At 49.9% G+C, this 141,719-nt stretch overlaps 3 protein-coding genes across 4 annotated transcripts; 2 read left to right on the forward strand and 1 right to left on the reverse strand.

Moving 5' to 3' along the window:
- Positions 1–1,486: 1,486 nt before the first annotated feature.
- Positions 1,487–43,513, forward strand: PRPF6 (pre-mRNA processing factor 6). Its single transcript, XM_075011600.1, has 21 exons — positions 1,487–1,688; positions 4,031–4,199; positions 4,871–4,989; positions 5,718–5,796; positions 7,320–7,496; positions 8,465–8,620; positions 11,716–11,810; positions 14,996–15,152; positions 15,404–15,566; positions 20,984–21,102; positions 21,769–21,987; positions 25,093–25,215; positions 26,101–26,222; positions 29,639–29,777; positions 30,661–30,780; positions 32,102–32,278; positions 34,116–34,249; positions 34,867–34,958; positions 38,510–38,624; positions 40,247–40,373; positions 42,102–43,513. Exons 1-21 carry the CDS (start codon positions 1,507–1,509, stop codon positions 42,252–42,254), a joined length of 2,937 nt encoding a protein of 978 aa, XP_074867701.1. The 5' UTR covers positions 1,487–1,506; the 3' UTR covers positions 42,255–43,513.
- Positions 43,514–55,776: 12,263 nt separating this feature from the next.
- On the forward strand, positions 55,777–65,397 carry C17H20orf204 (chromosome 17 C20orf204 homolog). 2 transcript variants are annotated; one of them, XM_075011981.1, is made up of 5 exons: positions 55,777–56,103; positions 59,622–59,759; positions 60,640–60,714; positions 62,213–62,365; positions 65,147–65,397. In XM_075011981.1, the coding sequence occupies exons 1-5, from the start codon at positions 56,101–56,103 to the stop codon at positions 65,297–65,299; spliced, it is 522 nt and encodes a 173-aa protein (XP_074868082.1). In that variant the 5' UTR covers positions 55,777–56,100; the 3' UTR covers positions 65,300–65,397. The 2 variants fall into 2 exon arrangements, with proteins under 2 accessions (XP_074868082.1, XP_074868083.1); XM_075011982.1 differs by having other exon boundaries at positions 65,150–65,397.
- Positions 65,398–135,988: 70,591 nt separating this feature from the next.
- Positions 135,989–139,175, reverse strand: SOX18 (SRY-box transcription factor 18). Its single transcript, XM_075011535.1, has 2 exons — positions 138,683–139,175; positions 135,989–138,041 (listed from the first exon to the last, which is right to left on the reverse strand). Exons 1-2 carry the CDS (start codon positions 139,092–139,094, stop codon positions 137,191–137,193), a joined length of 1,263 nt encoding a protein of 420 aa, XP_074867636.1. The 5' UTR covers positions 139,095–139,175; the 3' UTR covers positions 135,989–137,190.
- Positions 139,176–141,719: the final 2,544 nt, after the last annotated feature.

Genomic DNA, 141,719 nt, shown 5'->3' on the forward strand with positions numbered 1-141,719 from the left:
CCTCCACTGGTCACCTGAGCCACCCGGGACCCCACAGGGATCACGCAAAGTGTGAAGTGTTAGGTGCTCGCTCCGAACCGTCCTATGGACACGATGACTCTGTCCATCTTCAATTCTTATTGCTCCCAACTGGAATAACGTACAAAGCCTGACTAGCCACTCAGGTCAAAATGGGGTAAGAATACACAAATTACACACTAGCTCTGTGTGGACTAGAGAGGTGAAATACCATTTCATTTGTTAAGTGGTTAAATGACAAGCTTAATTAGTTAACTGATTAAACGGGGGAGGTGAAGGGCATTAAGGGTGAGTCTAACTGGCTAACCATTAACAACCCTATTGTATACTGTATAATGCACTATATGCGTATCACTGGGTGCATGCCTGGGTAACTGCTGTATGTGCCTGTGTATAGCACACTGTGTATATATGTGTACCTATGTAACACTGTGAGTGCATGTGTAATACTCTTTCCATGTATGTGGATATGTAGCACACTGTGTATAAATGTCTCTGTATGTAACAGTGGATGGTTGCAACATACGGGTATGTCTATAACACTCTGTTATGTCTAGTATTGGAGGGGTAGCCATGTTAGTCTGGATCAGTAAAAGCAATGAAGGGTCCTGTGGCACCTTACAGACTAACAGAAATATTTTGAGCATGAGCTTTTGTGAGCACTCACTGAAGTGAGTCTGTGCTCACGAAAGCTCATGCTCAAAACTTTTCTGTTAATCTATAAGGTGCCACAGGACCCTTCGTTGTTGTTTGTTATGTCTGTGTGCATGTAAACTCCAGCACACTCTTTGGGTGTATACCTACCCATCCCACACTCTCTGTATCACACTGTGCATATGTAACATACTGTATGTGTAACACCGTGTGTAGGTAACACAGCATATAGGACTCTGCATGTATGTGACGCACTGTACGTGCTTGAAATACTGTGTGTATGTGTAACACAGTATGGGTGTACATTAATACAGTGTGTGTAGGTAACACAGTCTCTATGTGTAGCATACTCTGGGGTGGGCGTAGGTATATGACACACAGTATTTGTAATACCGTGTGTACATGTAACACAGTATGGGTGTATGCAACACACGGTGTGTGTAGGTAACACTATATGTCTCTGAGTAGCATACTCGGGTGGGTGTATGTAAGTGACACACTGTATTTGTAAGTCTATGTGTATATATAACACTATGGGTGTAGGTAACACAGTGTATCAGTCTCTGTGCGTAACGTACTCTGGGGTGTGTGTGTGTGTGTGGACGCGACACACCCCGTATGTGGTTGTAACACTGTGTATATGCAAGTGCGGGTGCACGTAACACAGTGTGTGAGGTGTGGCTGCGTGTAGCGCTGTTGTGTATGTAACACTGTGTGTGTGTGTGTGTGTGCGCGTGTGTGTGTCTCCCGGAACGTGACGCACGGGGGCGGGAGTGTGACACGCCTCGCCAGGGGGCGGGGACCCCGAGCCCGCCCGCTCGCTCGCTCACCAACATGGCGGCCAGCAGCGCCTCAGCCTCCGCTTCCGCCGCGGCGCCCCCCGGGGGCTCCAACCCGGCCGCGCCCGGCGGGGCCTCGGGCCTCACCGCCTCCATCACCGGCACGATGAACAAGAAGAAGAAGCCCTTCCTGGGCATGCCGGCGCCGCTGGGCTACGTGCCGGGCCTGGGCCGCGGGTGAGCGAGAGGCGGCCTGGGCCGCGGGGGGCGGGTCACGCCGGGGGACAAGTTGAGCCCCACTCCTGGCTCCTTCCCTCTTGCCTCCCCCCCCGAGGCACCGCCACCTGGGGGTCAGGTTACACCGCTGGCGGCCCCGCCCCCGCCGCCGCCTGGGCCCGTGGTGGGCAACCTGTGGCCCGCAGGCTGATGCGCGCCCCCGGGCTTGGCCGGCGCGTGGCCGGCGAGACGTTTGGTTTACCGTTAAGCCCTAGTATAACCGCGCGCAGATCTGCCCCATCCCGCTGCTTTCCCGCCGCCTGGGTTCCCCGCCCCCCCTCCCCCCACCGGCTTGTATGGTTCGTGCCACCCCCAGGCACAGCCAGGGGCCAAGGGGGGCAGGTGCTTGCTGATTGTGCACCACATTGCCCGGGGGAGCTGTGTGCTCCCTCTGCCCCCAAAGCTCTGCTGCGGTCAGTCTGCAGAGCCTGCCAATTCCGTGCGCACCTGCATGCGGTGGATGTGCCTTATCCTGGGAAACTGTCTTGGTTACAGCAATCTTGTGGCCCACTGAGGTGAAGGAGGGCCGCTCCTTAGCCTGGGTTGCCCCTGGTTGTCTTAGCGCTTGTCTACATCTACAGCCGTTGCAGCATCTAGTGAAGATCATTACCAAGGCTACACTGATAGGAGAGCTTCTTCTGTCTGAGGATATAGGTACTGTAAGTTCTTAGTGTAGACCAATGTTCCCAGTTAGTTGAGCACTTGGGTGGCCACCCAGGAAAGATTCAGGTGCGATCCAGCTGATTAGCAGGGCGTCCGCAGCCAGCAGCGTATGTTTCTATTGGTGGTACACACGTGCATATGCCTTGGTGCACATAGCAAACGCTGTTCTGCCCATAGATGGAGGGGCGGGGGAAATAAAGGGAATGCTGGTGTAGACTGAGCTTCAAAGATAGATTGATCGCATTGATGGGGAAAACTCCTTCTGCCCCTGTCAGCGTAGGAAAGGTCCACACCATGCCATGGTTGTGCTGCTGTAGTGTAGACAGGTTCTGAGTGCAGCCACATGGGTTTGCACCACTTTAACCGCTGCCTGGTGTACAATAGGAAATCAGGTTGGTATAACTATCTTTCTCAGGGATACATGCAGGAGTGATGCAATTAAACTGACCTCAGACTTCTGCAGACTATGTTCTTGTCAGTCTAGGTGCAGTAAAATACCTTTAATCCGGCGTTTGATGATTAGGTAATTCTGATGGTCTGGCATCTGGTAAAAATAGTCCCATTTATGGAGATAATCTGGCAAAATTTGATGGTCTGGCATACAGTAGTCCCCGGAGACACATGAGGGTTGCATTCCACACAACCCTCACATACCTTGACATTTGTGTAAGTCAGGGAGCTTGTGTGGTGGATTGGGGCCATGGGAGAGGGCTGGGGTGGGGTTAAGCCTGGGGTGGGTTAGGGCTTCAGGGGGGCCAGGGAGTGGAGTGGAACTGGGTGGTGAAGCTGGAGATGCACAGGGGTGAAGAAGCTGCAGGAGCGTGGAGTGGTAAAGATGCTGCAGGAGCATGGGGTTGGTGAAGAAGCTGGGGACTCACAGGGGTGGTGAGCTGCAGCTGGGTGTGGGGATGGTGAGCCATGATGGTGGGGTTTGAGCTAGGGCGTAGGGGTTATGGTGATGTTCAGTAGTCCAGAAAATTTGGTAATCCAGCATCTGTCCGTTCCCGGAGGTGCTGGATTAAAGGAATTTTACTGTACCATGCTTTGGGGAGGTGGATTACCTAAATCAGTGTAAGTAGTGTCTTTGCTGCAGTATTGTAAATGTAGACAAGCCCTAAATCAGTTTAAATTCACATCATATGTTAAACCATTGCAACTTTCCCATTTAGACAGGGCCTTAGGAGCTTAATGCGAGTAACTCTAATGCAGTTAGGTGCATTTGAGGGGGTGGGGGGAGATGGTTAGGGACAGGATTTAAGGTTTCTGAGCAGGCATTGTCTCCCCTGGCAAATGTCTTGTGTTACACAGGATGAAGGTTCTCTTTTATTCCATATTCCCCCATGTCCTACCTATTTTAGAAAGGAGGTGTCTCTGGAGGCGAGGCAGGATTGGGATAAAAGCTGGGGAGGAAGCAGCGAGCAGGGCTGTGTAAATCCTGGATCCATCCTGCATTAAACTCTCTCTTAAAGAGGACAAATGTTCCTACGTGACTTCACATCATTTAATTATGGGGGCCAGGAGACATACCTGTGAATTACAAGATTAGTAAACTAATGCCTCACTTTCAGAGTGATTAAAACACACTTATATTGTAGCATTGTTGCTACAGGCTAAATGGTGTTACTGGTCTCTCAATATAGTGCAACGGGTTTTACCACCCGTTCTGATATTGGCCCAGCTCGAGATGCCAATGACCCAGTGGATGATCGTCATGCTCCGCCCGGGAAGAGAACAGTTGGGGATCAGATGAAGAAAAACCAGGCAGCTGATGATGATGATGAAGATCTGAATGACACCAATTATGATGAGGTGATGGAGCTGCAGCATTCTTGTTAACTCTTTCTTCCTGGTTGAGGGAGACGTCTATAATTCTGCCCCCTTCCATCCCTGCGTGTGTATGTTTGAACACGCTACCCAAACCCTGCATCATGGCAGAGTTTCTTGTAGAGTCATTTCACACTGCTCTTTGTAAAGATGCCATAGTGATATTTGTCATTTTCATTTTGACATTTGCATATTATTTGTCCATACCATGCTCCAAGTACTTTGAGTGAGCTTTGTAAATAAAACAATACTTTGTGGGATGCATCTTTCATCTGCTCCTGGAAGTGAATCGGAGCTCTGTTTCCGTGTCATATTTGGACTGTATGTCTCTTGAGCAGAACCAGGCAAAATTGACTTAAACTGAAAAATTACATAATTTGCTGTGTATTTGAGTTCAGTATTAAAAAGATTTTTGTTAATGGAAGGAAATATTTTTATTTTACAGGATTTTTTTATTCTTTACTAAAAGGTTTTGCTGTTGAAATTCATACAGTCTGGGTGAGGGAGGAGTATCTTTTATTTAAGGCCATGTTAGTTGGATATTTTAGTTAGAAGTGGCTTAGTAAGGTCTTTTCTTTATTCCAAATGATATTGATAACTATGATAGATTTATAATAGAATCTTTAAACTGCAGTTACTGTTTTTAAAATTCTCAGTTTAATGGGTATGCTGGGAGCCTGTTCTCAAGTGGTCCCTATGAAAAAGATGATGAAGAGGCTGATGCTATTTATGCAGCTTTGGATAAGAGAATGGATGAGCGGAGAAAAGAGAGAAGGTAGGATTATTTATTGCAAGGTTATGAGAGGCATTATTTGCTGATATTAGTCGGCGTATGTGTTAACTTCTACTGCTATCTCAGGCTGAATTCTTTGGCAGATCTGTAAAGGCAGCATTTTCAAAAGCAATCACTGGTTTTGAGTGGCTGGTATGAAAGATGCTGGGCTTGATTTTCAGTAGCAGTTGGCTTTCTTCATGACACATTGAACAGATGTTAATACTGTCTAGCTTCTCTTGCATATGGTGGAGGTGGCTGATGTTAGGTGATTTAGAGAGATGCTGATCCAATACTCATATCCTTGAACTTAAATAGTTTGCACAAATAGGATTTTTTTAAAGAAGTCTTTTATTCTGAATGTTGCATATGTTAATAAATGTTACTGAAAGAGTGTTTTATCACATCTCAAGGAAGCTGTGAATTAAGATTTAATCTGGATGGAAAAGGCCAATTTCTATTTTGTAGTAGTATTATTACTTGGGGATCCTGAAGTATGCCTTCTTTAACTACATATATTTAATACATGTCTGTAAATAAATATATAACTTCAACTTGCTATACGGAGTATGTATAACAATTCCTTGATGTGGGCTTATGCCTTAAGTGCTCTGATCAACAGGTTTCCTCAGTTCCTCTATAAAGGTATTGGCTCAGTGCCACTGGGTTTAATGGTATTGACTTGATGTTTCTGAGAGCATGAATGACATCAGCATTTTTTTATTTTCTAGAGAACAACGGGAGAAAGAGGAGATTGAAAAATACCGTATGGAACGTCCCAAAATTCAGCAGCAATTCTCAGATTTAAAAGTGAGTCAATAACTGTCTTACGTGTTTTGAAGAAAATAGCCCATTTAAGGGTAGAGAGATGGATGTGACATTGGGCATTTATGTGCACAGTTCTTATTCTATAGTATTGGCTGTGTGGTAGCTTGTTAATGTTATTCATGCCCTCTGCTGTCAAACTAGAATTAATTTCCATTAAATAATAGACAAGACGGAGTATGAAGGTACCAGCTAGTGATGCAGAAACCAATTTTTGGCTGAAAATTTCTTAAGTATTGCAGTATGTTTTTCAGCAAATGCTTCTGGATCAGGGACACATTTTTACTGGTCAGTATCAATTTAAACCAAAGTTCTGACGGAATATGCTGTAAGCAATAAATCGGTATAGGTAGTTTGTATGTGTACTCTCAACACTGGTAGGACTAAATACTTAACCTACCATTTAGTTGCAGATGTATATGGTCATTGACATTCTGTTCTTTCTCCCAAGTGGGCATATTAGGATATTAAATTGTGCGCAAAATTTAGTTTCAGATCTTTTTGGCATTCCAACTATTAACAAGTCCTGCATCCTGAGTTGGTTGGTCTGGTCACCCAGTTGAGAAGCTATATTGCAAGTCAGCTTTTTAAAATTGCACCAGTTCGACCTCTGTGGTCTGGTGTTCTATAGTCCAGCACCATCTGTTATCTGTCATCCCAGTTGGTGCTCCCAGACTGGAGCACTCCTGGGGAAAAGCTATCCTCCTTGCTCAGTAACTTTACAACTCTCGAAAAGCACCTGGTGCACTGCCAGCTCAGGGAGTGGGGAGACTGGGAGGAGGAGAAATGAGGACAAGGGGGAACAGCTGGGGTTAGGGAGTGCAGTCCCACAGCCAGTCATGGGGGCTGGGAGCACAGCCCAGCTGCTGTGGGGCTCAGCATGCTCTGGTGGGACTGTACTCCTGGGGTGCTGCATCCACTCTTCTTCCCCTGAGTGCCTGCACCCCTTCTCAGTCCATGGTGTCCCCTCTGTTGCTGCTGGCAGCAGAGGGGCTAGCATTGACCTCCCTGATCCTGTAAATTCCCTGGTTCAGACCTGGTCACGTACCACGGAGGTACAACCTATTCCACGATTGGCATGTACTGATGTGGAAAGAGAAAGATGGCAGTCCTGGCTCTGAACATTTCTATAATTTCTGTCCCAAGAATCGCAGAGGAGGTATAGTGTTTAATTTCTGTGTGTGTCCTGCCTCTTTTATTAACACTCAAAAAGCACTATGCAGTTAGAGATTCAACAGCATACTTATAACAGCTTATTAAAATTTAAAAGCAATTGCCTTGGTAATTTATTAAGAATATAAAACTATCAGGCCAATATCCCAATCTGTACAAAAAGAGTACGTATTAAAAGTGAGCAAGTTCTTTAGTGGTGGTCATTTATCTCTCAATGGGACCTATCTGATCCCAGATTTTCTGAAGCCAACAGATCAATAGTCCACTAAAGAACAGAAAAAAATGTACATTTTAAAAAACAAAATCTTCAGTAATGACACCTTTTGTTTACACAGAGAAAGCTAGCCGAGGTCACAGAGGAAGAATGGCTGAGTATTCCAGAAGTTGGTGATGCTAGAAACAAACGTCAGAGGAATCCACGTTATGAGAAGCTGACTCCTGTTCCTGATAGTTTCTTTGCTAAACACTTACAGTCTGGGGAGAATCACACTTCTGTGGACCCCCGACAAACGGTGAGTACGAAAGCAGGCATGAAGAAGCTGCCACTTTACTCATGGTAAATTGGAGAAAATGATTGATTAATAATAGACAGACAGAAGTACTTGCTGTGAACCTGAGCCTAGAACACATCCTGCAATTCTGTTTAAAATAAAGAAAAAGGTACTAGGCTTATTACACTTTCTTAAGTGACTAGCATATGGACTGACCTTTAGTATGAGAGCCTTTAGAAGAAGCTGCTGTGTGTTGCAGTCCCCCGCTTACTGGAAATGTCTGTTTCATTCAGTGAACTCTGAAGCTGAGGATGGAAGCTGAGCAAGTATAATCAAAAACAGCCTTTTGTTTTAGCTCTATTTGAGTAAGGGGTGTCTGTAGTTCATTTTGGTCAATGAACCAACGGATTGCTTATTGGTTGAAGCTTTTCCATATTTGTAATGTGAAGTGGCATGTAGATTTCCCTACTGGCTGCTATATTCACTTTTTTCTAGAATTAAGACATTTCACTCTCTGTTGGCGGTGAGGTCAGTGGTTGAAGTTCTTGGATCATAATTATTTAAATGGATGCAAAGTGCTGTGATTGGCTGGTAGGAGAGAACCTTATTGGACTTAAATTGATGCCAAATGATTACATGACTTTATTGCTAATGTTCTTTCAGTTAATATTGTCCCATTAATCTTTTGAGACTTCTTAATTAAATAAATCTGAGAACATACCAGCTCTTGTGCGGGTTTTCTAATTAAATGGTATCACTTGGCAGTTTATAGGAAATTATTCACCTCCCAGCGTAAGGACCACTGTTCGTACAGTGACTTGAAAGGCAATTGTTCAATTTGTAGTGGCAGTACTGTGCGGAGATTTTCAAAGTCGCAAATGGGAATTAAATATCTAGCACCTGTTGAAACTCCATAGGAGCTGAGCACCTAACTCTTATTTTCTGTTGAAAATCCCAACAAAACCCTTAATATATCTCATTTTTGGCAGCAATTTGGTGGTCTGAATACTCCGTACCCAGGCGGTTTGAATACGCCTTATCCAGGAGGAATGACACCTGGGCTAATGACACCTGGGACTGGTGAACTAGATATGAGGAAGATTGGGCAAGCCAGGAATACCTTGATGGATATGAGACTGAGCCAGGTAAGGGCACAGGAGCACAATAATCCAGAAGGATGTACCTGCAGTGTACTTGTTTTGTAGTGAAGCCTTGTTTTAGAAAATGATTGTTTTATTCTCTTTGGGATCTTAAAAAAGTGAGAAGGGAAAAAATGAAAAGAATACACTAGAGCCGTATGCTTGTTTCTAGAGGAATCATGGGCCATCACAGATGAGTTGTGCTGATCAGTCATGGCAAAAATGGACTTGAGACTTACAAAGTCCATTTTTAATTGGATGATGTGGTTGCATCTCTTGGTTAGTGAACCATTCAGGGTACATACAACACTTATTCTGAAATAGTATCATGGAGTTCTGTATTTGTTTTAGTGATTTCAAGAGCAAATTTGCTCTGGTTTAGAACTGAAAAAAAATGACTTTTCTAACCGCTAGCAGTACACTGTCCCCAATGGGATCTACAAGTGAGACTGAACGCCTTTTGGCTGCATCTACTCTAGCAAGTTTTTTTCAAAAGATTTTAAAAGATCCTGTGGAGTATCTCCACACAAAGTGTTCTTCTGAAAGTAAATCAAAAGAATGCGGTGCTCCTTTTGAAATCACTCTTCCTTTCCTGTTTCAGAAAGAGCGCCCACCTTTAAAAGCTTTTTTCGAAAGAAAAATTGTGTAGTTACTCTGCAGGCCGTTTTTTCAAAAGAGCAGCCCTCATGGGGCCTGATTTTTTCGATCCCTGGCCTGCTCTTTCAAAAGAGTAGGGGGCTGTGTGGGTGCTCTCTTTCGAAAGAGCAGATCACTGTTTTGATCCACTTTGTGTGTGGATGCAGTGTTTTGAAAGAAGCTCTTTCGGAAGAGCTTTCGAAAGATCTGTGTAGTGTAGACATAGCCTTTGACGCTGTGTTGTATATTTGTAACTAGTAAAGATTTGTTAGGCTAACTTGCACCTTCTGTTCTGCTAGTTCGGCTTAATCATCTGAGAGGGATTGCATAGTGTAAAGGCAAAATTTAACCCTATGTTTGGAACTTTACTGTCCTGTTGATGCAGGTGACAGAACAGAATCTTTCTTCCATTTCTGGATCTGTGTTAGTATTGCAGTGCCATCACAGAAGTAAAATGCACTGTCATTAACATCAAATATGATTGAACACATAGAGTGCAATGAGTAACATGGTATTTTGACATAGTCAGAATGACGATTGAATAACTCTGTTAAAGGCAAATGCTAATTAGTGACATAATAAATGGGGATGTTTCTTAAGATATTACAGAAACTTTTTCTTTAGTTGTCCTTTCTCCTCAATAAAATCAAATACTTCATTATTATTTTACTCTTCAGCTACATTCTTGAGTTTGGCCTGTCAGATCTTTCCTTAAGCAAGCCAGCTTCATGGTATCCTTAATTGCAAGCTGGTATCAGTGACACAACTTCATAAAATCAGCATTTCTTAGCTATTTGTCAACATTTTCTAATACAAAACTAAACAGCATATGTAATACGAACAATTTACCATTCATGGCTGGGTGCTATCAGCATTAGTACCTGCAGTTAAGTTCTTGTGCCTTTGACAGTTCTCTTGCTGAAATCTAACCAGTAACACAGGTGATGTCAGATGTCCTTAAATCTCCAAACCAGAGGTCTTAATTTCTAATGTGACCAGCCCAGTAAAGAAACTGATATATATTTTTAAATCTACGTCATAAAAATTTTGGAGACCAGGATCAAATTTCAAAAGTAAATAGTTTTCTACGTTTGACGTTCCAAAACAAATGCAATGGATTTCAAGATTGTACTGCAGTGTGAACATGGAAATTCAGTCTGTCATAGTTGCACATTTGTGACTATTTCCTCCTGCCTTTTCTCACTCAGAGGCCGTGTCTACACTAGCCCCAAACTTCGAAATGGCCATGTAAATGGCCATTTTGAAGTTTACTAATGAAGCGCTGAAATACATGTTCAGCGCCTCATTAGCATGCGGGTGGCCGGGGCACTTCGAAATTGACACGGCTCATCCCAACAGGGCTCCTTTTCAAAAGGACCCCGCCTACTTCGAAGTCCCCTTATTTCCATCTGCTCATAGGAATAAGGGGACTTTGAAGTAGGTGGGTCCTTTCAAAAAGGAGCCCCGTCGGGACGAGCCACGTGGCGCATCAATTTCCAAGTGCCGCGGCCGCCCACATGCTAATGAGGCGCTGAATATGTATGTCAGGGCTTCATCAGTAAACTTCAAAATGGCCATTTGCATGGCAATTTCGAAGTTTGGGGCTAGTGTAGACACGGCCAGAGAGCTTAGACGACATCACCTTGGTTTCAGCTTCTTTCTGTTTTCTGATTTAACAGGTCTAGCTAAAAAGCATCCTCAATGGACAGGATCCATCCTGCTCCGCAGATGTTTTCTTCTCTTGGTTCTCCCCTCTCTGCTCCTTTACAAAGTTACTAGTACTGATACAAAAGCTGTCTTCTCTGCAGCTGCCATATGGAATGCCCTTTCTGTCTCTTTTTACTGCAGTGACTTTCCTGTTAATTTCTAATCTCATTTGCAATCATTTTTCTGCTTTGATTAAGCTTCTTAAGTCCCCTCTCTGTTTGTTTAAACCAGGGATCCGTGATCCGGATCTGGCCCATGGCTTGCCTGGATCCAGACCCTAAGGGTCTGGACTCCCCTCCATAGAATCCAGCCTGCAGTGGGATAGGAGGGTTTGGAGCCCTAAGCCTTGCAGGCTGGATCAGGCAAACTGTGGTCTGGCTCCAGACCACCGGCTCTATTGGGAGCCAGAGGCTGAGAGGCTGGAAGTGACTCCTGGTGCTGCTCCCTCTCACTGCGGTTCGACCAGCTGGGGACGGGGAACATCAGTCTCCTGCTGCTATGGTTGTCTGGAATTCTGGCCAATCAGAGCAGTAGAGGGCAGTGCCTGAGTAGGGGAGCAGAGCAGCGTGTAGTGGGGGGGGGGGGGTGTGAACAGGTAAGTTGCACCCCTGTCACCCAGACTCTGCAACCCTCAACTGCTCCTGGAAAGTTGAGAGAGTTTTTTTTGTTTTGTTTTTTTTCCCACTCAGTGTATTTTTTCATTGGCCCAAAAGTGTCATTCTCTGATAATTTTATCACCTCTGGATTTATGTTCTCAGGTGTCTGACTCTGTGAGTGGCCAAACCGTGGTGGACCCAAAGGGATATCTGACAGACTTGAATTCTATGATTCCTACACATGGAGGAGATATCAAGTAAGTCTGGTTGAATTGGTTTGGCATTTAGAAGTAGTTGACCCTTCTGTGTGTGTAAAGGGAAGTTTATATTTCTAATGGATTTGGCCAGAATGGCCGCTTTGGGTTAGCGTTTGCATACGTCTGAAGGATTTTACTCTTCTTTGCTTTTTATTCATAAGTTGTTTTTGTAAAAGTTTGTGCACTGCTACCATTGGAGACTGAAGTACCATATGTCAGGAATTGTAAGTTCTCCTCGCCAGCGTACCTAGATTCTGGCCAGGATGAGCTGTCTTTATGCCTGAGGGAGTTCAATCTTTGTACACAGTTGTTTTTTTCGTAGACCACCAATAAACGTGCCAGATGTGGTGTCAGTTTTGTGATGCAGTTACCTATCTCCTAGGGACTAATCCAGTGCATTTTGCCCAAGCTGCTGCTCAGTGACGGCTGTTAGTGCTGACCTCCAATTTAACTGGTGATTTTGTGAAAATGTCTGTACCCCAATCCTTTCTCCATTTGTATTTAGTCATTCAAAAAGATTACTTAGAATTAAGGTAGCATAAGTTCATTTTCTTAGTGCCAGCATTAAAAATCCAGGAAGGTGTCAAGGGAGACCGACATCTACATGTGCGAGAATCTCAGCTCCTTTGCTGTTACCATCCTATGACTTAATAGCCAAACATGCTTACGCATTTGTCAACTCTGCAATGAGTTTTCACTTCCAGCGTTCAACAAACTACAATGCACATCTGTAATTCCTCAAATTGTACTTAAATACTGGGACTGTGAATTAATCACAGATAGCTTCACGATTCACTCTGAAATTAATAGCATTTAAACTATTAATCACACTTAATTGCAGTTTAATTAAACTGCTTAACAATAGACTAGCATTTGAACTTTATTAAATATTTTGGATGTTTTTCTACTTTTTCAGATATTTTTCAGTTACCAAATAATGTAGAGTGCTCACTTTATATTACTTTTAATTATAAATATTTGCACTGTAAAAATGAGAGAAAAGAAACAATGGTTTTCAGTTCACCTCTTATAAATATTATAGTGCAAGCTCTTTATCATGAAAGTGCAACTTCATCGATGTAGGTTTGTTTGTTGTGTAATTATTTTGTTTTTCAGTGCGATGTAAAACTTTAACTCTTACAAGTTCTCTCAGTCCCACTTCTTGTTCAGCTAGTCACTAAGACAGACAAGTTTGTTTATATTTATGGGCAATAATGCTGCCAGCTGCTTATGTGCAAATGTCACATGAAAGTGAGAACAGAGGTTCACACGGCATTTTTGTAGCTGGTGTTGCAAGGTATTTACATGGTAGATATGCTAAACATTTGTCTTCCCCCTCATACTTCAGCCATCATGCCAGAGGACGTTCTTCCATGCTGATGGTGTTAGTTAAAAGTGCTAATTAAATCTGTGACTGAACTCCCTAGTGGAGAATTGTATGTCTACTGCTCTGCTTTACCTGCATCCTGCCATACATTTAATGTTATAAAACAAACCAGCGATCATGTAACACTTTAAAGACCAACAAAATACTTTATTAGGTGATGAACTTTCATGAGGCAGATCCACTTCTTCAGATCTGGAAATAGTGGGTCTATTTGGAGATCTATTTCCAGACCTGAAGTGGATCTGGTCCATGAGAGCACATCACCTAACAAATTATTTTGTCAGTCTTTAAAATGCTACATGACTGTTTTTTTTATTTTGTGAAGATACAGACTAACACAGCTACCTCTGTGTGACTATTTACTGGTAAAACAGTCTCAGATCATGTCCCAGCGCATGTTTGTTTTTAAGAACACTTTCATTGCAGATTTGACAAAATGCAAAGAAGGTACCAATGTGAAACTTCCCCAGGTAAACTATGGCACTTGACCCAAGATTTAAGAATCTGAAGTGCCTTCCAATATTTGAGAGGGCCCGGGGTAGAGCATGCTTTCAGAAGTCTTAAAAGAGCAATACTCTGATGCTGAAACTTCAGACCAAACCACCAAAAACAAAATCAACCTGCTGCTGGCAACTGACTTGGATAATTAAAATGAACACGTGTTGGTCCACTCTGCTTTGGAAAGTTATCTAGCAGAACCTGTCATCAACATGGATGCATGTACTCTGGAATGTCAGTTGAAGTATGAAGGGATATATGAATCTTTAGTGCACCTGGCACATAAATATCTTGCAATGTTGGCTACAGTAATACCATGTGAATACTTGTTCTCACATTCAGTTGACATTGTAAACGAGGCAGGCAGCATTATTTCCCATAAATGTAAACAAACTTGTTTGTCTGAATGATTGGCTAAGCAAGAGGTAGAATTGAGTGGGTTTGTCGGTGCTGAAGTTTTGTATTGTTTTATATTTAAATGGAGGTTTTTTTTTGCACAAAATTCTTCAATTATAAGTTCAAACTTCATAAAGAGATTGCTCTGCAGTACTTGCATTAAGTGAATTGAAAAATACAATTTTGTTTAATATAGTGCAAATGTTTATAATAAAAATAATTATAAACTGAGCACTGTATACTTTATTGTATATTGTAATTTAAATCAATATATTTGAAAATGTAGAAAACATCTAACATATTTAAGTTGCACTCTTGTTTAACAGTGCAATTAAAGGTGCAACTAATAGCGATTTTAATTGCTTGATAGCCCTATTAATATGCAGTCTTCACTTTGAGCTCAGGTATATTAAAGTATATTCTCCACAAAGGTGTTGTGATGGTATATAACAGGGGTCAGCAACCTCCAGCACAGGTGCCGAGAGCAGCACACGAGGTGCAAGCTCAGCCCCACCCCTCTTTCCCTATGCAGCTGGGAGCTTGCTCAAAGCCACGCGCCTGTGGATTAACAAAAGACCAGCTAATTCTACCAATCACCATTTAAATGGTAAATCTCTGCCTCTTAATTTATTTATTAATGAAGCTGTTGTGAGTAGGACTACTAGTCACTTTAAAAAGTATCAGCGACACTCAGACCATCCATAGAGCTAAAAAGGTCAAATTTCAGCACTCCACCATGGAAAGGTTGCTGATCCCTGGTATGTGTTATCTCTGTGTAAAAACGTGCTGGGTCTGAGTTAATGTGAATTTGAGTTTAATTGTAAGGAACTGAACATGGGGTGCTTATTGGTGAGGAGAGTTGTTCCTTAGCTTCTTCAAAGCTTTGTGTTTTCTCCTTTACCAGTGATATCAAGAAGGCTCGTTTACTTCTGAAGTCTGTGCGGGAGACCAATCCTCATCATCCACCAGCTTGGATAGCTTCAGCCCGACTGGAAGAAGTCACTGGCAAACTGCAGGTAGCTCGAAACCTCATCATGAAGGGAACAGAAATGTGCCCCAAGGTAAGAGTTGCTTTGCCTTTCTGTTTATTATTATGAACCATTTGAAGCGAGTGCGGCTAATTCTTGTACAAAAAGCACGTTTTCCTCCATTAAGTTTCTCAATATAAGTTAATGTAATGTCTCCAGTAACCTACCAGAGGAGTTGAAACAAACGTGTTTATCCAAACATTCTTGTTTAAACTTGTTATGGGACTTCTGCTACAGTTACTCTGATGGAATGGGTATCAAGTTCACTAATTGCTGACCCACAGAGTGAAGACGTTTGGTTAGAAGCTGCCCGACTGCAGCCTGGGGATACGGCAAAGGCTGTGGTGGCCCAGGCAGTCCGCCACCTCCCACAGTCTGTCCGGATTTATATCAGAGCAGCAGAGCTGGAGACAGATATACGAGCAAAGAAACGTGTCCTTAGGAAAGGTGAGACCTTCCGCTGGTTTATGAGAACTAGCCCTTCAATTTCCTGCAAGCATTCTTCATAAAATAATAAAGCCTAAACTCCTTTGGGCATGGTGAGAGGTTTTAAATATGATTCTTCCTGGCATCAACAAGAACATATTCCTTCATGCAATGTGTGATTAAACTGTAGAACTCATTGCTCCAGGAAGTTGATGAGGCTAAGAACATAAAAGGATTCAAAATGGGATTAGCTATAGAGTTATAATTTTGACTACAAAAGTTTGGGATGGAATATTAGATCTTGGGCTTTAGGACTTCACTCAGTCTCTAACTATTAGAGACTTGGAGAGAATGGATGTTGTGCTTTTCCCTGATGCATCTGGTCAGAGGATCCAGAGACTGGGTTGGACAGACCTTGGATGTCTCCAGTATGGCAATTCCTGCTTCCTGGGCAAATCATTTTTTCTTGATATTATTTACTCAAATGTTTGCTGCTTTTATACCTCTGTCATCGCAGCTCTTTCTTGTCTTGTCTACCTGGAATGTGCTGCCACCCTCAAACTTAGAATGCCTGTTCGTTAGCTAGCACACAAGAGCGTGGTTGGCACTTCTGTCTCATGATTTTTTGTCCTGGTGTGCTGAAAGTAGAGGCCTGGCCCATAGCACCACAGTGTTATTTCTTTGGTTATTTGAAGTTGCTGTGCCAGTCACATTTCAGAAGTGACTAGAACTACTTCTTTGTCAAGCTGCTTCCTACCATTTAAATTCTGCAACAAACAGTCCAAATTACTGGTTTTTAGGTGTTTAGGGAAAAGTATAAAGTTTTAAAGTCTTTACTAGATCTGTAATGTGTAACAATCCACAGTATTAAAGTGCTGCATAGTATCTAGTATGATTACTGCAAGGATCAAGAGCAAGGGAAGTACCTGTTACCTGACTATTGCAATTTTGTCAGGGTTTTTTTTTTTTGTGATGAAATAACACTTGTATTTGCGAAAATTTAAGATTTGCATTTCAGGGTTGCAGTAGTTGTTCTGGAACTTGCAAGAGTTCAGATATTTACTGTTTGTGTGTGTGTGTGGCTTTTTCGTTATGAGATAAATACTGCAAAAGAATTCACAGCTGCTGCTAATAAACTTGGTGTGTGCCTATAGGAGTTACAATAAATATTAAATAGGAAAAACAGATGGTAGTCATATGAGAATATGATAGATTTCTAGATCTGACTTGTGAGCTAGATTATAATAATTTACAATGGTTGTGTCTACATTAGGGGAATGCAAATAGGGCTGATTGGAAATACAAATGAGGCACTGATTTACATATTGTGTGCCTAATTTGCGTAATAACAGCCACTCGCTGTTCCAGAAATGCTGTTTTTTGGGGAAAAAAACAAGCAGAGTAGATGGAGTTCATTTGAAAGGAAACCCTGCTTTTGAAAGCACCCTTCTTCCTTATATTTTCAAGGAAGAAGGTTTCATTGGAAAATGGGATTTGTTTTCAAATGAACCCCATGTACACTGCTTGGTTTTTTTTCCCTGAAAACAGCACTTGTGGAACAGTGAGTGGCTGCCACTATGCAAATGAGGTGTGTGATATGTTAATTGGCATCTCATTTGCATTTCTGATCAGCCATATTTGCAGTCCCCTTTTTAAACATACACGTTATGTATGCAAGATTTTTCCCTCTGTTTAAATTACTAGAAATGGTGTATGTTCTGATTTAAAAAAAGGTGTTTAGCTATTTCTATTTGTGGAAAAGAATGTAAGTTTATCATGCTGCTTCTGATTGCCGCATATTACTATCAGATCCATGGTGTTTGTTGGCTGTTGCTTTCTAAGGCACATCACAAAACTGATGGCTGGAGGTATTTGGATCAGGAATCATGTGAGGACTGGCACATTTTCTAGTATTTACCAGAAAATAATCAGGGTGGAGTGCAAAGTAGCAGCACTGAAATATGATCCTGGAGTGTGTGTGTGTGTTTTTTGTGTTGTCTGATCCTGTCACCCAGCAAACACGCTAGAGCTTTTAATGCTTTTATCTTCTCTAGTGAGGCAGCAAGCTGAGTGCTAGAAGCCATTTTGAGGTGTAGAAATTAATTCTGTTTGTGAAGACTTGCTCTTTCCTGCACTTAAAGCTGTCAAAAGCTGACATTGCTCATTTAATATGCTTTAAAAAAAAATGTCCCTCTGCTACAAACTCAAAGTGTCATTAATGTCCAACCAGTCAGAAGACCATAATTTTCTGTGTGTATTTTTCTTCTGGTTTTGAATTTGAAAGACACTCAGGATAACAATCTTTGTTTTCTCTGAACCTTTGTTGGAACTATTGAAGGGATGCTATTAATTTGAAACCTGCACAGCTTCAAAAACCGATGTTTAAAAGTAATTTCAGATGTTATACTTGCCTTGGAATCATCTTTCAGTGTTTTGTGGGTTTTTTATACAGTCATACCCCGAGATACACCCATTCAGGTTATGAGAATTCAAGTTTACGAGGAGTTTGATTTAAAACCCCTACCTCGTCTTAGAAGGCATTTCCTCGAATTTACGAGGACCGATTTCAATTTCATGTGCCTCAGCGTGATGCGGACGCCCTGCAGCGGGAGAGAGGCTGCGGCTCCAGGCAACGGCTGCCCGCAGCTGCATCACGCCTGGTGATGGTTTCCCAGAGCCCCCAGCCCAGCCTTCACCTGTGGCTGGTGTGGGTCTCTGCCGTGGCTCTGCAGCAGCGGCACGCACTGGCCCAGCCGGCGGCTGCGGGCTCCCAAGTGCTCCCACAAGACATGGCTGCTGGGCGTGCAGCCCATCCCGACCCCGCCCCTGCCACTCACTTGCCCAGTGGCTAGGGGGCCGCCGCTGCTGACCTGCACAGCTGTGCCTTGGGTGCCGCTTACCACCTGTGGCATTCCTTTGCAGTTAGCACCTCGGCTGCTGCTGTCGGGGCCTCTCGTCCGCGCAGCCCTGCACGAGTGAGACATCGCCCCTTGCCAACTGGGGGCCTCCTGTGCCTGCCTAGCTCCCCGCGCAGCCAGCCCCTGACACTGCCCCCTCCCCACTTAACCTAAGCTGCCCTGAGACCAGGCTGCCTCCCCATGCCCTGCTCTGCCCTGCCCACCTCTTTGCACCGGCCCCACTTCTGCAGCCGCGGGCAGCTACCTGGCTTTGCATGCCCCCCCACCACCCAGGCGCTCTTCCATTTCTGTTCCCTTCCTCTGCAGGTAAACAGACATATTGTAGAGTAATTAATGAAGGGAAAATGCCTTGTTAGGTTGTGTTATGATAACTAATGTTAACTATTGAAGTAATTGTGTTCATGTTAATGGGATTTGGTGGTGTTTTTAGCGTAAATGCATGTAAATTTTGGGGCTCAGGAGCATACAAAATTTTTGCCATTGAAATTAATGGTAATTACATTTTCAACTTACAAGAATTTGCCCTAAGGAGTTTTTCAGGAACGAATTACCCTCCTAAGGCGGGGGAAGACTGTAATCACATTTTCCTGTTTTTAAAATGTTTATGTTCCCTGTTGCTATGACAGATTCCAGTAGGAGCATGGGGACGATTAACCAGACAGGCAAAACAATGGAAATGAATGTGCGCAAAGTACATCAGATGATAAAAAAATACCTGAAAAAGAGAGAAGTAGACAGTTACAGTAATCTTTTGGTGTTGCTTACAGTAATAAGGCAATTTAAACCCCCTCCTTTTTTTATTTATTTCCCGATATCATTTTAAATTACCGGGTAGCAACAGGTAGGCTGGGAGAATTTGTTTGAAGCTTAATGTTTCAGACAACACCTCTAGGAAACTCCAGAAACATGTTTCTGTTGAGGATTAAAATGGTTGGACAGGACTAAAATAAAATGTAAAGCTCTTTGTTAACAGAAATCTTTATTAGATTACTGAAAAGATGCTTATAATTCAGTGGCTTGTGTCTTTTTAGTGTGAGACTGAAACATTTTTTTTCAAAGCTCTTCCAAAACAATCATTTGTATATTTTTATATAATATGTTGATAGATCACTTTGGGGTAAGGTAATCCACTGTCAATTAAACTGTCAGCAGATACTTAGCATAATTGTTGAGGGACAGTTTTGACAATTAAGATGGTGTTAGTACATAATTTACTGGTGAACCAATTTACTGTTGAACAAAATTTAAATTCTTCTCTTTGGGTCACACGATGACACGCTTACAGGAACATTCATCGTTAAGGTATCTTGCATATCCTTGCACACCAAAATGTCTGTGTGGAGAGTTTAGGATGCTGTAGGTTACATGCTGCAGTAGATAAGATATGCTTGGATGGAGGAGTATATTAATCCAACTTCAGCATTGGTGGAGACTGTAAACATATAGAACACCCTCTGTCATGGTTGCCTTTGTCAGGATTAATCCCTACATGCTTATTTTTACACCTGAGTGAATGGTGCAGTAACAAAATACCTGCCTTAAGGAGCTACAATGTTCATCATAGGGCTTGTCTACACCACCTCCCTACTTTGAAGGGATGATGGTAAATAGGGTGTTGGGAGTTTATTAATGAAGTACTGCGGTGCATATGCAGTGCTTTATTAAGCAAATCGCCCCCCCGCCCCTAGCAACTTCCAGGTGCCGGCTCGCATCTAGCTGTGGCTAAGTGCTTGGGCAACTTTGAAGTCCCTTTACTCCTCAAAATTTTGAGAAGTAAAGGGACTTCAAAGTACCGGCGGTTTAGCCGTGGCTACACGCAAGCTGGCCCTTCGAAGTTTAACACTTCGGAGTTGCCATGGGGGAGAATTTGCTTAATAAAGTGCTGCATATACACCGCTGCACCTCATTAATAAACTCCCAGCACCCTACTCACCATCATCCCTTCAAATTAGGGAGGTAGTGTAGACAAGCCCATAATGTTCTGAAATTGATCTGAACCTTACTTAGACCTGTAACGTCTAGCAGATCTAAAATACCAGATCAGACACAGTCAAGATTAAGTGGAAGGGCCTTTAACTTATGCAAAGGTTGTCTGAAAAATCACTTTTGTTTGTCTTGAACCAGGGAGATAGTGCTTTATGGCTTCCTTGCTTTCTGGATTTTGTGCTGATAACCTTTAAAGCACTTTCTGAGAGAATTAATGCACCTGTTTCTGGTAGGACTTCTGTAGCTGTGGAATTTCAGGCTATATTTTCTACTGATTCTTCATCATATACTGACTGAAGAGAAACAAGACGATCTTCCTGTTTTAGACAAACAGTACTTGTTCTCCCTCTACAACTCCACTTTTATTTTTCATTGAGCAAAACTGTGTAATGATTTTTTTTGTTTCAAAGCTTTTGACTAAAAGAACAGGGAAGATATGTTTGCATTAGTGATTATTGCCAGTACAACAGTGTCTTTTTTAAAAAAAACAAAAAAGCCTTTTTTACCAAGATTCATATTATTTCACGATTTTAGCCCTTGAGCATGTTCCAAATTCGGTACGCTTGTGGAAGGCAGCTGTGGAGTTGGAAGAACCCGAAGATGCAAGGATAATGCTGAGCCGAGCAGTGGAATGCTGCCCAGCCAGCGTGGAAGTAAGTCAACAGATCTCTTTCTGCTCCGGGTTAAGGATATTCCTAGAGAAAGCGTCTCATGTTTACAATGTTTGAAAAGCCAAGTTGACGGTAAAGTTCGATGTGAGGTTTTGCCAGGCATTTCAGGACAGGTCTGGTGGTATCATCCTGGCTTATATGTCACACCTTGCATGGTGATTTTCCGCATGCTTTTACACCTCTATTGTTTTGGAGTTGTTACGGTAACTGTAGGTGTAATTTGGTGTTTGTACCCTTAAACAGGCATATTTGCTTTCACAGTTACCGAATTTGCTTGTGCCTTTATGGTGATTGCAGAAACACACATATTACTTTGAAAACTTAGGCTACTGTTTTACTCACTTTAAAAACATTGAACCATATATTGAGCTACGAATCCAGCTGACAATTAAACAGAAAATTTTACTGCTGAAGTCCAACAGAGACAACATATTGGCACACTTTGAATTTTGAATGCCAGTGGGTAAACTCTGTTTACTACTTGTATATTGGAATCTTGCAGCCTGACTGTAGTGTGGAATGGGAAGAACTCTTCCAAAAAGTATCTATATAGCACAAAGGCTTCTGTCTTGCCTGTTGACTGGGTGGATATTGGTGTAGGAAGTGTTGTTGTGTTCTTGTTTTAATATATAACTTGTTGCTGTCCAGCTGTGGCTTGCTCTGGCGAGGCTGGAGACATATGAGAATGCTCGTAAAGTCTTAAATAAAGCCCGTGAGAACATTCCAACAGACCGTCACATTTGGATAACTGCTGCCAAACTGGAGGAAGCCAATGGAAACACTCAGATGGTGGAGAAAATCATTGACAGAGCTATCACGTCTCTCAGGGCAAATGGGGTAGAAATCAACAGGGAGCAATGGATCCAGGTACTTGTGTGTTGCCTTTTTAGTAGACCCTTGGGTGCATGTTAGTATTGGATTTCAGTCACGCATTTCATATTATTCATTCTCTGCTCATTTTGAAGCTTACTGAAGCTAAACAATATGGAGCTTTTTCTGATTATAGGTTATCATTGTCTGTGTATGAGTGACTTCTGGTCAATAACCATCTGAGCTGGAAGGAGACAGGCTAGTGCCATGATAAAGTGGTATGTCTGAGAATAACACTATCTAGCTGGAAAATATAGTCAGATTTACATCTTTTTTTTTTTAGTAACTGTGCTACTTCAAGATAAATCAGGTGCTGTATGAGGGTGTTGGGGGCACAAGTCTCTGGTTATGCATTTGAGTACAGTAGTCCCTTGAGTTATGTGGCGGTTGCATTCCCACGCACAACTTGAATTCAGTGTAAGTCAGGTGTGGGGGGTGGCTTTTTTCCCCAGCAGAACACATGTTCTGCAGCTGGGGAAGCAGCAGGAGCACCTGGAGCTCCTTTGGAAAAGTAAGTCCTGGGGTTGGGCGGGTGGGGAGGCAGTTGGGGAGCGTTAAGCCTGGTGCTGGGTTGGGGCCATAGGAGGCAGGTGGGAGGGTTAAGCCTGGGGTGGGTTAGAGCTGCAGGGGGTGTGGGCGGTATACTTGTGCCTGGGCTATGTGGGGTGGGGGTGTATCCTTGAGCCTGAGCTGGAGCTGTGTGTTGGGGACTTGAACTGGGGCCGGAGCTGGGAGGGGGATGAACCAGGGTGGGAGTGGTGAGCTGGAGCCTTGCTTGATGGGAGTTGAACTGGAGCAGGAGTGTTGAGTTGGGCTGTGGGGGATCTGAACCAGGGAGGGGGGTTGTTTGAGGGGTCGGGGAATAGGATTTTCATGCATTTCAAGTGTTTACTGTACAGTAGGGTTTAAACATTCGCGAGGGTTCCGTGTTGAGAACCCTCACAAATGTTGAATTTCGCAAATATGGCAGCCCCTGGCTGCTGGCGCTCCCTGCTTGGGACTCCAGGGAAGCGGCAGCAGCTGGCGCTGCTACCCAGAGCCCCGGGGAGGCGTCCACTCACAAATAATTGAATTGATACCCTATTGTATTATCTACACCTGGATTTATTGCTTTAGAAGCTATCTACTCACCAAAAGGAGACCTTTTCTGACAGCATATCGCTAGAAATGGGTGTACATTTATCCCTTGCTATACGAGAACAGTTGGTTCCCAGCTTTCTGCTCGTAGGTGAAAACTTGTAGGAGGGACGCTAAATTTCCATTAAAATACATGTAAAAGTCTCTGATTCATTCCAAGTGCTCCTAATTTGGTGAAGGAGTGGCAGCATGTGGCACTGCTTTTGAAAGGTAAATGAACATTGGGTTTGGTGTTTTGGGGGGGGTTGGAGAGGGTTAAAGGCTGGGGGCAGTTTGGGGCTGTGAGTGGGAGGGAAGGTTAAAACCAGGTGGCAGGTTGGGTCCGTGGGGCCGGCGGGGGAGGTCCGCGGGGCCAGCAGGATTTCAGGTTGTGGCAGGTTGCGTCTGCGGGAAGTGGGGTAAGGCTCATGTCAGCAGGGGGAGTTCACTTGTCTAGTGAACAAAGGTAAGTATATGTGTCCCTCGTTTTACCAAGTACTCGTTTTTAAAGTACTCGTTTAATGAGGGATGAGTAATTGATTACATGTGGACCTTGGAGTGATTTTGTGCAGTGTTGCAGTGTCTGCATCTGAAAATTTTGAGGAGCTATGATGCCTGTAAAACCGCTTGATTGTCAGTAGCTTCTGCAATATAGCTCTCAGATGGCTTAATATTCTAGTCCTATGTAAGGAATTGGACTTGAAAGGCAGAAAATTATTTTAAAATAACTTATAAAATATTTTACGCACTTGTTTGCAGCAAGAACTTTTCATATGATGTGCAAATGAAAATTCAAGTAAGACAATGTCCAAGCCTACCTCTGTTCACTTTAATTTATGCACTGAGGCAAGGTGTGTGAGGTAATGTCTTTTATCAGATCAACTTCTATTAGTGAAACAAGAAACAAGCTTTGGAGCTGCATGGAGCTTTTTTCACTCTGCCTTGCACAAGTGACATACCACTCAGAAGAATTTCAGTAACGAAACTATAATTTTTAAATTTTTATATATATATATATATATATATATATATATATATATATATATAAAAAATAAATTATAAAACTACCATTCCCATTATCTTTTAAACCAAATAAAATTTCATTTATAGGTGTAAGAACCAATCTAATTAAGGCTGACAGTAAGCTCCCTTTACAAACACTGCTGCTCTTTCTCAAACTAACATAGTGCTGAATAGTAACAGAGAGATAGCCGTGCTAGTCTGTTTTATCAAAACAAAAAAGCAGGCCAGTAGCACTTTAAAGACTAACAAAATAATTTATTAGGTGATGAGCTTTTGTGGGACAGACCCGATTCTGGTATGATCTGAAGAAGTGGGTCTGTCCCACAAAAGCTCATCACCTAATAAATTATTTTGTTAGTCTTTACAGTGCTACTGACCTGCTTTTTTGTTTTGATAACATAGTGCTGGAATTTTCTGTGCTAGATGTCTTGTCAAAAGTAGAATTTTGGCAATTCTACAGCAAAATTTGCTTAGCCTTTTCTGAGTTGTGTGTATTAAAACAACTCTTTTCCCCTATGTATTTTGATAAATGTTTCCTAGCTTGGTGATAGGCAATAGGGTTTTATTTAGACATTGAGATCTAAGGATTTAGATCAAGTAAAACATAAAGGAAGTTCGGTGATTTTGCAGTTATGAGCACCGATGCCACCAACTCTATTTGTGCATTTGTTTTCACGCACATGATTTTTGTTAGGTTTTGTGGCTGAGTCTGGGTTGGAGCATTTCTTATCTTGTGCTCTCTCCCCTTCACCCTTCCCCACTTCCCTGCATAGTTTTCAGCATTTAATTTGGCAGTTGACTCAGTCCACAGGGAATCGCTGAAATGTAGAGAGAACCCTTCCAAACTGGAGAGGTTTATCGGTCATCTTCTTGTGCAAAGGCCGCTGTAGAATGTACTGTCTCCTCTAGCAGCTTTTCAGGCTGAAATAAGACTGTCTTAAGTGTTACTATCATTATCTCTAGGATGCTGAGGAGTGTGATAAAGCTGGGAGTGTGGCCACGTGTCAAGCTATTATGCGAGCTGTGATTGGGATTGGGATTGAAGAAGAAGATAGGAAACATACCTGGATGGAGGACGCAGATAGCGTACGTCTGATTATGGCCCTTCTGTTTTCTTTGAATTACAGTAGGGGAAAGGGACTGACAATTGGGAAGATAGATCTGTTTTTGTGAAAATGAAGGTATGACATCACGGGCCAGGTGCACACAGGTGCAAGCTTGTCTCTGAGTTCTGTCAGCATGTCTCAAATCTGAATTGCCACAGACTTGCTGTTCTAGATCTGGCCTCCGTGAAGCAGAGACTGCTGTTCAGGAATCTTGCAGTTGTTTTTAGTAATATGAGCAGATATTGTAAGCTATGATGCCATTTGTCAAAGGAACCAAAGTGAATTAGGTAGTAGACTTCTGTAGGTTCCTTTTGAAAATTCTGACTCAAATGTTTGCATAATCTGACTAGACTTCTTTGTCACACTAAATATGCACTGACAGCCAAATTACCAGTATTACTTTTATAAAACTCCCAAAGCTACTTTTTCAATATGTTGACCAGGAGTTGAGTCTGCCAACCATATGTGCACGTCAACATGCTCCCCAGTGACTTCTATATACAAGCATACAGGACCAATTTAAAAAACATTGGATTTTAAAAATCACCTGAGTGACTTTAGAGTACAAGCCCAATTAAAAGTGATTAGTATGCATGTTCCCCACACAATGGACTCATGAGAATCCCATCATGAGTGAAACATTATTCCAAATCTAGTATATATTTAATTTCTACTAAGTGACTGTTCTTCACGTGTGTCCTGTTACTTATATATGGATTTGGTAAATACCATGCAACAGAATTCTTCTAAAACCTTGAGGTCTGTGTCACCATTGATATGTGCATAATTCTTCCCTGCACTTTGTATAGCTGGACACTCTACTGACTCCCTTTTGATTTGTTCCCCTTCTTTCATTTTTCTCTAGTGTGTTGCTCACAATGCCCTAGAGTGTGCACGGGCAATTTACGCTTATGCCTTACAAGTTTTCCCAAGCAAGAAAAGTGTTTGGTTGCGAGCAGCCTACTTTGAAAAGAACCATGGAACCAGGTACATACACTGCACATTTCTGATGCTACCTATAGGGTGTTCTTACAGTCCTAAAGTGTATTGGTTGGGATTGGTTTAGGCAGCGAAACTAATAAATTGACCATAAACTATTGAATAACAGAGGGTTTAGAAAGCCTCTGAACTGGTGAAAACTCATTGATGTTTCATGCAGAGCTGGGTTTAATTTCTTATGTTAGACAAACCTGCTACTGATGTGAAGTCATTAAAAATCCTATTGGGCTTCGTCTACACTACGAGATAAATTCGAATTTAAGGCAGTTAGCTCAATGTTACCATGTGACTTTCTTCAGGTAAATACCAAGAGCTCGAGTTAGGGAGTACTAATATCAATATCATAATGTCGTTAGAACCTGCTGGGTGTAGTGTCAAGTGTGAATTTAAAAGTTTGAATAAAGGCCATGGTGGAAGCACCATGTCTTAAAATTGAATCTTTTAGCCTCCAGAGGTTTCCCGTATGTAACCCACAATGCCCCACGGTGCTCTGCTCTGGCCGCTGCTCTCTAGGTGCACAGGAATTAGGTAACAGGAAGACCGTAAATTTCAAATTGGGACTAGGAAGCCTGTGGCTCTGGGGTCATGTTTGTGTGAGAGCCTGAGAAATGTCTTTCTTTGCTGCTAGTGTTGTGAGCGCATCTGCACATTACAAATAACCCCAGGATGGAGTTTGTGGTTCTCTCTCTGCACTTCGTATTTTTTCTGTGCTGCCCGGCACCAGCTGCTGTCCTGCTGCAGCACTTGGCAGCAAGGCTGTGGTGGGGGTCGTGCTTGCATAAGAGGCTGAGACACTTCTTCTCAGCGGTTTACATTTATGCCCGTCCCACCTTCCCTCCTCCACAGGCGCCGTGCAGTCAGGGTCTTTCCCATGCCCAGCCGCATCATGTGGCTAGCTCCCAACCCAACAAAAGGCCATGCCTGCTGTTCTGGGTGCTGACCATGCTGCCAGGCAGCACCATGTCCTGGCTTTTGTGGGCAGGAAAGAATTTTGAGGGCTTGCAGCGGCTGCGGGGGAAGTCTCCGTCAGCAGCTAACATTTTTGGGGCCTTTCTGCCGCCAGCAGGGAAGTCTCCCCCAGCAGCGAAGATTTTTGGGGTTTTGCCATTGCACAGAGGGACTACTTCAGCTGCCCCCCCCGCCCCCCCTCTGAAACCTGCCCCAACTAGGACCTGTGGCTAAGGTGTTCAGGGTGTTGCTGCCATCCCCCGTGTTGGTAATTTCTGTGTAGTGAAGAGGGAAGACAAAAATCTTTTCTCCTAGCCTGTTCTAGCCTCTTTTTTTCTAAGTTGGCACCTCTTCACCCAGTGGGTGGAGGACAAGTTCATCGTACAGATTATGCACCGAAGCTGTATAATGAACTGGGAACCCAAAAACCCTCCCTTAGCAATTCTCTTTTTTCACAAACTTTACTATCAACTCTTTCTTCATGCTTTTCTTTGTCCCTGTATTATTTTCAGGGATCAGATGCAATCAAAGAAGGGAGGGGACACTCAGCAGATGGCCAGTTGAGAAGACACACACTGGCTGATTTTTATAAAATCCTTGATAATTCAGTTACAGAAGAAAGTGATTTCTGTTAACTTTTCCATCTTTGTTAATGCCCTACTTTTTCTTCCTTCCGACTGGAGAAATGGATGTTTCCTTACCACAGGAGGGGAGTGAGGGCAATGCAATGTGGGAAAATGATGTCAAATACCAGCAAACATGCTTGGAATGCTACAGGGATGAGAGAACTGTGGGATAGATTCCCACAATGCACTGCTGCAGCAGTCAGTGTTTGCCGATGAGAGTAGCAGCAATAAGTCGACTTTGTGAGGAGTACAAGGGGAGGTGAGGATAGACAAAAGTAAATTTATAAAATCCAGCGTTACAAAATCAGTAATAATACATTTGAATTTATCTCAAAGGCTGGGTCTACACGTGCCCCTTCCTTTCGAAAGGGGCATGTTAATGAGCAGATTTGAAATATGCTAATGAGGCGCTGCAATGAATCTGCAGCGCCTCATTAGCATAAAGGTGGGCGCAGTGATTTGAAAGTGCAGCTTTTCGAATTGCGCGCCGCCCATGGAGATGGGACCTTCCGAAAGGGACACCCCCCCCCCCGCCAGTTTTCAAAAGCCCTTCTTCCAATATGGGACCTTCCGAAAGGACCCCCCACTCCCCCCGCAGTTTTCGAGAGCCCTTCTTCCGATAGGAAGGACGGCTTTCGAAAACTGGGGGAGGTCCTTTCGGAAGGTCCCATCTCCCTGGGCAACGTGCGATTCGAATAGCCGCACTTTCAAATCGCTGTGGCTGCCATTATGCTAATGAAGCACTGCATATTCATTGCACTGCCTCATTAGCATATTTCGAACCTACTCATTAACATGCCCCTTTTGAAAGGAAGGGGCACGTGTAGACCTAGCCATAGTGTAGATGTAGCCTAGGTGGGTGTCATATCGAAGTGGGGTTAAGCCTCTTGGAAAAAGGACATCTTGGGAGTGATGGGAATATTAGATGGTAAGTCACTAAAATGTAGCAATTGCTTCATTTTAAATTTCTCAGTTGCATCAGTTGGTCGGTGAGCCAGTGTTTGTGTGCAGAGGTCCTCGGTCATTTTTTAATTTAAAAAAAGTGCTCATTTGTACCAAATAAATGTTCTGATTAAGATCTCTCTTGAAATTAAGAAAACAAAACAAAAAAAGGTATTTGTGACTTGGCTTATCTTAAAGCTCGTGCTATGTCACAAACATTTAATATTTTCTCCTCAGAAAGCTTGGAAGGGGGACAATGTTTATAGCCCCAATCTTACAAACACATACCTGTAATGCCATTAAAGTAAATGGGACTATTCGTAGGTAACTGATTGTGGGACCTGGGATTAAGCTGATAATGTTGGAAAAAATGCTTGAACGTGTTCCCCTCGCCCTGCTGTCAGTAGCCTTTCAAATTTCCTGGTGATGGCTGACTTTTAGCCCCCTCATTTCACTTGTAAAATGCATTTTACCCTACTGAAAGCATAACTTCTTATCAGTGTGAACCAGGCTACTTTAGCCAATAATGCTGGAAAAGACTTCTGCCACACTTGCTGCCATATCTAGTAAAGGTTTACTGTTCAGCTCACTAGTACTTTCCAGGACACACAAGCTATATGTGGGTTGTCTCCATAAACACTTGCTTCACATGAGGGCATCTTAACAATGGTTCACTTTTTATAGAACATTTTTCAGAAGCTGATTTTAGAAACTTCCTGGGAAAAGCACCCATCCCCTCCTCTTTGTGACATGGTTTATTAAAGTTTACAACATTGTACTTTTCAACTGTAAGTTTTTATAACATGGAGTAATAGTGGAAGTAGGGTCTGACACTATAAATGAGTGCTTTATAAATGAATGCTCATGGCTCACTTTTTCTTGTTTCAGGGAATCACTGGAGGCCCTCTTGCAGAGAGCTGTGGCTCACTGTCCTAAAGCAGAAGTGCTGTGGCTCATGGGAGCCAAATCAAAGTGGCTGGCTGGAGATGTGCCTGCAGCCAGAAGCATTTTGGCCCTAGCTTTCCAGGTGGGTGTAGCCTTTGGTTGACAGACTTAAGCATGTGGCAGATGCATAAATTTCTGGGAATTGCCAGGATGGACAGAGCAAAGCAAGTGAGCAGGTCCTTTCTCCAGAAGGCTTTAAACTTCCACAGCAGCAAAGTCAGCCTTTCAAAATGGTACAGCTCCCATTCCTCTTTGGTTCTGTGTTTCCCAAGTAATACAGAGAAGCAAGCTGATAGCAACCCAGTAGAGCATAACTCTTTCCCAATTGCCCTTCTTGGCCCAGTTTCTCCAGTGAGCAGTCTCCTCAGAATGAGCAAGTGGTTCACTTCCTCCTAAATTTGCCTGAAAGGAGTGGAGTGCACCATAGTGCTGATGCTGCAGGGAATGGGCCCTCGGAAGCAGAGACTCGTTCTTACTGGAGGTGACTGATTTCTGACTCCACAGCGAGGTTCTGGGAATTTTAATTGTTCGTAGAGTTCTGAACCTTCCCCAACATTTATACCCTGAAGTTGTTTGTATTGCAGGAGCAGTTACAGACCCCAATCAGGGGTCAAGGGTTTGTTTTGCCAGGCACTAAATAGAGGGGTAGTAAGAGTCCCTGTGTCAGCCTTATAATCTTTTGACTACTTTAACTGGTGGTTCAGAAGAAGATTCAAGGACCAACTCTTCTGAACAATTTAGAAATTAAATGTCCAGTTCCTATGCTTGTGTAGATCATTGGATTGTGGGTCTGTTCGGGAGAACTCTTTGTGACCTTAAAATGCCATAGATGATTGAGAAGACCTTGAATTAGAAGAATCCCTATGCTGACTGATGAGGGCTTGATTACAGTTTTAATCTGAACTAAACAAAGGATTTAATCTTCTGATGTTTCAGAGTATATCTATGTCACTCTGTTCATGTAGGCCAACCCCAACAGTGAAGAGATCTGGCTGGCTGCCGTGAAGCTGGAGTCTGAAAACAATGAATATGAAAGAGCGAGGCGGTTACTGGCAAAAGCACGTAGTAATGCCCCCACAGCCAGAGTAAGAACATGTGATGGGTGGAAAGACCGGCTTCTTTTGGAGTGGGGGAGAAGGGAGGGAAGAAGAGGGAGTTCCTTCACTTCCATAGCCCTAGAGACTTTCCAGATGGCATCCTGCTATTTGTGTTTTGCCAGGACATTGCTGATTTGTTAAAGTGCTTCCCCAGCTTGATGCACAAGCAATAAATGTATTATGGGAACAGAGACTAGGCTCAATTAAAATTTTAAATTGCTACACAGATGGCAAAAGTTAAGAAATTCCCAGTTACAGCTGACAGTTTATGTAATAGTCATGTTGCATAAAGCATGTTTTTCATTTAACTGCTCACTTTAAAAAAATGAAACAATCCCATCTGAAGGGAAGAATTTCCATGACATATTTTAGAGATTCTGCAACAGGCATGTTATCTAAAACAGCAGATTATTCTGGTTTGTGGTGTAAAACTACACTGGTGTGTCAATCTGCAGGATGTAGCTAGCAATATTATTTGCAGTCAAAAGTTACTTTGCCAATTTTCAACTCTCAACTTGGCCATTTTAAAACATTCTCCTATCTTATCCTTCAAACAAAATAGGTCTTGTTTATGTAATGGGGAAAATAAAGCAAAAATTCATTTAAAGAGTTTTGCTGTTATCCTTGATCTTTCAGATGTTCCTCTCTGCCTGCCAGTAGGGTTATGAAATGTTTGTATGTAAGATTCCATGCAGTTGCTCCTTGTATGGGCCACTGAGGGTGTTTGAGGGTGTGGGAAGCTAATTGTATCTAAATATCTTGCAGTCAGTATTTGATTTTAGGCTTTAGTCTGCCACAGTGTGGACCAGCAATAAGCACATCACCTCTCAATAATGGCCCTTCTTAGGTAGTAGAGGAAAGAAATGAACGCAGTACTTAACAGTCCTTAGGCTTGGAATTTAGAACGTTGCAGGGTGGGGGGTGGGGTGTCCTGGGAGAGCCACATTTACAACTGTGGTAGAGACCTGGAAAAGGAAAGTGGGGTGTGGTAGGAAAGCCAGTGAGCAAACTCATATTCAGGTGCTCCTCTACTGCTAAAAAATTTGTGCCTGGAACTCTTCTTTAATATCACTGTCCGCACTCTGCTTTCAGTCGGGACAAAGATTAAGTTTAATTGTCTTGTTCCAACTTCTCGGTCTCTTTTGTATTGATCTCTAGCTGTTGCTGATTCCCGGCGTGGTTAGCCTCAGTTTTCATGTCTTCACATGTCTGCTCCTCGTCTGCATGGGTAATAGCTATATGTTTGTGGAACAAAGACTCTATAGTGGATCAATAATTGCTAATTATAAAGCACCTTGTCTTGCCTCAGGTCTTTATGAAATCTGTGAAATTGGAATGGGTGCTCGGGAACATTGCTGCTGCCCAAGAGCTCTGTGAGGAAGCCCTGAATCACTATGAAGACTTCCCGAAGCTGTGGATGATGAAAGGGCAGATAGAAGAGCAAGATGAGCTAATAGAAAGAGCACGGGAAGCCTATAATCAAGGGGTAAGGATGGACATGATACCAGGTCTGCTTCATGCCTCCAGAATGGGGAAATCACATATTATCTATCTTCCTCAAAGCAAAAGTCAGAACTTGTTGGAATCTTTTTGTGGCAGACTGGTTTGCTGAATGCTGACATCTTGCTAAAAACATAGTATAATTATGGTAGGAATGGCTAGGCCATGTGAATGAGGGGAAGGGTGAACATCTAAACCAAAATCTCTGTTTAGATTTTTATCTCCCATTAAAGTGACATTTGTTCCAAGATCATTCTGAGTTACATATCTCTGGTACATTCAGATATGTCTATGTAAAATGGTATTGCACTGTTGACATTGACACTTGGGAGACACTTGCCCAGGATCGCTCAAAATGTAGAGAAGTCCTACGCCATGGTTCCCAGCATATTGAACTTGCAGCCGACAAGCTGAGAACACGAGGAATTAGAGATAAGCTTCCAGTCATGGTCAACAGCCTCCTACTGTACCTGGAAGCAACACTGTAATAAAACTTGTGGCCTTATTGGCCACCTGAGGATCTACAACTCCCATAGAAGGTGATCATTCTCGGCAACTAGTAATCATTGTCATCAGTGCTTTTTTTGTTTAAAAAAATGGGAGCCAGTACTCAGCTGGCTCCCTGTTCCCAATCCACAGCCAGTCCCCTGGCTGGGGCCGCTGAGATGCTGGTATTTAGTATTGGCAAATACCAGCACAAAAAAAAACACTGGCTGTCGTCATCATAAGAACATAAGAATGGCCATACTGGGTCAGACCAAAGGTCCATCCAGCCCAGTATCCCATCTGCCGACAGTGGCCAATGCCAGGTGCTCCAGAGAAGGAGAACAATATGAGTCTTTAATCTCATCTTTGCCACACATTCATGCTCTATAGTATAAGCATCAGACCACGCCTCCAAGTACATTGACTGGGGTTATGCTATAATTTAGTTACCTAGTCTTTTGGGTATATTGACAGTGTTAGGCAGAAGCTGGCCATATGCTTGTTCTTGGTGGGGGAGAGTGGAAATTTAAGTCGTTCCCCCCCCCCCTTAAAATATTTAATTCTATTTAATAATCTAATGGCTACCAATAAAAGTATTCATTAATAGCTTTTAAAAGGAGCAAAGTGCAAGAAGAGAAGATATGTAGTCCAAAGAGAGACATTCGCGTCCAGTAAGATGCACGCTGCCATATACACCAAATATATTCAGGGCATATCTTAGGAGCAATGTTTCCTCTAATTTTTTCCATCTATGGGTGGAATAATTTTTATGTGCACCTAGACATGTAGGGTTGTGCACCACCAATAGAAACACATGGCACCTCCAAGTGGGTGGCTGTCAGCACTCTCTGCTAATCAGCTGGGCAGCAACTGAATCTCTCCTGGGCAGCCGCTCAAGCGCTCAACTTACAGGGAACACTTCTTTGGAGTGATGTGAATGAATGCTCTTAAAATTATGATGTGTGGACGTGTTAGTTATTGGGAGGCTAAAAGTGACCTAATATCAATGTCAAAGGAGCCCTACCTTTGGATACCAGATTCTTTTCTCCTGGTGTAGCACTTTTTCATCTCCAGGCACAGTATAAGACTGTAACTACACTAGTCATGGTGTGTTTCCTCATAGCACTAAGGCTGCTTGGTAACGTACCTTGCATTGTGTGGTGAAAAATTTCACATTAAACCAGTGGCTCTCATTTCCCTCTCCTCCACACACTCCAGAGGTGGTTTCACTGGGCAATCACTTCTCTGGATGTTGCTCTGCAGGCAACACTGTGCACTCTCCATGGTCATTTTCTCTCCCTCTTGCCCCAAACTCTTGTTTGCTTTCTTTTGAACAGTTGAAGAAGTGTCCCCATTCCATACCCCTGTGGCTCTTGCTGTCCAGGCTGGAGGAAAAAGTTGGGCAACTGACCAGAGCAAGAGCCATCTTGGAGAAGTCTCGCTTGAAGAATCCTAAGAATCCAGACCTCTGGTGAGCAGTGCCCAGCTGAACTTGAGTGCACATAAATGTTAGGGACAATGTAGTCTTTATGTTGACCACCTTGCACCCTTCCCCAGCTTCAAGCACGGATTCACTGTTTATTGCACATGTCCAGAGGGAAATCTTGAGTATCTCTGTTTCACTTTAGGGACAGCAGTTCCTTTCTGTGCACCTGCAGTCCCCTAGGTGCTCTTCTAGGGCACAGCTGCCATAATGTTACATGTTTGGGAGTGCAGTTGATCGCCGATTGTTTTCTTTTAATGAAACTGTAGATTAAACAAACTTTCTGAAACCAGGTTTTTCCATTTCTGTTGTAATTCAGTCTTCTCAAAATGCTTTTTTCTAAGGTGACTGTTACAAAATATAGGTCACAATTATCTTTTAACCCTTTGGATGGAAAAATTATAGTAGCCAATGATTTTTTCATGATTTTCTGCTGAACACATTTCACACAATGAACAAAATTAGTCACCTGGCACCTGTGTAGAGCACTGGTACATGTGTTTTTAACAAGTCCCATGTCCTTCAAATGGAATGTCTCGTGGGTTGGCTCCTGCTTTCTTAGTCACTGGATTGAGATGTTGACAATGGTGTCTTTTTCACACCAGGTTAGAGTCTGTGCGATTAGAATACAGAGCTGGACTAAAGAACATTGCTAATACACTGATGGCCAAGGCATTGCAGGAATGTCCCAACTCGGGTAAGGAGAAACTGAGTTACTTTTGTTTGAAGGATATGAGGTTCCTCGTCTCTCTAAGATGTTTCTACTAACCACATTGTCTTATGTACGGGTAATTTTATGATATGCTCTAGGGAGGTGGCATATTTTCCTTTTGTAAAAAATGTTGCACGTCTTTTAGAAGTCCCAGATGCTTTTGCCAGAAGAGAACGGCATGATTCTTCACAGGTTTTCTTGAAGTGTTGCTTGAGCTTCGTTACCAGGCCTGTGCCCAGTATGTGGTTCCTACTTTTCTGAGTGTGTGTCTTGGACACAAGTGACTTTTGGTTTTGAGACTTAAAATGATGATGGCTCTGCTTTAAAAGACCACACCTGCAAGGGCTGCAGTGGGGAGGAACACCTCTTTTTCCCAGCCCTGGACCTATCATGGCTGGGGAGAGGAACCAACCCTCTACCCAGCCCTGAGCTCTCTCCCACACACTGAACCTCTCAGTCCCACCCCCACCAAATGAATTGTTTTGTACAGCACAAATTTGGAGGTGATGCATCACACACTGTTTTGATATTGATGAATATAACAAATTTAATTCCACAGTGTCATGGGAAAATTAGAGGGAATGTTGGTGCTGTATTCTGAGGTTGAGTAAAAGCACAGTGGGATAAAAGAGATCATTTGTGGAGTAGAACTGTTCAGCGGGATGTGATTTAGTGGAAGAATGATGAGATTTATTTGCATCTTTCACAATGAGGTGCGCATAGAATTCCTTATATAGAAGCTTGTTAGCACCTTGACTGAGCATGAGGATATGTTTTAAGTTTTCTTTAGAAAAACGTTACAGCAATTGCCTTTTATCTAAGAACTAGGTTTTGTACCTCTAAACTGATTTAATGAGTTTGTATCCACAACAGATTTCCATGGATCAGTAGAGTGTCACCAAAATGTTAAGTCTAAAATAATGAAGCTCACCTATTTTGTGGTAGGTGTGAGTAAAGTCATGTGGTTTACTTTGCTTGATGTCATTCAGTGATAACTTCCTGTAATCTAGTTTATCTGTTTGGGCTTAAAATGGATAAATGGGTTTACTTGCATATCCTGCTGGAGCTTTGGAAATGCTTAATTATTATTAAAGTGCCGTGAAATCCTTGGGGAAAGTTGCTACAACAAAGTACATTAATAGTGTTATTACTGTGGAAATTTGACTTGCTTTAATACTTGCAGGCCTTGTGTGCACTTGCAGGCCAACTACTGAATGGGAAACTTCGTAAATAAGTAAAGTAACAATGATGAGTGGTTAGTAGAGTGATAATGCATCACAAATAATGCTTTGTTAACTTGCGCCTGCTTGTTTTTAAGAAGGTCCCTTTTTTGTATATGCTTCTGCAGCCACAGAATCTGCTGCAAAATCTACCAGTTGAAGGTGCTCCAGAGTCTAAATTTCAATTGAAACAATTGTTTCTAACCGTATTTGGTTTATAGTGTTTTAAGGCTAGAAAGAGTCATTATGATCATCTAGTCTGACTTCCAGCATAATACAGACCATAGAATTTCACCCTGTGCTTGCTTCGGTGATTTCCAAGTAACATGAGCATATCTTTTAGAAAGGCATTCAGTCTTTATTGGCTGCAAAGCAAATTTTAAAAATGTGAGCCAAATATTAACGAATGCAGTATGTGAATCTTCAACAGCCTGAAATAAGCACTTCAAAATAGAAGGATATTAAAATATGAAGCTTGGTGGCAAAAAACAAAAAGTTGTTAGCTGTTTCACTACGGATCCTTATGGCAAAAATATCCAATTTTAGGACTATTTTTATAAAGAGGTAAACATTCTCCTAAGCCTTTTAGGGCATCAGAAAACCTGAGTTACTTCCTTTCAACTTCTCAAAAACCATAAACTTCCCTTAACACCCCCACCCCCCAGCATCTCTTACAGTGCAGTTGTGTGGTCAATAGAAAAGTATGTGGTGCATTCAAAACCTTAAAATTCAGTGGGAGAGTAAAAGAAATGAATTTGATGTCAAAACAAACATTGGGTACTCATTGTATTACATTTTAAATTCAAGATTTAAGTAAGTGTGAGAATAAGTATCTGATGCTGCTACAGAATTTCCATACTAGGAGGGCCTGCAATAAATTTCAAGTTCAGCTTGTCTTAGAGAACCTGGTGCTGGATTATATGAATGTATAAGATTCCTTTTATCACTGTGATATTTGAGCACCTGTACAAACATTGCATCTTGTAATGCTTCCATAGGATAAGTAAATATTATCTCATTTTTACAGGTGGGGAAAACTTTGTGCAAGTGACTTGCCCAGGATAACACAGCAGATCAGTGTTGGAGCCAGAACTAGAATACAAGTGTTCTGGCTGCCACTCTCCCACTAGGTCAAGCATTTCTAAACTCTTTTTGTTTGGCATGAACTACATCTGGAACCTCCTTCCCTGCTATTCATGGCTGCTGAGTTCCCTTCGTAGTCTGTTTTATAACAGCCCTGTAACAACTACATTGCTAAATAATCTTGAGAAAGAACAGCTTTTCTTCATTTGTTTCTGAGGAGGGGAGGAGGGGAAAGGTTCTCTTTTTATCTCTGCTGTGGAATACCGCAATACTCGTAAAATGTGCTCAGGTCAGGCTGTGGGCTCTTCTTCCTGCACTGGTAGCAAAAATACTCCACAAGCAAAGAGCGGTCCTGAAAAAGACAGGGAAAATTCTTGCTTTGTAGTGTGAGAAATCAGAACAGAGTGAGACTGTGTATGTATACACGCACATGTACACCAAAGCAGTCCAGCCACCGTGGGGACGCCAGAGCTCCCCGCTGACAGCTCCCACCTCCAACAGTTCCCTAGATGTTGCTGCTTCTCTGTACCCCAGCTCTCCAGCCCTAGAAGAAGGCAGAGGTGGACCCCATCCAGCTCCCAGCCACTGGGGAAAGGAGATCACTGCAGCTCCCATCCACTGCAGGCAAGAGTGAGAGTGCTGGCCCCTCCTCCCCTATTTTGTCAGGAATGTTTCTAGTAAAAGACAGGGACAGGCCACAGCTGCTTCTGTAAATTTTTGTTTATGGCCCGTGACCTCTCCATGACTTTCACTAAATAGATCATGACAGAATTGTAGCCTTACCTGTGGTGCATACATGGCTGCCACTCACAGGAAGCTGTTGCACTCAACCACCTGATGGGATCGTGGCAGAGGTGAGACTGACAAGGTGTAAAGGTTTCCACAGTTCTTGAGTGTTCCACAGGTGTGGTTGGCTGCCATGTGAAGCAGAAAATTTCATGCTCCTTTGAGCATATTTCCTTTTTGGCTTTTGGCAGTGAAAGAGGAATTCTCTAGGGATGTGTAACCTTAAACTTCTGTGGGCAGTTAGAGCGCCTTTTCTTGGCCTACTCTGAATGGTCTGTTTGGCAGCAGCGTACAGTAAATGTCATTGAGAGGACTTCAGTGTTCCTTGTCAACCTCTTCAAACTGCTTCCAGGTGGTACATTTTACAGCTTCTTCATGTTTTCCCTCCAGTGTGCTATTCAATCTCAGAATTAATAAAAATCAGAATCTTCTTGTTTTGGTTTGTAGGAATCCTGTGGTCGGAAGCAATTTTCCTTGAGGCAAGACCACAGCGGAAGACTAAAAGTGTGGATGCTCTGAAGAAGTGTGAGCATGACCCTCATGTCTTGTTGGCTGTAGCCAAGTGAGTAGCCATTCCTATTTTTAATGGGATAAAACCAGACATTTTGACTCTGGAAACAAGTTCATCTACATGGGTGAAAACACTGCTGAAGGTGTGGTCTCACTTCAGTACAGTATTGAGCTGCATCAGATCAAGGAACAACTGTGTAGCTGTCTGAGCATCAGTGCAGATCAGCTTCCTCTTGATAGAAAACCAGTTCTGTGCCTTTTCTAAGTACTAATGTTGGCTGGGAAGTGTAGGACTGTGGTGGGGAGCACAGTCTATCTTTTCTAGTGTTACATTTGTGTACCCCGAAAACATCAAGGGCACGGGGTCCACCATGTATAACTTCTACAAAGACTTGAAGTTGAGCTGTAATTGCCTTTACTTTTGGGGATTGTTACGGTCCTGTGAAAGTGCGATCGCTGGTGCTGGGTGCAGGCAAGCTTAATGTGGATAGGCACTATTTTAACTTCCTGACTCTTCCCTCCTACCCTTTTTGTTGACAAATGGTATCAGTGGTCCATAATTTTGACCTGCTGCATTCTGTTTTTTCCACTTCTGCTGCTTCCATCATGTCAGGCTTTTTCATTTGGGGCATTTTCTGAGTTTAAGTTGCCAGTTGTGGGGCAGGCAAATGTCCACTCAAGAACTGAAATAAGATTAATTCTCCCATTGCCTAGACCAAGTTTTGAGCCTTCCAGTGATGAAGGGCTGAGACTTTAATCCACTGTGTCCCTGTTCTTTCACGTTAAGGGCCTCTATTCAAGTTCAGCACTGACTTCAGCGCAATAGTGATTGGTACCAGCTGTTTTTTTTCCTTTGTAAATACTAAAAGAGTTTTATAGAGGAAGTTATGTAAAGTAGTGCCAACTGTTTCATAACTTTTCTTGTAAACCATAGCAAATCATACAAGATTCACTCCAGTTCCTGTGGCACTCAGGTCTGCCAGACAATGCAGCTGACTTGTTCAGTTTTTGTCTGCAAAAGAGAAGAATTTAACTTTTGCTTTAGGGGAAGCTGGTTCCAGGCCCCTTCTGGTGCGGCCTCAGCCTATTTAGTAACTGAACTAATTGTATCCAGTACAGGCTGCTTCCACCTGTCATAATGAATCTTACGTATGTTTTTCTGATATCTAGGGCTGTAACGTGATTGTGAAGAGCTTTTGTTAAAAGTAAATAAGTTACTGCAGATTGTTGTTTTGCAGGTATTTTGTCTGTTTCCTATCAGTGTCCATGCTCTTTAAATCATAGTTTATCTAACACCGAACAATCAAGTGTCTCATATGGCTTAAAAAACCATTATGTTATCAAGTCATAAAATTATATAGCTTAACAACTCAGCCAATCACAAAGTCTCCTAGTCATAAAAAAATTTGCTGCTTTTAATTGAACTGTATTTGATGTACGAAGCCAAACCCATAAAATATTGACACAGTTGAAACAGTAGGTTTTCCTTTTCCTGTAGTCCCTCTTTCACCTTGCTGGGCGGAAAGATCTCTTTTGCAAAGCTGCCCTCTTTGTGCTCGAAGGGCCAGGTGCTGAGCTTTTCAAGCCATGCCCGGAGGCCTGTTGTCTCTGCAAGCAGAATGTGACCCACCCACAGCCCACTTGTGCTTTTTCTTCCTTTCTTTCCCACAACAGGTTATTCTGGAGTGAGCGTAAAATAACCAAGGCCCGAGAATGGTTCCATCGAACAGTGAAGATAGATTCAGACCTTGGGGATGCCTGGGCTTTCTTTTACAAATTCGAGCTCCAGCATGGTGCTGAGGTAAGATAAGGGAGCATCTCATTCAATAGACAGAAGCTGTGTTTCCTGGACAACAGTGTGGCCTCCCCACCCCACCTTCTTCTGGCTAACAGGACTGGTTTTGCAGCCTATCCTCACCGTACATTAAATCAGCAACAGGAATCCCTGCTGAGCCATTTCGAGCACCTCATTCTCAGCTGAGAGCACACTGTCTCTGCAGCACGTCTGACCTGGGGAGGGTGAGATTGCTTTAGCTAATTAGATCATTATGAGCAGCGTGACTTACAAAATTATGGTTTTAAATAGCAGCATTGTTCATAGATGGAATTACTTTTCAGATTTCACCTGGAGTAATTGCCAAGTGACTGCTTTTACGAAAGGAAAATGTAAACCTACAAATGGCTTAATCATTTTATGAATCCAGAACCTTTCCAAGCAGTTATCTCAAGGTGCTAAACACAAGATTATGTATCTTGACAGTTTTATGTGGCTTGGAAATGGCTGTGTACAAGCCTAGTGTGTGATTCTAGATCGGAGCAACCTTTCGTCAAGTGTACCCCATCTGGATTTTCTCTTTGGTTCTGCATGGAAATGGTCCTGGTCAAGCCAAATCCCATCTGGGTCACCGACTGCCATTGCACGTATATTCTTAAACTGAAGTGTGTGGTTTCTCCTTTTGAAACTGAGAATGGGGGACTCTTCAGCCTCAGTTAGTAGTGCTTGTAACGCTTGCCACGCACATATGGGTTCAGGCAGACTGCGCAGTTCTCTCCATGTGCATGTTGTGATGTTCCTTGAGCAGTTCCACTAGATAGCACAGCATGGAAAAATAAAATACAGCTTTTTAAAATTAGGAACTGCTACCCCAGTAATAGCTGCTATAAAATGTGTGCTGTTGAGCACGGACCCCAAGTGCACTAACTCCTCCAGGTGGTCCTCGAGAGGTGGTATCAATATCACCAAAGCCACCCCCATCCAAATAACTTGGCGTGGTTGGCAGCCTGTCTTTGCCATCCACAGTCATATTAGCTGATACAAAAATGTATGAGACCAGCCTTCATTCTTCCAGGCGTAAGCCATCCACTGTTTGTTTGGGGTTAGTGAGACCTGAAGGTGTGGCTTTATAATTGCCCTTAGGAAGGTGTTTACCCTCTCCTCTGAAATACCTACATGGGTTGTAGTTGGAAACATACCAGATCACAATGACCATTTTTCCAAACCAGTAGAGCAGTTCCTGTGTAATAATCCTGAGAAGTCGGGCACTGAGCTGATGTGAGACTTTTCCATTTCAGGGAGATCAGTCTCCTTCAAAATGCTTGATGTGTCTCAGTAATACAAGAAAAGAGTCCACCACACTTGCTTTGATTGTGTCTGAGCTGAGTAGGGAAAGAGTTCCATTGTCTGGCAGCTAAAAGGTATTCAGACTAGACTATAGAGCAGTGTATTAGATTCTCAGCTCTGCAAAGTGTCAGTTTGTGTGGGGTCTCTCAAAACATCTTTGATTCACATTAAAGAGCAAGAAGGATGTGGGGAAAGGTAGATGGGGGAGCGGGGACCAACCAAAATTTTGTTTGCTAGCCTATTGAGCAACTTTGTGAAGCAGAATGTTGGCTGTTGCTGCCAATCTTTAACATTAGAAATAAAACCTGATTTCCACTTAAAAGGAATTGGTTTGTGCTCTTGACTTTCAGCACTAGGATCTGCAGACTTCTTGCTGAGTCCCATCCTATTCTTTTTTTCCCCCTGTAGGAGCAGCAGGAAGAGGTGAAGAAGCGCTGTGAGAATGCTGAGCCCCGCCATGGAGAGCTGTGGTGTGAAGTGTCCAAGGACATAGAAAACTGGCAGAAAAAAATTGGAGAGATCCTTGTACTTGTGGCGGCCAGAATTAAAAATGCCTTTTAGAATGTGCTAAGCTCAGCTGCATACGCAACACAGGAGAAACCAGCCCCTTCGTTATACGTTTTCAACATCCTTAATATAATCACTTGGAGCAGTCAAAGGAAGTTGATGGAACAAATGAAGACTTTTGGTTTTCCAAAAACAACATTATGATGAGATGAGACGAGACAGTTCCTTGCCCTCCTGTGGTAGCCCTTTAAACTGCTCATTGTGGACATCACTATGACATAATCAGATGCACTTTCATTGTAATATCTTCTGCGAACATTGCAGGCAGGTGTTGGTGCTTGTAATTTCTCATAGGTTTGGTAGGCATTGTCATTTGGATGTCTGAACCCATTTTGTAAATTTGAACGATAATTACTTATTCAGTGTCTGAGTTGCAGCTCCCCTGATTTCTTCCCTGGCATGAATTAATTCTCTTTCTGTCAACCAGCCCTTCAGTTTCTTGGTGTTTGGCCCATTTGATGATGACTGTTTGTCAACAAAGCAGTCTCCTTGATAACTACGCGTACTGAAGTTTAAAGTAAATAGAGGAACCAAAGAGCAATTATCACCAATGGGCTTGGAATTTTGGGGTGGAAGGAAAGGCCTTATTTCAGAAATGTAAGGGAAAAAATGTTGTATTTAGTATGACAAAGCTAGACTGGAACTGCCTCCGCAACTTTTGGGGTAGAATCCTGGTCAGATTTTTGTGGAAAACTATTCTTAATTGTGCATATTGTGAAATTCAATAACCAGAGCCTATTTTAGTGATATATGCTTTAATTTTTAAATATATAATGTAAGCATATGTTTAATAGAATAATTTCACTGAACACAGCAGTAGTAATAAAACCAACAGCATGTGAACAACTGAGGGCCCTTTAAAGGAAAACCCTTATTCTTAGAACTATGAAGAAGCCATGTGCTTTAATGGCGAAAGCTAATCTCCAGGATGGATGGATATGAAAGCTGGAAATTCAGATGGAAAAAACTAGCTTGTTGCTAGGACAATGGTAAGCAGTGCCATTTTTTGATGCAAAGAGGTGACTTTTGTTCTTTTGATCCTCCTTTGAGTGAAAATGCCTCCAGAGAGATTTATTCTTCACCAGCTGAAAGATACAAATGTCTCCAACTTCATTTAATAATATTTGTATATTAGCATAGAGTGATTTTTTTAAGTCTATATATCACAGAATTTTGTTTGAAGACAACCTATTACTTGCCTGGAAAACTGTACAGAAGTAATGGGATGCTATTAAATACAGCTCTGTCTTGTGTTTTGTTTTGCATTGTTTGACTGCTGTCACCTCCATTGCAGTAACTTGTGCATGGGAAAGAGTTGATGCAGGGTGATTGGATCTGACTAGCAGGTAACCCATGAAAGGCCAGCTACTCCTTACAAATTTGCCTGTGTACAGAGTCTATCTGCCTAGCTTTCTCTTAGCCTTTTGTTTAAAGTGCCACATAGTTTAAGTAGTGGCCAGTATTGGTACAACATTTTCTTTCCAGATTGATAAATAAGAAGTGAAGACGGTGTAGATAACGTGCGGTTGCACTTGCATTAAGAAAGATGTACGCTGTAGGCTTGTAAGCTTTCAAAGGCTCAGGCCTGCAGCTGTTAGGGCAAGCAGCATGGAGAAGGGAGCCCTCCATTATCCCAAGAGGCTTTCCACCACCAACAGTGATTTTCCTGAAGTTGCTGGAGAATGGGGACTGATCCAGAAGCAGAATGAAGATTCCTTGCAGGGGCTGAGTCTGGGTTAACCGTATTGAGAGAGGACAGTGGCGTGTGCTGGTTGGGGTGGGGAGGATATAGCTAAGGAGATAGTTTAAGGAGGATTTCCTGGCGTTAGGTCAAACTAATGGTTCTGCAGGGGGTCAGGTTGAAAAAAATATAAACCAGTTAGACAAGGTGGGTGAGCTCGAGCTTCTTCTCAAGCTTCAAGTTTGTCCAACAGAAGTTGGGCCAATAAAAGGTATGTCCTCACCCACCTTGTCTCATATCCTGGGGCAAATATGACTCCTGCATATATTAAAAAATAGCATTTACATATTGGGTACCTCTGGGGCTTGTCCTGACTTCTCTGTCCATAGGTGATATCCCTTCCCTGCCTTTCCATTGCCCTTAATCTCGTTAGGTTGTAAGAGATCTTGGAGCAGGGGACTGTTCCTATTGGCTGGAAAGTGCCATAGGACTGGAAATGTACTAGACAATCTATATACATCAGTAATCAGGGCAGCAAACTTGGGATCCAAGGTTGCCCATGTTCACCAGGTCTGAAAGTCCTATCTGGCACTTAAGCCCTGCAGTGAGGCTGGGTTGGATGGAATACAGTGGGGCTTTTATGCTCTGCTTTGGAATGAGCTGGAGAAGGGCTCTTGGAGCCAGTGGCTGGGAAACTCCCTAGCAGGGTAGAGGGAGCTGTGATCTCCACATTACATCCCTGCTCATTGGTGGAGAGCTAAATTCCATATTCCCCTTGCTTTGTTCCCAACGGAGTCCATTTATGCAGGCTTTGTGCGGGGGTTGGCATGAGCTCTCCTTTAAAGCGGGTCAGATGTAGCAATTAACACACAGTTCAGGGTAAATGTTCTCTCTTTCCCAGTGCTGAAGCACAGAATGGAGCATTGAAAAAATCAGGATGTTAGGACTATGAACCAGCAAGTGGACGTGTTTCCTTTAGAGCATGAAATTCCTTTCGTCATCCAGTGTTTTTTACTTTATCTTCCAAAATGCCCTTCATTGTTGGTGTGTTTTTTTAAAAAAAAGGGGGACACTTCCTTTTACCAACTTAATGTTTTTAGTTGTCTTAGAATTTTAAAAATGGATTTTTGAACCTGTAATTTTATATTTAAAAAGCACAGAGTGCACTATAAACATGCTTGGATCCTTTAGTGGTGTGTATTGAGTATTTCTTCTTCGAGTGTCCCCGTGGGTGCTCCACATTAGGTGTCGGGCTCGCCCGGCCCCGCAGATCGGATCTTCCAAGCAGTTTCTGCTGGACCGCGCATGCGCCGGTGCGCGCCACTCCCTTGCGTGCTCCTGGCCACGTGCGTGATCCGGTCCCCGCCAGTTCCTCTTAACCGCCGTCGGCTGCAGACGGAATCTGACTAGGCTACGGCCAAGTTAGCGTATTCAATGGTTTTAACTGTTTTAAAGTTTTCAAGTTCTTAGGCTACTGTTAAGTTAGACAATTGTTATTTTCAAAAAAAAAAAAAGAAACAACAAGCGGGACTGCATTCAGTCCAGTCCTAGTAACAAGCGGAGCACCGGAGGCCAGGAGCCTAGGGCCATTAGCCCTCCTGCCTCGGCAGGCTATCGGAGAGGGGGAAAACAGCACAGAGAAGGTGCTAAGTACCCCATTAACAACTGAAAGACTCACCAACAATGTCCTATTCAGGATTCAAGGAATGTGAGTCTTGCCGAGAGGCAATGCCAGCGTCTGATGGGCACAGTCACTGCATAAGGTGCCTGGGGGAGTCCCATGTCACGCAGAAATGCTCCTTCTGTGCAGAATTAACAGCCAGAGCAAGGAAGGACAGGGAGATGTGGCTTAAAATGCTGCTCTTTGACAAGGCCCTCCAGCCAGACGTGCCGGAGCGGCCGCAGCAGGAGGGACCCTCCGGGGCCCATAAAAGGAATGCCACCTCCTTCACCCCATCAGCGCAAAAACGGAGGAAAGTCTCCCCAGCTTGATCCCTACCGGCAGCAACAGCGAGCGGGACAGGAGGAGCGCACAGCCCCCAGCCGCAGCAACAGCTGATCGGCGGCGGCACGGAGAGCCACGTGGAGGCAGCTCAGCCTCCGATAATCAAACAGCCGCCCCGCACCGCAGGCAGGGCAGCGGCTAAACAAGCAGCGGCACCGACCCCAGGGAACTGGCGATGCAGAGCGCGCAGGCATGCAGCCTGCAGGCACCGGAGGACACCGCCCGTGCGGCACCGCCCATAAGTGCCGAGCACGGCGCGGACGGGGCCGAGATCCCCTACACGTCAGGGGGCGGAGCTACCCCCTCAAGGGAGGGGGAAGGCTGCACACAAAACAAGGCACTGCAGCCCCTCTCCAGACAGGGCTGCAGAGTTGCTTTCTCTCAGCCCTCCGCTCATGTTGCAGACTCCAACTAGGAAGCAGGGGTCCCCCCTAGCCTACCCGGAGCCCCGTCTCCATTTTTACAACCAGCCTCGCCCTGGCTGGGACCACCTTCACCCTTCCTGGGGTTTGAGCCGCTGGAGTACTACCACAAATTGCTCTCTCCAGTGTCCCAGGTCTCTCGACGATCTCGCTCCCCCAGACGCAGAGGGTATGCACCAAGGGAGTGGTCTAGGTCACCTTCCCAAGAGCAGTGCCCATGCTGCCATGGTCACCCCTATCATGCGGGGCATAAACACCACCGGCAATCTACCAGGGAAAGATCCCCACAGACGGTCCCGTATCCCCGAGGGCAATCGCGAACGGGGACAGAGACTCAAGTATCTCAGGGGGAACTGGTTATGGAACCCCAAGATTTTTCCCTTGCAAGCTTCCAGAGAGTGGATGTACCATCACCAACAGGAACCGGAAGGGTCCAGAGAGGCGTACCCTAGTGGTTCCTCGCTCTCCTCCCCAGACGAGGCTACGGCCCCGGGGGACATCCATCCTCCGGACGATCTCAAACAGTTCCAAGAGCTGTTTAAGAGGGTGGCCTTCACGCAAGGCATCCAGACAGCAAAGTTGCAAGAGAAACACCATAAGCTCCTCAAAAATCTGAGACCTCTGGCCTCCTCCAAAATAGCAATACCGCTTGATAACGCAATCTTGGAGTCCGCCACTAAAGATATGGCAGACCCCTGCGACTATTCCGCCTGTCCACAAGAGAGCAGATTAAAAAAAAAAAAAATACTTCGTGCCGGCGAAGGGCATGGAGTTCCTGTTCAGCCACCCACAACCAAATTCCTTGGTGGTGGAGTCGTCGCAACAAAGATCAAAGACATCTCAATTCAAGACAGGGGGAACAGACAAATATGCCAAGAAGCTAGAGCTGTTCGGCAGAAAGGTCTACTCCTCCTCCACTCTATTGTTGCGAATGGCAAATTACACAGCGCATCTAGTGAACCATAATTTAGACAACTACACTAGGTTAATCTCCCTCATGGACTCGCTTCCAGAGGGCAAGAAACCGGTGCTCAAGGCCATCGTGCAAGAAGGCTATGCGGCCTCAAGGACAGGAGTTCAGATCGCCCTGGATGTTGCGGACACAGCAGCATGCTCCACAGCTACGGCAGTGGTGATGCGAAGGGAGTCCTGGCTCCAGGCTTCGGGTATACCGAGGGACCTGCAGGCAAATATAGTCGATCTTCCCTTTGACTCGCAGAAGCTGTTTGCTGAATCAACTGACTCGGTCCTTCATTCCAGTAAAGATTCAAGAGCCACACTTAGGACCCTGGGGATTTACACCCCTCCATACAGAAGGAAAAAGTACTACCCTCAACAAAGACGGTACCAGAACTAGCAACGGCGTCCCCAGTACCACAGGGGTTACGAGCAAGGGTGACATCAACAGCACCAGCAGTATAGAACTCCCAGGCGATGTTCCCAACAGAGCCGTGCGTCTTCGGGGCAGGGCCAAAGGCCACAAGTTTGACACACAGATCCAGGGCTGCGCCATCACTACCATCGCACAAGGTCATCCAAAGCGGTTATTCCACCATCGCCTCCGACCATTCTATGATCAGTGGCAAAGGATCACCACAGACAAATGGGTGTTGGAGATCATAGCCACGGGGTACGCCATCCCCTTCCAGTTGCTCCCACCGCCACGACCTCCACCCAGGCCCCACCTCCAGGAGGCCCCCCACGTAGCGAGGCTCAAGCAGGAGGTAGACCATCTCATGCTCATAGGGGCAGTGGAAAGAGTGCCGGAGCAACTGCAAGGGAGAGGGTCCTACTCGAGGTACTTCCTCACGGAGAAAAAGACAGGAGGCTGGAGGCCCATCTTAGATCTTCGAGGCCTCAACCGGTACCTGCGCAAGCAACGCTTTCGGATGATCACAATCACCTCCATCCTTACGGCACTAGACGATGGGGATTGGTTCGCAGCCCTCGACTTACAAGACACGTATTTTCACATAACTATCCATCTGGCTCACCGATGATTCCTCCGGTTCATGGTAGGCAAAGAACATTTTCAATACAAGGTCCTACCGTTTGGCCTCTCCTCGGCCCCCAGAGTCTTCACCAAGACCTTGGCAGTGGTGTCAGCCTACCTGCACAGACAGGGGGTATTTATATTCCAGTATCTGGATGACTGCCTACTCAAAGGGGCCTCGAAGGAGGAGGCACTACCTATGATACGCGTCACAGCAGGCACGTTCTCTTCGCTCGGCCTGGTTATCAATCTGGCAAAATCAAAGATAAACCCCACACAGGACATAGAGTTCATAGGGGCACGCATAAATTCTATTACAGCGAGAGTGTATCTACCAGAGACACGCTTTCGGGCCATCGGCTCCCTCGTGCAAGTCATCACCTTCAGCCCTACGGTGCCGGTTCTGACGTGCTTACAGCTGCTGGGCCTCATGGCAGCAGTGACGTTTGTAGTACAGAACGCCAGGTTACACATGCGCAGCATGCAGCACTGGCTGGCGAGCGTATACAAACCAGCAGCACACACCGTTCACAGGGTGGTGTCACCCACAACAGAGGTGCGCAAATCCCTGCAATGGTGGATAAACCCCAAGAACCTGCTAACGGGTACCCTTCCACCAACCACAAATATCGTTTTTTCTTACTACAGATGTCTCCCTTATAGGGTGGGGAGCACACATGGGCAAAGAGGTGACGCAAGGGCTGCGCTCCTCCATGGAGCGATCACTGCACATAAATATACTGGAGCTCAGAGCAGTGTTCAACGCCTGCAGACACTTTAGAGACCATATACAAGGCAAAGTAGTCAGGATCAGTACAGACAATACCTCCACCATGTTTTATATAAATCGGCAAGGAGGAGCTCAGTCCCGTGCCTTATGTGCGGAAGCAGTCCGGTTGTGGAACTGGTGCATCGCCAACAATATAACCTTGAAAGCCTCGTACTTACCAGGCGCTCACAATGTGAAGGCAGACCAGCTGAGCAGGCGTTTCGCACTCACGCACGAGTGGCAGATCCGTCCCGATCTGCTACGACCGATTTTTCACGCATGGGGTTTTTCACCAGATAGACCTGTTCGCTACTCAACACAACAAGAAGTGCCCACGATTCTGCTCCAGGGCAGGACTGGGACGGGGGTCCCTGGGGGATGCATTTGCGATCTCCTGGAGGGGCCCCCTGCTTTACGCTTTCCCTCCCACAGTGCTCATCCACAAAGTCTTGAAGAAAGCCAGGAGCGAAGGAGCCCGAATGATCCTAGTAGTCCCAACGTGGGATCGACAGCAATGGTTCCCCCTACTCCTGCGCATGTCGGACCGGCCACCGATGCCCCTTCTGGTGGCGCCGGATCTCCTTACGCAAGCCCAGGGGTCCATAGTGCATCCGCACCCCCAAGGCCTGCGACTACAAGCGTGGTTAATCCACGGCTCAGCTCCCTAGAGAGGACATGTACGGAGGAAGTACAGCAAGTCCTAGAAAGTAGCAGGAGGACTTCCACCAGGAAGACCTACAAGCAGAAATGGACTCGTTTCACGGCATGGTGTTCTACCAAACAGCTAGCCCCCCTTTCGGTGCCTATGCCTGTGATATTAGAGTATTTACTGGACCTCAAGAGAGGAGGACTCTCACTATCCTCGTTAAAGGTCCACCTTGCCGCCTTTTCGGCGTTCAGACACGAAGAGGAAGGGCGCACGGTGTTCGCCCATCCCATGGTTACCAGGTTCCTCAAAGGGTTGGTAAACCTATACCCCCCTCGGACACCGCTTCCACCTTCGTGGAACTTGGACCTGGTGCTTAATGTGATAACGGGACCACCGTTCGAGCCTTTGGCCACGGTTTCCCTCCGCTTCCTTACGATAAAGACGACCTTTCTTCTCGCAATCACATCAGCTTGCAGGGTGAGCGAGCTTGCGGCAGTTATGGCAACGCCACCCTGCACTGTTTTTTCCAAGGAGGTGGTAACCATACGGCTGCGTCCAGCCTTTGTTCCTAAAGTTTCTTCTGAGTTCTTATTAACGAACCTATCGTTTTACCCTCGTTTTATCCAAAGCCTCATAACTCTAACAAAGAGGCGCGCCTACACCTCCTGGACGTGAGGAGGGCGCTAGCCTTCTATATAGACAGGACCAAGTCCTTCCGGAAAACGGATAGACTCCTAGTCTCTATCGCTCCCAAATCGAAAGGAGAAGGTCTCTCTTCACAGAGAATCTCGAAGCACATCGTATCCTGCATAAAAATGTGCTACGAACTCAAAAAGACTCCTTTACTGGCCACACCCAGGGCTTATTCCACTAAGGTGGTGGTGGCTTCAACAGCCTTTTTCAAGGGCGTTGCACTACAAGACATTTGCAAAGCGGCGACCTGGTCATCCTATGACACCTTCGCCAAACATTACGCCCTTCACAGGGTATTCCAAGAGGATACCCGTCTCTCGACAGCGGTCCTCTCGGGGACAAGCTGCACACAATCCGATTACCCACCTCCTATCTTGGGTTACTGCTGGGTAGTCACCTAATGTGGAGCACCCACGGGGACACTCGAAGAAGAAAGAAAGGTTACTCACCGTAGTAACGGTGGTTCTTCGAGATGTGTCCCCGTGGGTGCTCCACTACCCGCCCATCCTCCCCGCTTCGGATCTCTGTTTAGTGTTTTGCAGGAGCATCCGAGGCGGTTGGTCAAGGAACTGGCGGGGACCGGATCACGCACGTGGCCAGGAGCGCGCAAGGGAGCGGCGCGCACCGGCGCATGCGCAGTCCGGCAGAAACTGCTTGGAAGATCCGATCTGCGGCGCCGAGCGAGCCCGACACCTAATGTGGAGCACCCGCGGGGACACATCTCGAAGAACCACTGTTACTACGGTGAGTAACCTTTCTTTCTAGTTCCTCCTGCTTCAACCTCACTGAGATCTCAAGGGAAGGCTCAGTTCAGCTAAAACATTGATAAGAACTGAGTTGAGTCTTTCAGGTGTCCTACTAAAAAGCCATGCATTTTTGCTTCATGGTTCTATGCCCTTTCCTTTGCTAAGAAATTACGTTTTTATTGCTGTTAGCCCATTCCTCCTTTGTCATGTCTTTAATCTTTGTTGCCTTATTGTAAACTTGTTGGGGCAGAGACAATGTCGTATGCATACAAAGATGCCTAGGTGTCTTGGATGCTGTCAAGTCTTAACTCGCCTGTAATTTTTTGAGAAAATCATGGTGAAATGAATTTAAATGCGGGTTTTGATAACTTCACCCCCCAAATTACATTTTGAGCTTCTTCAGAGGACGCCGGCAAACTCACTCTCTATTTGTGTGTATGCAGCGTTCCTGAGTCTTAACCATTTCACACTGACTCCTCACAAACCAAGGAAGAAAACTGGAAGCATGTAACCTCAAGGAGAAGAAACCCAATTCAGGCATTTCCAGTTCCAGTGAAGGTAAGCAACCACTTTCAAGCTCTCTGCACAGGTGATACGGTGGAGAATGCTGTGGCAGAGACCTCTCGGAGAAGGGATCAGAAGAAGACGCCACTGACTGGAAGGCATGGGATATCTAGTCCTAGGTATGGCAGTTCTACGACACCCCCCCGCCCCCCAAGAGAAGATGATCCATAGTGGTGGTCGGGGACTCCCTCCTAAGAAGGATGGAGTAATCCATCTGCCATCCAGACCTGGAATCTTGGGAAGTTTGCTGCTTACAAGGAGCTAGTATCCAGGATGTTGCAGAGAAACTTCCAAAAATTATCAAACCTGCGGATTATCACCCCTTCCAACTTCTCCATATAGGAATAAATGACACAGGAAAGAAAGACCTTGAGCAGATCACTGCAGATTATGTAACTCTGGGAAGGAAGATCAAGGTATAATGGAGTGCAAGTGGCATTCTCATCCATCCTCCCTGTTGAGGGAAGGGGTCCAGGTGGAGATTGTCGAAGCATGGAAGTAAATGCGTAGTTGCACAGGTGGTGTTGGAGAGAGGGATTTGGTTTCTTCAACCATGGGATTCTGTTTCAAGAACAAGGATTGCTAGGAAGTGATGGGATCCACCAAACAAAGAGAGGAAAGAGCATCTTTGTGGGCAAGCCTGCAAACCTACTGAGGAAGGCTATAAACTAGGTCTGTCAGGAGATCGTGGCACAAGTGCTGAGGCAAGTGGGGAAGGAAGAAGGTACAACAAAGGAGGACCCTTCATTTGAAAGGAGAAAGTAGGCCAATCAGCTTATTATCTAACGTGCTTGAACGCAAATGCAAGAAGCCTGGGAAACAGGAAGAATTAGAGGCCCTGTCACAGTCAAAGTAATATGAGGTGATTGGAATAACAGAGACTTGGTGGGATGACTTGCATAACTGGAGCACTGTCATGGAATGGTATAAACTATTCAGGAAAGGCAGGCAGGGGAGAAAAGGAGAAGGAGTTGCGATTTATGTGAGAGCATTATGATTCCTCAGAGTTCCCGTATATGGAGGGAGAAAAGTCACTTGAGTATCTTTGGGTTAAGCTTAGAAGTGGAAGCAAAAGAGGTGATAGCGTTTGTCTGCAATAGGGCACCTGATGAGGTCGAAGAGCATTTCTTCAGACAGCTAAGAGAAGCTTACAAATCACAGGCCCTGGTTCTCTTGGGAGACTTTAATTACCAGCATCTGATGAAGTGAGTCTGTGCTCACGAAAGCTCATGCTCAAAACTTTTCTGTTAGTCTATAAGGTGCCACAGGACCTTTCGTTGCTGTTACAGATCCAGACTAACATGTCTACCCCTCCAATACTTTAATTACCCAGACATTTGTTGGGAGACCAATACAGCAACACACAGACAATCTGGGAAGTTTTTGGAGAATGTTGGGGAAAACTTCCTGATACAAATGGTGAAGGAACCTACTGGGGGCCATGCACAGCTTGACCTGCTGCTCACAAAGAGGGAAGAAATAGTAGGAGAAATAGAAGTGGGTGGCAACCTGGGTTGCAGCCATTATGAGATGGTAGATTTCAGGATTCTGACAAAAGGAAGGAAGGTGAGCAGTAAAATACAGACCTTTAATTTCAGAAGAGCAGACTTCGACTCCCTGAGCAAACTGATGGGCAGGATCCCCTGGGAAGCTAATCTGAAGGGGCAAGGAGTTCAGAATTGGCAGTATTTTAAAGAAGTCTTATTGAAGGCACAGGAACAAACCATCCTGATGTGAAGCAAGAAAAGCAAATATGGTAGGCAACCAGCTTGGCTTACAAGAGAAATCCCTGGCGAGCTTAAACTCGGAAAGGATGCATATAGAAAGTGGAAACTTGGACAGATGATGAAGGAGGAGTATATATGCCTGGAGAATGCCCGTGGGTAATCAGGAAAATGAAAACACAATTGGAACTGCAGCTAGCAAGGAAAGTGAAGGGCAACAAGAAGGGTTTCTATGGGCATGTTAACAATAAGAGGCTTACCAGGGAGAGTGTGGGGCCATTACTGGATGAGGGAGGTAACCTGGTGACAGATGATGTGGGAAAGGCTTAAGTACTCAATGCGTTTTTTGCCTCAGTCTTCACAAAGTCAGCTGCCAGACTATGGCACTAGGCAATGCAGTATGGGAAGGAGGTGGGCAGGCCTCGGTGGAGAGAGAACAGGTTAAAAGCTATTTAGAAAAGATAGACACAAATCCCTAGGTCCAGATTTAATGCATCCAAGGATACTAAGGGAATTTGCAGATGTCATTGTAGAGCCGTTGGCTATTACCTTCAAAAACTTGTGGAGATCGGGAGAGCTCCCAGATTAATGGAAAAAAACAATGCAATGCCCATCTTTAAAAAAGGAAAGGAGGAAAATCCAGGGAACTATAGACCAATCAGCCTTACCCCAGTCCCTGGAAAAATCATGGAGGGGATCCTCAAGGAATCCATTTTGGAGCACTTGGATGAGGGGAAAGTGATCGAGAGTAGTCAGCATGGATTCACCAAGGGCAAGTCATGTCTGACCAGTCTGTTTAGCTTCTGTGATGAGGTAACTGGCTCTGTAGACATGGGGAAGTCAATGGATGTGACATGCCTTGACTTTATCAAAGCTATTAATCCAGTCTCCCACAACATTCTTGCCCATAAGTTAAGAAAGTATGGATTGGATACATGGACTGTAAGATGGATAGAAAGCTGGCTTGACAGACGGGCCCAATGGGTAGTGGTCGATGGCTCAGTGTCTGGTTGGTGGTTGGTTTCAAGTAGAGTGCCCGAGGATTGGCTTTAGGGTCAGTACTGTTCAACATCATTATTAATGACGTGAATGAGGGACTGGGTTGCGTCCTCAGGAAATTTGCAGATAACACTAAGCTAGAGGGTCAGGTATATACTTGGGAGGGTAGGGATAGTGTCCAGAGTGACTTAGACAAATTGCAGGATTGGGACAAAAGGAAATTTGATGAGGTTGAACAAGGAGAAGTGCAGAGTCCTGCACTTCGGATGGAAGAATCCCAAGCACTGTTAAAGGCAGGGCACAGGATGACTAAATAGCAGTGCAGCAGAAAAGGACCTGGGGATTACAGTGGATGAGAGGCTGAAAATGAGTCAATAGTGTGCCCATGTAACCAAGAAGGCTAATGGCTGATTGGGGTGCATTAGAAGCATTTCCAGCAGAGCTAGAGAAGTTGTTATTCCCCTCTGTGCTGATGAGGCCACATCTGGACTATGGAGTATCAGAGGGGTAGTGGAGTTACTCTGTATCTTCAAAAGCAACAAGAAGTCACGTGGCACCTTTATAGACAGGTATTTTGGAGCATACGCTTTCATGCCCATGAAAGCTTATGTGCCTTATGCTCCAAAGTATCTGTTAGTGTATAAGGTACCACAGGACTTGTATCTGGAGTATTGCATCCGGTTCTGGGCCCCTCAGTTATAGACATGATATGGATGCATTGGAGCGGGTTCAGGCAGGGCAATGAAAATAATTAGGGGGCTAGAGCACATGACCTAGGAGGAGAAGCTGAGAGATTTGGGCTTATTGAGGTTGCAGAAGAGAAGACTGAGGCGTGTTTTATAGGGCAGAGTGCAGTTATGGGCGCTAAAGGGGACTTCCTGGAGGTCCTTGTGCTGTTTGAAACATTAAGGAAAGAGGATTTTTTATTTTCCCCTTCTCTAAGAGCCCTGGCCTAGCCTTGGGGCCTCCGCCCCAAACCCAAACCAAGGAGCCTGCCCCCAGAGTTCAGAATCCACCTGTGAAACTTCAGTGGAAATCCAGAAGGGACTTGCCCATGTGGTTCTAGGTCAAAAAGCCCCTTCAGGGCACTGTGCCAGGGTTAGATAATGGCGTCTGGTGTGTTTTGCTAAGTGCAAGGGGGCTCCTGCCTAGCAGCCCCTGGCTCTTTTCCCCGGAGTTTGCAACAGCTGATCACACCTGAGTCTCCAGTCCGAGGCCACCACTTCCTTCCCCCTCTCCCGTTACAATCTGCGCTGAGGCTGCTCCCCGCCTAAGGCTGGCGGGGGCAGCGGCACCTCCCCTGCTCCAGCTGCTAGCGGCCAGGGGAAGCCTCCCCGGGGATAACCCGGCTGCACGCGGGCTGGGGGGCGGGCCCAGAAGCTGCCAGCGCTTTATCCCCGCCCAGCGCTGCCGTTCGCCCCTGGAGCCAAGTTCAAATGCCGGGACCCAGGCGGAGCGGAGCAGGTGCGAGACGGGCCCCCTACGCCGCCAGTCGCGAGCGCACAGGGACGGGGAGGGACCATGCAGCGGGGCGCCGCGCCTCGCCTCCTGCCCCCGGCGTTTGCAGCTGTGGGGATCCACACCGCGAGCGATAAATGGTGAGTAGCGCCGGGGGCGGGGGGAGCGGTGGGTACCCGGGGAGGGGGATGAGAGGGGAGCGATGGGTACCAGGGGAGGGGGATGAGAGGGGAGCGATGGGTACCAGGGAAGGATGGGGGGATGGCGGGGAGCGGTGGGTACCCGGGGGGATGAGACGGGAGCGATGGGTACCAGGGAAGGATGGGGGGATGGCGGGGAGCGGTGGGTACCCGGGGGGATGAGACGGGAGCGATGGGTACCAGGGAAGGATGGGGCGATGGCGGGGAGCGGGGGGTACCCGGGGGGTATGAGACGGGAGCGGCGGGTACCAGGGAAGGATAGGGAGGAGCGGGGGGAGCCCCATGGGGTGGGGGGGGGGAGTCGTCCAGACCCTGCGCGGTCCCCCCCCCCCCGCATAGGGGAGGGCCGCTTCCCGCTTCCCGGACGCGCCTTTCCCACGCAGCCCGGCCCCCAGGGCCCATTCCTGTCCGAGTGCGGAACCCCCGGCCGGGCTTGCCGGGAATCGGTCCCTCTCTTCCGCAGCGGCGGCCTGTTTCTGGAAAGCGCCGGAGCCCCCGCCCCGCCCGTCCGCGGCGGCCACTCCCAGCTGGGGGCGGGGGCAGCGCAGCGCCGCGGCCGGGGTGATGGGCCCGAGCCCCCTTGCAGCCAGGGGGGAGCCCGGGCGGGGGGGGGGTGCAGAAATCACCGCCCCCGGCACCGGAGCAGGGGGAGCTCGGGCATTCGTGAGCAGCGAGATGGGGCCCTCCGATCCCCACTGGAGCCCTCTCCAGGGCAGTGGAAGGAATAAGGGGTACCCCTTGGCTCCCCTCCCCACCCCGTCAGCGCCCCCCACCCCAGGGCTCACCTCCCAGCTCTCAGCCCCCCACCCCACTTTCCATCTATCAGCTGCAGATGGCTGGGATCACATCACCCCCAGCTACCAGCCCTCCTCCGCCAGCTTCAGGCAGAGCCAAGCAGACCCTGTCTGCCCTCCCAGCTTCCCCGGCCTGCAGGTGACACCCCCCACCCTGCAAACAAGCCAGGATAGCTTGGGATGCAAAGTGATTTTGGCTGGTATGGCAGTTTAGTGCTCCAGCAGTCCTGGGGGTTTCCCTCCCCTGTCAGCGTTCCTTGGAGGCTTAAAGCAGGAAAGAAGAAGTGAGCTCCTGCAGGTATGTGGCAAAGCAGAGTTTAACAAGCTGGACTTGTGTACAGGGCACCTGTGCACTTCATAGACCTCTTCTGCTCCTTACTGAGAACTTCTGGGCCTTGCACAGAACCAGGTGACCTCTAGGCCCAGGGTGACTTTTCCTGGGTGTTACTAACAAACACACTGATGTGTGTGTCGCGGGGGGCGGGGTGTACAGCCCAGAGCCTTCAAGTTGTCCCGGAGAGAGTATTTGTAACCCCCCAGGCATGACAATGTATTGTAGTCACTTTCCCCACCTCTGAATAGCATCCATTCCTCAAAGAAAACAGTTTTCAAGATTGAATGGTAACAGAGAGGAAGCCGTGCTAGTCTATACACTATCGAAACAAAAAGCAGTCAAGTAGCACTTTAAAGACTAGCAAAATAATTTATTAGGTGAGCTTTCATGGTCTGAAGAAGTGGGTCTGTCCCACGAAAGCTCACCTAATAAACTATTTTGCTAGTCTTTAAAGTGCTACTTGACTGCTTTTTGTATTGGTTCATTGCAGTCATCCTCCCGCCAGCTTGTGTGTCTCTGACAGTCACCCGTCCACCAGGCTGAACGTGTGAGTTGTGGAAATTGTGGCCCATTGCCTAGGTGGCCAGCCTGTCTCTTTTAATGGCAGGCTGTAATTCTTCCCATAGTACAGACTGGAAATGGTGCAGATGTTGCTCCTTTCTGGAATTTGCTCTTTAAATAATAGCTTGAGTTCAATTCCATGTCCGCCTTTCCTCTCTGGGGAAGCCTTCCTCAGTAGCAACTCTTGGCTGGTGTCTGCACGGAAAGGGATATTCCTTTTGCAGTGAAGCTTGCATTTTGATGAATGACTTTTGAGTGTTGTTAACATCTGCTGGGCTGTTTTGAAGCTGGCTGTGGAGGGGCAGCTCCCTTCTCCTGCAGAAATGCACCTAGGAACCGGGGGGGCGCCGTTGGCTCTTGAGAACATTCTGCCCCACCCAAATAGATCTTCCACTCCTGCCCCTGGGCTGGGTGTAGGAGGGCATAAAGTAGCCCATCCCTGGACCTTCTGAGGGTCATTGATTTTCAGACAGGGGGCAAACACAAAGGTAAAACTTGTTTACTTCACCCGCTCAGCAGTCTCAGGTATCAGAGCTTTGGCTTCAGTGTTCTGCTGTGGCTGATTTCAATCCAGTGCGGAAAGCATGAAGCTTGACGGTTTGATTAGGGAGCTGTGCTGCTCCAGTGAAAGCAGAGAGTGATGCTAGTGATTTTTCCCCCCCCACTTAACCATCGAGAGCGTCTGTTTCGTTTCTGCCTGAGACCAATGCGCACCTGGGTTCAGGCCTTTGATTGAAAAGCTGGAGCAAATGTCAAACTCCTCCATGCAGAACAACTGCTCAAGGGATCATGCCTCCCTGGGTTTTACTGGTCCTGGATTTTATATTCAGCACATTTTAAAATGTGACCTAATAAGCTTCCATCTTCCTGCCTCCTCTGTCTCTGTGCACTGCATGGCCTCTGACCCCGTTCTGTTTGGACACATGAAAACACCTCTCCAAGGACTCAGGTGTTCTTACCAGTAATTCTAAACAGGGGTGGAAGCACCTGTAAGCTTCTTACAGATATTGACCTATCACACTCCCGGTCCCTGCCAGCTCTTCAGCTACTCATTGGTTTTTGCTGCAGCTCAGACAGCTCTTGGGGAGCTGTGCACCGGGGTGTCCCCCTTACTTTCACCTCTGATTCTCAATGAAATCTTTGGATTTAACCTGGAAATGGCCTGAGACCACCCTGCCTGGGACTGCATCTCATCCACGCCGCTGGAGTTGCAAGCTGGGGTCAAACTGAAGCCCCTTCTCTGTGAAAGGGGAAAGAATTGCTCCAGTTTGCTCTCCCCCAGTCTGATAAAGCCCAGATCAAGGAATGCTGCACAGCCTGCTCAGCTGACGCATGAACATGTTTTCCTGAAGGGTACCTTATTTATGCCACAGTCCACTGCGCTCTTGAGCTGTCTGCCCTGTAAGCAGGGCACTTGGGCGGCCACCCAGGAGAGAATCAGGTGCCACCCAGCTGATCAGCAGAGCACCCACATCCAGCAGCGTGTGTTTCTATGGGTGATGCACATCCTCACATGCTTTGATGCATACAACAAAATTATTCTACCCATGCATGGAAAAAATTAGAGGGACTCCTGCTCTTAGTGCTGTCCGCTTCCCTGGGCATTTCAGTGCAGAAAGAAGGTAGAGCCTGAGTCTTGGCTGACCCCTCCCAAACTATTCTGCTTTTACCACACAGTCAATCCAGCTTCCTTTCAGCGCAAAAGGCTGGCAGGTCTCCAGCGCCCGGCAGTGGACCCGGCTGAAATTGAGTTGTTCTTGCCCATCTAGATTCTCCCAAGGTCTGTCCTTTGTGCTGTTCTGCTGCTGCTGGTCCTAGCGGTGCTGAGCAAGGGCAAGGGGAGGTGCAGCACTGTGGAAATCCTGCGGCAATACCAAGCTGTGATTTTCGATGAGCTCCAGAACCTGGTGAGCAGATGCTCTGTGGCTGGCTGAAAATGTAGTGCCCTCAGGCCATGGGGCCAGGTGACCTTAGGCTGGCTTGGCCCTTTGGAACAAGGACAGTGGCTTCGCTGATTTGGGTGCAGCACCCAGCAGAATGAGACGTCCGTCCTGGCAGGGCATGAAGGCTTTGCTGCAGTGTGAGTGTTAGCTGGGGGTGGGATGTGTGTGCCTGCGGGGCCAGTGAAGCTCAGCAGCTGCCCGTCAGCAGCCCCCGCACCCCCAAGTGAAGTGCCGGAGGGTTTTGTAAGGAGCACCCCCCAGCCAGCCTACCCAGCCAGCTGCTGAGCTTGGTGGGGCTGTGGGCTGTTCTTCTCCAGGGGGGGAACACTCATGCTATGCAGAGAGAGTGAGATGGTAGCTTCTGGGGCTGGAAAAGGGGAAGCCCCCAGCTAATCAGCTTGTAATTAGGGCTGTCAAGCAATTAACAAAAATTAATCATGATTAATCACACAGCTGCTGGAGTAGTCCCAGCCAGGGTCCCCATGGCTGCAGGGCTGCTGATGTGGCTCCATGCCCCAGCTGGCTCCCAACTGCAGGGCTACTCTGGCTTGTGTCCCTGGGGCTGGGGCTGCTGGCAGGGCTCTGTATCCCCACTTCCCACAGCCACAGGGCTGCCAGGGTTCTGGTCCTCGCAGCTGTAGGACCCCAGCTGGGGGGCCACCCCGGGGCTGGGAGCTTGCTGGAGCCCAGAGCCCCTCCAGCAGCCTCAGCAGTCAGTTAAGGCACGTTAAAGTCTGTGATTAATGTGTTATTTTTTTAAGGGGTTAAACGTGCCCTCCGTTAATTGCAGATGTTAACGCGTGTCAGTTGACGGCCCTGCTTGTAATCCTCCTTTTTTACTCAGAAAAACTTGACTGGATCTGTTGAAAGCCCAAGGAGAGGCAGGGGAGGAGCCGGCCTAGCCTGCCGCTCTAACAAGGTAAGGACTGACTTCTAGACAGGTGCTTTCTCTGCTGGGTGTTCTTTTGGGTGTGTCCACCGGCCCCCTGTACTAGATGAAATCAGGACTTCTCAACTGTGTGTCATCATCCCCGTACTGCTGGTGACCAGCCAGGACGCCCCTTAGCTCAGTGAGCCCTGCCTCTCCCCTCCTGTGCGCAGGGAGGAGGTCTGGCCACAGAATGTGTGTGTTTGTGGGTGAGAGAGGGAAGTGGTAGCTGAGATGTGAGGCTGTACAAGACTCGGGCCATGGCCATCAGGCCCTCTGTCTGAGTTGCAGCTGGAGCAGCCTCTTTTTGGGGGTTGTCTCAGTGCTGGACAGGGAATGAAAGCGGGTGTGGTTTTGGCCAGTATCGGATGGAGAGACGTTTTGTAGAGTGCCTGGCTTCACCCTCGCTGCTGGGACCTTGGGGCAGGTGATGTCAGGCTGGCAGGATTGGAAGCTCACACTCTGCAGTGTGGCCTCGCGCACGCCATGTGTGCAAGCTCACACCAACGGGGGTGGAGCGGCGTGCTCTTCCAAAGGGTTTCTGCAGCGTGACCTCGTGTGCCCTGGGTGTCCTCCTCTGCCTCCTGTGTGCCACTGGTGGGGCAGTTGAGGAAGAACCGAAAGGCGAGGTGCTCTGGGAACATGACAGCGGCCACCCAAACCGCCTGGCAGCTACTAACCCTCCTGCCACAGCCACTCAGCCTTTGTTGGTCCCACTCGGCAGAGGACAGTGACTCCCCAAGCCCAGCCACGAGTGTCAGAGAGCCATGGAAGCCCCAGTCTCTCTTGACACTGGGGTGAGAGGTCAGCAGCCAGAGTTGTACGCAGGGGCACCCCAGAGTTCCCGCAGGGGACAGAACTCCAACCCCCAGGGCCACGACCCGCCCTTGCCTACTGGAGCCGTCCTGGTTCCATCCAAGGGGAGGCCGTGGTGCACAGACACTTTAACCCATTCATTGCAGTCCTCGCCCTTTTCACACGCTGCTGCTAACACCTGAGGGTTCTGCTGTGCCTGTACCGCAGCGTTCATGTCTCTGGTCACTGGATGGCTTTTTCTTTGGCTTTCAAGTAAGGGTGGCGGGGGGATGGAGGGAAGGGAATCGTCAGATATGGATGTTCCCAGGCCCTGCCTGCTGTGGGAAGGGCTGCGGGTTCCTGGCGCTGCTGGCAGCTGTGGTGGCCAGGTGGCACGTGACACTTGTTTCACGTCCAGGGTGGCCCTGCCTGTGGCCACAGCCCCCTGCTTGGTGTCCCAAGCCTGATCAGAGCAGCTTCCCTGAGCTGTGGTCTAGTGAGCGGTCTTGGTGCAGAGTGGGGAAAGGGTGGGGGCTTCTTTCTGCAAGACTGGGTGGCAACTACATTTTGGGACCCAGCCGAGTCCAGTGAGTTAAGACTTGCACTAAGCTAACGCCGGCCCTTCTGCTTAAGGGGAGTGTTTTCTACTTGCGCTGGCTCTGCACAGCTGGCTTTGGCACCCTCCCTTTCTCAGGAGCAAAAGATCCTGCTGTCCATCTCCACCATGAGCATGTCGCTCAGGGGCATGGCCAAAGGCCCGTGGGAGAACCCTGAAGAGGTGGCTGTGAGGAAGGTGGCCAGCAACACGGAGGTTGTGATCCGACAGAACTGCAGGAAAATCCACAAGGTCCGGGCTTGCTTTTTTGTCTCTGCTTTGCAGCTGGTGCCGCGCACAATCCAGCAGCCATGGGTGGTGGGTACTGAGCAGCCGGCAAGTCCTTGCTCCCAATCCTGATTGTGCAAGGTCAGGCCCATCATTTTGAGTGGGGCGCATCGGTGCAGCACTTCTTCCCAGCGGAAGGGAGGTTGGTGAACTCCCAAGCTTTTCACCAGCAGTACTCTAAGCCGAGCAGTGGGAGCAGCCTGCGCCCCGAGGGCTGGCTGCAGCCCGTCGGGTTCTGTGTGACGTTTTGTTGACCGATGCGCATGTGCAGGTTTGCCTGGTTCCGCTGGTTTCCATCCACATTAGCTGCGTCTACACGTGCACGCTACTTCGAAGTAGCGGCACCAACTTCGAAATAGCGCCCGTCGCGTCTACACGCGTCGGGCGCTATTTCGAAGTTAACTTCGACGTTAGGCGGCGAGACGTCGAAGTCGCTAACCTCATGAGGAGATAGGAATAGCGCCCTACTTCGACGTTCAACGTCGAAGTAGGGACCGTGTAGACGATCCGCGTCCCACAATGTCGAAATTGCTGGGTCCTCCATGGCGGCCATCAGCTGGGGGGTTGAGAGATGCTCTCTCTCCAGCCCCTGCGGGGCTCTATGGTCACCGTGGGCAGTAGCCCTTAGCCCAGGGCTTCTGGCTGCTTCTGCGGCAGCTGGGGATCTATGCTGCAGGCACAGGGTCTGCAACCAGTTGTCAGCTCTGTGTATCTTGTGTTGTTTAGTGCAACTGTGTCTGGGAGGGGCCCTTTAAGGGAGCGGCTTGCTGTTGAGTCCGCCCTGTGACCCTGTCTGCAGCTGTGCCTGGCATCCCTATTTCGATGTGTGCTACTTTGACGTGTAGACGTTCCCTCGCTGCGCCTATTTCGATGTTGGGCTGAGCAACGTCGAAGTTGAACATCGACGTTGCTGGTCCTGGAGGACGTGTAGACGTTATTCATCGAAATAGACTATTTCGATGTCGCAACATCGAAATAAGCTATTTCGATGTTGGCTGCACGTGTAGACGTAGCCATTGTTTTTTAACTTCGGGTATTGCTAGAGTGACCCACCCTTAAAGCCAGGCCACTTGAAGTGAGGTGCGCATTGTGAGAGCTGTGGGCTCCCTCAGCCTCCAGTCGAAGCTCTGCTACAGTTGAATCAGCACCCCCCCTCCACGCATTAGCAAAATTACCCTATCCTGGGAGGCTGTCTAGGGTCTGGCCAACTGAGATGAAAGAGTCCCGCTCACTAGCCTGGGATGCCCAGCGCTGCAGTAGCAGCTTAGCCCTCAGGGCACCGGGGCTCTGACCTGTTCAGAAAGTAAATGCAAAGGAAAAAGGAAAAGTGGCCTTTCTCCAGAGAAGGTGTCGTTCCCAGCAGGTGGCCCAATGGGGCAGCTCTGCCAGAAGAAGGAGCTCTGAAGCGTGAGCTACCCCATTGCGCCAGACTTCAGTATGGCTGAAATGAGCTCCTAATGAATCCCCTCGGCCTGTGGGAGAGCCCTGGGCCCCCCAGGCTGGGGGACACCCCAGTTAGTGCTGGGCTCACTGTTGAATACTCTTCACCTGGGAGAGGTGAAGCCCCAGCTGAGGGAATCTGTTTGGTGTTTGAAGCCCTTGTGCAACGCACTGTTCATGCGACAAGAAGTCCTGTGGCACCTTTTAGACGAACAGATAGTTTGGAGCATCAGCCTTCGTAGGCAAAGACCCGCTTCCTCAGATGCCCCGCTCGTGCGTGTGATGAAGCGGGTCTTTGCCCACGAAGGCTGACGCTCCAAACTATCTGTTCGTCTAGGAGGGGCTGCGGGACTCCTCGTTGTTTTTGCAGACACAGACGAACATGGCTACCACACTGCTGCTCTGCAGATGAGCTCAGGCTGCCAGACCCAGTCTCAGGACATCCCTGGCTCTGCCCCTCCTTCACCCACTGTGTCAGAGAAATGAATTTATTTACCGCTGTCTCATGGGTGCACGTGTGTGGCTGACAGCTCCGAGTCGTCTAGCCGAGCACCTCTGAAGGGGGACCCGTAGCCGGGGGAGGAGCTGCTTTGGGTCATCTGGCGACCAGCTCTTGCTTTGTCGCCGCTCGCCAGATGATTCTCCTCTGCACGAGGACGTGTGTGGTCTGCACTTATAAGCCAATTTCCAGGGCTGCTCTGAGGATTCACGGCTGTTGAGATCCAGGAAAAACACCTCCATGACACAAACACCCCTCCCCTCCCCTGGCCATTAAACGTTGTACCTCAGAACGTTGCACCGGGTTGGAACTCACCCACCCAGTCTGGGTCCTCTGGGTACTGGTGCAAGGGGCCTTGCTCCTGTGCTGCCAGATGTGCAGGGGCCCAGGGGAGGTGCGTCTGGGTTCCCAGCAGAGTGCCCATAACCCACTGGGGAGTGTGTGGTACAGGCACATCCCCTCATTTTCCAGGGGATCACCCTTGCTGCTGCTTTCCTCCACGTGCTCCTGGGGTTAAAAACCAATGTTCCCCCTTGTTTTTTCCACCCATGTGTAGAATAAATTTTGTTAGGTACACTGAGGCCTGGCAGCTGTGCACCACCAGTAGTAGAAAAACACGCTGCCAGCTGTAGGTGCTGTGCTAAACAGCTGGGTGGTATTTGACTCTCCCCTGGGCAGCCAACCAAGCGCTCAGCTTCCAGGGAACACTGGTAAGAACAGCCCTGAACTGCTGCCTGTCCTGCTCAGTGGCTGTATCTCGGCCATGGTTTTCGCTGCTGTGACTCTTTTTCTTCTTTGCTGGCTAGCAGAAGAATCAGTCGACGGTGACAGAGAAACCACGACACAGAGGCCTGGGCGGCAGGAGGAAGCAGCTGAAGGAGATCGGGCGCGTGGTGGAAAGCTTGGTCAGCTGCTGGGAGAAGCTGTTCTCTCTCCACTCGAAGGACTGGGACACATAGGGTCAGTAGGAGGCCATGTCAGGGGCTCTCCCGTCGGTTCTGAGGACCTGGGGATGTACCAACCTCTCCATGCTAGCCAGTAAACGACACTGATTTTACGGACACTCCTTGCCCTTCTGATTGCTTAGTTCTGCTGCTGGGTGAAGCCGGGGTGCCAGGCTTTGCTGTCCATTGCTGCTTGTCCTTCTCTGGTGGGAACTGCAGAGGGCCATCTCTGTGTTCACATCCCACTGTGCTGCTGTTCCAGCTGGGGGCCAGACTCCGCCTGAAATCAGTCGAGTGGCATCAACAGATGTCAGAGGTTGTTTTGCTCCTTTGTTCTCAGTAACACCTGGGGGGGGGTGTTTCCCCAGCGGGGGCCGTGGGTCTGTACATTAGGAAGTTGGACAGAGGTGGAGGTGAGCAGGCTGGAATGAAGGCGGGGGCAGGGTATCGTGATGCTCCCAGGTCATGCAAAGGCTTCGTCATTTAGGACCTCTGCAGCCCTGCACCGCCTGAGATGGTGTCGGCTGCGTTCCCAGGACTGGTCGTGGCCATGCAGTGCTGGCTCCATGTCCCCCATGGGGCTGGGGACAGAGTCGTGTCACTCCAGAAGGGCTGGTGCTTCCAGCAAAGCTGGGCCTAGTAGCCGTGGTGACCAGGAAGTGTTAGATTCCCGCTCCCATCCCAACGGTTCTCCCTCACTCTTCCGCCCTCCCGTCAGTGGGCTGGAGAACAGAGCAAAATGGACTTTACCCAGCTACTCCCATGCACCTGAGAGCCAGCTCCACTCCTCTCTCCTCCCAGGCTGGGCTTCTCTTCCTGTCCCCTTTGGGATGAGTGTGGCAGGAGGCCAGGGAAAGCCAAAGTGCTGCTGGAAGGTGGGGTTGGTGTCTTAGTGGTTGTTTCCCCTTTGGGGCAGGGCTGAGCCGAGGTTGCCTCGTGGTGCTGTGCTGTCTAGGTGCGGAACCAGCCTTTTGTTATTCTTCGCTTCTGCCATTGTGACTATCGTCCTCTTCCTAACCAGGAAAACAGCACCCTGCTTCCAGCAAAGTAGCACTGTGCGCCCTTTAATCAGCTCTAGAAGATGAGAGCTTCTTGGGCGGCTATTGCTGGCCAGGCTCCAGTCCTGGTGGCAGAGCTGCTGCCGGGATCTCCTCCAGAGGATGTTAGTAGCTGTGGGTTCATGCCCAGAGGTGTGTTAGGACTTGCGGGGATACCCTGGCCAGTGGCTGCTGCTTGTCCTTGTGCCTGTCTGAGAGGACACAAGGAACTGGCTCCTGCTTGTGATGCTTGTGGTCTGGGGTGCAAATCCCCCGTGGCCGTGGCAGAAGGGCGTGAAAAGTGTTCACCACGGTGGTTTCTTTGGGCTTCAGAATCCATGGTTCCCCTGTACTCTGCTCTTCTGGGACCAAGCCACTGCTGTACTGGGCATCCTGACAGGAGGCAACCAAGCCCCGGCTTGTACAGGTGGCTATTGGTCAAAGCCTCTACTCAGTCACACGCACACGACACCCAGGGCCTGATTTTCTGCCGGAAGGGGGAGCGCCTCTCTGTTGCAATCAGGGGCATGGAGCCCACAGAGGCCATCTCTGAGTCTGAGATCAGGAGGTGCTGGTCTGACATCCACTGAACTCCCCCAAGAGCACCCAGGCCTTGTCCATGCTGAGTCCTCCTCGGGCTCAGCTGCCCTAGAGCCAAAGGTAGTTAGTGGCGATCACAAAGAAATGCCCTTTTCCTTACTGCCTGGCTGACGTTTAAACATGAGCCCCCCTGAAGGACCAGCGTCGGAAAGGAGCCCATTTCCCTTGCACCACAACAAAACCTCAGCTGCAATTCAGCCAAGTGCCTTCGGATCCACGAACGTGGGAAATACACAACTCCCCAGCATGGCCAAGCCTGAAATGCCGAAAGGGCGATCATTAAAAACACCCCAACAGATGGCGAGAGTGTGAATAGTTTGTTTCCTGACTAACTAATTTTCTCTTACCGACCCACTCGGCCTGCTATGAGTTCTTGGTGGGGAGCTCCCTGCTGTTTGCAGTAGTCTCTCGGTAGCGTTCAGGTAAAACTCCTTCCCTGACAGATTCTGGATATTTTATCTCAAAAACATGGATTCCTCACTCTCTTCTCAAGCCGATACAGCTGGAGGGGAAGCCCAGGCCTCTGTGCTTTGCTGCTATTTTTAGCCAGGCCAGGTGAATTACAGCTGCCTGTCACAGCTTCCTTGTTACAAAACTACACTCACATCTCACCTTCCTTGCTACAGAACTACAGTCAGGGGCTCTGTTGTCTGGGGACCAGATTTGATCACTGGTCTAGAACCCCCTCTGCTGGTGGAAGGAGGTACAGGCTGGTCGGAGCATCCTGTGCATAAACTCCCAGAAGGTTAAGGTCCCTCTGCTGCAGCCATAACCCTGTGCACCCCAACGATGGATGGCCCTGCTTTGCTACAGAGTCTCCCAGTCGTAATCCTGCTCACAGCACCCCTGAGAGCAGAGAAATGCTATTATCCCTGGAGTGCAGGTGGGGAAAGAAGCCACAGAGAAGGGCACAGCTACACTGCACCCAGCACAACCCTGCAGCAGCGAATTTCAGAGCCTGAGTCCATGGGCACAGGCGAATGCAATGGCATTAAATGTTCTGTGCAGCTGTTCCTGGTTGGGCTGCAACTAGGGGGGATGAACCCCCCAGCCCCACCCCAGGTTTCAGAGCTGCAGTGGTGCCATCTACACAAATGTTCCCTTTAATCATTTTCATCCATGTGCAGAATAATGTTACGTGCACCAAGGCACATGTGAGTGTGCACCACCAGCGGAAACAAAACCCCCAGCTGTGGGTGTGCTGCTAATCAGCTGAGTGGCACTGGAATCTCTCCTGGGTGGCCGCACCAGCACCCAGCTTGCAGGAAACACAGCTCCAGGCTTCTGTTTTTAGCACCCTAGCAGGAGCCCCTGCCTGGCGGCTCAGAGACCGGCTGCTGCAGCATGCTTTTTTGCAGTGAAAACACCCCCTTCGGGCCATGCCCAAGATCATTCACAGAACCAGCAGCAGACCTCGGAAGAGAAGCCAGATCTCCTGGCTCCCAGGCCTGGTCTGAACTCCTGGATGACGAGAGAGAGGTGAGCATTAAACTTGCATCACCCATTGCCCCATTCCAGCAAAGCCAATGAGCCAAACCGCTCAGCGGTGTCCCTGTCCAGGAGCAGCCCTGCTACCCAACGTGCTGGTCGCATGTTCCCATGTTTGCTCTTCCGGAGCTTGCAGCCAGGGCAGGTGCCCAGGGCTGCCTTCGCCTGGCCAATGCTCGGCCTAGGAGGTGGTGGAGCATGAAAGGGGACGCATGGGCGCACTCTTCTGCCAGGACAGCCCTGTATTTCAGGCACCAGAGAGGCAGCCTGATTTATTTTTTAAAAATGGCTAATTGCCCCATATTTGGGGAAGCCGGGACTGCACCTTGCAGCTGCTCCCCACCTCCAGAGAGCCAGGAGCCGGACAGCATGGCTGATGCCCTCTTCCCAGTGCCTCCAGGCATGGGGCAGCCTAGGAGGTCCCTGTGGGTGGTGGCCCTTGGCAGCTGCAGCCAGGGAACCACCCCCACCCTGTTCCGTATTTGGGATGGGGTGTGTGGTCGCCCTAGGCGTGAGTACAGGGCAATGAGGCGGGGGAAGGAGCAGAAGCATCTGGGGGAGCCAAGCAGGGTGGTGAGGGGTAATGGGGGCCATGCTGGTTGCTTCATAAGTGTCCACTCCCCACAGGTGTCCCTGGCGTCACATGACTAGAGCTGGAAGGGACCTTCACAGGTCATGGAGTCCAGTCCCCTGCCCTCTTGGCAGGACCTATCACCATCTCTGCCAGATTTATTTTGTTCAGTTTATTTGCCCCAGATCCCTCAATGGCTCCCTCAAGGGCTGAGCTCACAACCCTCGTTTAGCAGGCCAAGGACGAAGCCACCAAACTAACCCTCCCACCCCTCGGTGGAGCTGGCCCAGCGCTCCTTGCTCGGGGGCTGGGGAGGGGGGCAGCCCTCCTGCGGCTCAGCCCCCCCTCGTGCAGATGAGGAAATGTCGTCGCGGGTTAGTGAAGAGCCTGAGGGTTTTCGTTGCTTCTGGAGACAATCTCCTGGTTCCCTCTGCCCCAGTGCAGAGCCCTGCCCCGTGCAGGAGCATTTTCCATCCCCTGGGGACTTACAGCTGCCCTGGCTGGTCCCCAGAGAGCCGTGGGGCAAGGCAGGGGAGTGCAATGGGGTGAGGCACATGCAGTCTGTGGGCCCCACCGGCTGACAAGCCCCCTGCTCCAGAGCCAGCACAGCCTCCGGAGAGCGAGTCGCACCCCACGCCCGGCGTGCCTCTGAGCCGGGCGCGGGGAGCGCCGTCCGACACCGCTTGGCGGGAGACGTCTCTGGTGGCATCGGCAGCTCTGGTGAGTCGCTGGTATCGAGCTGGGGGTGCCTGGCTCTGGGGGAGGGGAAGGGGATTACAGTGGAGGTCTGGGGGGTGCCTGGCAGGGAGAGTTGGGTTATATATAGTGGCTGTGCCGTGAAATGGTAACGAGTGCTGAAGCGTGCCGGCTGCTGAGCACCGCCCTGGGGTATCTCTGGCAGTCTGGCTAGGGGTTAGGCCGGGCGGCAGCCCTCGCTCCGCTGGGTTCTGCTCTGGGGCATCCCCCCTGCAGGGCTGCTCCCCGGCTGTGCGCGGAAGTGACTCCAGCCCCAGAACTTGTTGTACGAATGTGGAGCGCGGGCCCAGGGCCCTGTCTTGGAGTGGCCAGAACCGGCTGTTTCAGGGTGAGGTGCAGGATGGGGTAACCCTGCCCGGGCCAGTTCCCTCCTGACCCGTTGGTTAGCAACTGGCTCCGGTGTGGAAGCCTGAGTGTTTCTCTCCCTTTCCAGGCCCTGGGGGTTTTCAGTCCTGACTGCCCTTGCCCTGTCCATCCCCAGCCCTGCTCTGAACCCCGCTGGGCACCTGGCCTCAGGGCTGTCTGCCGGCTCCTTATGCACTGGGGGAAAACAGCCCGGCCCTCCCTCAGTTGTGAGTGAATCTCTCCCGGACTGACTCAGAGGCAGCTGTGGCCAGGCAAATGCGTCTGCCCATTTTTCAGCGCTGACGGCTTGTCCCCGGAGTCAGTGTGCCAGGAACCGGGCAGGGCGGATAAACCGGGCACCCCCCGAGGCGCGGCCCTGGGCAAGGCGATAGGGCAGAGGAGCAGCATGGGGAACAGAGCTCCTGTCCCTTGCTGTGGGGTACCATGTGGCCCATGGGAGGTAGCCAGGGCCAGGTTCAGCCCAGAGCTGGGACCATCCTCTGCAGAAAGCTGGCCCAGGAGCCGGGTGACCGAGAGAGCCTGTGGTGGGAATGCCTGGGCTGGGGCTGCTCATCCCTGACACCAGATCCGCCTTCCCTGCCAGCCCTGTGCACACCTGCCTGGATCGGCGACGGGAGCTGCTGCCAGTGGGCGCTGGTCTGGGGGTGTTCTGCGGCCCCTTTGCTGGGCCAGGGCTGTGAATGGAGCTGGGCCCTAAAGGGACCTGGCTGACCCATTGGAGCTGCGCCTGCCTGTCCGCATCCTCTGCTGGACGTTCGTCCACCAAGGAGTACTCAGGAGTGAAAATGGCCTAGTCTTGGCCAGTCCCAGCCTGGGGGCAGACAGAGACAGCGCAGGGAGGGGAGCAGGAACCCCCGGCCCTTGGAAGGGGCCTCCTGGTATTTGGGGGAGCACGGTCACCTAACAGGCCGACACTAGATGGCAGGGGAGAGCTGAGCAGCCTGGCCGGGCTACAGCTAGGCTGACAGACTGTGGGACCAAGCAGTCAGGCTGTGGGGCATGGGAGCCACCTTCGCTCTGCCCCAGAGGCCCCTGTGTACTTGTGGCCTCCCATGCGTGGGTCGCAGTGTGGGGCTGCCCACGGAACCGTGGGTGGCCAGAACTCGGCCTCCTGGGCGGGATCCCAGCCTGCCAGCCTCACCCCCTCGGTCAGGAGACATCCGCAGCTTGCTGCCTGGGAGGGAAGTCCAGCACGGCCTGGTTTCGCTGGCCGCTGTGCTGCCAAGAGGTGTCCTCACGCCAAATTCAGGGCCATCGCCCATGGGAGCCTTCCAAAAGCTTGAGACTGGCTCTCGGCATGCTTTAAAATCACGCCGGTGGAGCGGGCCTCCTTTTGCTCTGCCCACTGGCTAAGGAGCCCCTGGCCCCCCTGCAGCCCTGGCAGGCAAAGGCCAGAAACTGACTTAGAAAAGGAGAGTGAGGGTATCCAATCACCTGCCTCCAGGAGCTGGGGCTTTAGGGCAGCTCAGTTTTCACCAGGCTGCTGAGACAATCAGCCAAGGGCAGCGTTCCGGAGCTGCCCCAGCCCAGCGTCACTAGCAGGCAGTGCAGGGGCTGGCGTGCCCAGCGGGAGGCAGGAGATCTTTACCAAGAGAGGTCCGTGCTTGACCAGCGAACGGTTCGCGGACTCGGTTGCCAAGTGTCTCACTAAACTAGCTCGCTCTTGACGCCTGCCTGTGCCTCCCGCCTTGCCCATGCTATGGCACCCTTCTGCCGTGCCTCCGCCTGCCCTGCCTATCTCCACCTACGCCAGCTGGGCCCTCGCCTTCCCTTGCAGGCTGGGGTCCCGCTGGTCGGCAGCTGCAGCCTAGGCGAGGATGTCAGATTCATGGGCAAGTGATTGAGCAGCTGGGGGTGGGGTCTGGCCGCTGTCACCACCGTTCCAGTGGATTCTGCACACTCCCAGCCCCGAGCTCCAGCCCCATCACCCACATCCCCTGCCCTGAGCTTCTGTCCCACAGTCTTGTGCCCTGAGCCCCCCACGCCCCCTACAACCCTCTGCCTTGACTCCTGCACCTCCCCCCAGCCTGAGCCCCCCACACCTGCCACATGTGTTCCCCATATGCTGGGTGCATGGGCAGCCACTCAGGAGAGATTCCCAAGCCGCCCCTGGGAGTCGCAGAGCGTCGACAGCCAGGCTGTTGTTTCTACGGGTGGTGCGTGTTCACACTGCCTCAGAGCACCTTCGGGTTATTCCGCACAGACAAAAGTTCCTCACGTGAACCGAAATGAGGAGAAGGGACATTGCCTCCTGCACCCTGCCCTGACGCCTGCACCCCCACACCCCACCCCTGCCCTGCCCTCTGCACCCCCAGAACCCACCCCCTGCCCCGACGCCTGCACCCCCACACCCCACCCCTGCCCTGACGCCTGCACCCCCAGAACCCGCCCCCTGCCCTGACGCCTGCACCCACACCCCACCCCCTGCCCTGCCCTCTGCACCCCCAGAACCCACCCCCTGCCCTGACTCCTGCACCCCCAGAACCCGCCCCCTGCCCTGACGCCTGCAACCCCACACCCCACCCCTGCCCTGCCCTCTGCACCCCCAGAACCCACCCCCTGCCCTGACTCCTGCACCCCCACGCCCCTGCCCTGCCCAGGGGGGTTTGCAATACAACAGTACCGGTAAGAAATCGAAGTTACTCCCACGCCTGCCCGGGGCCCTGGAGTGTGACTCCCCCGGAGGGCTCCTGTGTGCTCCCAGGGACTCTGTGCCGGCTGCCCTCTCGACGGGGCGCGGCCCTTACCCCCTCTAGGCCCGCAAGGAGAGCGGCGTGGGCTGAGGTGGGGAAAGGGCTGTGGCTGCTCTCCGAGAGCCCCCGGCCTGTGCAGAGGACAGCCCCCGGCTTGCTCTGCCGAGCCTCCCTCTGGCGCCTCCGCCGCAGGGGCCCCGCTTGGCTTTGGGCTTCGTTCCTCCCCAGGCGGTCAAACTCGAGGAGCATTTTCGTCGGCACGTGGTGGGCAGGGTCCGGAGGAGCAGTGTCACCAGGTGGGGGCAGAGGGAAGCCCCCTTGCCCACGGGCTCAGCCCTCAGCCTCCCAGCTGCCCCCGGGCCAGCCTGGTTCCCGCAGGCCCCACGGAGCTCAGCTGGGTCCTGTTTGTTCCCAGCACTGCTCGGAGGAGGCTGTGCTGCTCAGCGTGTCCTGGGCGCGCGCTGTCCCCTTCTCCGTGGCGGAGCCGGTGGCAGAGCCCAGCGGTTTTGTGGCAGCCCAGTGATTTGCTCCAGGCTGCCCCACGGCTGGGCGCTCTGGGGGGCCAGGTGTTTCCCTAGTGTCACTCCCTGCATTGCTGCACCTGCTGGGCCTGAGCCGCTGCTCGGGCAGCTGGGGCCAGCTTTTGCTTGGAGCGGCTGTCGCTCTGGCTGCGGGGCCGAGGAGTCGCCGAGGGCAAGGCAGGGGAGCGTTTGCTAGGGGGATGTCAGTTGGACTCTACACCGCTGCTGGGCTGACGTGTGGTGAATGAATGGCACTCCTGGGTTTCTGCAGGAGCCACCAAGCAAAGTCCCCCTTGAGCAGGCAGCACCGGTGTGAGGACATCACAGCAATGTTGCTGGCCCAGGAGCGTAATCTGGAGCAGCCTTGAAACTCCCAGGCTGCTGCCTGTCCTGGAAATGGCAGGCAAGACCTGGCTACACCGAGAGGGCCTGCATGTGGGTGTCACAGCTCAGGGCCCGCTGCAGGGCCCGAGCAGAGCCCCCAGGCAGCAGCCAGCTGGGAGCAGCTGAGCAGGTGGCTTATTCCAGCAGCAGAAGGCCGAGATATTGTGGGGAAAGGTGCAGAGGCCAAGGAAGTGTGAAACATGCTGGCTTGGGCCATAGGTGCATCTCCAGCCAGTGGCTGTGCTGGGCCACACCACCACCTGTGACTGTCAGCTCTCCTAGGGCTGGTGCTGCGGTTTGTGTCCCACCACCAGCAGGGCTGGCGCTTTACAGCAGCTGAAAGAAGGAACAACTAAATACCCCTGCCCTGGCCAGTCTGAATCCCTGACTGCTCCCCAAAGCCTTGCAGCTGCGGCTACATTCCCCCGTCCCTGAACACGACGGCAGCCTGCCAGCTGGGAGCATGTTGTGCCCGGCGTGGGGGAGGCTGTAGCAAGCCGGAGGGAGGGGGGTCAGAGCCAACCCCAGGCAGGCGGAGCCTTGCAGACCATCAGGGAGGGATGAGTGAATGGAAAGGAAGGAAAATGCTAAAGGGAGGCTGGAGTGCTGGTGGAATTGCTGCAAAACAGCCGGAAAAAGGAAACGAGCCTGAAAAGGAGAATAAAAATAGAAGTGAGGCAAGGCCAAGTGCAGGAGTGAGCACATTTCCTTGAGGGCCTGCGCTCCCTGCCCTGCGGCTGGGGCTCCTGGCGTGGACCCCCAGGCCGGTCCCTCGCCCTGCCACCTCCCAGCGCCAGGCGGGTGCCACAGGTGGTGCCAGCAAGTGGGTCTCTGCCTGCCCCCTGTCGAATAGGAAAGGGGTGTGGGTGTGGGTGTGTGTGAGGGGGCGAAGGTCTGGGCTGGCCTGTCCCCGAGGGTGTTTTCCTACCTCCATGTGTGCGGCGCAGGCAAGAGTGAGCAGTGGTGGCTGTTTGGGTCTGTTCCCAGGGCCACCATGTCTTTTACCATCCAGGCGTGTGTCAGAGCCCCTGTTTGTGTCTGCGTGCATGTGAGGGGGTGCGTGTGCGCTGCACGGCTCCATTGGATGGGCCCAGATGGGCTCCGCACACTTGATAACAGCAGAATCTAAACTTCCCTCTCCTGGGCGCTGGGTTTGTGATTACCCCTCACCGCACAGGCCTTGGCAAGCACAGGGATGGGCCCAGGGTGGTACAGCTGCTCCTTGCAGATGCTCCAGAGGATTTATCCCAGAGCCTGCCTGCTAGCTGGGGTAATTCATGGAGGGGTTGGGTAGGCCATGGAGGCTCAGCCCGGGAAGTCACAGCTCCCAGAGAGGCTGGGAACAGATTTCAAGGGGGCCCCGCTCCCGCCCTTTCTTCCCATGCTGATAAATACAGTCCTGGCGAGGCTGAAGGTGAGTGCAGGGAGGGGCTGTCCCAGTAGGGAGAAGCCCAGTGATCTGTTCCTTCTGCAGTGCCCGGGGGCCCTAGGCCAGCCCCTGCAGGGGACAGACTGCCAAAGGGTTAGAGTGGAGCCGCCCCAAGCAGCACGGCTTAACTCGCGGACGAGGGTCACCAAGTGCAAAGAATGGGCTGCGATTTAAAAGAGGCAGAAGGGAGTTTTTCTTCACCTGGCGCACGGCCTGCCTGCGGAACACCTCGCCGGGCTTGAACGGGGCTCGGAAAAGCTGGATACGGTCACCATGGTTAGGCCTGTCGATGGCTGTTAGCCAGGCTCGGCAGGGGGCAGGGCCCGTGGGAATGGATGCCAGGAGAGGGATCACTCAGTGAGTACCTGTTCTCTTCACTCCCTCTGGGGCACCCGGCACTGGCCCCTCTGGCAGACAGGATGCTGGGCTGGATGGTCTGACCCAATGTGGTCGTTCTTGTGTCCTCCTGGCTATTCCCCAGAACGCTTATCCCAGGGTGAGGCTGGGAAAAGCACAAGCCTGGGCATTCAGTGAAGTTCCTGTTATGGACCAGTCCTGGAGCCTCAGAAACTCCAGGGGAACATCTCAGGGCAGTTCAGGGGCGCCGGCAGACGAAGGACGTGGGGACGGTAGAGGGAGAGTGGTCGTGGCTGTGAAGACAACTGTTTCTAATGGCCCGAGAGGTGCAACTTGGGCTCGGGAGGCTGGGTGGCGGTGATGCTCAGAGCAGCCGAGTCAGGATCCTCCCACGGTTCGGTGAGACGCTAAGGACCCCTCGCATGGGTGCTGCAGCCTTTCCCCCTCCAAGGGCATGATTTAATAGCATCTGTCACATCGCTACAGCACTTTTTCTGCCCCAGGCCTTCACAATAGGCATGGAATCTGCTCCACCAAAACGCAGCTACCTCTGGGGTGGAAAGCAGCAGTGGCTGGTGCGCAGGCGTGGCTGCTTGCAAACCCCCTTGGAGGCTACTTTTCATGCAAGGAAGACTCTTGGGTTCAAAAGTCTCATACAAAAGACCTTCCTGGGATCAGTCACACGATGCCCTGTAGGGAGGCCAGGTGACTTGGTCCTAGCACTTTTACCGGTCGTTCTAGGTGGTTCCCGACCTGGAACGTAGGCTCCCGCACCCCTCTCTGGCTGGCTCGAGCGAGGGGCGCTGCGGGAGAGGGGAATTGGCCCGGTGTGTTAAATCTGTGTATGACAATGGGAACAGTGTGTTGCTCTTGCCCTGTCTCTGCACAGCGTCATAAAGCCGTTGAAAGCCAGATTTACAGTGTGATAAATGCTTGAGGCTCTGGTTAATATTTTACGGCTCGATCCTTTTGGAGAGCCCTGCTCTGCACAAGGCGCCCATCTGCAGTCCCTCCCTGGCTCCAGCTGGGGGAGAGGAAGCCCCCTGGGGGCAGGAGCCACCAGGTGTGGAGAACAATGGGAAGACCCGTGCAGCTCAGGAGGGAGGTGCCTGGGCAGAGCAGCCCAGAGGACGCTACCTCCATGCCAGGCTTTCAGCAGCACTCCGAGTCCATGAGTCAGAAAAGCACTGAAAAAGCCTCAGGCTCACTAATAATAAAGAGGCTCTGTTGGCAGGAGGGTGGCGAACCTTCCCCCATGCTCTGGTGCTGCTGCTGGGTTTCCAAGCTCCTGCACGACAACAAATAGTCCTGCCATCTGCCAAGCAGACTGAGTGCCACCAGGCATGGGGACCTCCCCAGCATGCCTGCTCCAGGGCTTCACTAGGAGGACGGCCTCAGTGGGGGATACTCCTTTCAAGGGACCAGCCCTTCCCAACCTCACCAGAGAGGGGATTCCAGCCCAAGCAGCTGCTGCTGAAGTCAGGCAAAGGGAGCTGCGGAGATTCCCCCCCAGTTCCAAGCAATGTTGCCTCTAAGCTGAGCACATCGGAGGCCACCCAGGAGAGATACAGATGCTGCCCAGCTGATTAGCAGAGCGCCCCCAGCCACCCTCTGCTGGCAGCCTGTGTTTTTATGGGGGGTGCACATCCTCATATGCCTTGGCGCACAAAACAAAATTATTCTGCCCATTGATGGTGAAAAACAGAGGGGATGCTGGTTCCAACCTCTGTCTCTCCTGCCGCACCGTATTTCCTGTGGACTGGCTGCAGGGCATTTGCTCTCCTGGAGGCAGGTATCAGACTGCAGAGGAGCCAGCAGATATATTTTCTGGTGGGTAACAACTTCCTCAGTGACTGAGCTATTCCCAGCACTCTCTGGGGAGCGAGGGGTGGGGTCTCCGGAGCCACATGGTGTTAATTATTGTTGCCCCTGAAAAGCAATGGCATTAATAGAACTGAGCTGAAACCAGAGCTTTGGGTTGCTGGCAGTTTCAGAAAAACCCACCAGCACCAGGCAGTTTTGGGGCACATTGGAAACAAATCTTTTCAGAAATGTTGGCGATACCAAAAACTGGTGGAAAAAATCACTGCAGACTGAGAACAGCATTTCATTGCCACTGAAGCACTTGTAAAGGTAAAAATGAAGACAAAGGAGGTTTCAAAACACGAAGTCGGTTCGAAAAAACAGCTTGGAACATTTTATTTTGAAACAGTTGAAATGAATCTCTTAGTTTTTTTTTTTTTCTGACCAAAACAATTTGGAGAATCGACATGCATTCATGAAACATTTTGATGCAGCCAAATCTGCATTTTTCACTGAAAAAATGATTCACTTGTAAAGTGTTGCCCAGTTTTAGTCATCAAATGGCTGTGGGGAGGCTAAACTCTGTCACAGCCTCAGGCCAGGTCTACACCAGGGCCAAAGCCGAACTAAGTTATGCAACTCTGGCTAGATGAATAGCATCGCTGGAGTTGACATAACTTAGTTCGACTTACTGCGGCATCCCTGCTGTGGAGGCCTGATGGGAGAAACTTTCCCATCAATTTCCCTTACTCCTTGCGACCCCATGGAGTAAGAGAGTTGCTCACCAGTCGATTTAGTATGGCCCCCAGGCCCACTAAATCAACCCCCGTGAGACTGATCTCTGGAGCTGTGATCAACCGATGTCAACAAGCCCATGCCTGCTCATCCTGAGGAGAGGGCAGAGCGAAGGCAGCTGGCTTCAGCCATGTTATTGAGCATGTTTGGTCTGTGTGAACATGCTCAGTACAAGCCAAGCAGCAAAATGTGTGTGTGTGTGTGTGTGTGTGTGTGTGTGTGTGTGTACACACACTGTCATGCGTTCCCTCTGCTCTGGAAGGTCAGATTTTGAAAAGTGACAAATCTCATTGCAAAGGAATGGGACTTTTTCAAGTTACCAGCTGTCAAATCACACACACCTCAACATCCTTGTGCCACCCTCTGCCCCACCCCTTCTCTGAGGCCCCGCCCCCACTGACTCTGTCCCCCTCCCTCACTTTCACCAGGATGGGGTGAGGGTGGAGAAGGAGGCCAGCAGGAGCAGAGGGGTTTGGAGTACGGGACGACGTTCTTGGCTGAGCCGGGGGCAGGGGGTTAGTGTGCAGGAGGGGTGAGGGCTGTGGGCTCTGGGCTGTGTTCCCTATAAGCTGAGCTCTTGGGCAGCTGCCCAGGAGAGATTCAGGCTCCACAGCCGGCAGCAAGTGTTTCTATGGCTGGTGCACATAACAATGCACATAACAAAATTTGTTCTGCCCAGGGATGGAAAAACTTAGAGGGACCCCTGGCTCTGGGAGGGAGTTTGGGTGCAGGAGGAGGCCTGGGACTGGGCTGGGATTCAGAATATGAGCTTGGTGAATTGGGTGACACTTGTGCTCCTGTCATCGTCCCTTGCTCCTAAGAGGGGGCAGGAGTCCCCCAGTCAATGGGGGCACCCTGCAAACTTGATTTTGTGCCCCCCCCAGGCATGCTAAATCCAACACGGGAAGAGCGACCGCACCAGGGTCAATTTTCCACGTAGTGTGGATGCACCCTGAGCCTGAGCAACAAACAGCAGCGTGAGTGGGTGACTCCTCCCTCCCCCTTCCCTCATTGGCCTACAGGGTCCTGTCAATCAGGCTGATCTGAAGGCTTGGCTGCTTGCCATTGGCGCTGGGGACTGGATCCTCCAGACCCTTTCTTTTGATTGGAGGGATGGAGCCACCAAGAGCCAATCACACTTGCTGTTGGTAAACTTTAAAAAATAAAAAAGCAGCTGCCCCCCTGGAAGCTCAAACAAGCCACAACTCCAGCAAGTCCCTGAAACAGACAGAAATGCCCCAAACAACCAACAAGCAACTTACAGACCGAGTCTGCTGTCAGCGAGCAGCGATAGGGTTGTTCAACACCAATGGGTCGTCATTCGGGGCAGGGGCAGTGCAGACCCTCTGTCCCCCCCTGGCTGGGGCTGCAGGGAGGGACGTGCCGGTCACCTCTGGGAGCAGTGCGGGGCCAGGGCAGGATGGGAACCTGCCTTACCTCCTCTGCAGCTCTGGACCATTAGCAACCGATCTCCCCCTTGGCTTCAGGAGCCTCTAGAACAGGGGTCAGCAAACTTTCCGGGGCAGGCTGCTGAAATCTGACCTTTCGAGCTCCGTGTACCGTCCAAGTGCTGGGGATACTTTTTAAAGTCACTTAGAGTCCTGCTTACAACAGCTTCATTCCTAAATAAGTTAAGAGGCAGAGCTTTGCCATTTAGGTGGCGGTTGGTAGCATCAGCTGGTCTTTTGTTAATGCACAGGCGGCCTGGCTTTGAGCAAGCTCCCTGCTGCACGGGCGAGGAGGGGTGGGGCTGAGCTCCTGCCTCACGTGCTGATGCAAATCACCTTGCGTGCCACTCTTGGCCCCCGTGCCAGGTGCTGCTGGCCTTCCCCCCCGATCTAGAAAATTAAGCCGGATTTCAGGAGACTCCCAGCAAACCCAGCTGGGCTGGCACGCCTAGAGTTATGCTCCTAAATCACTTCCACCCAGCACTTCCAGTGGGAGTTAGGAGCCTAAATAAGTTTGAGAGTTGGCCTGGGGCACTTTGGAAAATTTGATCCTGAGTTAAGTCTGGTCTCCACCCAGTGTGACATGGTTTTTACAAAAGATGTGATTTGAAACCGACGAGGTGAACCCAGTGTCACGTATTGGTGGCTGAAATCCATAGAACCTGGCTTGGTGCAGTTTGTCCTGGGGACGAATTAAACCCATGCAGCCAGTTTCAAACAACCAGGGATTTGCATGGCTCTCACTAATCAGCTGCCAGTTTGAGGGCTGACTCTCCCAAAGGAGCACTTTGAATTAAACCCCAATAAGCTGCTCGCAGTGACATAGGGGTGTCCTTGCCAGGTGGCAGCAAACCCCTTTCAAACCAGCTCTAGATTTAACTGGTGCATTTTGAGGGCTCAGACAAAGCACTGGGCCTTGTGTGGCACTGACAGGACCCTGGAAGGAGAGAGGCTACCCTGCTCTGAATTACACCTCTCTCATCCCTAGGGGACAGCCACCCTGCCCTGCAGCCTCTCCCCAGCCAGGCCCATTGCTCTTGGCGGAGAGCCGCCAGAGAGAGAGAACTCCTTTGGCAGCGTTGAACAATATTTTATTCTAACAATTAACAAAACAAACACAGGGCCCTGGAGCCTGTTTCTGATTACTTGAGTAACGACTCCCAAGCCTTGCTCGGGGTGCTTCCTGTCCGTGGAGCTGCGCCAGGCGGAGGGGAGAGGCTTACAGTGCAATCCATCAAGCGGGTGCTGCTGGCTCCAGGCCGGCAGCTGGACTCCCTGCGTTCTGGACCTCCAGCCACGCAGAGACTCCCGACTCCTCCAGCAAGGGCTGGGGGTGGGGGTTGGCTTGGGCCACCCTTGCAAACAGAACGCCCCTGTGGTGTTAGCCCTGCGAGAGCAGCTGGCTCCCAGGGGACTGGTGCCACCACAGGGGGTAAGGACTCAGGTGTCCTTTGCAGAGAGGGGCGTGCAGGGCGGCCAGGCTGGGGGATGGGCTGCTCTCCTAATCTCAGGAGCCTTTGGCGGCTAATCCCAGCTGGATGAAGCCACAGCTCTGCCCCCCCCGATGGGCAGCCGCTGCTTCCGTCCCTCCCAGGGCTACACTTTGTCCAGTGCAGGTGGCGATTTCCTCCCTGGGCTTAAAGCCGGCCCTTCCGCAGCTCTTGCCCTTGCAGTGCACGGGGACTGGGGGGGTGAGTCCTGCCCGAGTGGCGCCTCAAAGAGGAGCCAACACTTCCAGGGAAGACGCAAGGTCAGCACCCGCCAAAATGCCCCTGTGGAGGAGCAGCCAAGGACCTGCCTGGAAGCAGCAGGGGGTTCCCTTCCCAGCCCTCCGGCCACAAGGGCAGGGCTGCCGTTCTCACAGCTCTCCGCAGCAACTGTGTCTTTCTTCCTGGCCTTTGAGCCTCCCTGCTTCACTTTTCACAGGCCTGGGAAAGGTGAGAGGTCTGCGGAGACGCCCTTGGCAGCGATGGGCGTTTGACCTCTTTACCATCCAGCTCCCTCTGGGGCCAGAGGTCCGCACAAAGCCTCATCCGTGCTCAGGCTTGGGCCAGACTCTGAACAGCTGCTCCAGAGCCCAGCAGATTAAAGGGGGGAAGTTCGCTCTGTACTGGGAGGAGCTGCAGGCAAGTCCCCCCAGTGGTGCAGGGATTTAGGCACAGCAGTCACATCAGAGAGGTCACAGCCTGGGAGACACGTCCATCGAGGTGAAGGCCTGGGTCCCTCTAAACCACCCCTAAGTCCCTCCTGGGTGCCTGCGTCAGATAATTAACCTCCCCTGCACCCAGCCTGCCGCATTCAGATCACAGCAAGGCTCCGGCAGCCCACGCAGGAGTTCGCCTCAGGCTATGTGTTTCGACATAGCAGCCAAAAGATTGAAAATGAAAGTTTGCCATCCCAGCCAAAGCTCCAGGACAGCAAGATTTCTTCGGCAGAGAGCCTGTCCCAAGGGGTCTGGAGGAGTGATAGCTGGGGACAGTTAAAAGCAAGACAGGGCAGAGGTGAGGATTTGTAATTCGTCTGTGCTGTGTGGGACCTCTCACCCACCAGTGGCCAGAACACCAAGAGGTAACAGTTGACTACTGCTGCTGGCTAGCGGGGGTGCTTGTTGGACTAAAGTCTGGATACTGTATGTGAAGCAACAAAGGTTTATTGCAACCAGGTGGTGGAGTGATTCTGAACCTGGTTGAGTTTCAGAATGCACTGACAGGCACCAAGTTGTGATTGGTTATACAGAGAGCTGCTGGACAGAGGAAAGGGTAGGAGCAGACAGTAAGGAAATGAGCATAATCAATGAACAATCAATGAGCAATCCATGTAAATTAACAAACAATCTGGGAGTTACAGAGAGTTTCCGTGCACAGTTTACAGAACATTTCATCTTCAAACAACAAGTCCTTTGAAGAGTGCAGTCCCCAACACCGATGTATAAAGTGATATCTCATCTGTAATACACTGATGTGTACAGCAGTGATGTCTCGTCTGGCATCCTGATGTAATCTTCGTAGGGACATGATCATTCGTGTTATCGCTATAGAATCAAAGCAAGTGGGCAATGCAGGATCAAAGCAGAAGTTAGTGAAAGAATCGTGTCAGTCACCCTTTAACTATAGTCCAATTACCCTCCCCACTGGGTCCCTTCCTGGAATGTGGCTGCCTAGGGACTTGTACATAACTGGGGTGCCTTCCCCAGATGGCTGGGGTTGGGGGGAGCTGACCAGACTCCATTTTGGAACAGTGGTTTTTAGCAAATATCATGGCCTACTTCAAATTTTTATCCTATAGTGCTGCTTTAGTACAAGTAGTAGAGGCCTGTGCACTCCAGGTTGAACTTCTCTAGTCTGGCACTGTTGGGATCTGATCAGTGCTGGATGAGAGAACTTGGCAGACCGTGGGAGGTCAATATGGTCTGGTGCATTGCCCACACTTCCACTGCTCACCGGGCTCTAATAAAACCAAGCTGCAGAAATGGAGCACTTTAAAGACTAACAAAACGATTTATTCCGTGAGGAGCTTTCGTGGGACAGACCCACTTCATCGGCTCAATCTCATTTCCAATGCAGCCTGACATCTATAAGCCCAGAGGACCGAAAAAAATTGCAATAAAAACTGACAAACCAAATAGGATAGAAGGAAGGGGGTGAGAGGTGGGGGGCTGTTAATTGTCCTGTCTGAGATAATTATGAGCATCAAAGGAAGGGAAGCCGTCCTTGGAATGCGTGAGCTAGTTGCTCATACATGGGTTCTTATAAGCTATGTAGGGGCAGAGAGGTAGTAGTCTGTATCCAAACGAAACAAACCAGCAGTCATGTAGCACTTCAAAGACCAACAAAATAATTCATTAGGTGACGAGCTTTCTTGGGGCAGACCCACTTCTTCAGATTTGGCGACAATCAGAAGAAGTGGGTCTGCCCCACGGGAGCGCGTCACCTAATAAATTATTTTGTTAGTCTTTAAAGTGCTACATGACTGCTGGTTTGGTTTGTTAAGATATTTTTGGGGTAAATTACGGCTGAATAACAGCACAGAACACTGAGGTCCAGGACTGGTGGCTGGAAACAAACTGTATGGGACCACAGGAAACTTGGTCACACCCATGACGAGTGGTCGTCTGGCTCACTGACATCACGCCGGATTGCAGATGTTAACGGTGAGAGAGTTCCAGACTGGAGAGGTTCAACCTGTAGTGCAGAAAGTCCCAAGCTCAAAGTTAGATGTAGTGGGAGAGTTATTGCATAATCTATGAGCCAAATTTGAGATTAATGTCACTAACTTTATAGACCGTCTTCCTTAGGAGTCCATGGAGATCATCCCTTTACCCCTGTGGAGATAGGAACGGGAATTGGCAGGCAAGAAAAGTGGAGGGCTTAGACGCCATAATCCAAAGGAAACACAGTGCTGGGCGACTGTGAGGCTTTTTGGCAGAAGACACCTGAGTCTCCCCAGGTCACTGCTTGAGGCTTTGGGCGATTGTTCACCTGGTAGCTCTAAGAACTAGTGAGCTGGTTCATAACAAGATGACTAGAAGCTGGGATGACGGGCAGAGATAACACATGGAGCGGTAGGTCCCTTAGGTCTGCTCTGCGATCTCTGTGCTGTTTCCTTGCTCCCCAGCCCTCAATTTGGCAAGTCGGTCATGGCTGCCTCTGCTCAGTGCAGATAGGCCCATGTGCCTGGGTGCTTTCCCCAAGCCTTGGAACATGGGCTTGACTGAGCTGCCCCCCGCAGCTGTGTAGGACCCAGTCTGCCAGCCCAAAGCCTCCCCATTGGACAGCAAGAGTGAGACAGACTCTAAGCCAGGCCCAGATGTGAAACTGTGTTGATTTGAAAAGCCAAGTCTTCTGCCTGTGGATTTAAGTCATTGCCGCCTAAAGCAAAACAAGGGAAGAGTGTGGACACAATACAAGGCCCCAGAATTATTTAGAGACAGACCTGGAGGTAACAGAGACCAAGTGTAGCAGCAACGAAGGGTCCTGTGTCACCTTATAGACTAACAGAAAAGTTTAGAGCATGAGCTTTCGTGAGTTAACTCACTTCTTCAGATGCTTCAGATGCTTCGTCGCAGCATCTGAAGAAGTGAGTTAACTCATGAAAGCTCATGCTCTAAACTTTTCTGTTAGTCTATAAGGTGCCACAGGACCCTTCGTTGCTGCTACAGATCCAGACTAACACGGTTACCCCTCTGATACAGAGACCAAGTGGATGCAGTGAAAGCTTCTAGCCCCTCTTTCTTCAGGATCCAGGAACAACTGGAGTCGTGGCATAATTCATAGTGCCACACACACGCGCCACATGTCAGGGAGGGGATTGGGGCCCTTGATCCAGACGGTGCATGCAACGGAGGTCAAGTCGGGCCTGCAGCCGTGACAGAAGAGGATAGTTAAGGTTGTCCTGCATTGGCAAGTGAACTTCCTGACAGGGCTTAACGGTGTACAAGACCTCAGATGGATGTGAAAATAAAGAACATCACCAAAACCAAGATCCTCACATGGCAGGACCAGGAAGGGGCATTTCAGAACCAGCTCAGGGAGGTCCCCTCCAATGAGGGACACCACAAAGGATGTGCCAAACTCTTTAGCCTAGTAGAAAACCTGCTCTGGGCCTCTCTGTCCCAGACTCTCCTCTCTGACCTCCAAGCAGACTATTCCCCCTGACCAGGCACGCCCAGGGAAACCAGCTGGTGGTGGTGGGAGGGTGTCAGTTTTCTCAGAAGCAAGCCAGATGCTCACCATTCGGCCCAAGGTAGTTGTTATTGCTTTATCGCTGATGGAGATGGCATTCCCAGTCATGAAGGGTCTCACAGACTCGAAGCCTGGGCTGTGCACCAAAGTGATGCGTCCCAGGGTGAAGGCAGGAGCTGAGTGAACATCATGTTGGCCAATGCCCTAATACCATGCCCCCAGCTGAGGCAGCCTTCTGCAAGTGACCTATGCACAGCTAGCACGGTTGCTCCAGCAGGACTATGTGAATGTGATCAGAGTGCTGGCCCTGTGGGTGGCAAATGTGTCAGCCCAGTCTGTGCTAGGCCTCCCCTAGCCGGGCCACGGCAGCCACAAAGCCGCACCCAAAGAGCCGGAGAAACATGACTGCTCCCAGGGACCAGAGATTCGTAAGAGGGGCCCTCCTGGGGAGAGCTCCTGCTGCATCCCCAGCTGGTACACATCAGCAGAGACACCAGTTTCAAAGAGGCTGGAGAGGGATGGGTCCTCTGACACAGGTGATCTTCAGAAGGGCTCTGACCATCCATTCGCAGAAGGGGATTTCGTACAAGGCCAGGAGGAAGAGCCAGATGGGGCTAAGAACATAAGAACGGCCAGGCTGGGTCATACCAAAAGTGCAGCCATCCCAGCATCCTGTCTGCCGACAGCGGCCAGTACCAGTGCCCCAGAGGGAGCGAACCGAACAGGTAATGATCAAGCGATCTCTCTTCTGCCACCCAGCTCCAGTTTGTGACAAACAGAGGCCGGAGACACCATTCCTTACCTATCCTGGCAATTAATGGACCTAACCACCAGGAACCTATCTAGCTCTTTTTTAAACCCTGTTACAGCCCTGGCCTTCACAGCCTCCTCTGGCCAGGAGCTCCACAGTTTGACTGAGCGCTGTGAGAAGAACTTCCTCTTATTTCTTTTAAACCTGCTGCCCACTAATTTCATTTGGTGTCCCCAAGTTCTGATATTATGGGAACAAGTAAGTAATTTTTCCTTGTTCACTTTCTCCACACCACTCATCATTTTATGTACCTCTGCCATAACCCTGCTTAGTCTCCTCTTTACTGAGATAAAAAGTCCTTGTCTCTTTAATCTCTCTTCCCATGGGACCTGTTCCAAACCCCTAATCATTTTAGTTGCCCTTTTCTGAACCTTTTCTAATGCCAATGTATCTTTTTTGAGAAGAGGGAACCTTGATTCCTATTTTTGGTTCTCTGTGCCTTAAATATTGAGTCTGTTCTGCTACGGCTATGGTCTGAAGAAGTGGGTCTGTCCCACGAAAGCTCATCACCTAATAAATTATTTTGTTAGTCTTTGAAGTGCTACTTGACGGCTTTTTTGTTTTGATAGTACATCTGTACACAGTATTCGAGATGCAGGCGTACCATGGTTTTATATAAGGGCAATAAGATGTTCTCTGTCTTACTCTGTATCCCTTTTTTAATGATTCCTAACATCCTGTTTGCTTTTTGGACACCGCTGCAGTTCTGCCACAGAGGGACACTTCCCACCCGACTGACTCAAACAGCCATAGCATTGAGGAGGTTGTCAAGGAGGTGGTGAACCTTGCCAGGATGTGAGTGGTGCATGAATCCCTGTATAGCCAAGAGCCACTGAGTGGGGAAGCTGGCCAGGAAGGATGGAACTGAGCTCATCCTGTTCTGTGAAAGCCAGCGGGAGGCCCCGTCCCTGCAGCCACTTCACCTGCTTGGCCTGGAAGAACAGAAAGAGTCCACCAAGCTGCTTAGAACCAGGGCAGGCATCTGCAGCCTGAAAGGCAGCGGCCATCAGTGGTACCTGTAAGCTAAGTGCTTAGGTGGCTGCCCAAGAGAGATTCAGATGCTGCCCAGCTGATTAGCAGAACAACAGTGGACAGCGTGTGTTTCTGCTAGTGGTGCACATGCTTACACATCTTGGTGCATGCAACAAAATTTATTCCACCCATGGGTGGAAAATTTTAGAGGGAACGTTAATGGCCATGTTCTCCTCATAGGTCCGAGAGCACCAGCTGGGCTCCCTGAAAGAGGCCAAGCCACATGAAAGATGTGGGGGCAAAATGCTTTGGACAGTCTCCACTGGGCACTGCCAAGCAGATTCTGCACAGGGATGCGCCAATAAAGCAGCAGAAGAGGCACAGCCTGTGAGTTAGTGGCCATTGTGGACACCATCTGCTTCTACATTTGCTCGGATGGAAACCTGCTCCTCCCTCTGCCCCCGCCGGGATCATGTGCTGGGTGAGCACTGATGCACTCTGCCATTTTAGATTTTACTGCTTCCGTTAGAAATCAACCAGGGATGCACGTGAGTGCTCCAGGAGAGCCAACTTTTTAAAAAAAACCGGCACTCATAAATTGTGGCTGGTTTCATTTTGCCCCAGTAAAAGACGCACAAGAGTTTTGTGCGTTCCAAAGCAGTAATAAATGAATGAGTAAAAATTACCAGGGGAGGGGACTAAAGATTTGAAACATGTACAGTTGAGCCCAGGGTAATTGTATGATAATGATTAGCATCCTGTGAGCCCAGCTGTAACTAAGGCCCCATTGCACCGGGTGCTGCACGATCACAGCGAGACAGGCCTTGCCCTTGAGATGTGATATTCGAAACCTGCGTGCCCTGTGCAGCCACTCAGCCATGATTCCAATGCCTCCCAGCTGATTAGCGGTGCGCCCCAGCTAGGGTTTTGGTTCTTCTGCACATGCGCATGCCTCGGTGGACATAAAAATTTATTCCGCACCTGGATGGAAAAGATTTGAGGGAAGAGCGGTTAACACACAAGGTGCAGAAAAGGGTGTGACAGCCAGGCACCAGGAACAGAGGAGAGATAGGGGTAAGACACAGAAAACCCAGGGCTTGCCAGACTGGCCACCCACTCAGCTTTAACCCTTTCACTGCTCTCTGGGCAAGTCCAGCATAGTCGACACTGTGGTGTGTGGGAGGCTAGGCCAGAGGTTGAATACGAATCAGCAATGTGATGTGTTTGCAAATAAAGGACCTGGGAACAGCAGCATCTAGATAAATTCAAGGAGGTGAGGTCCATCAATAGCTATTAGCCGGATGGGGAGGGACGGTGTCCCTAGCCTCTGTTTACCAGGAGCTGGGAATGGGCAATGGGGGCTGGGTCACTAAGTGCTTGCCTGTTCTCTTTACTCCCTCTGGGACTCCTGGTGTTGGGTACCATCGGAAGACAGGACACTCAGACACCTGGTGTTGGGTACCATCAGAAGACAGGACACTCGGACTTCTGGTGTTGAGTACCATCGGAAGACAGGACACTGGGACTCCTGGTGTTGGGTACCAGCGGAAGACAGGACACTGGGACTCCTGGTGTTGAGTACCAACGGAAGACAGGACACTCAGACTCCTGGTGTTGGGTACCATCGGAAGACAGGACACTGGGACTCCTGGTGTTGAGTACCAGCGGAAGACAGGACACTGGGACTCCTGGTGTTGGGTACCATCGGAAGACAGGACACTGGGACTCCTGAGCTGCGTCTACACGTGCACGCTACTTCGAAGTAGCGGCACCAACTTCGAAATAGCGCCCGTCGCGTCTACACGCGTCGGGCGCTATTTCGAAGTTAACTTCGACGTTAGGCGGTGAGACGTCGAAGTCGCTAACCTCATGAGGAGATAGGAATAGCGCCCTACTTCGACGTTCAACGTCGAAGTAGGGACCGTGTAGACGATCCGCGTCCCGCAACGTCGAAATTGCTGGGTCCTCCATGGCGGCCATCAGCTGGGGGGGTTGAGAGATGCTCTCTCTCCAGCCCCTGCGGGGCTCTATGGTCACCGTGGGCAGCAGCCCTTAGCCCAGGGCTTCTGGCTGCTTCTGCGGCAGCTGGGGATCTATGCTGCAGGCACAGGGTCTGCAACCAGTTGTCAGCTCTGTGTATCTTGTGTTGTTTAGTGCAACTGTGTCTGGGAGGGGCCCTTTAAGGGAGCGGCTTGCTGTTGAGTCCGCCCTGTGACCCTGTCTGCAGCTGTGCCTGGCATCCCTATTTCGATGTGTGCTACTTTGACGTGTAGACGTTCCCTCGCTGCGCCTATTTCGATGTCGGGCTGAGCAACGTCGAAGTTGAACATCGACGTTGCCGGCCCTGGAGGACGTGTAGATGTTATTCATCGAAATAGACTATTTCGATGTCGCAACATCGAAATAAGCTATTTCGATGTTGGCTGCACTTGTAGACGTAGCCCTGGTGTTGGGTACCAGCGGAAGACAGGACACTGGGACTCCTGGTGTTGGGTTCCAGTGGAAGACAGGACACTGGGACTCCTGGTGTTGAGTACCAGCGGAAGACAGGACACTGGGACTCCTGGTGTTGGGTACCAGCGGAAGACAGGACACTGGGACTCCTGGTGTTGGGTACCAGCGGAAGACAGGACACTGGGACTCCTGGTGTTGGGTTCCAGTGGAAGACAGGACACTGGGACTCCTGGTGTTGAGTACCAGTGGAAGACAGGACACTGGGACTCCTGGTGTTGGGTACCATCGGAAGACAGGACACTCAGACTCCTGGTGTTGGGTACCATCGGAAGACAGGACACTGGGACTCCTGGTGTTGGGTACCAGCGGAAGACAGGACACTGGGACTCCTGGTGTTGGGTACCAGCGGAAGACAGGACACTGGGACTCCTGGTGTTGGGTTCCAGTGGAAGACAGGACACTGGGACTCCTGGTGTTGAGTACCAGCGGAAGACAGGACACTGGGACTCCTGGTGTTGGGTACCATTGGAAGACAGGACACTCAGACTCCTGGTGTTGGGTACCAGCGGAAGACAGGACACTGGGACTCCTGGTGTTGGGTTCCAGTGGAAGACAGGACACTGGGACTCCTGGTGTTGAGTACCAGCGGAAGACAGGACACTGGGACTCCTGGTGTTGGGTACCATCGGAAGACAGGACACTGGGACTCCTGGTGTTGGGTACCATCAGAAGACAGGACACTGGGACTCCTGGTGTTGGGTACCAGCGGAAGACAGGACACTGGGACTCCTGGTGTTGGGTACCAGCGGAAGACAGGACACTGGGACTCCTGGTGTTGGGTTCCAGTGGAAGACAGGACACTGGGACTCCTGGTGTTGAGTACCATCGGAAGACAGGACACTGGGACTCCTGGTGTTGAGTACCAGCGGAAGACAGGACACTGGGACTCCTGGTGTTGAGTACCAGCGGAAGACAGGACACTGGGACTCCTGGTGTTGGGTACCATCGGAAGACAGGACACTCGGACTCCTGGTGTTGGGTACCAGCGGAAGACAGGACACTGGGACTCCTGGTGTTGGGTTCCAGCGGAAGACAAGACACTTGGGCGAGAAGGACCTTTTGTCTGACCGTTCTTACGTAGAGTCACATGTAAAACAGGGCAGGGGGTTGGCCCGCACTTGTCTGCACCAGTGAGCCCTTAGCTGGCCTCTGCGTCCTGTTCTGGGCACCACACTTCGGGAAAATTGTGAGCAAAGGGGAGAGAATCCAGGGGAGGGCAACACCAGTGACTGATGAGCTGACCTGAGCTGAAAGGCTAAAAAACCTGGGCATGGTTAGAAAAGACTGAAGCGTGTGTGTGTGTGTGTGTGTGTGTGTGTGTGTGTGTGCGCGCGTGCGGGGGGGTGATAACAACCTTCAAATGTGGAAAGGGCTGTAAGAAAGAGGATAGTGAGCAGGGCTCGCTGTACTTTTTCCATCAATGTGTGGAATAAATTTTATTACGCGCACCAAGGCACCCATGGATGTGCACCACCAATAGAAACACAGGCAGCTAGCTGCGGTTGGCTGTGGACATGCTGCTAATCATCTGGGCAGCATTTGACCCTCTCCTGGGTGGCTGCCCATGTGCGCAGCTCACAGGGAACACTAAGGATGTCCACTGCAGAGAGAACAAGAAATCAGGACCTTAATCTGCAGCAACAAAGATTAGTTTAGAAATTAGGAAAAACTAGCCGGCTATCAGGGTTTTAAGCTCTGGGACAAATGGCCTAGGGAGAGTGTGGAACTGCTGTCGTGGGAGGTGTTTCAGAAGAGCTTGGACAAACACCTGCCAGGCAGGGTCCAGCCTTCCTTGGTCCCACCTCAGCACAGGGGATTGGACTTGATGGCTTCTCGGGGGGGTTAGAAAGCCGGGCCTATCAGGGAAGGCTTGGGACAGATTTGTAAAACCTGGGACGTATCCAGCCAGGCGAGGACGGCTGGCAGCTCTGCTGCTGTTGCCCCTGCCTTGTGGAGTGACTTATTCCCACGCAAAGCAGGTGTCAGATGCTTCCAGCTGAGGACAGGCGTGTTGGGTGATTACCCCAGGAGCGACACTGGCAAATCAGATCCAGTCATGGCAAACCATTATGAATTGGTCAGGTGGGTATGGAAAATGACCCTGTCTGCACCTGCAGTGCTCCTGTAGTCAGCGTAAACCCACCCTAATATCCACAGCACAAAACTGCATCAAGCCCTTCGTCCCCGAGATTCTTCCCCATGGAGCTATTATTCCAGTGACACGTTATTGGGATGTACTCAGCGCAGTAGGAGCGCAGGGACCGCCAGCCTGGAGCAGCCCCCAAGGTCTTTCTAGCCTCGTATCCTGTTTATGACAGCCGCAAGGCCCAGATGTTCCAGAGGAAGGCGTGAGAGCCCTGCAGTAGGCAGATGTGGGATAGGCTACTCCCATGCTGGGGCTCCTCCCAGCGTCTAACAGCCAGAATTAATACCGATAAGTCAGCGGGAGGAAGGGCAACAAACCAGTCCCTGGGAAGGAGGCTGGGTTGTGTGAGCCCTGTTTTACCGACAGCAAAATTGAGACACACGAAGGTGAACTGGAGACAGGCAAGTCCCAGTCAAGGGCTGAGTTCGGCCCCTTCTGGTTCGTCGCCCTGTGGTCAGCCCAGTGGACGTCCATGTCTCTAGTGTGTGTCCATGCCAAACTCTCACTGTGAGTCTGTTCTAGCCCAGACCGAGCTGTAAAGAACCCCGTGGGCCCCACTGCCAGACTGCGCCGGGTTAAAACCATGCCCAGGGCTACCAACCAGCAGCTCCTCCCTCTGTGCTAACACCTGCCGCCTAAAGTGGGCGTCAGAGCCAGTTTGTGATGGGGAGGAGCCATTAAGAACTCCAGGTGACTCCCAGGGCTAAGTTCCTGCCCACAGAGGGAGGGGAATTAATCAAACCCAAGACGCCTGTTTTAAAAGGAAAATCCCCCACTCCTGTGCCTATAAAAGTGTTAGTTCCTCAGAGTCCTGAAGGAGTCTGAAGTCCCAGCATCAGCCATCCCCATCCAGCGGCCGGCTGTGCTCCTGTCACACCCTTACCTGATGGACGAGCAGGGCGGACCTGGCTTGGGAAGGGCGGGGTGCATGTTGCCCCCTCTTCCAGTGCAGTGCGTGAAGGGGCGCGAGCTGCAGGAGGCGTTGCCGTTAACGGTACTGCAGTTAGCAGCAGCACCCCTTTGGCCCCAGAAAGCTGAGGCAGGGGGTGTCCGAGTTGGGTGAAGGGGGCTGAGGCTGGGGCAGAGGGGACATGGCTTTCCCCGTCTCCCTTTAATGGTGCGGGCAGTTGCTTTAGGAGAGAAGGGCTTGAGAACCATCCCCTGGGGGTGCGGGGGGCAGCCAGGGTCCCTGCTAAACAACTGCTTAGGCCCCATTTCCCCCAGCTCCTTCAGCACTGACTCACCCCTGCTGGCTGGCAAGTATTTCCTACCCCACCCGGCACGGGTCAGCCTGGTCTGTTCCCCACTGAGTCACCCCTCCCCTGGCCCTGTAACGAATCAGATGTGAAAGGCTCCAGGGCTGCCACCCACCCTGGCCAGGGCAAGAGCAGGTCTAGCAGAGAAAAGCCCTGGCAGCTGGAACTGGGTCCCTGCATCTCCAGCTGGGACAGTGGGTCCTGGGGGCACCCCAGGGTGTGGGACAGCGGAGGGGGTGTGGGAGTTTCAAACCACACCCTTGGAACGGGACCTGAGGGTTAGAAAGCCGCCCATGTGGGAAGCTCAGTTACGCTGCGCTCGGCCCTTTTATTCAGGGTGGGGACAGTGGGGAGAGTCCACGCTGTGCTGAGGGCTCTCTGACCCACCCTGGCCCTTTCTACCTGATGCCCTGCCCCTTCTACCCAAGGCCCCGCCCTTCCAGGGCACAGAGCAGGCCCCCCACCTTGCTCAGGGGCCTGACAAGGTTGTTGGCACTCCTGGGCATGGGAGTGAGGCTCTAAACCCCGGTGATGGAGAGCTCACGGTGTCTCTCAGTAAGCGGTGATGTACCTGCACCCTTCAAAATTAGCACTGTATTTCTCGTCTGAATTTGTCTAGCTTCAGGTCCCAGCCATTGGCTCTTCCGCTGCCTCGTCCTGCTCAATGAACGCCTCTCAGCTGTTACAAATCTTTTTCCTCCTGGTGATGCTGAGAGACTGGCCCAGACACACATCTTAGCTGAAGCTACGCAGAGCGAGCGTCCTGAGTCGCTCATTGTTGGGCAGGTTTTCCAGGCTTCGAACCAGTTGTGCAGCTCTTTTCAGAACTTTCCAGCTTTCAGGATGGATGCGAGCTCTCAGGGGCGTGAGCTGCAGGAGGCTTTGCCATTAATGGTACTGCGGTTAGCAGCTGCACCCCTTTGGCCCCAGAAAGCTGAGGCTGTGGGTGTCCCAGTCAGATGAAGCAGGCATCTGGAGGGGGCTGAGGCTGGAGTAGAGGGCACATAGGAGTGAGGCGGATGGACCCAGGAAAAAAGATCCTGCCTTCTCTGGAAACCAGTGACCGCCTTTGACACAGTAGGTCCTACATAAATGATTTTTTTTTAATGCTTCATTGGTAATCTGCTGAAGGGCAGCATGGTGAATAAATGTATTTTAAAAACAACTCTATATTTCAGACCCAAATAACTGTGTCTCTTGGGTTATTACAGTATTAAAACACTGACAAATCACGGGCAGGTGGCCAAACCTCCAACAAAACCCTGTAAAACCTGGGGAAACAAAAAGAAAGACATCATATTCTCATTCCCTGGTCCAAATGCCACACTCATCTTGTTAGCACATTGTGTAACACACCATGGTGAGGCAGCAGGACCGCACACGCACCCACACTCACAAACAGCCGGAGGGGATAAAAAGGAAGCAATTCAAGCTTTGAATCTTTCTCTTAAAATGTTCTCATGGCTTCACTGGAACTCGCAGCCACAGACACTTTGAAGCCTGTGGTATAAGGAGTGAAACATCTGGAAAAATTAGGATTAATGAAAACATAATTCCCAGGGCTAAAGCAGAGATTAATCCTGTGTTACCACTTGTGTGTTCCAGTCATTCCCCGAGTCATAAAGCTGAACTTATTAAATCGCCCTGAGCTGGGTTTTCCTCTTTCTCGGTCTCCCTCCTCCTGTTAATGCAAATGGAAGTTACTTAGGCCAAATCCCTGTAACCAGAACCAACTGTGCGCCACATGGGTGGGTGTGTGACAGAACAGGGACAGCAACTGTACGGGAACGATCAGGTTCATCCATGGAGTTTATCCAGTGGGAGGCTTGAGATGGCCATGGACCACCTTTCTGTTCTTTGTTTGCAGGCTACTTAGCAAAATAGGGTCTAGTCCAGGGTCTGCAACCTGCAGCTCCGGAGCCAGATGCAGCTCTTTTAGGACATTTTCGTGGCTCCCCTGTGCTGTAATTGCAAAGTAAAAAACAAACAAAGAAGACCAAAAGACAAAACGAAATCACCCACTTCTGGTTATTTTCGCTGAATTTGGCATGTCTAAAAGCCCCAAAACGAACAACTCAGATGTAAATAACAGACAGGATGCGGTCTCAGAACGCTGGATAAATCCTCCTTGAATACATGCAGTGCATTGTGGGATATGATACCATATCTGTGTTTTGAACATGTTGCCAATAAAGCCTTGATGCTGAAAAGGAAAAGGAATAGGGTGGCCATATTTCCCTGTCCCAAATACGGACAGGGAGATATGAGGGGAGAGTCGGCTCCTCCCAGCTGCACCAAACCCCACGGAGCTGGCATCTGCCTGCACACCCCCCCCCGCCCAGCCCCCGGGAAGCAGCAGCCGCGGTTGCTCCCCACCCAGAGTGTCAGGGAAGCAGCAGCCATGGGTGCTCCCAGCTCCAGCCCCACCCCCTACCCCCAAGGGCCTAAATACAGGGCAATTTGTCCCTTTTAAAAAATAAGTCAGGACACCTTTTTGGCTTCCAAATATGGTACTGCCCTGCCCAACATAGGACGGATGGTCACCCTAAAAAGGAAGCTTGCAGCATTCCTGCTGTGAAGGGCAACATGCATTTTAAGAAAGAAAACTGACATTAAATGTGAAGTAAAATAAAAGAGATCATTAAAGCGGGGTTGAAACTGCTTCATAAAAGAGGAAAATCGAGGCTGAAACCGGAAAATTTTAAATGGAACGGACCCAATCCTTTGCATTTATATCGGGTTCATCGTCTGAACTCCCTTGAAGTCTCATTTGCAACGAGAAATTCTCCAACAAAAAAAAATGCCACTTCGAGGGATTAAGTAAAAAGTTTGTGAACGTCCTGCAGTAAACACGTACGGCATTGCAAATCCTTGTGTGCGCTGTTCTTCAAAGAGGGGTTACAAAGTGTATGATTCGATGTTATTTATTAAGCACCATCTCATATTTACATGCACCGCGGCTCTTGAATGACAGAGTTATTTACCGAATTTGCAAAAAATGGCTCTTCTTGCTATTTTGGTTGGTCTAGTCCATGACTTGCTTTTGTACAAATACTACTATTACTACTAAATAACACGTATCAGAGAGGTGGCCGTGTTAGTCTGTAGCTTCGAGAACAACAAGAAGTCCTGTGGCAACTTATAGATGAACAGATATTTTGGAGTATATGTGTTTGTGAGCAAAGACCCGCTTTGTCAGATGCACAAGTTGCGGGGGTGGTTTTAGAGGGGTATTTAAAGAGTGGGGTCCCAGTGAGAGGAAGGGCCAGAGCCGATAAGGTCTATTCAGCAAGGTGGAAATGGCCCAGTATCAACAGTACTTATCAAAAGAGGAAAAAGCAAGTTAGATCAGACGGGGATGTGAGCCTTTGTCAGAGTCTAATGGGGAGCTATCAACACCCAGAACAGAGACCGCGCTCTTTAAATACCCCTCTGAAACCACCTCCCCCCCACTCATGCATCTGATGAAGCAGGTCTTTGCCCACGAAAATGTATGCTCCAAAATATCTGTTAGTCTGTAAGGTGCCACAAGACTTCTTGTTGTACTAAATAACAGGAGAGGACGAAAGTCCTCTTGAGTATGACTGGCTTAATTCTGCGCCCCAGTATTACATCCAGAAACCCCAAGGGGGTCAGTGCGGGTTTTGCCCATCAGCCGGAGGTATGCAATGTGTTACAGCTGTCTTGCACCTGCTTTTATGGAAGTCAGTGGTAGTTTTGCCACTGCCTTGAACAGAGCAGGACTGAGCCCAACAAGGGAATCCCAGCAGGTTAAAGGTAAACATTCCAATCCCAGCTTTGAATTTCTCTTTGCCGGGGAGGTCTAACCCACCTGAGGCATTGTCAGCCCTGGGTGGGTGCCAAAGACTCCCAGTTCACTTCCCACAACAGCAAAATTTTGCCCTCCGCCCTCCTCACTGTTGTGCACTGAGTGGCTGCTGTCCTCTGACCAAGGGCTACTTGCGTTTCTGCAGTGATCCATGTGCAGCATTTGCAGGGCTGTGTGAAGTCAGGCAGCTGTTGTATGCAGAGCGCAGGGCAAATGTTCTCCCCGGTTACGATGCCTCTGGGGTCTGTGCTTCCTCTTTTGGGCTTTGGGGGTTGCAAGACCCCTGGAAACTCAAAGAGAATATCAATCCAGCGTGTGAGCTTTGCTTAAGGCTGAAGTGAAGCCATAAATCACCCCAGGCACCTCCCTATTGGGCCTGGGGTTACTTGAGAGGTGCCTTTACCAGAATCTCTTAATTCATCTCTACTGGGATTTTGGGTTGCAATGAAACCTGAAACCAGCAGAATTTTGCATGGTTTGGGTTTTACACACAGCAGTAATAGCTTGTGAAATGCTTTCTGGATAAAAGATCCTTTAGACATGTAGAATATTGTAACAATTTCCTGGTCATGCAGGAGCTAACTGTTATCGCCATGTGGCCTACAAATGAACGTTTCGAAAGACAACGAAGTCAGAATTCAAGCGTTATTGTTCTGCAGGACCAGGTCTTCACCCCCTGGACTGTAAGAGAATCTTCCTATCTGCACATGTGATAGGGCCTACGACACAATGCGGAACAAGTCTGAGTCCATACAGCGGAGGGCAGAGGTACAAATAGATGAGTCAAGCCAGGTGCTTTATAAATTTGTTTGAACCTTGAGATAGAAATCTGAGCAAACACAAATGTAAGAAAGAGGACAGTTCTTGGGTGATTAAGGAAGGGCTTATTTTTTAAAAATATGCTTTATGATTCAAATTTGAGTTTAATTAAAATGATGTAAATGCATAAATTCCCCTTATCTTTTGATTAATAAAACAGCTGCTCCTTTTACTACATCCCCAGTATGAGCAAAATAGGAATAATTCTGAGACCAGCTGCTCCACAGAAGCACCATTTTATCAATTTCAGAGATCGTAAGTCCAAAGCAGATCCATTATGATTCTCTAGTCCAGTGATTCTCAACCAGTGTCTCAACCTTGGGGGTACGTCAAGGTCTCCCAGGGTATACATCAACGCATCTAGATATTTGGCTAGTTTTACAACATGCTACACATAAAACACCAGTAAAGTCAGAAAAGCAGTCATGTAGCGATTTAAAGACTAACAAAATAATTTATTAAGGTCATTTGGTTAGCTTTTAAAGTGCTACAGGGCTGCTTTTTTGTTTTGTGAAGATACAGACTAACATGGCTACCTCTCTTTGACTAGTAAAGTCACTACAATCTAAAAGTTCATTCAGACAGTGACTTGTTTCAACTGCTTCATATGCCTTACGCTGAAATGTCAGCACAATATTTCTATTCCAATTCATTTATTTGATTGTAAGATGGCAGAAAGTTAATGCGTTTTCAGCAGTTGTTTTGTGGGATATTATTTTTGCATGGTTTTGTCAGTAAGTAGTTTTTAAGTGAGGTGTAACAGGGTGGTATGCAAAATAAATCTGACTCCTGAAAACAGTACAGTCATCTGAACAGGTCGAATGGCACTTGTTTCAAGACCTTCCGAGGACCTCAACCGGTGGTACGTGTATGCTTAGGGGTACACGAAAGAAATCTGGGGGTACTTTTTTTTTTGGAAAAAGGGGTACTTCATAAAAAGAAGGTTGAGAAACACAGCTCTAGTCTGACCATCTGTATAATGCAGGCCATAATTTAACCTGGTGACTTCTCCATTGCGCCTAACACCTTGTGGGTGAGATAGAGCATAGCTTTAGAAAAGACATTTTATCAAGGCAAGTCTTGATGGAGCCTCCAGATGATGGAGACTCCACTACCACTCACAGGCAGATGAGCCAATATGTAATTACCTTTCCTGTCAAGCTGTGTACCTTACTTAAATGAATCTGGGTTCGTTTGGACTGGAATCCTTGATCGGCGGAGTTTTCTCCCAACGCTTTCAGTCTGCTACAGCTGATGGAGAGTCCCTTTATCTCCCGGAGTAGGGGTTGTCTTCTCTGTGAATGTTCTGTCCTGGATCTCAGCTGTCCAGGTTGTCAGAGGTGGAACAGGAGGAGAGGGAGGAGGCCTTACCATAGATTTGGGGCTCTGGAAGGGCACACAGGTGTGTGTATGTGACAGAAAGCACTTCAAGTCACCAAAATTCACATTGACAGAGACTGACGACATTTTTCATTTTATCCAGCCCCATTTCTTCATCCTAAGGAACTAAACCATCCCCAGGTTTCCCTAGCAAATTAAAAAGACAGCGCTCAGATTCTTCGCTGTGTAGCAGTGAACTCCAGCCGAGAGGGAAGTTCTGTTGACCTTAAGCTACCTTTGCATCCTGCTCAGTCCTGGGCTCATCTGGGGCCTGGAGATATCCTCTGTGTCATGTTGTGGACCAGTGCGTTGCAAACGGTGTGCCGTGGCACACTGATGTGCCATGAAGCAGAGCTTAGTGTGCCTTGGAGCTGAGTGCTGGGAGTGCCGTTGGACGCTCTGAGCCCCACCCCACCACTTGGTGGGAGAAGTGTGTGGCAGCAGCGGTGGCTGTAGGGCAGCGGTGGCTCTGACGCTGATGAGTCACGGGCATCGAGTTAGAGTGGGAGGTGAGCTGGGGTGCCTGGCTCTGGGGGCGGGAGAGGGATTGGGTTATATACGTTGGGTGTGCCATGAAACTGTCACGAGTGCTGAAGTGTGCCGCGTGGTGGTAATGGTTGCTGAGCACTGTTGTAGACAGCCCTGGAGACTGAACCTTTGCACCAGCAGAACTGGAAACAGTGGAGAAAGAATAACATAAGTCTGTCTAAATCCCCTCCCTCCGGTCCCACAATGCCTCTGCCTCTCTCTGCTTTGGAGTTTGTTTTGTAAGGAGGAAATCTGCAGCCTTGCTTTGTGTGTGTGTGTGTGTGTGTGTGTGTGTGTGAAAAAGGATACGATGCCGCTGGGAATGAAAGGCGGGGGGGGAACACACCACACATCCGCTGTCACCTGCAACATTAGAGCCATGTGTGTGAAGGCCCCAGGTGTTTGCCCGGGCGCGTCAGGAGGGGCCGGTTTTGCTTCTCTGCTGTAAATCATTATTGTGCCGGGGATATTGTCGTCTTGCAGAGGAGATGGATGGAGTTTGCATCCTGTCACTCTTCCCAGGCCCGGGATCAGGAAAAAGCTGGGCTTTGTAAATACAAGAATAAACAACAAACTCTTCCCCCAATATACCGTCCCCGAGAACCCCTGTGGTCCCTGAGCCACCTGCTTGGGGAAGTGATTTTTCATTTAGATAGGAAGTTGGGCTCCAATTAAAATCTCAGGGCAATAATATGGAGAGGAAAAGAGACTTATTTACACCCCCTATGATGGGGCTATGGGGAGAGAGGGGGGATGCCTGGGGACAGTGGTGAATTAGGGCCCATACTGAGTGGGCCCAACCAACTGCCCCCCGGCCCACCCAAAGCAGGGCCAGTAAGGATGCCAGCCCTCCTGGAGTCTCCCAGGATCAGCATCAGCTTCCCAGTGACTACGGGAAGTAATCCAGGAGATTTTACTAGGACATATTAAGAAAATGACATCATCATATTGGAAAAAAAAAATCTCCTGGAACAGCGTTAGTCAGAGGTGGAAACGCTCGGTGCTGGGGGGGCGGCAGCAGTGGGGCGCAGGGCGGGGGGACCCCACACGTCCCAACCGCATATTCCCAGCAGTAACAATGGGGGATGGAAGAGACTCCCCTTGCTCTGACCCAGGGCCCAAAAGCCTGTGGGACTTGCACTGTGGGATGTTCCCTAGGGAATCTTTGTTTCCGGAAGTGGCTGCCTCCATCTTGTGTATATTTATATTTGCTGCATGTCCAGGACAGATTTTGATTTGTTTTGTCCCCATGTACAGGTGGCACCAGGGAAAAGAGAACCCTGGACGGAAGTTCTGGCTCTGGTTTCCTCCTGTGTGTGTGGCTTTGTTGTCCTTTGTTGTTCCATCCCATGGCGGATTCAGTGGAAGCTGAACTTGGAGGACGCGAACCAAAGATGACCTATGAGGGAGAAGTGTTTTGCTTAAGGTAGGGCTGGCTGAGAATGAAGGAGGCAGAGGTCTCTTAAGCCAACAATGTCAGATGTAAGTCAAACTGAAGTTCTTCAAAGGGAATAGCTTATCTGATGAAATGTCATGCTGTGGAGATTAGGGGTATGGTACTTGGTATAAGGCTCGGCCTTTCTTACTGCCTAGTACAAGACAGTCTCTCTCCCATCTCTGGGAGAGGGACAGACCATGCTCTTGAGGACATTCCTCAGCAATAAGATAGCCAAAGCAAGTAGTCTTATCCAAGAGATCTCATTCTTTGACTACTTCTTTTCCATTCTTCCACGCTGGCGATCTGGTCCCTTTGCAGTTGCAAGGAAATGCATCCCCCTTCCCCATATACAAGTTGGTCCTTGTCTACCTCCAGAGGTTGCAACCAAGCTCCATTGGAGGAAAACAAGTGCATTGGATGCCTTCCATTCTTCCTAATATTGTAACACAGCATATAGGAGACTAGCCAGAAGGATTATCATGATCATCCAGGGTGACTCCAGCCCACCAACCGGGCATGCCACTTCTCTGCCAGAGACGTGCTGGCATTTCCTTTGTGCTCGCAGGGGTTTGTCTTGCAATGGCAGAAACTTCCATTCTTTGTCCGTGAGCTTCTCCTGGGCCATGTCTCATTGTCTAAAAGGAACCTCCAGGCCCCACTTCCTCCTTCCATTCAACTCAACATTGCCTTAGACCGCTGCTCTCCTGATAGCTCTGCGGTTTCCCAGGGAACCGTGGAGCCCCTCAAAGACCGCGGGGCTCTGGGTGGTTGGGTTCATGTGAGCCAATGAAGCACTCCCCAAAGAGATGGACTGAACAAATTAGTTAGATCCAGGAAGGGCACAGGCACGAGATGGCCACGCAGCTCTGTACACGCGCCTCAGTCCCAGCTTGCCTGGTGATTTAGGGATGTTCACAAATGGGGATTCGGATGAGACGACCAAACTCACTTGCTCTTGTGGTAAGGATCAGAGAGGGAGCTGAGTCAGTCTGTATCTTCAAAAACAACAAGAAGTCCTGCGGCACCTTATAGACTAACAGATATTTTGGAGCATCAGCTTCTGTGGGCACAGACCCGTAGGCCTGCGGTTATGCAGTTCTGACAAAGCAGGACTTTGCCCACGAAAGCTGATGCTCCAAAGCATCTGTTACTCTATAAGGTGTCACAGGACTTCTTTTCTCTTGTGGATTCACCAGGGTTGCACCCTAACTCACGTGGGTCTGATTTAACGTCCCAGGAAGCCCGTGGAAAGACCTCTACTGCCTTCGCTAGGCAGTGGAACCTGCCCTGTGCTACTGAGCTCTCATGGTGGAGTGACGCTTGAGAATAAGCCTTTCAAACACTGGTGGATGCCAAGTGGGTCTCAAGAGACTGTCTCCAGACACTTATCCTGGACCCTCACTAGAAATCTGGTGCCTTGAGATTAGAGCAGAGAGCAGCCAAATCCGACAGCCCAGATTCCACCTCAGAACAAGAGCCCTTTGCCAGGATGACGGCAGGGGCTGGTGGGAGGGCAGAGCCTGTCCTGCCGCACCACAAGCTGCCCCATCCCAGCTCTGCTGCAGGCCTCCCTCCAGCTGTGCACTGTTTTTAAGGAATTCTGAGCCTCTGCTGCCCAGAGATAAGCTCAAGAATTCACAGGCCGTTCCAAATATCCTGTCAGCTTCCGCCTGCTTCCTTGCTGCCGCTGCATTTCATTTGTCTCATTTCCGCTGCATCACGCTGGGGAGAGCTTCCTGTTTTCTAGCAGCCCCTGGAGTGGCCACGGCAGGGGCCTGGAGGAGCCTCGCTTGGGAAGACAGCAGGAGGAGACGGGTGATGGAAGACAATAGGGCGCGGAGGAGATGGGGGCCACCCTCCCTTCCCCCAGGAGAGCTGCGGGAGAGGAGCAGCCTTGAATCTGAGGGGAGTGGCCCGATCTGGCGCCTCCCTCTGAGAGCCCCTGGCAAGTTTCCCAGGCAGAACCAGGCCCACTCTGACTTCTGAGGAGCACGGAGCATGGTAATGAACTACGGTGTATGTGAAACCACTGCCCCCTATGGTGGGGAATCCGAATAGCTCGACTGTGGGCCACATGCCCTCTACTGCTAATGGCGATTCCCCTTTAGCTCCAGAGGCAAGGGCTTGCCCTTTCAGACTCTGGGCCCATCCCTGCAGCGACTGAGACCCCTGGAGGGTGGAGCCGAATGGCGCTGGGATGTCTTGGTGGCCAGGGTTGTGTGGTGGCAGTAATTATCATGCTGATGTTGCCACAGGCCAGGCTGAATCCATGAGCTGGTGGGTCTTAGGCTATGGATAATGACAGGTCTGTGCAGCTCTTCCTTCGGCTGGCAGAATACAATGTTTTGAGGGTGGACAGTAGAGGGCTGGGATCACAGGTGGCCCTTGGGAAGGATGCTGTAAATCTCTCTGGGGTTTCCGAGCTGCACCAGTGAGTCTCTAGCGTCGCTTGCCTGACGGAAGAGAGGGTGTTGCTGTGGGGACAGGCAAGAGGGACCCTCGCTGGTTGTCTTCTATTCTCAGTGGTGGTGCAGAGGCCATGCAGCAGACCTGGATTGGAACCTAGTTTCGGTAGCCTGATATCCGACTCAGCCTGCAGGAGGGACTCCTTCCAGAGAGGCCTTGCGCTTGGTGGGGGATGCCCCAGGAAGGAGTTTCAAGACGAGTCAGTGATTGGAGGAGGCCCCTACTTCAGCCGCCTGCTCTGCTCCCTCCAGAAAATCCAGAGCTCCTCTGAACATGTGCAGTCCAGCACAGAGCCTCTGGTCCGAGCAGAGGCAGTTGCTGACCCCTGCATTTTCCTGTGCAGTCCTTGTTGAGCAGAGACTGGAGAACTCATCCCAGCATCCCCCGGGTCCTGAGGACGCACTAACAAAGGGGAAATCTGACTCACTCACACACCAATGCTGCCCCTGAGGCAGCGGCTGCCAATGGACATAGAAAACTATTTTGCCCCTGCCTTGCCCAGCACACGCAAAGCTGGAATGATTGTCTGAGCTGCTGCAACATGAGCTCTAACTGCCGGGGCTGAATTTTTTCCAGGAGCCTCAGCATTGAGGGACATCACCAGCATTCCCTGTAAGCTGAGCTCTAGGGCGGCCACCCAGGAGAGATCTAGGTGCGCCCCAGCTGACTAGGAGAGCGCCCACAGCGGTCAGCGTGTGTTTGTATTGGTGGTGCACCTCTATACATGCCTTGGGGCACACACCAAAATTTATTCCGCCCCGGGAGGACACAAAATAAAGGGAACATGGGAAATGGCCCCTGCAGCTCTGCTTTAGTGCCAAGAACCTGCTGCGTTTTAATCACAGCTGTGGAACCGAGAGGCTGAGTGCCCCTCACAGGGCACATACTGACCTCCAAGCTGAGCCAAGCAAAGACAGATCTTGGGATATGCCACCTGCTCAGTCATCCGCCTCCGGGCTCGCAAGCCCTTTCCAGTGCCCTGTGCGAAAAGAAGCAGGGCCCCTCCCTCTGGCTGGGAGTCCTTCATGTTAGGAGCAAGACCTGGTGACGCAGCATGGTGGGAAATCTTGCCTTGGCATGGCCTAGGCTGTGTGTGCAGGTAAACTGAGGACTTCAGCTTGAATGCTTGGCCTGTTGTACTGGGTGGGGTGCCTCAGCTAGAGTCATGGCTTCCAGGTACATCACCCCTCTCCGTCTCCTGTTCCTTCCCAGTGCCTGCCAGGGCACCAGGCACAAAGCAGTGCCCTGAGCAGTTGAAGCTGAGTCGCGCTCATCTCCAAGCACTGCAGTGCAGTGGGCGTGTCATTTGGTACTGGGGCTGCTGGGCTGCTGGGACAGATACTCCCTCAGTGCATCCTGGGGGCACCAGCCAGGACTTGAATTAGTGACTGATGCCTGCAAACACCAAAACAGGCCAGGAGACCCACTCCTGATTCAAGGAAGAGCCAACAGTGGTGCAAACTGGGAGCTGCTTTTAGGCAGCTGGGAAGAACTCAGAGCTCTGCCTTGAAAGGGCTTTGAGGCAGATCCGGCAATGTGGTGTTGATTGAGCGCCCTTAATGACAGGCATCCCATGCACAGATCAGCCCATGCTCCAGGTGCAGCCAGCAGGGTTCCCTGAAAGTTGAGTGCTTGGGCGGCTGCCCAGGAGAGAGTCAGGTGCTGCCCAGGTGATGGTGGTGCACATCCTCATATGCCTTGGTGCACATAACAAAATTTATTCTGCCCCCGACAGAAAAATATTAAACAGAAGCCTGGCAGGCAGGCTTAGCCCAGCCTTTTCCCATCAGGCTCCTCACCTGAATGTCAAGCCAGGCTGATTCGGAGTGATTTGGGGCTTGGTGGGTGGGTGGGCCCAGGTGGTCTGTCTGTTCGGCACGTCAGCGGGCAGGCCCAGAACCCTCGCTGGAGTGTGAGTGTTTATTCCCAGTGATTCTCATTGCTTGCAGCACGGCTGGAGTTATTCACAGTGAGGAGGAAGCGAGCGCAGCAACTGAAACAACAATGAAAAGGAAACGGCGTTTCAAAAATGCTCCGTTCATAAATCAAATGAACCGCAGGTGATCGCCGAGTGGGCCAGAGCCAAGGAAAAGACACCCGTCCGCACAGCCAGGAAGTGGCTGGGATACAAAATCCTGCCACTGGGTAACATAACAAGAAATTCCGAAAGGCCGTGAATGGAATCAATGGACAGGTTTGGAAAGAGCGGGGCAAGGGAGCTGGAGCAACACAAAAGTGGGGGGCAGGTTTCCCTGTATTGTGGTGGAGAATTGGAAGGGGGTTCCCATGCTACTGCCCCTCTGACCTGTTCTCAGGGGCCCATAGAACAAGGGGCAGGAAGTTTGGGCTGTGAGGTGCAAAATTGTCTTTTTTTTTTAGATCCAGGGTTTTAGTTCAGTCCTTTCCAGAGATGGGGTAAATTGCCAAGTTGGGAGCCAGATCCCAAGTGCTCTAGAGTTGAAGGGTTCTTGGGTCTGGAGCTTTGGTGTGGGCTCAGGGGTAGTTTAAAATATTCAGTTTTCTTTTTCAATCTTTGTTATGTACCAAACTGTGGTAGGAGTGGCCAGGTTTTTCCCAGGGTGAATTTCATCTCAGCAGCCATGCACACAAGTGCCTCTCAAGGCATGAAAAGAGGGAAATTTGTCCCACCAAAGGCCAGGCACTGAGGGTGAAACTGACTCCCCTGCCCCAGACCTTTCTACCTGATCTGAAAGAGGCTGCAGCACATGGACCATAGAACAAGGCTGCTCCTTTGTGCTGCAATATTGCACCGAAACATTTTTTTCCAGGGTGTCCAGTGATGGGTTTGTAGGATGTTGGGACCTTCCTGGAGAAATTGGAATGATCCTGCAAATGTCAGGTTATCCACTGTCATATTCCACCACCAAGACCCCTGAGCAGTGATGTGAGAGAAGGACACCTCGGGATTTCACTCTGGCTTTGGTGGCAGGTGGTAACTTTGTATTTCCTGGCTGCTGCATTGTGTAGGGGCCAGTTTTTGGTCTAAATCACCTAGCATGACAATGGCACTGACTAGTTTTTACTGCTGTAGATCGTCCCCTTTTCGGGTTGCCTCTGCACAGCCTTCATTTTAGCTCAGTGGAATAATTGAGTATGCTGGGGTTTTGGCCAGGGGAAGGCATGAATTTGAGGCTAATGGTGCACGGGCAGAACTGGCAGCCAGGGCTGAGCATAATGTGGGCATACGCCATGCAAGCTCGCCCAGTGCACTCCAGTCTAGAAACACAGCATCCCTGCTGGTCCAGTTCAAGGGGTCTGGGACAACTCCATCAACAGATCCCAGCTGTGCCCTATCAGTCCGCTTTGTGACCTCATTGCCCAGCTCTGCGTCCCAGAGGCCTCCATTTGGCCATGCCCTGAACTGCAGGCTCCTTGGGACTATCCTTCTAAGTGACCATCCCTAGGAAGATGCTGTTGAATTGCTTCAAAGGCCTCTGCCTGCAGCTGCATCCTGGGAGCTGTGCTAACGGCACTGAGCTGGCTGCTGCCTGGGAGAGCTGCATTTTGCACTTTGCAACGAGTGCAAACACTGAGCGGAGCCCCTTGGTGTCCTGCCACCTGCTGTCCATATGCTCAGATTCCACCACCCACTGTAACCTACCAACATCGTTTTCTGGGCATGTTCCATTCAGCTCTGGGAGAGAGGGACTGAGGATGCTGCTGCAGTTCCAGCAGTTCTGTCTGCCGGGGTGACTCCCTCTCTGCTTAGCTGGTTTGCAGGTGTCTTCCTCACTTTGCTCCCCTCTCTGCTGCAGGGCAGGGGAGGCTTCTGTACACTGGCACGTTTCATTTTGCAGTTGCATAAAGACACATAGAGGGATTTTTTTTTTGCACGATTTCTTTTTCTCCTTCCAAAGTCCTTTGAAATGGAGTAGTGGCCTGCAGTGCAAACCACAGGTAGTTCGGGTGAATATCTCACACACCTGTCGGCCAGCACTTCAGAATCCACATCCCCTTCCGTTCCACTACTGGACTTCTGAGGCTGACAGCTGTGCCCCATCAGAGGGGGCATAAAGAAACCAAGGGCCTCTGTAACCCTTAATCAAGGCTGTCAGGCTTGATTCAATTCTTCAGAACAGAACTTCGGTAAAGCCACCAATACCTCGATTCCAATCAACCTGCTCCCTGGCCAAGGAGGTGTCTGCGGTGAAGGGAATCCAGTTACCGGGTGTCTGCCTCCAACTCTGCTAGAGCCTCACTTGGAGTTCTTGGAAAAGCCGCTTGGGGAACATTTTCATAAGCTGCCACTGATTTGGGGGTGCCTTGGGCTTGGGGCCTCCAGCTGGCGGTGCTGGGAAGCAAGTTTTCAGACACAACGAGGAGCTGCAGCTCCTGTTGATGTCCCCTGGAGCTGTGGGTGCTCAGTGCCTTCCCAAAATCAGGCCAAAGGCATCTAAATGGGTCGACCAGCTGTGCCAGCTTTAAAGGGACAGGCTCGTATTTAAGCCCTCCTGCCAGTGACCTGACTTTTTTTGAAGAATGGGCCAATGGTCCTGCATTTGCTGTCTCTCCCCTCTCGTCAGGACTCGGGGGGGTTCCTGCTTCTGGCTGGATCCTTGCTTGCCAGCTACCCACCCGCCAGCCGTGAGTGCGAGAGGCGTCCAGTGCTCATGGTGGGGACGAAGGACTCCTGGACCGGCAGAAGTGCATCACGTGGGAGCTGACACTCCCCCTACTGGTCCATCAGTGCAGTCCCTGCTGTGTGCCTCCTCTTGGCCAGCAGGCTCCGTCCATCCCACCCTGTCTCCTGCCGGCACTGGCTGGCGGCTGCAAAGGCTGTTGAGTGAGGGTAGGCAGTGGCTGGTTATATGTCACCTCCGCTGCCCACCCACTGGCCCTTCACATGCTTCCCTCTCCTTGTCCTTTTCTTGCTGGGACCCATCACCATCACCACCATCCCCCAGCCCCACGGCTCCTTCATAGTCCTCCCCCCACCCCCCAGCAGGATGCACCCTGCTCCAAGGCCGTGTGGAGAACCAGCCGCTGGTCAGCTTATTCAGATTCTTCCTCCCCACACTGCCTCTGCCTGCGCTGGCAGCCCCAGTCAGCTCAAGACGAGGGGCGAAATGACCTCTGCAAAGGCTCGTGCCGAGCCATGCCTTCCCCCGCGCCCCGCGCCCCCCGCCCCCGTCCCTGCAGCAGGAAGCAGCTCCTGTCTCTTCCCTCTTGCAGGGTGTGGAAAGGCTGCTCCGGCTTGTTCTGGTGTGAACCCCAACAGGTATGTGCGGAGGGTGGGCTGTGACCCTGCCTACCTCCAACATGTTGCCTGGAGAAGATGGGCCACCGAGGAGCAAGAGAGATGAATCCCTCCCAGGGGTCTAGCCAAACAGGGAGGATGGAGAGCACTGGGCAGAGAAGCTTGGGCCCTGTGTGAGAAAGGTTTATGGGGGTGGGTGCGTGTCACCTCTCCCCAGGCAAACCTTAACGGTCAGAAAGTGAATAAAACCACTCAGGTGTGCAGTAGGGGTTGAACCTCTCTAATCCCCTCAGGACCTGACCGGTGCGGATGAGAGAACTTGCTGAACCATGGGAGATCAATATTGTCAACACACTGCCACCACTTCCATGGCTTACTGGGCATTGGGGGGGTCAATTACAGCTTTGTAACAGTACAGAACACTGAGAGCCAGGACTGGTGGCTGGAAACAAACTTTAGGGGACCCCAGAAAACTCGGCCACACCCATGAGAAGTGGTCGTCCGGCTCACCAAAATAATGCTGGGTCACGGATGTTGCCGGATGAGAGAGTTCTGGATTAGAGGGGTTCAACCTGTCTTTCTTTTTCTCAGGAGCTCAGCCAACATGCTGTTAATATGTCAATATGCTGTTTGTACTGTGCAGTCCAGATTCATTGCCACTGAACTTGCTGGAGTATGAGGAATTTTACCTGGTGTCAGCATAGGAAAATACGGTCACCCTGAAATTGGGCTGCATCTTGGTTAGGTGGGGGACAAAACCAAACTGCAGTATGATGGGATTGTGAAGTTAGAGAAAAGCTTCAATGCTTATAAAGACACAGGCGGCCACTGTATTCGGATTCAAGAATAATTACCAATAAGGAGCATCTGCAAAGGCAAATATGTCACTAATGGTATCCAAATCTCTGCCTTAGAGCTGGCGCTCATTCTCCTTAGATCAGAGCTGCTGGGGAGATGTCTGGTGATTCCTGGGTGTTCTGCTCAGATTCAGTATGTTCTTGTGATGTTCCTGATGTTTTTGTTTCCAGGGAGCAGAGAGATGCTTGGAAATTAAATTCCAGAGACGGAGGCAATGGATTTCGAGCTCATAAATGTTTCTTGTTTAGAGGTTGACTCAACATGCATGATTTAGACCCAGAGCTAGGTCTTCCCAAGGCTGAGCCAGGGACTTGCTTTAGTCCTTCAGGGAAACAGCCAAGTTCATGTCCCTGAACTGTGTGCATCCACCTGCTGAGGGGTCAGATGTGGGCAATTGCTTGAGACCAGTGCTTCTTGTGAGCTGAGTGCTTAGGCGTCCATCAAGGAGAGAGTCAGATGCTGCCCAGCTGATTAGCAGAGCTTTCCCAGCACCCCCAGTTGGCAGCATGTGTTTCTGCTGGTGGTGCACCTCTGCACATGCCTCAGTGTACATTACAAAATTTATTCTGCAGATGGGTGGAAAAAATAAGAGGGAACATTAGCTGAAACTCAGTCCTGTTGGATCTGGAGTGTTACAGTCAAGTATGGAGTAATGGTCCGGAATGGTCCTTATTTTGTACAACCCTGCTTACCTCCTCGCTCCAGAAGGTCCTTCTCAAATAATTGTGTAACAGTAACTCATTCATGCAAAGCATAATGGTTTGAGTTTGCAGAGGGGTTGTAATGAGTTTTATACCCTCCTGGAGATTCACTTTGGGTACAAATGGGGTGACGGTGCAAAGGAAAGGGGCACGCTGGGCATCCGAATCAGATATGTAAGATGCTTTTTGCATTTGCACTTCTGTCTGCCTAGGTCTCTGTTGGAGAGTGGAGCAAATACTCTAGATAAGCCTCTTTCTGCCTGGAGATATTCTTCCAGCAGCTCCATTTCCCTTACATTTATTTGCTGCTCAGATTGTTTTCTGAATGTTTTACTCAACGGCTGTGTCTACAATACAAAGATAACTTCAGAGTTGCTCACTTCGAAGCTGAGCATCTACACACGCCCTGCTTCCAAGTTAAACTTCAGGCGGGGACTACTCCCAGGAATGGAGTAAGGACTTCGAAATTGGGCTGCTGCTACGCTCTCACTCTCCCATCGGAGGTGGCATTGTAATGAGGCAATTGGAAACAGGCTAATGAGGTGCTAACATGCATATTCAGCAGCTCATTAGCATAATGGCGGCAGCATGAATTTTTGAAGTGCAGACTTTGAATTGCAGGTTGACAGCATGGATGGGGGCAGCTTCAAAATAAGCGTCCCACTTCGACATTCTCTGACTCCGATCTAGTTCTGCGGGAGTAAGGGAATGTCGAAGTGGGGCACTTATTTTGAAGCTGCCCCCATCTTCACGGTCAATCTGCAATTCAAAGTCTGCACTTTAAAATTTGCACGTCTGCCATTATGCTAATGAGGCACTGAATATGCACGTTAGCACCTCATTAGCCTGCTTCTACTTGCCCCATTGCCACGCCACATCCGATGGGAGAGTGAGAGTGTAGAAGCAGCCTTGGGCTGTGTCTACAGTAGTCACCTTCTTTGTAGGGGGCACGGTAACCAGCCTGAGCGGGAAATGGCAATGAGGTGCTGCGATGAATATGCAGCACCTCATTAGGCTAATTCTTGCTGCGGCAACTTCAAAGTTATAAACTTTGAAGTGCTGGCATGCCGTGTAGCTGCAGGCACTTCAAAGAACCCAAAACTCGGGGGAGAGGTAGATACATTGGAGGGTAGAGAGAGAATCCAGAATGACCTGGATAAATTGGAGGACTGGGCCAAAAGAAATCTGATGTGGTTCAACAAGGAGAAGTGTAGAGTCCTGCACCTGGGGTGGAAGAATCCCAAGCATTCTTACAGGCTGGGGACCGACTGGCTCAGCAGCAGTACGATGGAAAGGGACCAGGGGTTATGGTGGATGAAAGGCTGGATATGAGTAAACAGTGTGCCCTTGTAGCCAAGAAGGCTAACGGCATACTGGGGTGCAGTAGGAGGAGCATTTTGTGTAGATCTAGAGAAGTAGTTGTTCCCCTGTATTCAGCGCTGGTGAGGCCACATCTGGAATATTGTGTCCAGTTTTGGGCTCCCCGGTATAAAAAGGATGTGAATTTTCTGGAGCAGGTTCAGTGGAGGGCAACAAAAATGATTAAGAGGCTGGAGCACAAGACCTATGAAGATAGGCTGAGGGATTGGGCTTGTTTAGTTTACAGAAGAGAAGACTTAGGGGTGATTTAATAGCAGCCTTCAGCTTCCTGAAGGGGAGCTCTAAAGAGGAGGGTGAGAAACTGTGCTCAGTGGTGTCAGATGGCAGAACAAGGAGTAATGGTCTGAAGTTGAAGAGGGAGAGGTGTAGGTTAGATATTAGGAAAAACTACTTCACCAGGAGGGTGGAGAAGCATTGGAATTCATTGCCTAGAGAGGTGGTGGATTCTGCATCCCTCGAGGTTTTTAAGTCCTGGCTGGACAAAGTCCTGGCGGGGATGACTTAGTTGGGGTTGATCCTGCTTGACGAAGGGGGCTGGACTAGATGACCTCCTGAGGTCCCTTCCAGCCCCAGGATTCTGTAATTCTGTGATTCCGTGAACCCAAGCAACTTCGACGTGCTCTAACTCCCATAAAATTTGACACAGCCTTGGGCTCCCTACTTTGAAGTTAACATCGAAGTAAGGGAAAATGTGCGTAGACTCTCTGCTGGCTACTTCAAAGTAGCGCCTAACTTCAAAGTAAACTTTGAAGTTGGTTCCTAGTGAAGATGCACCCAATGGATTGGACAGGATGTGCTGGTTACTTGCAACCAGTCAGATAAGTCAAGTGGCATCAGCTCTGTTCCTCAGTTGGATGACTACTCAGGCCCCTCTGGCACAAACCCTTGCCCGTGCGGATTTAAAAATGGTGTGTCCATGAGTAGTTGTCCATACTTTGGAACTGGGTTTCGGCTACCAGTCATGGCTGCAAAACTTGGTCACACAAACTAGTTCGACGGGGAATTATTTTGGACATGTTCTGTGGGCTGTGCTATACAGAAGGGCGAACAGGGTGAGCCTACAGTCTGAACCTCTCGAGTCCAGAACTCTCTTGTCAGGCACCATCCATAATCTGGCATGATTTTAGTTAACTGGATGACCACTTATCATGGGTCTGGACAAATTTCCTATAACATGTGTTTGCAGCCACCAGTCCTGGCTCTCAGTGTCTGCATCTACACGAGTAGGTTTTCCTGGCAAAACGGCTTTTGCTGGGAAAAACCGCGGCGAGTCTACATGAAAAATGCGCTTTGTTGACAGTTTGTTGACAAAACCCGGCACGTCTGCTGGCAGTGTTACACCTCTCCCTGTTCAGGTATAACTCCTCTCTTGACAGTGTTAATCAAACAGTGGCGTAGCTGCTCCTGAGCCCTTTTGTTGGCAGACAGGGCTTCTGTTTTACTGGGCAGCCCTGTTTGCAGTACGTCCGGTCAGCTGTTCTGTCCAGAGATGGAAGGGCAGCCTGCCTGCTCTCTGGTGACAGAGTGGGTTGCTTTTTCAATCTGCTTTTAGCTGTAGTTGCAATCTGTTGACAGAAGTTTTGCTGGGAAATCCCTTCTGACGGTGACTTCTGTCAACAGAGGCTTCTCGTGTGGATGCAGCCTGTGTTCTGTGCTGGTATTTAGCTGTAATTTACCCCAAATGTTTTCTAAGAGCCCAGTAAGCTGTGGAAGTATTGGTAATGTTGCTAGATATTATTCGCCTCCTTTGTGTTGACATTTCTCTCGCCCAGCGCTGGTTAGGTCCTGAGGATGCTGGAAGACAGAAGTTCAACCTGTAGTGCTCCCTTCTATCCTGGAAATCCATGAAAATGTTCAGCGAGAACCAGCGTGCTGACGGCAATTCGTTTTTACAATTTGAGCTAATATTGGTGAGAAAGGGGTTTTTTCAGTATTCCCCAAACTCCAAAAGAAATCCAAGACTGTCAGCTTGTGCAGTGGTCCCTCCCTTTTCCCCATCACCTTGTCTGTCCACAAGAGGCCATAAATAACCCCTGTTTCTTTAAGCAGTTTTGTACAGTACAAGAGAATGTACTTGTTGAATTACGGCTTTTTAATCAAATACATGTAACCATGTCACTTAAAGTGCTCAAGAAAAGAAAAAAAAATACAATTGGAAGAGCATGATATTAAAAACAGCTGGTTTTTTTACCCCCACCACAGTTAATAGTTTTTGAATGTTTTGAAGGGGAGAGAAAACAGAGCCAAACTCTGCTTTCATGTCCATCTTTCGAATCAGGCTTTGTCTGTATTAAACTTTGGGGAGACCAGCAGGCTTGGCTTCCCAATGAGGTGTGTGAGGGAGGCAGGGGTGGAGGCTGCGGGGGAAACAGGAGTTCTGACGATTCTTTCTGGTTTTCCTCTCTTTTGGTCTGTCCCCCTCAGTGCCAGCTATAAAAGGACATGAGAGAGCCCAGGTTCTGAATCCAGCCAAAGAAATAAAATTGTATGAGCCCAGCACATCTGGGAGCTAATAATGTAAGGACGCAGCTACAGGTTTCCAAACCCCAACTGGCTGGAATAATTCAGCTGCACGGTTTTGCTCTATTTCAGCCATTTAAAAGCACCTACCAGTGGCAGCTATTCCCAGGGCCTGGGTGCATGCCTCATTGTTTATTTTTCTGGCTCGCATGGGGAAGGGAGATGGGTTGAAAATGGTACTTCTGAAAGTGGGGAAAACCCAAGGCTGATTGAGGGGTCCTGTACCACACTGGTGAGGGCAGCAGGGACTCTACGTCGGATGCACAGCCAGGCAGGTGTCGCGCACGTGGCCATTTCTGACCCCCCGCCCTTCCTGTCCGATGCCTGGGTACAGCCCTGCAAGTGCCGCACTGTCCCGACCCATCGCACCCGGTGTATTTCAGTGCTCAGTCCCACCGTGCTGCTCCATCCTGAATCCCCACAGTGCTCTGCCGATTAAGCCCAGTTCTGACCTGCAGCAGCCCCTGCTGTTTCCTTCCCTGGCGCTCACACAGCTCTGCCACAGTCAGGTCTCCTGGCTCGCAGTCCTTGCTATTCTTGGAGTGCCGGGCCCCATATCTGTTCCTCGGTGCATTCAGACCAATCCATCACGCCCCTCTTCTTCCACCTTGAATACCTCTCTTTGCTCCTCTCCAGTGCAGCCCCCACCTCAACCTCCAGCCAACGGTCCCAAGCCAGGCGGGTTATTTTGTACCCTGGACAGACATTCATGAAGTGCGAGGCAGAGTCCACCAAATATGCCAAACCCCCGTTAACATTTACTGCTTCATACCATACGTTTGAGTTGCTTGAAAGCCGGCCAGCACTTCCCTCACGGCGACGGGGCTGGTCCGCTAACACGGACATTTCACATAGACAAGCAGCCTGGGTTGGGTGGGATTTTTTTTTTAATGAAAAAATACAAACAGTTGATGGAAAATGTACATTTGTTCCATATGGGCTGGCCGGCGTGTGGAGGGGAGCCAGGAGAGTCATTTTTAGGCAGTGATGGCTGGAGCGGTTCCCAGAATGGCCCCCGTGCGGCCTGGCCTGGCTTGCCTGCTGGGCCTCAGACGGTCTGTGACGTTTCTGCTCCAGCAGGAGAAGGATGCGATGGATGGGCCTGCCAGGAGGTAGCCCTGGGAGGCAAGGGAGCACAAACGGGAGGAAAGGTTTCAGCCAAGATCATATCACAGAACTGGAACTTGAGAGATTATTGGGTCCACTCCCCTGTCATTGCAACAGGACTATTGTCCTCCCTAACTGATTTTTTTTTTTAATCTAATCTGCCCCAAACCCTTGGAAGGCCCCCTCAGGATTGAAATCACCGTCCGGGGCTTGTAAAGCCAATGCTCCAACCACTGAACTATTCTCTCCCCTCAAGCTGTGTGTTGTCCCGGATGGTTCTGACTCTCAGCCCTCAGGTAAGCCTAGATTTCTAGACAGGGTGAGCCCCTACGAACCTCAGTCGATATTCTCAGCACCTCTGAGAACCAGTCCCATAAGGCTTTCGATGGACGGCTGTGCCCTCTGAGGGAAGTCGCTCAGCAGGGCGTTTGAGGAGGGCTCTGCACAAACCAGGGCAAATGCCACTGAGGGAGTCTCTGCTTGCAAGTGTGATGTTAGGGACGGGTCCAAACTGAAACGCAGCTCTCCACAGTCAAGAGCTCTTGGCTGCGAGCCTGGGCTCAGCTTGGCTGCGCCCCTTGCGGATCCGAGGGTTTGGCTGGGGCCCATCGCTTCAGTCTGGCCCTGGGGTCGCTGCACATATGGAACGTGTTGGCCTCAATGCTAGAGGAGACCTAGGTGCTCTGAGACTGCTGAGCTGACCGCCTGGGCAGCTGCTCCTGGTCTGCTGGGGGGAGAGGGAGGCCACATTTCCTGAGGAGGAGATCAAAGCGAAAAAGCCAGGTCTGAGCCTACAGGGCACGGGGGGGCACTGAGGGCAGGAGGGGTTGAGGGAGAGAGACCTGGTGGAGCTGCAGCCAGGCCTGCCTCAATCTGCGGTGTCGCCGTTCCAGGGTCGCTGAGCGTCACATCAGGAGAAACTAGTCTCAGGCTGGGAGGACTCGCCCAGGGATGCCTTTGCAGATGCTGTGCTGGCACATTTCTGCTTTGCAAAGCCTATCACAGGGGATGTTAGGACAGGCCAAAGTCTCTGATGGCTTCGTAACCCTGCTGGAATCAGCGGAGGGCTGCCAGCTGAGAGTCCAATCCACATTTTGTGTGTGCGCGTGTGATGGGGCTGAGGTCCTCTGGGGCTGAGCCCACCGCAGCAATGAGAGCTGAGAACCAATGCCTGTGTCTGTTACTTGCCAACGCAGCAGAGGAGCAGGGAGCTCTCTGTTTGTTTAGATTTGGAAATTCCTTTTTGGTTTGTTTTTGGTTACTGGTTTTCCTGGTAATTGGCCTGTTACTTGCAGAGATGGTTGAGGGGGGCGTGGAGGGACGGGACGACAACCACGACTCTGACTGCAGATGCAATGTTGCAGAGATGAAACCAATGCGGAAACATAAAGATCCGAGGCTTGCAGGCAGCACCTTGGTTATGCAATCAATATTCCCAGATGGAGGGTAGCCCTCCACTGCTGTGCTGGACTGCTGCCCCGGCATGGGAGGAATTACAATGATCGCCATGAATGAGAAACCTCTTTGGCAGTGCTTTGATTCCAACACAAACAGGGGAATTTTGCCAGCGATCCACTGGTTACCGAGAGCAAACCGTGATTTAAGTGAATCAAAGATGGCTGCCACCTTCTGGGTACCACCTGACTGTGCTGTGGTGCCCTTTCACCACGCTTCCAACATGGCACGCTGCCATCCTGGTTCCCCCTGCACGCCTCGCTCTCTCCTGCCAACCCGCCTCTTTCCTAGGCTGAGGGACATAACATAGCAGCAAAGCTCCATGGCCTTTCCGAAGCATCCCCCATCAAGCCAAAAGGGGTTCTGTAGGTGGCCAGAATGCCCAGGATGACTCCTGTGGAAAAAGCTAGGGGACTTTTACTAACCCTCAGGAGTTGAGACCCCTGTTTTACATCTCATTTGAAAGAGGGCACCTCTAGCAAACTGCACAGCACCCCTCAGTACACCAGTAGGGAGGAGAACACAAATGGCTGAATTTACCATGTGCTTTCCCTAGAAGCCTCTTCTCTCTTCAAATCCCTGGGTGATTGGAAAAGAAATGACCAGACCAGGGTTTTCCAGCGGGATTGCTGATTTTGGGTTCCTCACTTTAGATATCTAAAAGGATCCTGATTCTCAGAAGCCAGGGGCTCGGTATTTTCTGAAAATCAGACCCTTTCAGGTACCTCAGGTTGGGCACCCAGAATCACCGCTCCCTTCTGAAAATCTCAGCCAACGTATAAAAAGGAAAGTTGGCTGTAACAGATCTATAAATGTTCATTCCAGATGACTGGCAGAACGAGGCGTGTGGATGAGTCCATGAGGCCATCTCCAGTTGAACGTCAATGAGATTTTATTCCCTAAGGGCCTTTGAAAATCTCACCCTTGATTACTTGTTGCTGCAATTCTGTCTGGTTCTCTTTCTTTTTTCCCCTCTCCTGATGAGTCAAAAACTCCGGCACACTCTGTGTTCCACGGAGTCACCCCAGCTTTGTTACAACAAAGACCTTCTTGCCTACAATCTCTTTACCCCTAACTACGAAGAGGTTAAGGGTGTTGCAGATGAAGGATGGGAGAAGAAAGGGAAAGATGGAGCAACTGAGGTCTGAGGCTAAAAGCAAAAGGCCCCATTTTTTGAAACTCCCCCTTTGGTTTTTCACCCTGGAATAACTTTAGATTCAAATCTGGCTATTCCCCGGGAAGGGCCGCATGGCCCATGCTGTTTTAATATTTGGCTGATGTCATCGAGCACTTCATAATGCCATAAAAAACCAGAACCTCTATAAACCCGACCAATCATCTTCCAGCAGAACACACACAGGCTCTTGTGCACCGACACAGGCGCTCGCACAAACACATCCATGGACACACACAGAGTTAGCCCCCTTCCCTAGCCCCCGCACTCGCGGCGTGTTCACACCCACACGTATGCAGAGAGGCATGTTCTCAGAAACACAGGCTCACCAACCTTGTCTATGCCACCATAGGGAATACATGGGGGCACATGCGCTTGTTCACACAAACAAGTTACTGTTGCTAGATGCAACCTTTACACACATGCTAACATGCTACTGACATGCACAGCTCATCCTTGCAACATGCTGTTCATGCCGCATTGCTGGCACTATTACAATCAGCCCCTGGCCCTGTGGTTATATATGTGTGAGGGGCGGAGGTGGGGTCGTGGGGAGAATGAGGTACAGGATCGGGAGAACAGAAGAGCTTCCTAGCCCCATCTTCTCCCCTGTTCCACTCCCTCCCTCTGCCAGGGATTCAAGGATCTCGCTGGTAAGGAGCAGGTTTTAACTGAAAGCTGAGATGCAACGCAGTGGGGCCCAGTGGGGGTTCTCTTAAGGAGGAGATGGGGAGGGGTCGCTCCCAGCCCCTCAGAGAGCTACCCATCAACCAGCCAAGCCCTCTGCTGATGCAGGAGCAGCCGCGGTGGAATGCTGAGTCTGCAATAACTTCGGAGAGGCCGCCCTGCAGCTTCATGAGGTGGGGGAAGAGTGATGGCCCCCACCCAGGAAGTGCCATAGAAACCCTGATCTGAGCTGGTTTCCAGGTGCTCGGTGTGGAAAAGAGGCTTTGGGCTGCAGAAAAGGTGCACAGACATCTCTCCCAATACACACACCCACCCAGAGTGCCTACCGACCTCCTGCCCCCAGCAAAATACAAACCCTCTCTGTATACTGGGTTTACAAGCCTGGGCATTTCCTTGGCTGCTGCAAGTTGACCCCGTCCCACTCTCCGTCTCAGCCCGTGGAGTTGGATCAAGCTCAGAAGGTTGGCTGCAGGGAAGCAGCATATACATCCTTTACCTAGGTCTCTAGCCATGTGGGGCTGCCCCACTGAGTGGTTGTAGAGTCAAAAACTCCCCCCACCACCCCCAAGAAAGGCAATTTTTTGTAAATGACTCTTTCTACACCAGCCACCCAATGGCATTTCTAATGCACCATCAGTGCAGAATGTAGGTGCCCTGCGCAAAATTAATATTCACATTGAATGCCTCTGAAAGAGACCTGGAGAATGGGTGTGTTTGGACTCCACTTGGGAACCCTCAGCCCAGCTGTGCTCTGCAGCTCCCACGGGCATCAACCAAGACACCATCGATAGCTCAGGGCCCCCCCCCCCACGTCTGGATCATTGTGAGGCGAGTGTGTACTGCACTGGCAGATGGGACCCCAGGAGGCAAAGTGCCGATGGCACAGCAGGACCCAGGTCTCCCACCTCCACCCTACTGACCTCCTCAGTGGACCTCCCTTCCATCTCCAGTCACAGGGCTGCTGAGAACATTGCAGGGGGTGGAGAGGGTATCACTAGCGTAGCTGGGCCCTGCCCCTTTAAAGGTCTTAGAGGATAGAACCAGGACTTTGCCTTGTGTTTCGGAATGAGTGGAGGAGCTCACAGTGTGTGTGTGTGTGTGTTGGGGAAGGGTCTGTGACACCCTTGCTAGCCAGAAGGCCACTGACACATTTCAGGTGGAAAGGGCCAGATGTCTCTGGAAGCTGACTGCTTGGGTGGCCACTCAGGAGAGATTAAGGGGCAGCCCAGTTGATTAGCAGAGCATCCACAGCCACCAGCCTGTGTCTCTACGGATGGTGCACATCCACACAGGCCTGGGTGCCCATAACAAAATTGCTTACCTCCAGGAGGAGCTCTCAGAGCAGGGCATCCCAATTCCCCACCCCGGCCAGAAAGCTGAGTGCATCCCATGTGCGCCCTGCCCCAAGCTGCCTCACCAGCTTAGGGAGTAAAAGGCCCTCAGGGAACCCCCATACTCTGCAAATGGGCAGGGAGCACGTTGTGTCCCTGTATGAGTTCCTCGGGTCTGCTGGAGCCTGGAAAGTTTAATTCCAGGGTGCATTTCCCACTCTCCGGAACAGGTGATTTGTCCTCCACGCGGCAGGATTTGGTATCACTCAGCTGGCCCCATGCTGCTTGCCGTGCATTGGAACACTGGCAGAAATGTACCCAAACACCCACAGAGCAGACACCCAGGCAGGATGGAGCAGGACAGGAGCCAGACCTAGGGAATGGATTCAGAACACAAACCACCTGCCCATTACACCAAATACATTTTCTCCCTCTTCCCAGAGTCCCGCCCCCACTCCCCGCCAGTAACCGGCCCTAGAAAAGTCGACAGGATGGAGCTGTCAGTTTTTAAATATGCCTGTCAAATACCTTCTCCATATTTCTGCCGTAACGATCTGTTAAGAGCCCTGTGCTCCACCTCGCTCAATATTAAACCAGCAGGCACCAAAGTTGGGAGAGATTAAGTCATAAAATTGGAAGAGCCTTCATGGTAGCAGGCCCAGCCTAACCAGGAACAGGAGTGAGCTCATCCTAAAACTATTTCAGCAAAGTCCATTTCCATGTCACACCTGACCACCACTCAGGAGTTACTCAACTCCATAAAAAGATTGTGGATTGTTTCCTTCATTCCAACACGGCCACCAAAGGAATGGGGTGGGGTGGGGGGAGAGACGTGGGTTAGCATTTTTCTATCTTTCTATGATTTTCTGATTTTGCACAGCTGCCTCACACAGGCTTCCCCTGGGTTGGAAGGAATGAGAGGCCTTAGATGGACAGAGATGTAGATGGACCTGCCCCATTTGGGATCCTTCCAAACTGCTTGTAACAATACAGCTGTTCCACTTCCAAAGCACCCAGCCGTCTGAAAGCTCAGAGGCTTTACGCGAGTAGCCCAGGCTAGGACTCTTTCCAAAGCTCCTGGTGACCCTTTGTAGATGAGGAAATGGTGGTGCCATGATCAGAGGCATTAGCTAACACCCGCTAATTAATGTGACTTTAAACACCACTTAGCACCTGGTGTAGACAGACAGCTGAGCCAAGGTGTCTGTGGGTATAACTCCAGTGATTTCAATGAAGTCCCGTTAGCAGGCAGTTCAGCCCAGCTGTGCCTATAAAAGTCTCAACTAGTGATCAACATGACCTGCTAACACACTTGCTAACCGCGCCTGCTTTTCCTGGTCTAGCTACGGCCTGTGGCCAGGTGACCAGGACCGGGTGTGGCTGCCTTGCGCCTGTCTGTTTCCTGGGTGCAGTATGCAGGTGTGATCCTATTGGCACACAGCCCCACACCTGGCAGGGTACATGGCCCAGGATGACACAACCAACCTGTGGGGTGAGCAGGAGAAAGGCGAGTAGTAGGGGTTGAAGGTAGCAAGAGGGGAGCTGGTGCTCATGATGATACGGGGAAATAAACATGACGGTGCAAACTGGGAGTAGGGGAGGGCATTAAAAAGAGTTCATTTTCCCCTTGCTCCCCAGCAGGTTTCCCTCTAATCTTTTCCATCCAGGGTCAGAATAGAATCATAGAACAATAGAGCTGGAAGAGACCTAAAAAAGCCATCGAGTCCAGCCCCCTGCCCTAAACAGAACCAAACCCATCAGATCAGCCCTGCCAGGGCTTTGTCGAGGCGAAACTTAAACACCTCCAGGGATGGAGACTCCACCACTCCCCTGAGTAGAGCATCCCAGTGCTTCACCACCCTCCCCGTAAAAAAGCTTTTCCTAATGTTCAACCTGGATCTTCCCAACCGCAACTTGAGACCATTGTTCCGTGTTCTGCCATCTGTGACCACTGTGAGCAGCCTCTCTCCAGCCTCTTTGCAACCTCCCTTCAGTAAGTTGAAGGCTGTTATCAAGTCCCCCCTCAGTCTTCTCTTCTGCAGACTAAACAGACCCAATTCCCTCAAGCTTTCTTCACAGGTCATATGCTCCAGCCCCCTCATTATTTTGGTCACCCTCCACTGGACCCTCTCCAGTGTGTCCACATCCTTCCTATAATTGGGGCCCCAGAACTGGACACAGTACTCCAGATGCGGCCTCACCAATACATTTTGCACCAAGGCACATAACAAACAGAAACAGACGCTCTGCTAATCAGCTGGGTGGCACTGGGCTCTCTCCTGGGCGGCTGCCCTCATGCTCCGCTTACAGGGAACACTGGTCCCCAGGATAAGTATAGGCAGAGGTGCTGGAACTAACAGGGTTGGGATGCTGCAGCCGCCCCAGCTAGAAGTGGTTTTCACCAGATACCGTTCAACTCAGTGCTTCTCAGCCCCACCCACTATCCACATTGTTCCGGTGCCCCTGTTCAGGCAGCCCCCACTGGAGAGTTGCCCCAGAGGAAGTGCAGGATGAAGGCTGGGTGGGACGTGTTTGCAGGGTCTCCTCCCACTTGATGAAAGAGGTGGGGTGAAGTGGGCAGGTCCTGAAGCGTGCGTGTGGCCAGGAGGCTGTGGACGGAGGGCATCCCTTTGCACCTCCTCCTCCACCTCTCCCTGAGAAACTCTGCAAGCCCTTGGTGCGAGCGAGTTGGCTTATGAGGGCAGACGTGGAAACGAGGGGCCAAGGTCACCTCCCTTTTCTTGCCCACTTGGTGGAATTTCTTGCTCCTCCCCTCCCCACCCCTGCTCTGCTCTCCCCTGCCCATGCCATGCCCATCCCTTCCCCCTCCGCTGCTTCTCATGAGGCTCTCGGCCATGGGGGAGACAGGATTGCCCCTGGACTCCCCAGGAACAGCACGGAGCTAAGCAGTGAGTGCAGGGGGGGAACGTGGGGAGGAGGGTTCATGTGTCCCCCTGTGCACCCTCATGTGTCACCTCTGTAGGCAAACCTCAAGTGATCCACCTCCATTCCCAGCTTCCGGCAAACAGTAATTGCTTCTGTTCTCCTCCAGCTGTCTTCCTCTCCAAGCCCCAGCAGGGTGATTCCTTTCTCTCTTTTTCCTAGAAGACATAAAAGATCAGGGCTGGAAGAGAGCTCAGGAAGTCATCTCAAAGCAGGACCAATCCCAGCTAAATCATCCCAGCCAGGACTGTGTCAAGCCAGGACTTTAAGACCTCTAAGGATGGAGAGTCCACCACCTCCCGAGGTAACCCATTCCTGCGCTTCCCTTTGTATCCAACCTAGACTAGTCAACAGGGTTCCTTATAAGCTGACCAGAAGCGATCCAGCTGACTAGCAGAGTGCCCACAGCGGGGCAGCATGTGTTTCTACCGGTGGTGCACATCCACTCAGGCTTCCGTGCACCTAACAAAATTTATTCTGCCCGCAGACGGAAAGAATGAAAGAGAGCACTGCTCAGACTGCACAACTGTCTTGCCACCAAATCCAAAGCCACGGGCACTGGGAGAGAACACAAAGGGCTTCAGCTTTCAGCAGCAGATACGAGACCAGACAATGCAGCGTTTCTTACCCCCAGCGGGCTCAGCCTTATCCATAAGGCTCTCTCCTTCAGCGGGTGAGCTCAGCAGCAGAGCATGTACGTCCACAGTCTCCTCAAAGAAGGGAACTTCAGCAGCACAAAGAGTGGCCCAGAGGTAGCTGAGGTGGCATGAGCAGGTGTGGGTGGAGCTGAATTCCTCTTGATTTCTCTGGGCTGCGAAGGTGCACCAGCCCTTCCAATTGTCTCAGCTGATGGTAATAACACATTGAGGGTCAACTGCTGACCCCAGAGAAGCCAATGCCAGCTAGCCCCAGGCCTTTCAAGGAAACCCTGTTTGAACCCTGGGGAGCGGAGCAGGAAGGGGATCAGAGCAATGAATTTTGGTATTTCTTCCTCTCTGCACCTCTCCCTCATGTGCGACTGAGTAATTCACACACCTAGCTTGCTGAAGGGCCGTCAGGACAATAAAGAGCCAGGGCACCCACCATGCTATCATCCGTGGACCAGCTGCTTGTGGAAGCCCTATCACAGCATCACAATTCCTGCGGTTTCGAAAACCTTGTGAATACCAGCTCAGGCCCTTTGAAGCAGGTCCTCCGGTCTCCTGCTCCAAAGGCAGCCTGGTAACAGAACATCCTGTTCTCTAGGAAAACAGGAAGTGCCTGTCCCTCCATCCTGCTGGGGCGTCCTTTAGAGATTAATCAAACCGCAAAGGGGAAGTAGGTTTGTGGGCAAAATCAGGAAAGGCTCAGACTTTCTCTCGGGGGTATGCCGAAGCCTGGGAACTCCTTTTTCTCTTCCCATGTCTGTCTCCTGAGCATGTAACTCCATTGTGGTCTGCTATAAAAATCTCACCTCTACTTTTTCTAAAAGATATTATTCTTTAAACAATGCTGCTTTCCAAGGATGTAGGAACTGCCAGTCAGTGAATGCCTGGACTTACTTCTTCCTCAAGCTGATCAAAGTTCTGCGTTGCTGTTCTGCACGCTGAATCCACTGTGAGGAGCACAGACTTCTTATGGGGCTGAACAGCTGTTCATAAGCATTCCCGTTTGCTCATATCATAGAACTGGAAGGGACCTTAAGAAGTCATCATGTCCAGTCCCCTGCCCTCACAGCAGGGCCTTTCCCCAACGCTGACAGATTTTCTTTCTTTCTTTTTTTTTTTTTCAATCTAACCTGCCCTAGACCCTTGAAAGGTTCCCTCAAGGATCAAGCTCACAACCCTCCGTTTATAAGGCCAATGAACTAACCACTATCATCATTAACAATTCCTCCCAATTGCATTCTGGTTCTGGAACCCACATAACTTACGATGACTGTGTAAGCCAGCTTTCCTTTAAAAGCTGCCAATGTCCCGGTGTGGCTAGACTATGGCACAGTTTTATGGGCCACAGAATTCTCTTTTATTTAACTTGCAACTGCTCAGATCTGGACCATCTTGAGTGGAAACCGCCAAATAACACAGGCTTCCAATTTTGATATATTTTATTACCTAAATGAAATAATGAAGCAAAACGTAAGATTAAAACTATATCAATGGATCAAATATAAAGAAAGTGGGTTATTATTAAATTATTGCCCTAACCTAAGAAAGGGATTGATTAAACTGCATCAGGTGAATCCACAATCCCTTATAAACCCATCGGAAGGCAGCAATCTCATATAACTATCAGCTTGCAGAGTGACAGGCCGTATATTTAAATTCCAGCCAAATAGCTGTTGGGGGGAAAGTTGGATCTCTAATGCTGAGATTACAGCTCTGGTGGCTGTTAAAGCAGCCTGCCTGAAGTAGTGGTGTATTGGTGGTTAAGCAATAACCAGCCTCTCTCTCTCTCCTTCCTCCCCACCAGTATGCGGTTGTATTAAACATTCCCGTGCAACTCGTGAGGAAGCCGCTTATGATGTTTAAAATTCAAATGCCAAATTTGGGTGAAAATAATATGATTTCTTGGGGTTAAGCATACATCTCCAAACCCAGGAAATACATGTTGGTGGGATCTCAAGCTTTTTGAACTTAGACCTGTTTAAAATATGTAAAGACCTCTTACTTAAGCATGATTTCTATCTACACACACAATTTCTATGCACACACACACACACAGAAGAGTGCTGAGGTACAGAAGTCCCTCTGCAAGTTGAACCTTTCTATCTTTCACTCTCTCGTCCAGCAGCATCTGTAGTCTGGTATGATTTTAGTTACCTGGAAGACCACTTATCATGGGTGTAGTCAAGTTTCCCATGGTCCCATAAAGTTTGTTTCCAGCCACCAGTCCTGGGTCTCAGTGTTCTGTGCTATTTAGCTGTAATTTATCCCTAAGTGTCTTCTGAGAGTCCAGTAATCAGTGGAAGGGTTGGTAATACTACAAGACAATATTGGCCTCCCGTGGCCCAGCAAATTCTTTTGTTCGATGTAGGTCAGGTCCTGAGGGTGCTGGACTAGAGAGGTTCAACCTGTACCAATAAACATTGGTGAAAGTAAGGTTTCTGTGCACGTTGGATGGCTGTCGTGACTCTCCTGGTTTCGTTCTGCCTCAGAAAGGTGGCACATCGTTGAAAAATGTGCTGGGGGGTTTATTGGCTCAGGTGTTTGCATGTTAATAGACTCAATAACTAGAGGTTTCCAGCTCGCGGATGTTCAGGTGGCTGGATGCATATCACTCTGCGGCCACTGGGAAAAGTGCTACCCCAACAGGCAGAATCAAACCTGGGATTTCTAGAGCTTAGTGCAGGAGCCTCTACCGTTTAGGCTAAAGCCAGCTGGCTCTCGGGTATCACTTCCCAAACTTTGGCCTTATCAGCTTAACCCCTCTCCCAATGCCAGTCCAGTGCTTAGCTCCTGATTTTTAGTACTTTATTTTCTGTCATGTCCCCCTTGAAATCCTTTTGCATCCCACCAGTGGTACTTGTACCACACTTTGGGAACCACTACTTTAGAGATGACTCAGTCTTTCTCCCTGTAAGCAAATAATCTAAGGCCTGGTCTACACTAGGGATCAAAATCAAGCCCAGATACGCAGTTGTAGCTGTGCTATTAGTGTAGCTAGAAGCAATGTAGCAGGATCGAATCTGTTCCCTGGTATAGATCAGGGCTCTTCGGGCTTGTGCCAATGTCCCCTTACTCCATGTGTCAGCGTGGAGGACCTGGATCAAAGGCCAAGCCCAGAGAGAGAGATTTTGCTGTGTCTTCCACACGCGGGAAAAGCGATCCTCGGAAGATCGATCACAGTGCACCAATTCCCCCTTCTCCCTGTAAGTATAGATGTGATGGAGTGGGGTGTGTGTGTGTGTATTTGTGTGTGTGTGTGTGTGTGAGAAAGACAGACAGAGTAGCTCAGGGGGCTGAGGATGACCCCTTGGGGCTGTAACCTAAGCTGGCAGGTAACACCTCTGACCTGAACAAAGAGCAGGGAGGATCTGAGGGGGTTTTGAATCGGAGGCAGCAGTTAGAAGCTGGGGTGGGTGGGGGGAGAGTTGGAAGGCAGTCAGCCCGTCTGAGGGGAAGCTACACCCCAGATGGGGCACCCCTCGGGCTCCTCTCGCCAGGATGGGTTGGAATGACTGTCTCTGCCTGCTGTACTGACAGCTCTGTACTGCGCTGGGCCTCGGTCACATCACAAAGATCCTGTTCTACCTGCTGAGTGAGTCACTCCTGCCTGCGGACGGGGAGCAGTGCTGAGGGACCCCTGAACCCCATCACAATAGACATATCCTAAGTGCCATCACATGAGACTGACCCGCACTCAGGAGGTGTGTGTGTTACAGAAGCGCAAATATTTCTGGAAGCTCCGGTCAGCAGTGGCAGACAAACCAGCCATTAATCTTTTCCTTCTGTGGTTTAAGTTAGTTGCCTGGCTAGTTCCTCCCTCTCCCAGCAAGACCTCTCCCACAGGAATCCTTTGCCAAACCAGAATAGGGCATGAGGGTCCTCGTGGCATTTGATTCCATCTCCTTCCTGCAAATGAACACCCTTCTGCTTGCAGTACTTATGGGCCAAGAAAGTCTTGGCTCCGAAAAAAAAGATCCCGGATAGTCAGCAGATCTATAGGAGTTATTTAAGATCATGGGTCAATCCACAGACATTATCTCAACTGTTCTACAAAAGTCCTGATTACAGAATAATTAGAAAATGCAATGCTGGCTAAAAGATGAAATTGAAGTCATGGGGAAACACCAATTATATAGTCCCCCAGCCATGTGCACAGAGGGACGGAGCTTTAATCTTCAGCTGTTTCTGTTCTACAGAGCCATTTAACTTTCCCTATAAAATGTTGCTATTCAGTGGCTTAACTCTGAACAGCATGGTTGGATGCACAAAATCTGGGTGAAAGGTTGGGCAGAGAAAAAGTCTTTTCCCCCTAAAATCATGGTTTGAGGGCAGCGTCCCCTCTAATTTCTTCCATGGTGCAATAAATTTTGTTATGTGCACCAAGGCATGTGCACCTGTGCACCACCCATAGAAACACGTGTTGCCAGATGTAGGCGCTTTGCGAGTCAGCCAGGCAGCTTCTGAATCTCTCCTGAGTGGCCACCCAAGTGCTCGTCTTACAGGACGCGCTGTTTGGAAGAGGGGTGTCAATTTTTATACGTAGGGCTGTTTCATGCTGCTAAACTTTTATTGCTTCTCTCCACACTGCACTGTTCTCTCTATACTTCCTCCCAAGCTTGCAAGATGCAGAAGGCCGAGGAACTGGCTCTGGAATCAGTTTTCTGCCAGGTCCAAGTCTGCTTAGCTACACTTCTCTCTGTGGGATGCACCGCTCCGTAGGCTGGCGCACTAGACTCGTGTGCTAATATGTAATACGATAACTTAGCAGCTGCTGTGTTCCACTCCAAAAGTGGCTGCACTTCAGTGATTCCTCTGTGTGCGTAGAAAGCTTGTAAAGTGCTCTGGGATCCTCTGCAGGCAACAAGCGCTATTGAAATACTAGATAACGGGGTTATCTCTGAAAATTCTGCGGTGGGGATGCGATAACGGCAAAATGCTGCGAATTTTTGCCACCTGCACTAGGTAATAGTGAGGGTCACCTTTTCAAGAATGGTCCCTAAATCTGCCCCCACAAAAGAGCATCTGCACCCTTCTCAACATGCTCATTTCCTTATGCACCTGAATGTTGGGCAAATCGGAGCCTTGGGCCCGCTGAGCAGGTTGCTTCTTTTAGTGGGGAGAGCTACACACGCATCTCAGAGCTGGTAGGAACCTCAGGAGGTCACCGAGTCCAGTCCCCTGCCCCCTCGGCAGGACCAAGCATCAGTCCCTCCCCTCCTTTTTTTTCTTATTTGCCCCTGATCCCTAAATGGCCCCCTCCAGGCTTTAGCAGGCCAATGCTCAACCCACTGAGCTATCCCTCCCCTCAAGGTTGGCCTCTATGATCTTCTGAGGTCTTTTCCAACCACATGATTCTATGACCCAGAACTGCATGAAAGACCTTCACACCTGTCCAGGAGGGCCACAGCAAGGGGAGATTTGTCCAGACTCAAAGAAGACCTGTGAGGCCAGCAAGGTCTGGAAGGACCCAACCGCACTGAGACACACTCAGCACCCTCAGTGTGGGAAAAGCAAAGTGCAAATCTGATTCCTGGGAGGACCATTTGGCGAGTGGACAGGAAAGCAGGTGGCTTTTCTGTGCTTCCGTTTATAACAAGCTGAAGCATTGTCCAGTGATTCGAATATCAGCCAGGCAGGGAATCCTGCCTTCTTCCCCTTCACCCCTGAACTTGCTGGGGCCTTTGACGAATCACCTTTCTAGGGCTCACTCTCTCTTTTTGGGAAACAGGGATAGCAACCTTATCCTCCTTCCCCACTGGGCATACTGAGAAGCCTTGAGTGCTTAAAGCAACTGGGTGCATTGCATTCTGACTCATCCCGAAAAGGCGTCAGTCCCTAAAGGGGAGAGACAGAACTCTGCGACTGACGGGAGCGCTCCTCACCTTGCATCCTCTGCGGGATTGTTTCCTTTCTCCCGGGTTTCCCTGACGTCCCGGAGGGCTGTGGCAGGGGGTGGGGAGAGGAGGCAGCTAGCTTTGCGGTGGTGGCGGCGTAGGTTGCAATTACGCTCTACTGTTAAACCCCACACCCACGTCCCGCGAAGGCCGTGGGGCAGGCGGAGCCTCTGCTGCGCTGATGTAGTCGAGAGAGAAACGCCTTGGCTGTAGAGTGCGAGATGGAGTTAGGGGGGTACACAAAAGCAGCGGCTCTTCTGTGGAAAGCCGGGCTGGGCTGCGGGATCCGCCTTGGCGAATTCCAGAGCCTCCCCACCAGTGCTGGCCTCCGAGCTGGTTTCCATCTGACTGGATGCAGGGCCGAGTTTACAATGGCACCGGTGCCCAGAAGAGGCCCCATCTTGCTCTGCTTGCACTGTGCCCTGAGACCACTGGCTCCCTGGCCCCTACCACGGAGCACTCGCTTCTCTCGGCCTGTCCATCAGTCGGCTGAGGGCTCTTCACTTCCTGGCCTCCCACCTCCACCTGGCTTCTCTCTGCCTCCTGGCCAGCCCCCAGTGCCCCTAGAGCTCCGGGCAGTGTCCCTGTCCCACCCACCACCTGTGGGGCTCTGCCTGTATCCCAGTACAAAATCCCAGACAGTCTCCGCCAGCTGGGGGTTGGGACAATTTGGGGGGCTTGGCTGAGTCCCTCCAGGAAAGTGGGTCCTGAGGGAGCCCAGTTGGGACAGTTGGCCTGGCTGATCACACCACTCCTCAGGGCCTGGGGTGATTCCCTGCCTTGGGACCAGCCCTGGCTGCACCGGCAGCTCGGCCCAGCAGACAGTCACCTCACAGAGGGCAGCTGAGTGTGGCTGGGAGGCAGGGGTGGGGGAGAGGGTCTCTGGAGGGCATGAGTGGGGTATTTGGTGGTGACGGGGCAATCAAGAGCTCTCTGTGTTGGGGCGCTTGGGGTGGGGGTCTGCGTGGGGGGCTGGACACTGTACATTTGTGGGGGGTGCCAGGCATGGCTGGTCCAGGGGTCTCTGGCCACAGGGAATCAGGGGAGTGCTGGAGTTTCAGAGGGGTGATGCGTGGCATGGCATGGGGCAGGCCAGCTGGACCACTGGGCATCAGGCAGCTGCCAGTCTGCAAACATTGCACTTGTCCTAGGCAGAGCAGGGCCACCCCTGCCATGCCATGCCCCTGGCTGGCCCCTTGTTTGGGGACCAACCCCTGACACCATGCGCTGTTGGCCTTACAGGGCCTCAGATGTGGCTGGCACTGGGCCCACAAAAGCTTCACCCGTCCCTGTAATGGGGAGCTGTGTTCTTTTCACCGTCATCTCCTTTGCTGTCTATAGGGGTGAAAATGCTCCCCCGCTCCCAGCCAGGCTGCTGCCATTGGGCACAACCTTCCACGGGGCACGTAGAGCCAGGAGAGCTTCCCCGTGGGGGGTAAGAGAACTGCACCGCTAAGCTGATGTGGTTGACGGCTGACACTGCAAGACCTGCTCACACTGTAGACGGTGCTCCTGGGGTGGGACAGGCTAGCTGCCTGTAAATCCCCCCCCCCCAACCCACAGCTTCTTTCTGTGCATTGGGGTTTGAGCTACACCTTTGTGGTTGCTAGGGAGAAGACACCCCATGAATACAGCACGACCCGCCCAATGCAAACTTAACATCCTTACAAAGGCCACGTTCTGCCGCCTACCCAGAGCCGCGTCCATCGGCAGGAAGAACTTAGCCATGCATGGGGTGGGCCACAGTAGTCTTGGTAGAAGTAATGGTATATAATGACATTTATGAAAGGCTTTTCAGGTCCGGCCTTAGGGCTAGGTGAGCAAGGCAGTTGCTTTGGGCCTTCTGCTTTCAGGGCCATGTGCTTCAACTAACAGCTGACCGGACCCCCGCTGCCCCAGCTCCGATGCTTTTGGTTGTTCATTGACTTGGTTGTGACATGAGTGACGGTGATTACAGAAAGGGCTTAGTAGCAGAATGGACTGATACCAGCCTGAATCATAGAAGCAGAGAACACTGAAACTGGAAGGGATTTCGAGAGGTCATCAAGTTCTGCCCCAACCTCCCGGCAGGACCAAGCATAGTCTAGACCATCCCCAATAGATGTTTGTCTATTCATCATCATCAATAACCGTGGGCTCAGCGCCCGTTGGTGTCTGATGCCTCTCTCACTATTTCCTTCCATCTTTCCCTGTCCAGTGCAGAGTGGCTTAGTTTCTGTAGACTAGCTCCGCATCAGTCTACTACATCATCTATCCATTCTCAGTGGGGTCTGCCTCTCCTATTTGAACCATCCATTATGACGAATACTAGGGTCTAGATTTTTCGTTCATCATTCATTCTGCAAATATGCCCAAATAGTTGTAGCTTCCATTTTAAACCTTCTGCAGCAGGTTCTCTTTCAGCTATATCTTCCTATATAATTCCTCATTGGTGACCTTCTGCATCCATCCTATTCTCAGAATCTTTCTATAACAACTCTTTTCGAATGCCAATATTCGTCTTTTCAAATCTTTCGTTATCACCCATGTCTCACATCTGTACAACATGCTGCTGAATACACACGTTTTTCAAGATGCCTAGCTTCATTCTTAAGCTAATTGCTTTGCTTTTCCAGATCTTATCCAACGCTTTCAAACTCGCTCTTGCTTTCGTTATGTCTATCTAACCAACTCTTAAATATCTCCAATGATGGAGGTTCTACAACCTCCCTAGGCAATTTATTCCAGTGTTTAACCATCCTGACAGGAAGTTTTTCCTAATGTCCTACCTCATCCTCCCTTGCTGCAGTTTAAGCTCATTGCTCCTTGTCCTATCCTCAGAGGCGAGGGAGAACAAGTTTTCTCCCTCCTCCTTGTAACCCTCTTTGAGCTACTTGAAAACCACTGTCATGTCCCCTCTCAGCCTTCTCTTTTCTAAATTAAACAAGCCCAGTTCTTTCAGTCTTCCCTCACCGCTCACGTTCTCTAGACCTTTAATCATTCTTGTTGCTCTTCTCTGGATCTTCTCCGCATCTTTCTTGAAACGTGGTTCCCGGAACTGGACACAATACTGCAACTGAGGCCTAACCAGCACTGAGCGGGGTGGAAGGATGACTTTTGGTGTCTTGCTCTCAACACTCCTGTTAATGCATTCCCAGAAGCACATCTGCTTTTCTTTCTCTTTTTTTTTTTTTTTACTAACCCTTGCCTGGAGGAAGGGTTTGTAAAACAAAGCCATGCTACACTCTTGGACCAGGGCAGAATCCAGCAATGAACACCACCCCCCACCACATCCAAGAGGCTACTGTCGGTACTTAGCACCACCAGAGCAGAGCAATCAGGTGCTACAACTCTGCTGAAGGCCATGCTGCTATGCATCCAGCTGAGGATCTGGCCCAGCATGCACGAGTGGTGGAGCCCAGGAGGGGTGGGGATTGTTTTGCTGCAAGCACATTTCTGTTGTCATGCACACAGCTCTCCTGTTTAGCACTGGTGCAGGAGAGATTTAAACACATTAAATTTCAAACAGCCATTGAATCGCAGAAATGCAGCTTGCTTCCTTATGCATAGCTGCGAAAATACAGTCAGCTCTTTCAGATCTGGCATTCAGTCTGCCGACAAAAGGAGTCAGGCCAGGTCTACACCAGGCCAAAAAGTCTATTGAAGATGCACCTTTCCAGCTATGACTGTTGCATTGCTGGAACTGATATTTAGTTTAGAAAAGAGAAGACTTAGAGGGGACGTGATAGCGGTTTTCAAGTACCTAAAAGAAAGTTACAAGGAGGAGGGATTAAAATCCTTCTCCTTGGCTGCTGAGCATAGGACAAGGAGCACCGGACTTAAACTGCAGCAAGGGAGGTAAAGGAAAAAAATTCCTCGCTGTCAGGGTGGTTAAACACTGGAATAAACCACCTAAGAAGGTTGTGGAATTTCCATCATTGGAGATATTTAAGAGCAGGTTAGCTAGACATCTGTTGGGGATGGTCTAGATGGCGGGTGGTCCTGCCGTCAGGGCAGGGGACTGGACTCGATGCCCTCTCAAGGTCCCTTCCAGTTCTAGTGTTCTGTGATTCTATTATCCAGAACTCTCAGATAACCGGCATTTTAACCATAAGCAAATCTGAGTTACTTTTTCCATAAGCACAGTAGAGCAAAAGTAAATACAAATAAGTACAGCAAATGCAGTATAAGTTTACAGTGTGCAGTGCTAGTGATGTTGGTAAATAAGCACTCTGCATACATTTTTGTCTGTTTCTTAATAGCTTGTCTTGTTTTTCCTTTAGTGCTGTGCATTGCTAGGTATAGCTCTTTATTATCCAGAATATTTGAATATCCAGAAACCTCCCGGTCCTGGGGCTGCAGGCTATGAAAGAGTTTACTGTACTTAACAAAGAGCAGGACCCATTAACTTCAGTCATAAGCCATTGACAAGGAATCAAAAGACTCCAGGCTGTAGAAACAGGAGAGGAAGTGAGAACGAGGTTCAGATTGTAGCTGATGTTGCTGAGAAGAGCCCAATAAATTTGTTAGTCTTTAAGGTGCTACAGGCCTTTTTGTTATTTTTGAACACATCCCCATTTGCCGTTGCCTCCCACCCTGCTTCTTGCTTCCTCTAGCTACCAGTCTTCTCTTCGGATGAGCCCTGGAGACGAACAGCATTGGAGATGGGCCCAAGCTTCAAAGCCAGACTGGAACTCTGCTAAGGTCTGGGGCAATTCAGACCTAGGGCCTTGATTTGGTGTCTTTTTCAGACATTGGTTATGGGAGGTTTCTGTGCATGGGTTCAGAGGCAGGAGTTTTTTCCATCTTAAAAAAAAAAACAAAAAAACCCTGATGATCTGGAGCCATGAAGCCCTCAGGGACCTAGCCCCTTAAAACAATGGCTAGAGTGAAGGAATTCTTCAAACACTCGGCCACTACCATTTGTCTCCATGGGGCTAGATGCATCCATCAGCTAACAAAGAGCTGCTCGCTCCATGTAGTTTTGCAGCTGTTAAAGCAGCTACATCTTAAACACCATCTATGTAATGAAAAGACCCTTACAGGCATGTGACCAGAAACCATTTGTTCCTTTTTGGCCAATGGGTGCACGGCTTATGGGACTGGGCTACAAAACCGGCCATCTACTCAAGTCCAGTCCCGAATAGTTAGCAACCTCAGTAGAGAAGCCAGGGTTCAACGAACCATCAGCTGGCCCAGCAATGTCTCTGCCAGCCCAAGATTAGGGCATGCTATACTGAGCCTTTTCTGCAGATAGGATTTGGTGACATTTTCAAACATGCCCAAGTCACTGTGGTCTGAACTCTGTAAAGGGGGTACAGAACAACCAGCTGCTGGGTCTCAGATGCATCCATATCATTAAAAATTTTACTGTTTTTATGGATCTGTATTCACATGCACAGGCTGATTAATAAAGTCTTTACATTCTCCAGACTTATTTTCTTACACGTGTCAAAAGAGGGTTTTCTTTCCTATGAACATAACTGAGCTTCCCATCACTTTGGATCACATTAGACACATTGGGGAGCCCTGCTAGTTGCCAGGCTGAAGAGTTGACAAAGTTTGCTCACGCCTGCTCTAATCTGCCCACTACCTTTCCCCCCTCGGCTCCAGGACAGATGGGAAAAGGTTCTGTGCATGTTTTTCTTCTTATTTAATCACAGGAAGTGATCACATGGTCCTATGCAAGGTACTTGAAAGCTCAGCACTGGAAATTAAGTCACAGCCCGATTTCTTTTTCCACCCAGCCTCCTTCCGTCCAGTATGTTTCTGGGGTGAGTGGGATTTGGCCTATATAAGGCTGTTTCCTTTCCCAGTTGTTTGTCCAGGCACACAAGATGCTTCCCCTTTTTCTGTTTGTTTGTTTCAGCCAGCAAATCTGGCACATACTGGACACACCACTGGCAGCCAGGAGCCAGCTCTCCCGTTTAGCCTATGATGTCATTTTTCCATGTATTCTCCCCCTCCCACTTTTTGCATACTGTATATGGAAAGACAATGGAGCTCCTTTGTTACTTAATAGGAACAAACACACTGTTCATTTACTAGCACTTCACATAAAAAGTGATGCAGGACTTAGACCTGATAATACCAACCTGGGGTCAGATTTAGGGGAAGCTTAAGGAAAAAAAAAAAAAGCCTTTTTACTCTACCCATCACCCCTAAACGGCAAATCCCCACCAACTCCTACCACCACCCCACTGTTTTCTATTCCTTTTTTAGTAGCCTTTTTGGGCCACATCACCAGCATTCAATGAGCAGATGCCACTCAATTTATGCTACAGACCCACATTTTCCATTGTAATTATCAAAAGCCCATCTTGCATTTACCAGAAATAAACAGAACTATTAAAGTGAGAGGCAGAAAACTGGAACCTGACTTGCTCTGGGGGGCCCACATGAGCATAACAACGAAAAAGTGTGTAATCTGACTACCTTCAAGCAAGAAAGCGCTCGTAGCTGAGAAGGATGCTGGTGAAAGTTCTGTTACTTGGAAAGTTTTATAAGAGACTGAACAAGGCATTAGAAAACACATTACAGGCAACAAGCCTGTACTAGCCTAGCCAGTTTCTCATTTACAAGTTTTCTTGTTACTTTTTGGCTTAAAGAAGGATGGGGGGGGAGTGGGGGGTGCAGGAAGCTTGTAGGGATCAGGCCCTAGATGATAGTGTACAGCCCTGCTAGGAAAATAAAAACCACACAGAGGCAGACAAAGATGAAGAGAAGGATATCACGTTTTATTAAATGTTATCTGAGAACAGACGCTTTCCCATAGAACATCTTTCACACTTACAAAATGAGAATTTTAAGAGCAGGTGAGACCGCGCTGCGCGCCATCTGCTGACATTCTCTGAGCACCAGCCACCTCCCGGCAATCTGTCTTTGGAGAGCTTTTACAAGGCTTTGCAGCACTGGCAGGTGATACTATTGAAATTAATACAATTGCTGGGTTGTCAGGATATTAATCAATGGATCTTACAATCTGGAATTGGTTGAAACAGGAATTTGCAGAAAATGCAGAACAATTGGAACACAGGAATTAAGATGTTTTAATAATTAACCAGTGTGCAAACCAGAGAACCATTTGCTCTCCATACAGATCTACATAATATCAATGTATTCTGTCCTATTTTGGGAGCAGAGAGAGGGGGTAGATCCTGTACAGAATTCATCAATTGTTCAGAAACATTAATACCACAATTCCCTTTTTTCAAAGTATTTCCTTTTAAAATTCAGCCTTGCTACATAAATGCTTTTGATCTCACGGATATCCTGCGATTTATTTTAAAAAGTTTGATAATAAAAAACCAAACACATTAAATATAATTTTATATATAAAATGCTTAGTAAAAATACAGCCTCATTGCCCAATTAAAATATACTGCTGAAAATACAGTGAAAACTGTGCTAAAAAGCCCCTCTAATAGGCACCCGGTCTTTAAAAAAAATCTGTTCAAAATATCCCCCAGGTTTTCCCATGCAATTTAGTTTGCCCTTCACTTAAAACACTTGCATAGTTAATTTCAGCAGGTCCCACTGGCAGTCATTTTAGACACAAATCAGTCTTTAGGCAAGTACATGGTAGAACCACCAGACCTCAGAAGTTACAGGGATACCCAGCTGAAAACTGTGTAAAAAGCTTGGCCACATTTTCTCACTGGCATAGAGTTAAGATCTGGAGTGCACTAGGCTGACCTCCTGGCTATGTTAGCCCTCTGTTTCGGAAAATGCCTCTATTTGTGTTAGAGTTACAGTATATCAGTGATTTCAGCATGTTTTTTTAAAAAAGCGATGCATTTAATGAGATGCTCTAAATAATATGGAGCTCAATGGTTAAAGGCAGATGGCTTTTCTTTTTAAAGGAGACTCTGCACTGAAGGGCCATAGCTTCTCCAGGGTGAGCACATTGTACAGTGGGGCAGACCTAGCCTGTGATGCAGGAGCTATAGTAGACAGCACTGCTGGCATCAGACAAGGCAGATATCAAACTGCTCTCCTCACAGGAGATACTTCTCGGAGTCACTTTGGACAGGGAGACATGGTAAGGGAGTCCTGAGGTTTCAGGACGAGTCCTGCTCATGTTCAAATATTGGTCAAACTCATTGCGGTCAACATCTGTCCAAAGCTCAGTTTGATTCAAGTGATCTACACTGTCAACGTGATGGGCTTCAGGAGGGGGTGACAGCTGGCCCAGATGGGCAGAAAGGGCATTCTGTGCTCCAGAGCACATTTGGTTGTAGTACAGGCTAGATGGATGGGGAGTCCTCATAGCATCAGCCATATGTGACGGGGTCTGAGCATAAGGCAGTGCCACATCCCGCCCCAGGGGCTTCTCTGGGGGAAACTCCATCGGGTGATGGGGGTGGTAGCTTCTAAAGGGCATCATGCTGCAGTCGTCCTGCATGTGAGGAGGGAAAAAGGCTGGCTCGGTCTGTTCCAAGACATCCAAGGGAGACATCTCGGGAGTTGGCAAGCCATAGTTTTCAATATCCGACCCCATGGAGTGGAGTTCTCTGAAGTGGTTCAGTGGGGGAGGCTGGTGGTGGCCAGGCTGGCTGCCACTGCGATGATTCATGCCGAAGCTCTCGCTGCACGGCTGGGAAAGGTTGTGCAGAAGGATATTGGGTTCCATCCTCTTGATTTTCTTGGCTTGCTTCTTCCTCCTGGGGCGGTATTTGTAGTTGGGGTGATCCTGCAGATGCTGAATCCGCAGCCTCTCTGCCTCCTCCACGAAGGGGCGCTTGTCACTGGCGCTCAGCGCTTTCCAGGACTGGCCTGGAAGGGCAAAGCACACCTTGTAAAGAGAGCCCTGCACCCCTCCTCTAGAAAGCACAGGCCTTTGCAAAGGATCAGTGCGTGCCACAAGAGAGGACAATGCTTTCAAGGTGGGGCACGGGGGCGGAGGGGTCATATCCAGACTGGAAAGTGATACCAAGTCCCATTCCCCAACCCAAGGAAAACCAGGATCCGACTCTGGAGCCCTGCAGCAAAGCAGCAAGATGACCGAAGTCCCTTCCCGGGAGCCTGCGTTCTGCGGAGAACCCCAATGCTTTGTGGCTTTGGGCATCCCACTCGGCCAGCCCTGCCCGCCGCCCCCTGGAACGGAAACTCAGCCCCCAGGAGAGGAAGGCAAAGAAGCAAACATCCTTTGCAAGAGGCGGGGGTTGTGGTGTTGGAGGGTTGGCAACAGCAGCCGGTCCAACAAGCTTCCTACCCCTGGCCCCCATGGGACCTGCAGCCTGGCCCTTATCCCAGCTCCTGTCCCGGCTGCAGCCTGCGCCTGGCCCAGATCCAATAAGGGGAACCTGCTTCTGTGCCAGTGGGTACAGCTCATCCCACACGGCGGGCCCCAGTGGGCGCACCCCGCCCTGCCCCCCGGGGCCAAGGGGGCGCAGCCGGCTCGCGCCGCCGCTTACCCAACATCTTGCTCAGCACGGCGTTGTGCAGGTCGGGGTTCTGCTGCGCCAGCCGCTTCCTCTCGTCCTTGGCCCAGACCATGAAGGCGTTCATGGGGCGGCGGATCCGGGAGTCCTCGCCGGGCTTCCCCTCGGCTCTGCCCGCGCTCGGGCTGTATCCATAGCCGGCCTCCGGGCTCGGCGAGCGGCTGGCGGCGGAGCCAAGCGCGCCGGGCTCTCCCCGCGCCGCGCCGGGGCGGAAGGCAAAGGCGGGGTCCGGGCTGGGCGTCCGGCTGGGCGCGGAGTCGGCCCGCGGGCTGGGCGGGTAGGCGCGGCCGGGCTCAGAGGCGGGGGCGGCAGCGGCCCCCCATGAACAGTCGCCCCGGGGTTGCGGTATCTCCTCTCGGCAGTAGCTAGGCTCAGATCTATTCATTCCAGCTGGACGGGCCCTTGGATCCGAACCGAGCAGGGGCACACGGGGGTCGAAAGCGCGCAGCAGCCCAGGCCAAGCCGCCCTCCCCGCCCAGCCAACTTTGGGGACCCCGCTCGGCCGGCCCGGGTCAAATATAGCCGCGCTGGGCCAATCAGCGGCGGGAGGGGAGGGGAGGAGGTGGCCCGGGAGGAGCCGATTGGCCGAGGGCCGGGCTGGGGGGCAGGGGCCTTGGCCGCGCGGCTGCTCTCCGCCCCGGGAGCGGGGACTGGGCTTGTTGCCTTTGCAAGCGCTGCGGGGTCGTTCAAATCGGCAGCGCGCCCCCCCCCCTGCCCCCTTTCCCGGGCGGGTTTGCAGGGCTGGGGGGCTGGGTAGGGCAGGTGGAGCGCCGCTTGGTGCACGCAGGCCCCGGCCCCGCTGCAGTCAGTGCCCGCCGGGCAGCTCGGCGCTGCAGGCCACTGGCCTGGGGGGATTGGAGATCGGCTCGGCTGCATTGTCCTCGAGTGCCCCCGGCCAAGCCCTCTGGGTCACAGGCGGGGGTTCCCCCCCGCTCGCAGCTGCCGCCCAGCCCCGTCGGTCGGCAGCCACCCCCGGACCCCAGCCTGAAACCTGACACTGCCTCCGGGCACTGTGTTGTGCAAGAGCCCAGCTCGCAGCATGGAGCCGCGGCGGGGTGTTGCATGCCACGGGCTGCCGGGGTCTGGAAGTGATTTGGAAAAGCCAGTCTGCATTTAACCCTAAACAAAACAAGAGGCTTTTTTCTGGGCGGCGGGGGTGAGGTCCAAGTCACCCATCCGTCTGGAGACAGAAACAACCGAGCTCTCAAATTCGGTTTCCTGCGAGGGCTGGGAGTCCCTGGCTGATGTTCTGCAACCACAAAACAGCAGCAAGGACTCCAGAGGACATCCTGCAGGGCTCCAGCCCTCCCCTGCCCTGGCCTGCCTGGGGAGCCAGCTGTTTGGGCCCTGCACTTTTTAAGGGACCTGTGGAGATCTGTCACTCTTCCCGGAAGAAAACCCTTGCGCTTAAGTCAGGCCCTGGGAGCGGAGAGGGGCCCTGCAGTATGTTACACCTGTCCAGTGCATGTCCCAGCCTGGAGAGGGAATACAGCCCGTGGATCTCTGAACCAACTCTCAGCAGCCTTGGCTGCCTAGTGCTCTCAGCACCTTCCCTGGGAAACCTGCATGCACACTCACCCACCCCATGTGCACCCCCACACACCTCCATTCTCCTCCAGGCACCCTTGGGGGCTCCCTCTGAGCAGGCAGTTTGTTTGGGTGCCTCTGGGTGGCGTTTCACGCCTGGAGAGCGCAAATCCCGGATCATCTCCCGGCTGTCTGCGGTTTCTTCCTGAACCCCAGGGTGGGCTATTTTTTTCTGCCTGCAAGAAAGTCGAATCTAGACTGATGGCAACAGAGCTGTGGGGCCGCTGGGGGTCAGAGGTAGTGTGGAGGGTCTGTCGGAATGTCTCCAGCTGCCACTTTCTGGTCTGCTCTGACAAAGCTCAGCCGTCCAGGGGGTATAAAAGCAGGCTCCAGGGGATCCCAGCTGTGCTGGAGCTTAGGGGGTGAGCACACTGCTGGGAGGATGAGGGAGGATGTAGGGTGGTTTCCCTTCCCCCTTTGAGATGTGAGGGAGAGAGAAGCCCCTTGAGGACCTGGGAGCTATTTCAGAACAGCTCCAATGCACAAAAGGTCCAAGTTTGTACTCTCTGCGCTACCGTAAATTTTAAAAACAAAAGCTGGAGCATGAAATCGTAAGCTGCCCCTTTCCTGTCAGCGTTCTGACAGCTGCCTACGGCCTTGTGGTCTCTGGACACTTGTCTTGACCAGCCTGGCCTCAGGGTAAGGTGAGCAAGGCGGTTGCCTTAGGGCCTGTATATTCAGGGCCCCCACTGAGTGTGGCATCCGCAGCCCACTGCCCAGGCTGGAGTCAGCGTGCCACCTTGAGTTCTATCCACCGATCATACCGGGGTCAATGTGCCAGACTGAGCCCTCCCCACTGTTCAGACCCAACTAGGCCAGCTCTGCATCTGGATTACAACATTGGCAACAGAGCGGCACTCTTGTGAACTCATAGGGTCAATAGGCAAATCCACTGCACAGGTGGAAATCACCCCTGCTAAGCAGCACTGGTGCCAATTGTGGTATGTGGTCGTTTGGCCTCTCTACAATTTGCAATAGTGCAGCTGTACGGTGCCACTGATAGCTGAAGTTGGTTCAGATTCTCAGGGATACACAAGACTTAAGATGAGTTGACTGGGTCACAGGGCAGCCAGCAGGGCCCATGCATATGAGAATGGCAGTTTCATTCCTCAGTGGTAGCTTGCCTGTGAAACAAGAGCTTCCTTGGGTTCCTGTCCTTTCTGTAACTCCAGTGCAGTTCCCTGTGCCTGTGGCAACGAAAGCAGGAGAGGAGCCATTTCAGCCACTCTATATTTCGGGCCTGATAGAGTCTGGTCAATTTCCATGCCAACATGTGCAGTAAACACGTCCTGTTTAAAAGTATTGCCAGCTACAGAGAGAGCTCACAGCCAAACCCAAGTACAAAACCCACTCCAACACGTCATAATCATTGCCATTTCTTTCAGCACAGCCTGGACCAGTGAACCAGAGTAGCAAACCCACA

This window comes from Carettochelys insculpta, chromosome 17 (assembly GCF_033958435.1).
Source record: "Carettochelys insculpta isolate YL-2023 chromosome 17, ASM3395843v1, whole genome shotgun sequence".
Lineage (NCBI taxonomy): Eukaryota > Metazoa > Chordata > Testudines > Carettochelyidae > Carettochelys > Carettochelys insculpta.

What these genes read in the sequence shown, in the direction of transcription:
- SOX18 (XM_075011535.1), bottom strand. Translation starts at nt 139,094, where the DNA reads ATGAATAGATCTGAGCCTAGCTACTGCCGAGAGGAGATACCGCAACCC. An exon ending in CGTGCTGAGCAAGATGTTGG is followed by an intron (nt 138,042 to 138,682) that starts GTAAGCGGCGGC and finishes TTGCCCTTCCAG; the next exon opens with GCCAGTCCTGGAAAGCGCTG.
- C17H20orf204 (XM_075011981.1), top strand. An exon ending in TAGCCTGCCGCTCTAACAAG is followed by an intron (nt 60,715 to 62,212) that starts GTAAGGACTGAC and finishes TCCCTTTCTCAG; the next exon opens with GAGCAAAAGATCCTGCTGTC. An exon ending in ACTGCAGGAAAATCCACAAG is followed by an intron (nt 62,366 to 65,146) that starts GTCCGGGCTTGC and finishes TTTGCTGGCTAG; the next exon opens with CAGAAGAATCAGTCGACGGT.
- PRPF6 (XM_075011600.1), top strand. Translation starts at nt 1,507, where the DNA reads ATGGCGGCCAGCAGCGCCTCAGCCTCCGCTTCCGCCGCGGCGCCCCCC. An exon ending in CTGTGGACCCCCGACAAACG is followed by an intron (nt 7,497 to 8,464) that starts GTGAGTACGAAA and finishes CATTTTTGGCAG; the next exon opens with CAATTTGGTGGTCTGAATAC. An exon ending in GCTGCCCAGCCAGCGTGGAA is followed by an intron (nt 21,103 to 21,768) that starts GTAAGTCAACAG and finishes GTTGCTGTCCAG; the next exon opens with CTGTGGCTTGCTCTGGCGAG.